This window comes from Mobula birostris, chromosome 11, assembly GCF_030028105.1.
Source record: "Mobula birostris isolate sMobBir1 chromosome 11, sMobBir1.hap1, whole genome shotgun sequence".
NCBI classification, from domain to species: Eukaryota; Metazoa; Chordata; class Chondrichthyes; order Myliobatiformes; family Myliobatidae; genus Mobula; species Mobula birostris.
In genome coordinates, this window is record NC_092380.1 from 1222297 (window position 1) to 1354235 (window position 131939).

Genomic DNA, 131939 nt, shown 5'->3' on the forward strand with positions numbered 1-131939 from the left:
TTCAGAGGTCACGGTGTTTCTGTACTGAGATGGTGGTTAGGGTTGTGACGGTTGGTTCAGGGGTCACGGTGTTTCTGTACTGAGATGGTGATTAGGGGTGTGACTGTTGGTTCAGAGGTCACGGTGTTTCTGTACTGAGATGGTGATTAGGGTTGTAACAGTTGGCTCAGAGGTGACAGTGTTTCTGTACTGAGATGGTGATTAGGGTTGTGACGGTTGGTTCAGAGTGGTCACGGTGTTTCTGTACTGAGATGGTGAATAGGTTTGTGACTGTTGGTTCAGAGGTCACAGTGTTTCTGTACTGAGATGGTGATTAGGGTTGTGACGGTTGGTTTAGAGGGCATGGTGTTTCTGTACTGAGATGGTGATTAGGGTTTGACTGTTGGTTCAGGGGTTATGGTGTTTCTGTACTGAGATGGTGATGAGGGTTGTGACGGTTGGTTCAGAGTGGTCAAGGTGTTTCTATACTGAAATGGTGATTAGGGTTGGGATGGTTGGTTCAGAGGTCACGGTGTTTCTGTACTGAGGTGGTGATTAGGGTTGTGACGGTTGGTTCAGTGGTCATGGTGTTTCTGTACTGAGATGGTGATTCGGGTTGTGACGGTTGGTTCAGAGGTCACTTTATTTCTGTGCTGAAATGGTGATTAGGGTTGTGACGGTTGGTTCAGAGATCACGGTGTTTGTGTACTGAGACGGTGGTTAGGGATGTGACTGTTGGTTCAGAGAGGTCACGGTGTTACTGTACTGAGATGGTGATCAGGGGTGTGACTGTTGGTTCAGAGATCACGGTGTTACTGTACTGAGATGGTGATTAGGGGTGTGACTGTTGGTTCAGGGGTCACGGTGTTTCTGTACTGAGATGCTGATTAGGGGTGTGACTGTTGGTTCAGGGGTCACAGTGTTTCTGTACTGGGATGGTGATTAGGGTTGTGACGGTTGGTTAAGAGGTCACGGTGTTTCTGTACTGAGATGGTGATTAGGGTTGTGACGGTTGGTTCAGAGGTCACGGTGTTTCTGTACTGAGATGGTGATGAGGGTTGTGACGGTTGGTTCAGAGATCACGGTGTTTGTGTACTGAGACGGTGGTTAGGGATGTGACTGTTGGTTCAGAGAGGTCACGGTGTTACTGTAATGAGATGCTGATTAGGGGTGTGACTGTTGGTTCAGAGGTCATGTTGTTTCTGTACTGAGATGGTGATTAGGGTTGTGACTGTTGGTTCAGAGTGGTCACGGTGTTTCAGTACTGAGATGGTGATTAGGGTTGTGAAAGTTGGTTCAGACGTCACAGTGTTTCTGTACTGGGATGGTGATTAGGGTTGTGACTGTTGGTTCAGAGAGGTCAAGGTGTTTCTGTACTGTGATGGTGATTAGCGTTGTGACAGTCAGTTCAGAGGTCACGGTGTTTCTGTACTGAGATGGTGATTAGGGTTGTGACGGTTGGCTCAGAGGTCACGGTGTTTCTGTACTGAGATGGTGATTAGGGTTCTGACGGCTGGCTCAGAGTGGTCAAGGTGTTTCAGTACTGAGATGTTGATTAGGGTTGCGACTACTGGTTCAGGGCTCACGGTGTTTCTGTACTGAGATGGTGATTAGGGGTTTGAGTGTTGGTTCAGAGGTGACGGTGTTTCTCTACTGAGATGGTGAGTAGGGTTGTGACGGTTCAGAGTGGTCATGTTGTTTCTGTACTGAGATGGTGATTAGGGTTGTGACGGTTGGTTCAGGGGTCACGGTGTTTCTGTACTGTGATGGTGATTAGGGTTGTGACGGTTGGTTCAGGGGTCACGGTGTTTCTGTACTGAGATGGTGATTAGGGTTGTGACGGTTGGTTCAGAGGTCATGGTGTTTCTGTACTGAGATGGTGATTAGGGTTGGGACGGTTGGTTCAGAGTGGTCAAAGTGTTTCTGTACTGATATGGTGATTAGGAGTGTGACAGTTGGTTCAGAGGTCACGGTGTTTCTGTACTGAGATGGTGATGAGGGGTGTGACTGTTGGTTCAGAGGTCACGGTGTTACTGTACTGAGATGGTGATTAGGGGTGTGACTGTTGGTTCAGGGGTCACGGTGTTTCTGTACTGAGATGGTGATTAGGGGTGTGACTGTTGGTTCAGGGGTCACGGTGTTTCTGTACTGAGATGGTGATTAGGGGTGTGATGGTTGGTTCAGGGGTCACGGTGTTTCTGTACTGAGATGGTGATTATAGTTGTGATGGTTGGTTCAGAGGTCACGGTGTTTCTGTACTGAGTTGGTGATTAGGGTTGTGATGGTTGGTTCAGAGTGGTCACGGTCTTTCTGTACTGAGATGGTGATTAGGGTTGTGACTGTTGGTTCAGGGGTCACGGTGTTTCTATACTGAGATGGTGATTAGGAGTGTGACTGTTGGTTCAGAGGTCGCGGTGTTTCTGTACTGAGATGGTGATTAGGGTTGTGATGGTTGGTTCAGGGGTCACGGTGTTTCTGTACTGAGATGGTGATTAGGGGTGTGACTGTTGGTTCAGAGGTCACGGTGTTTCTGTACTGAGATGGTGATTAGGGTTGTGACAGTTGGTTCAGAGGTGACAGTGTTTCTGTACTGAGATGGTGATTAGGGTTGTGATGGTTGGTTCAGAGTGGTCACGGTGTTTCTGTACTGAGATGGTGATTAGGGTTGTGACGGTTGGTTTAGAGGGCATGGTGTTTCTGTACTGAGATGGTGATTAGGGTTGTGACGGTTGGTTTTGAGGGCATAGTGTTTCTGTACTGAGATGGTGATTAGGGTTGTGACGGTTGGTTTAGAGGGCATGGTGTTTCTGTACTGAGATGGTGATTAGGGTTTGACTGTTGGTTCAGGGGTTATGGTGTTTCTGTACTGAGATGGTGATTAGGGTTGTGACGTTTGGTTCAGAGTGGTCAAGGTGTTTCTATACTGAAATGGTGATTAGGGTTGGGATGGTTGGTTCAGAGGTCACGGTGTTTCTGTACTGAGATGGTGATTCGGGTTGTGACGGTTGGTTCAGAGGTCACTTTATTTCTGTGCTGAAATGGTGATTAGGGTTGTGACGGTTGGTTCAGAGATCACGGTGTTTGTGTACTGAGACGGTGGTTAGGGATGTGACTGTTTGTTCAGAGAGGTCACGGTGTTACTACACTGAGATGGTGATTAGGGGTGTGACTGTTGGTTCAGAGATCACGTTGTTACTGTACTGAGATCGTGATTAGGGGTGTGACTGTTGGTTCAGGGGTCACGGTGTTTCTGTACTGAGATGGTGATTAGGGGTGTGACTGTTGGTTCAGGGGTCACAGTGTTTCTGTACTGGGATGGTGATTAGGGTTGTGACGGTTGGTTAAGAGGTCACGGTGTTTCTGTACTGAGATGGTGATTAGGGTTGTGACGGTTGGTTCAGAGGTCATGGTGTTTCTGTACTGAGATGGTGATTAGGGTTGTGACGGTTGGTTCAGAGATCACGGTGTTTGTGTACTGAGACGGTGGTTAGGGATGTGACTGTTGGTTTAGAGAGGTCACGGTGTTACTGTAATGAGATGCTGATTAGGGGTGTGACTGTTGGTTCAAAGGTCACGTTGTTTCTGTACTGAGATGGTGATTAGGGTTGTGACTGTTGGTTCAGAGTGGTCACGGTGTTTCAGTACTGAGATGGTGATTAGGGTTGTGAAAGTTGGTTCAGACGTCACAGTGTTTCTGTACTGGGATGGTGATTAGGGTTGTGTCTGTTGGTTCAGAGAGGTCAAGGTGTTTCTGTACTGTGATGGTGATTAGCGTTGTGACAGTCAGTTCAGAGGTCACGGTGTTTCTGTACTGAGATAGTGATTAGGGTTGTGACGGTTGGTTCAGAGTGGTCAAGGTGTTTCAGTACTGAGATGGTGATTAGGGTTGCGACTGCTGGTTCAGGGCTCACGGTGTTTCTGTACTGAGATGGTGATTAGGGGTTTGAGTGTTGGTTCAGAGGTGACGGTGTTTCTCTACTGAGATGGTGAGTAGGATTGTGACGGTTCGGAGTGGTCATGTTGTTTCTGTACTGAGATGGTGATTAGGGTTGTGACGGTTGGTTCAGGGGTCACGGTTTTTCTGTACTGAGATGGTGATTAGGGTTGTGACTGTTGGTTCAGGGGTCACGGTGTTTCTGTACTGAGATGGTGATTAGGGGTGTGACTGTTGGTTCAGTGGTCACAGTGTTTCTGTACTGGGATGGTGATTAGGGTTGTGACCGTTGGTTCAGATGTCACGGTGTTTCTGTACTGAGATGGTGATTAGGGTTCTGACGGCTGGCTCAGAGTGGTCAAGGTGTTTCAGTACTGAGATGGTAATTAGGGTTGCGACTGCTGGTTCAGAGCTCACGGTGTTTCTGTACTGAGATGGTGATTAGGGGTTTGAGTGTTGGTTCAGAGGTGACGGTGTTTCTCTACTGAGATGGTGAGTAGGGTTGTGACGGTTCAGAGTGGTCATGTTGTTTCTGTACTGAGATGGTGATTAGGGTTGTGACGGTTGGTTCAGGGGTCACAGTATTTCTGTACTGAGATGGTGATTAGGGTTGTGACGGTTGGTTCAGGGGTCACGGTGTTTCTGTACTGAGATGGTGATTAGGGTTGTGACGGTTGGTTTAAAGGTCATGGTGTTTCTGTATTGAGATGGTGATTAGAGTTGTGACGGTTTGTTCAGAGTGGTCACGGTGTCTATGTACTGAGATGGTGATTAGGGTTGTGACGGTTGGTTCAGAGGTCATGGTGTTTCTGTACTGAGATGGTGATTAGGGTTGGGACGGTTGGTTCAGAGTGGTCAAAGTGTTTCTGTACTGATATGGTGATTAGGAGTGTGACAGTTGGTTCAGAGGTCACGGTGTTTCTGTACTGAGATGGTGATTAGGGGTGTGACTGTTGGTTCAGGGGTCACGGTGTTTCTGTACTGAGATGGTGATTAGGGTTGTGATGGTTGGTTCAGACTGGTCACGGTCTTTCTGTACTGAGATGGTGATTAGGGGTGTGACTGTTGGTTCAGGGGTCATGGTGTTTCTGTACTGAGATGGTGATTAGGGTTGTGATGGTTGGTTCAGACTGGTCACGGTCTTTCTGTACTGAGATGGTGATTAGGGTTGTGACTGTTGGTTCAGGGGTCACGGTGTTTCTGTACTGAGATGATGATTAGGGTTGTGACGGTTGGTTCAGAGCTCACGGTGTTTCTGTACTGAGATGGTGATTAGGAGTGTGACTGTTGGTTCAGAGGTCACGGTGTTTCTGTACTGAGATGGTGATTAGGGTTGTGACGGTTGGTTCAGGGGTCACGGTGTTTGTGTACTGAGACGGTGGTTAGGGATGTGACTGTTGGTTCAGAGAGGTCACGGTGTTACTGTAATGAGATGCTGATAAGGGGTGTGACTGTTGGTTCAAAGGTCACGTTTCTGTACTGAGATGGTTATTAGGGTTGTGATGGTTGGTTCAGGGGTCACGGTGTTTCAGTACTGAGATGGTGATTAGGGTTGTGAAAGTTGGTTCAGACGTCACAGTGTTTCTGTACTGGGATGGTGATTAAGGTTGTGACTGTTGGTTCAGAGAGGTCAAGGTGTTTCTGTACTGTGATGGTGATTAGCGTTGTGACAGTCAGTTCAGAGGTCACGGTGTTTCTGTACTGAGATGGTGATTAGGGTTGTGACGGTTGGTTCAGAGGTCGCGGTGTTTCTGTACTGAGATGGTGATTAGGGTTCTGACGGCTGGCTCAGAGTGGTCAAGGTGTTTCAGTACTGAGATGTTGATTAGGGTTGCGACTGCTGGTTCAGGGCTCACGGTGTTTCTGTACTGAGATGGTGATTAGGGGTTTGAGTGTTGGTTCAGAGGTGACGGTGTTTCTCTGCTGAGATGGTGAGTAGGGTTGTGGCGGTTCAGAGTGGTCATGTTTTTTCTGTACTGAGATGGTGATTAGGGTTGTGACGGTTGGTTCAGGGGTCACGGTGTTTCTGTACTGAGATGGTGATTAGGGTTGTGACGGTTGGTTCAGAGGTCACGGTGTTTCTGTACTGAGATGGTGATTAGAGTTGTGACGGTTGGTTCAGAGTGGTCAAGGTGTTTCTATACTGAGATGGTGAATAGGTTTGTGACTGTTGGTTGAGAGGTTTCGGTGTTTCTATACTGAGATTGTGATTAGGGTTGTGACGGTTGGTTCAGGGGTCACGGTGTTTCTGTACTGATATGGTGATTAGGGATGTGACGGTTGGTTCAGAGGTCACGGTGTTTCTGTACTGAGATGGTGATTAGGGTTTTGACTGTTGGTTCAGGGGTCACGGTGTTTCTGTACTGAGATGGTGATTAGTGGTGTGACGATTGGTTCAGAGGTCACAGTGTTTCTGTACTGTGATGGTGATTAGGGTTGTGATGGTTGGTTCAGTGGTCACGGTGTTTCAGAACTGAGATGGTGATTAGGGTTGTGACGGTTTGTTCAGAGTGGTCACGGTGTCTATGTACTGAGATGGTGATTAGGGTTGTGACGGTTGGTTCAGAGGTCACGGTGTTTCTGTACTGAGATGGTGATTAGGGTTGTGACTGTTGGTTCAGGGGTCACGGTGTTTCTGTACTGAGATGGTGATTCGGGTTGTGACGGTTGGTTCAGAGGTCACTTTATTTCTGTGCTGAAATGGTGATTAGGGTTGTGACGGTTGGTTCAGAGATTACGGTGTTTGTGTACAGAGACGGTGGTTAGGGATGTGACTGTTGGTTCAGAGAGGTCATGGTGTTACTGTACTGAGATGGTGATTAGGGGTCTGACTGTTGGTTCAGAGATCACGGTGTTACTGTACTGAGATGGTGATTAGGGGTGTGACTGTTGGTTCAGGGGTCACGGTGTTTCTGTACTGAGATGGTGATTAGGGTTGTGATGGTTGGTTCAGAGGTCACGGTGTTTCTGTTCTGAGATGGTGATAAGGGTTGTGACAGTTGGTTCAGAGGTCACGGTGTTTCTGTACTGAGATGGTGATGAGGGGTGTGACTTGGTTCAGAGGTCACGGTGTTACTGTACTGAGATGGTGATTAGGGGTGTGACTGTTGGTTCAGGGGTCACGGTGTTTCTGTACTGAGATGGTGATTAGGGGTGTGACTGTTGGTTCAGAGGTCATGGTGTTTCTGTACTGAGATGGTGATTAGGGGTGTGATGGTTGGTTCAGGGGTCACGGTGTTTCTGTACTGAGATGGTGATTATAGTTGTGATGGTTGTTTCAGAGGTCACGGTGTTTCTGTACTGAGATGGTGATTAGGGCTGTGATGGTTGGTTCAGAGTGGTCACGGTCTTTCTGTACTGAGATGGTGATTAGGGTTGTGACTGTTGGTTCTGGGGTCACGGTGTTTCTGTACTGAGATGATGATTAGGGTTGTGACGGTTGGTTCAGAGCTCACGGTGTTTCTGTACTGAGATGGTGATCAGGAGTGTGACTGTTGGTTCAGAGGTCACGGTGTTTCTGTACTGAGATGGTGATTAGGGTTGTGACGGTTGGTTCAGGGGTCACGGTGTTTCTGTACTGAGATGGTGATTAGGGGTGTGACTGTTGGTTCAGAGGTCACGGTGTTTTCTGTACTGAGATGGTGATTAGGGTTGTGACGGTTGGTTCAGGGGTCACGGTGTTTCTGTACTGAGATGGTGATTAGGGGTTTGACTGTTGGTTCAGAGGTCGCGGTGTTTCTGTACTGAGATGGTGATTAGGGTTGTGACAGTTGGTTCAGAGGTGACAGTGTTTCTGTACTGAGATGGTGATTAGGGTTGTGACGGTTGGTTCAGACGACACAGTGTTTCTGTACTGGGGTGGTGATTAGGGTTGTGACTGTTGGTTCAGAGGTCACTTTATCTCTGTGCTGAAATGGTGATTAGGGTTGTGACGGTTGGTTCAGAGCTCACGGTGTTTGTGTACTGAGACGGTGGTTAGGGATGTGACTGTTGGTTCAGAGAGGTCACGGTGTTACTGTAATGAGATGCTGATTAGGTGTGTGACTGTTGGTTCAGAGGTCACGTTGTTTCTGTACTGAGATGGTGATTAGGGTTGTGACTGTTGGTTCAGAGTGGTCACAGTGTTTCAGTACTGAGATGGTGATTAGGGTTGTGAAAGTTGGTTAAGACGTCACAGTGTTTCTGTGCTGGGATGGTGATTAGGGTTGTGACTGTTGGTTCAGAGAGGTCAAGCTGTTTCTGTACTGTGATGGTAATTAGCGTTGTGACGGTTGGTTCAGGGGTCATGGTGTTTCTGCACTGAGATGGTGCTTACGGTTGTGACGGTTGGTTCAGAGGTTGCGGTGTTTCTATACTGAGATGGTGATTCGGGTTGTGACGGTTGGTTCAGAGGTCACGGTGTTTCTATACTGTGATGGTAAATAGGTTTGTGAGGGATGGTTCAGAGGTCACGGTGTTTCTGTACTGAGACAGTGATTAGGGTTGTGATGGTTGGTTCAGACGACACAGTGTTTCTGTACTGGGGTGGTGATTAGGGTTGTGACTGTTGGTTCAGAGAGGTCACGGTGTTTCTGTACTGTGATGGTGATTAGCGTTGTGACAGTCAGTTCAGATGTCACGGTGTTTCTGTACTGAGTTGGTGATTAGGGTTGTGACTGTTGGTTCAGTGTGGTCACGGTCTTTCTGTACTGAGATGGTGATTAGGGGTGTGACGGTTGGTTCAGAGGTCATGGTGTTTCTGTACTGAGATGGTGATTAGGGTTTTGACGGTTGGTTCAGAGGTCACGGGTTTTCTGTACTGAGATGGTGATTAGGGGTGTGACGATTGGTTCAGAGGTGACAGTGTTTCTGTATTGAGATGGTGATTAGGGTTGTGACTGTTGGTCCAGGGCTCATGGTGTTTCTCTACTGAGATGCTGATTAGGGGTTTGACTGTTGGTTCAGAAGTCACGGTGTTTCTGTACTGAGATGGTGATTAGGGTTATGACGGTTCGTTCAGAGTGGTCATGGTGTTTCTGTACTGAGATGGTGATTAGGGTTGTGATGGTTGGTTCAGAAGTCAGGGTGTTTCTGTACTGAGATGGCGATTAGGGTTGTGACTGTTGGTTCAGAGGTCACGGTGTTTCTGTACTGAGATGGTGATTAGGGGTGTGACTGTTGGTTCAGGGGTCACAGTGTTTCTGTACTGAGATGGTGATTAGGGTTGTGACGGTTGGTTCAGGGGTCACGGTGTTTCTGTACTGAGATGGTGATTAGGGTTGGGATGGTTGGTTCAGAGGTCACGGTGTTTCTGTACTGAGATGGCGATTAGGGTTGTGACTGTTGGTTCAGAGGTCACGGTGTTTCTGTACTGAGATGGTGATTAGGGGTGTGACTGTTGGTTCAGGGGTCACAGTGTGTCTGTACTGAGATGGTGATTAGGGTTGTGACAATTGGTTCAGAGGTCACAGTGTTTCTGTACTGAGATGGTGATTAGGGTTGTGACCGTTGGTTCAGTGCTCACGGTGTTTCTGTACTGAGAAGCTGATTAGGGGTGTGACTGTTGGTTCAGAGGTCGCGGTGTTTATGTACTGAGATGGTGATTAGGGTTGTGACTTGGTTCAGAGGTCAAGGTGTTTCTGTACTGAGATGGTGATTAGGGTGGTGACTGTTGGTTCAGAGAGGTCATGGTGTTTCTGTACTGAGATGGTGATTTGGGTTGTGACGGATGGTTCAGAGGTCACAGTGTTTGTGTACTGAGATGGTGATTAGGGTTGTGACGGTTGGTTCAGGGGTCACGGTGTTTCTGTACTGAGATGGTGATTACGGTTGTGACGGTTCGTTCAGAGGTGACGGTGTTTCTGTACTGAGATGGTGATTAGGGTTCTGACAGTTGGTCCAGGGTGGTCACAGTGTTTCTATACTGAGATGGTGAATAAGTTTGTGACTGTTGGTTCAGGGGTCACGGTGTTTCTGTACTGAGAAGCTGATTAGGGGTCTGACTGTTGGTTCAGAGGTCAAGGTGTTTCTGTGCTGAGATGGTGATTTGGGTTGTGACTGTTAGTTCAGAGTGGTCATGGTGCTTCTATACTGAGATGGTAATTAGGGTTGTGACGGTTGGTTCAGAGTGGTCACGGTGCTTCTGTACTGAGATGGTGATTAGAGTTGTTGCGGTTGGTTCAGGTGTCACGGTCTTTCTGTACTGAGATGGTGATTACGGTTGTGACGGTTGGTTCAGAGGTTGTGGTGTTTCTGTACTGAGACGGTGATTAGGGTTGTGATGGTAGCTTTAGAGGTCACGGTGTTTCTGTACTGAGATGGTGATTAGGGTTGTGACGGTTGCTTCAGAGGTCACAGTGTTTCTTTACTGAGTTTGTGATTAGGGTTTTGAGTGTTGGTTCAGGGGTCACGGTGTTACTGTACTGAGATGGTGATTAGGGTTGTGACGGTTGCTTCAGAGGTTACAGTGTTTCTTTACTGAGTTTGTGATTAGGGTTGTGAGTGTTGGTTCAGGGGTCACGGTGTTACTGTACTGAGATGGTGATTAGGGTTGTGACGGTTGGTTCAGAGTGGTCACGGTGTTTCAGAACTGAGATGGTGATTGGGGTTGTGACTGTTGGTTCAGGCGTCACGGTGTTTCTGTATTGAGATGCTGATTAGGGGTGTGACTGTTGATTCAGAGGTCACGGTGTTTCCATACTGAGATGGTAATTAGGGTTGTGACGGTTGGTTCAGGGGTCATGGTGTTTCTGCACTGAGATGGTGATTACGGTTGTGACGGTTGGTTCAGAGGTTGCGGTGTTTCTGTACTGAGATGGTGATTAGGGTTGTGACGGTTGGTTCAGAGGTCACGGTGTTTCTATACTGAGATGGTAAATAGGTTTGTGACGGATGGTTCAGAGGTCACGGTGTTTCTGTACTGGGGTGGTGATTAGGGTTTTGACTGTTGGTTCAGAGAGGTTACGGTGTTTCTGTACTGTGATGGTGATTAGCGTTGTGACAGTCAGTTCAGAGGTCACGGTGTTTCTGTACTGAGACGGTGGTTAGGGTTGTGACGGTTGGTTCAGTGTGGTCACTGTCTTTCTGTACTGAGATGGTGATTAGGGGTGTGACTGTTGGTTCAGGGGTCACGGTGTTTTCATACTGAGATGGTGATTAGGCTTGTGACGGTTGGTTCAGAGGTCACAGCGTTGCTATACTGAGATGGTAATTAGGGGTATTACGGTTGGTTCAGCGGTCATGGTGTTTCTGTACTGAGATGGTGATTAGGGTTGTGACTGTTGGTTCAGAGGTCACGGTGTTTCTGTACTGAGATGGTGATTAGGGTTCTGACGGTTGGTTCAGAGGTCATGGTGTTTCTGTACTGGGATGGTGATTAGGGTTGTGACGGTTGGTTCAGGGGTCACGGTGTTTCTGTACTGAGATGGTGATTAGGGTTGTGACTGTTGGTTCAGGGGTCACGGTGTTTCTGTACTGAGATGGTGATTAGGGTTGTGATGATTGGTTCAGAGGTCACAGTGTTTCTGTACTGAGATGGTGATTAGGGTTGTGACTGTTGGTTCAGGGCTCACGGTGTTTCTGTACTGAGACGGTGATTAGGGGTTTGACTGTTGGTTCAGAGGTCACGGTGTTTCTCTACTGAGATGGTGATTAGGGTTGTGACGGTTGGTTCAGAGGTCACGGTGTTTCTGTACTGAGATGGTGATTAGGGGTGTGACTGTTGGTTCAGGGGTCACGGTATTTCCATACTGAGATGGTAATTAGGGTTGTGACGGTTGGTTCAGGGGTCATGGTGTTTCTGCACTGAGATGGTGCTTACGGTTGTGACGGTTGGTTCAGAGGTTGCGGTGTTTCTGTACTGAGATGGTGATTCGGGTTGTGACGGTTGGTTCAGAGGTCACGGTGTTTCTATACTGAGATGGTAAATAGGTTTGTGAGGGATGGTTCAGAGGTCACGGTGTTTCTGTACTGAGACAGTGATTAGGGTTGTGACGGTTCGTTCAGACGACACAGTGTTTCTGTACTGGGGTGGTGATTAGGGTTGTGACTGTTGGTGCAGAGAGGTCACGGTGTTTCTGTACTGTGATGGTGATTAGCGTTGTGACAGTCAGTTCAGAGGTCACGGTGTTTCTGTACTGAGATGGTGATTAGGGTTGTGACCGTTGGTTCAGATGTCACGGTGTTTCTGTACTGAGATGGTGATTAGGGTTGTGACCGTTGGTTCAGTGTGGTCACGGTCTTTCTGTACTGAGATGGTGATTAGGGGTGTGATGGTTGGTTCAGAGGTCATGGTGTTTCTGTACTGAGATGGTGATTAGGGTTTTGACGGTTGGTTCAGAGGTCACGGGTTTTCTGTACTGAGATGGTGATTAGGGGTGTGACGATTGGTTCAGAGGTGACAGTGTTTCTGTACTGAGATGGTGATTAGGGTTGTGACCGTTGGTTCAGTGTGGTCACGGTCTTTCTGTACTGAGATGGTGATTAGGGGTGTGATGGTTGGTTCAGAGGTCACGGTGTTTCTGTACTGAGATGGTGATTAGGGTTGTGACTGTTGGTCCAGGGCTCACGGTGTTTCTGTACTGAGATGCTGATTAGGGGTTTGACTGTTGGTTCAGAAGTCACGGTGTTTCTCTACTGAGATGGTGATTAGGGTTATGACGGTTCGTTCAGAGTGGTCACGGTGTTTCTGTACTGAGATGGTGATTAGGGTTGTGATGGTTGGTTCAGAAGTCAGGGTGTTTCTGTACTGAGATGGTGATTAGGGTTGTGACTGTTGGTTCAGAGGTCACGGTGTTTCTGTACTGAGATGGTGATTAGGGGTGTGACTGTTGGTTCTGGGGTCACAGTGTTTCTGTACTGAGATGGTGATTAGGGTTGTGACTGTTGGTTCAGAGAGGTCACCGTGTTTCTGTACTGTGATGGTGATTAGCGTTGTGACAGTCAGTTCAGAGGTCACGGTGTTTCTGTACTGAGATGGTGATTAGGGTTGTGACCGTTGGTTCAGATGTCACGGTGTTTCTGTACTGAGATGGTGATTAGGGTTGTGACGGTTGGTTCAGAGGTCATGGTGTTTCTGTACTGGGATGGTGATTAGGGTTGTGACGGTTGGTTCAGGGGTCACGGTGTTTCTGTACTGAGATGGTGATTAGGGTTGTGGTTGTTGGTTCAGGGGTCACGGTGTTTCTGTACTGAGATGGTGATTAGGGTTGTGACGATTGGTTCAGAGGTCACAGTGTTTCTGTACTGAGATGGTGATTAGGGTTGTGACTGTTGGTTCAGGGCTCACGGTGTTTCTTTACTGAGACGGTGATTAGGGGTTTGACTGTTGGTTCAGGGGTCACGGTTTTTCTGTACTGAGATGGTGATTAGGGTTGGGATGGTTGGTTCAGAGGTCACGGTGTTTCTGTACTGAGATGGCGATTAGGGTTGTGACTGTTGGTTCAGAGGTCACGGTGTTTCTGTACTGAGATGGTGATTAGGGGTGTGACTGTTGGTTCAGGGGTCACAGTGTGTCTGTACTGAGATGGTGATTAGGGTTGTGACTGTTGGTTCAGTGCTCACGGTGTTTCTGTACTGAGAAGCTGATTAGGGGTGTGACTGTTGGTTCAGAGGTCGCGGTGTTTATGTACTGAGATGGTGATTAGGGTTGTGACTGTTGGTTCAGAGGTCAATGTGTTTCTGTACTGAGATGGTGATTTGGGTTGTGACGGGTGGTTCAGAGGTCACAGTGTTTGTGTACTGAGATGGTGATTAGGGTTGTGACGGTTGGTTCAGGGGTCACGGTGTTTCTGTACTGAGATGGTGATTAGGATTGTGACGGTTCGTTCAGAGGTGACGGTGTTTCTGTACTGAGATGGTGATTAGGGTTCTGACAGTTGGTCCAGGGTGGTCACAGTGTTTCTATACTGAGATGGTGAATAAGTTTGTGACTGTTGGTTCAGGGGTCACGGTGTTTCTGTACTGAGAAGCTGATTAGGGGTCTGACTGTTGGTTCAGAGGTCAAGGTGTTTCTGTGCTGAGATGGTGATTTGGGTTGTGACTGTTAGTTCAGAGTGGTCATGGTGCTTCTATACTGAGATGGTAATTAGGGTTGTGACGGTTGGTTCAGAGTGGTCACGGTGTTTCTGTACTGAGATGGTGATTAGGGTTGTGACGGTTGGTTCAGAGGTTGTGGTGTTTCTTTACTGAGATGGTGATTAGGGTTGTGACGGTTGCTTCAGAGGTCACAGTGTTTCTTTACTGAGTTTGTGATTAGGGTTTTGAGTGTTGGTTCAGGGGTCACGGTGTTACTGTACTGAGATGGTGATTAGGGTTGTGACGGTTGCTTCAGAGGTTACAGTGTTTCTTTACTGAGTTTGTGATTAGGGTTGTGAGTGTTGGTTCAGGGGTCACGGTGTTACTGTACTGAGATGGTGATTAAGGTTGTGACGGTTGGTTCAGACGTCACGGTGTTTTTGTACTGAGATGGTGATTAAGGGTGTGACTGTTGGTTCAGGGGTCATGGTGTTTCTGTAATGATATGGTTATTATGAGTGTGACGGTTGGTTCAGAGGTCACGATGTTTGTGTACTGAGATGGTGATTTGGTTTGTGACTGTTGGTTCAGAGGTCACGGTGTTTCTGTACTGAGATGGTGATTAGGGTTTTGACGGTTGGTTCAGAGGTCACGGTGTTTCTGTACTGAGATGGTGATTAGGGTTGTGACAGTTGGTTCAGAGGTCACGGTCTTTCTTTACTGAGATGGTGATTAGGGTTGTGACGGTTGGTTCAGAGGTCATGGTGTTTCTGTACTAAGATGGTGATCTATTTTGTGACTGTTGGTTCAGAGGTCACGGTGTTTCTGTACTGAGATGGTGATTCGGGTTGTGATGGTTGGTTCAGAGGTCACGGTGTTTCTGTTCTGAGATGGTGATAAGGGTTGTGACAGTTGGTTCAGAGGTCACGGTGTTTCTGTACTGAGATGGTGATGAGGGGTGTGACTTGGTTCAGAGGTCACGGTGTTACTGTACTGAGATGGTGATTAGGGGTGTGACTGTTGGTTCAGGGGTCACGGTGTTTCTGTACTGAGATGGTGATTAGGGGTGTGACTGTTGGTTCAGAGGTCATGGTGTTTCTGTACTGAGATGGTGATTAGGGGTGTGATGGTTGGTTCAGGGGTCACGGTGTTTCTGTACTGAGATGGTGATTATAGTTGTGATGGTTGTTTCAGAGGTCACGGTGTTTCTGTACTGAGATGGTGATTAGGGCTGTGATGGTTGGTTCAGAGTGGTCACGGTCTTTCTGTACTGAGATGGTGATTAGGGTTGTGACTGTTGGTTCTGGGGTCACGGTGTTTCTGTACTGAGATGATGATTAGGGTTGTGACGGTTGGTTCAGAGCTCACGGTGTTTCTGTACTGAGATGGTGATCAGGAGTGTGACTGTTGGTTCAGAGGTCACGGTGTTTCTGTACTGAGATGGTGATTAGGGTTGTGACGGTTGGTTCAGGGGTCACGGTGTTTCTGTACTGAGATGGTGATTAGGGGTGTGACTGTTGGTTCAGAGGTCACGGTGTTTTCTGTACTGAGATGGTGATTAGGGTTGTGACGGTTGGTTCAGGGGTCACGGTGTTTCTGTACTGAGATGGTGATTAGGGGTTTGACTGTTGGTTCAGAGGTCGCGGTGTTTCTGTACTGAGATGGTGATTAGGGTTGTGACAGTTGGTTCAGAGGTGACAGTGTTTCTGTACTGAGATGGTGATTAGGGTTGTGACGGTTGGTTCAGACGACACAGTGTTTCTGTACTGGGGTGGTGATTAGGGTTGTGACTGTTGGTTCAGAGGTCACTTTATCTCTGTGCTGAAATGGTGATTAGGGTTGTGACGGTTGGTTCAGAGCTCACGGTGTTTGTGTACTGAGACGGTGGTTAGGGATGTGACTGTTGGTTCAGAGAGGTCACGGTGTTACTGTAATGAGATGCTGATTAGGTGTGTGACTGTTGGTTCAGAGTGGTCACAGTGTTTCAGTACTGAGATGGTGATTAGGGTTGTGAAAGTTGGTTAAGACGTCACAGTGTTTCTGTGCTGGGATGGTGATTAGGGTTGTGACTGTTGGTTCAGAGAGGTCAAGCTGTTTCTGTACTGTGATGGTAATTAGCGTTGTGACGGTTGGTTCAGGGGTCATGGTGTTTCTGCACTGAGATGGTGCTTACGGTTGTGACGGTTGGTTCAGAGGTTGCGGTGTTTCTATACTGAGATGGTGATTCGGGTTGTGACGGTTGGTTCAGAGGTCACGGTGTTTCTATACTGTGATGGTAAATAGGTTTGTGAGGGATGGTTCAGAGGTCACGGTGTTTCTGTACTGAGACAGTGATTAGGGTTGTGATGGTTGGTTCAGACGACACAGTGTTTCTGTACTGGGGTGGTGATTAGGGTTGTGACTGTTGGTTCAGAGAGGTCACGGTGTTTCTGTACTGTGATGGTGATTAGCGTTGTGACAGTCAGTTCAGATGTCACGGTGTTTCTGTACTGAGTTGGTGATTAGGGTTGTGACTGTTGGTTCAGTGTGGTCACGGTCTTTCTGTACTGAGATGGTGATTAGGGGTGTGACGGTTGGTTCAGAGGTCATGGTGTTTCTGTACTGAGATGGTGATTAGGGTTTTGACGGTTGGTTCAGAGGTCACGGGTTTTCTGTACTGAGATGGTGATTAGGGGTGTGACGATTGGTTCAGAGGTGACAGTGTTTCTGTATTGAGATGGTGATTAGGGTTGTGACTGTTGGTCCAGGGCTCATGGTGTTTCTCTACTGAGATGCTGATTAGGGGTTTGACTGTTGGTTCAGAAGTCACGGTGTTTCTGTACTGAGATGGTGATTAGGGTTATGACGGTTCGTTCAGAGTGGTCATGGTGTTTCTGTACTGAGATGGTGATTAGGGTTGTGATGGTTGGTTCAGAAGTCAGGGTGTTTCTGTACTGAGATGGCGATTAGGGTTGTGACTGTTGGTTCAGAGGTCACGGTGTTTCTGTACTGAGATGGTGATTAGGGGTGTGACTGTTGGTTCAGGGGTCACAGTGTTTCTGTACTGAGATGGTGATTAGGGTTGTGACGGTTGGTTCAGGGGTCACGGTGTTTCTGTACTGAGATGGTGATTAGGGTTGGGATGGTTGGTTCAGAGGTCACGGTGTTTCTGTACTGAGATGGCGATTAGGGTTGTGACTGTTGGTTCAGAGGTCACGGTGTTTCTGTACTGAGATGGTGATTAGGGGTGTGACTGTTGGTTCAGGGGTCACAGTGTGTCTGTACTGAGATGGTGATTAGGGTTGTGACAATTGGTTCAGAGGTCACAGTGTTTCTGTACTGAGATGGTGATTAGGGTTGTGACCGTTGGTTCAGTGCTCACGGTGTTTCTGTACTGAGAAGCTGATTAGGGGTGTGACTGTTGGTTCAGAGGTCGCGGTGTTTATGTACTGAGATGGTGATTAGGGTTGTGACTTGGTTCAGAGGTCAAGGTGTTTCTGTACTGAGATGGTGATTAGGGTGGTGACTGTTGGTTCAGAGAGGTCATGGTGTTTCTGTACTGAGATGGTGATTTGGGTTGTGACGGATGGTTCAGAGGTCACAGTGTTTGTGTACTGAGATGGTGATTAGGGTTGTGACGGTTGGTTCAGGGGTCACGGTGTTTCTGTACTGAGATGGTGATTACGGTTGTGACGGTTCGTTCAGAGGTGACGGTGTTTCTGTACTGAGATGGTGATTAGGGTTCTGACAGTTGGTCCAGGGTGGTCACAGTGTTTCTATACTGAGATGGTGAATAAGTTTGTGACTGTTGGTTCAGGGGTCACGGTGTTTCTGTACTGAGAAGCTGATTAGGGGTCTGACTGTTGGTTCAGAGGTCAAGGTGTTTCTGTGCTGAGATGGTGATTTGGGTTGTGACTGTTAGTTCAGAGTGGTCATGGTGCTTCTATACTGAGATGGTAATTAGGGTTGTGACGGTTGGTTCAGAGTGGTCACGGTGCTTCTGTACTGAGATGGTGATTAGAGTTGTTGCGGTTGGTTCAGGTGTCACGGTCTTTCTGTACTGAGATGGTGATTACGGTTGTGACGGTTGGTTCAGAGGTTGTGGTGTTTCTGTACTGAGACGGTGATTAGGGTTGTGATGGTAGCTTTAGAGGTCACGGTGTTTCTGTACTGAGATGGTGATTAGGGTTGTGACGGTTGCTTCAGAGGTCACAGTGTTTCTTTACTGAGTTTGTGATTAGGGTTTTGAGTGTTGGTTCAGGGGTCACGGTGTTACTGTACTGAGATGGTGATTAGGGTTGTGACGGTTGGTTCAGAGGTTGCGGTGTTTCTGTACTGAGATGGTGATTAGGGTTGTGACGGTTGGTTCAGAGGTCACGGTGTTTCTATACTGAGATGGTAAATAGGTTTGTGACGGATGGTTCAGAGGTCACGGTGTTTCTGTACTGGGGTGGTGATTAGGGTTTTGACTGTTGGTTCAGAGAGGTTACGGTGTTTCTGTACTGTGATGGTGATTAGCGTTGTGACAGTCAGTTCAGAGGTCACGGTGTTTCTGTACTGAGACGGTGGTTAGGGTTGTGACGGTTGGTTCAGTGTGGTCACTGTCTTTCTGTACTGAGATGGTGATTAGGGGTGTGACTGTTGGTTCAGGGGTCACGGTGTTTTCATACTGAGATGGTGATTAGGCTTGTGACGGTTGGTTCAGAGGTCACAGCGTTGCTATACTGAGATGGTAATTAGGGGTATTACGGTTGGTTCAGCGGTCATGGTGTTTCTGTACTGAGATGGTGATTAGGGTTGTGACTGTTGGTTCAGAGGTCACGGTGTTTCTGTACTGAGATGGTGATTAGGGTTCTGACGGTTGGTTCAGAGGTCATGGTGTTTCTGTACTGGGATGGTGATTAGGGTTGTGACGGTTGGTTCAGGGGTCACGGTGTTTCTGTACTGAGATGGTGATTAGGGTTGTGACTGTTGGTTCAGGGGTCACGGTGTTTCTGTACTGAGATGGTGATTAGGGTTGTGATGATTGGTTCAGAGGTCACAGTGTTTCTGTACTGAGATGGTGATTAGGGTTGTGACTGTTGGTTCAGGGCTCACGGTGTTTCTGTACTGAGACGGTGATTAGGGGTTTGACTGTTGGTTCAGAGGTCACGGTGTTTCTCTACTGAGATGGTGATTAGGGTTGTGACGGTTGGTTCAGAGGTCACGGTGTTTCTGTACTGAGATGGTGATTAGGGGTGTGACTGTTGGTTCAGGGGTCACGGTATTTCCATACTGAGATGGTAATTAGGGTTGTGACGGTTGGTTCAGGGGTCATGGTGTTTCTGCACTGAGATGGTGCTTACGGTTGTGACGGTTGGTTCAGAGGTTGCGGTGTTTCTGTACTGAGATGGTGATTCGGGTTGTGACGGTTGGTTCAGAGGTCACGGTGTTTCTATACTGAGATGGTAAATAGGTTTGTGAGGGATGGTTCAGAGGTCACGGTGTTTCTGTACTGAGACAGTGATTAGGGTTGTGACGGTTCGTTCAGACGACACAGTGTTTCTGTACTGGGGTGGTGATTAGGGTTGTGACTGTTGGTGCAGAGAGGTCACGGTGTTTCTGTACTGTGATGGTGATTAGCGTTGTGACAGTCAGTTCAGAGGTCACGGTGTTTCTGTACTGAGATGGTGATTAGGGTTGTGACCGTTGGTTCAGATGTCACGGTGTTTCTGTACTGAGATGGTGATTAGGGTTGTGACCGTTGGTTCAGTGTGGTCACGGTCTTTCTGTACTGAGATGGTGATTAGGGGTGTGATGGTTGGTTCAGAGGTCATGGTGTTTCTGTACTGAGATGGTGATTAGGGTTTTGACGGTTGGTTCAGAGGTCACGGGTTTTCTGTACTGAGATGGTGATTAGGGGTGTGACGATTGGTTCAGAGGTGACAGTGTTTCTGTACTGAGATGGTGATTAGGGTTGTGACCGTTGGTTCAGTGTGGTCACGGTCTTTCTGTACTGAGATGGTGATTAGGGGTGTGATGGTTGGTTCAGAGGTCACGGTGTTTCTGTACTGAGATGGTGATTAGGGTTGTGACTGTTGGTCCAGGGCTCACGGTGTTTCTGTACTGAGATGCTGATTAGGGGTTTGACTGTTGGTTCAGAAGTCACGGTGTTTCTCTACTGAGATGGTGATTAGGGTTATGACGGTTCGTTCAGAGTGGTCACGGTGTTTCTGTACTGAGATGGTGATTAGGGTTGTGATGGTTGGTTCAGAAGTCAGGGTGTTTCTGTACTGAGATGGTGATTAGGGTTGTGACTGTTGGTTCAGAGGTCACGGTGTTTCTGTACTGAGATGGTGATTAGGGGTGTGACTGTTGGTTCTGGGGTCACAGTGTTTCTGTACTGAGATGGTGATTAGGGTTGTGACTGTTGGTTCAGAGAGGTCACCGTGTTTCTGTACTGTGATGGTGATTAGCGTTGTGACAGTCAGTTCAGAGGTCACGGTGTTTCTGTACTGAGATGGTGATTAGGGTTGTGACCGTTGGTTCAGATGTCACGGTGTTTCTGTACTGAGATGGTGATTAGGGTTGTGACGGTTGGTTCAGAGGTCATGGTGTTTCTGTACTGGGATGGTGATTAGGGTTGTGACGGTTGGTTCAGGGGTCACGGTGTTTCTGTACTGAGATGGTGATTAGGGTTGTGGTTGTTGGTTCAGGGGTCACGGTGTTTCTGTACTGAGATGGTGATTAGGGTTGTGACGATTGGTTCAGAGGTCACAGTGTTTCTGTACTGAGATGGTGATTAGGGTTGTGACTGTTGGTTCAGGGCTCACGGTGTTTCTTTACTGAGACGGTGATTAGGGGTTTGACTGTTGGTTCAGGGGTCACGGTTTTTCTGTACTGAGATGGTGATTAGGGTTGGGATGGTTGGTTCAGAGGTCACGGTGTTTCTGTACTGAGATGGCGATTAGGGTTGTGACTGTTGGTTCAGAGGTCACGGTGTTTCTGTACTGAGATGGTGATTAGGGGTGTGACTGTTGGTTCAGGGGTCACAGTGTGTCTGTACTGAGATGGTGATTAGGGTTGTGACTGTTGGTTCAGTGCTCACGGTGTTTCTGTACTGAGAAGCTGATTAGGGGTGTGACTGTTGGTTCAGAGGTCGCGGTGTTTATGTACTGAGATGGTGATTAGGGTTGTGACTGTTGGTTCAGAGGTCAATGTGTTTCTGTACTGAGATGGTGATTTGGGTTGTGACGGGTGGTTCAGAGGTCACAGTGTTTGTGTACTGAGATGGTGATTAGGGTTGTGACGGTTGGTTCAGGGGTCACGGTGTTTCTGTACTGAGATGGTGATTAGGATTGTGACGGTTCGTTCAGAGGTGACGGTGTTTCTGTACTGAGATGGTGATTAGGGTTCTGACAGTTGGTCCAGGGTGGTCACAGTGTTTCTATACTGAGATGGTGAATAAGTTTGTGACTGTTGGTTCAGGGGTCACGGTGTTTCTGTACTGAGAAGCTGATTAGGGGTCTGACTGTTGGTTCAGAGGTCAAGGTGTTTCTGTGCTGAGATGGTGATTTGGGTTGTGACTGTTAGTTCAGAGTGGTCATGGTGCTTCTATACTGAGATGGTAATTAGGGTTGTGACGGTTGGTTCAGAGTGGTCACGGTGTTTCTGTACTGAGATGGTGATTAGGGTTGTGACGGTTGGTTCAGAGGTTGTGGTGTTTCTTTACTGAGATGGTGATTAGGGTTGTGACGGTTGCTTCAGAGGTCACAGTGTTTCTTTACTGAGTTTGTGATTAGGGTTTTGAGTGTTGGTTCAGGGGTCACGGTGTTACTGTACTGAGATGGTGATTAGGGTTGTGACGGTTGCTTCAGAGGTTACAGTGTTTCTTTACTGAGTTTGTGATTAGGGTTGTGAGTGTTGGTTCAGGGGTCACGGTGTTACTGTACTGAGATGGTGATTAAGGTTGTGACGGTTGGTTCAGACGTCACGGTGTTTTTGTACTGAGATGGTGATTAAGGGTGTGACTGTTGGTTCAGGGGTCATGGTGTTTCTGTAATGATATGGTTATTATGAGTGTGACGGTTGGTTCAGAGGTCACGATGTTTGTGTACTGAGATGGTGATTTGGTTTGTGACTGTTGGTTCAGAGGTCACGGTGTTTCTGTACTGAGATGGTGATTAGGGTTTTGACGGTTGGTTCAGAGGTCACGGTGTTTCTGTACTGAGATGGTGATTAGGGTTGTGACAGTTGGTTCAGAGGTCACGGTCTTTCTTTACTGAGATGGTGATTAGGGTTGTGACGGTTGGTTCAGAGGTCATGGTGTTTCTGTACTAAGATGGTGATCTATTTTGTGACTGTTGGTTCAGAGGTCACGGTGTTTCTGTACTGAGATGGTGATTCGGGTAGTGACGATTGGTTCAGAGGTCACAGTGTTTCTGTACTGAGATGGTGATTATGGGTGTGACTGTTGGTTCAGAGGTCACGGTGTTTCTCTGCTGAGATGGTGATTAGGGTTGTGACGGTTGGTTCTGAGTGGTTACGGTGTTTCTCTACTGAGATGGTGATTAGGATTGGGATGGTTCAGAGGTCACAGTGTTTCTGTACTGAGATGGTGATTAGGGGTTTGACTGTTGGTTCAGTGGTCAGGGTGTTTCTGTACTGAGATGGTGATTAGCGGTGTGACGGTTGGTTCAGAGTGGTCAGTGTTTCTGTACTGAGATGGTGATTAGGGTTGTGACGGTTGTTTCAGAGGTCACAGTGTTTCTGTACTGAGATGGTGATTCGGGGTGTGATGGTTGGTTGAGAGTGGTCATGGTGTTTCTGTACTGAGATGGTGATGAGGGGTGTGACTTGGTTCAGAAGTCACGGTGTTTCTGTACTGAGATGGTGATTAGGGTTGTGACGGTTGGTTCAGGGGTCACAGTGTTTCTGTACCGATATGGTGATTAGGGTTGTGACAGTTGGTTCACGATCTGAATGGTTGAAAGGAAGTAGTTGTCCCTGAACCAGCTTGTCAGGACTTGGGGCTCATCTGTCTGGTTTACGAGGCATCAAAGGAATAATCTGCTTTCGTTTTATTGAGATAAAGTTCGTAGTAGGTTCTTCTGGCCATTCAGCCGAATCCACCCAGCAACCACGAGCTCTGAAGAGGACAGGATGCTCTGGCCGGTTGCTTCTGGGTGTAAAGTTTATCCATGTTCTTGACGTGTCGTGAGTTGTCTTAACTCTTGCCTGATCACTGGACAACTTACACTGACCAAATAACCTACCAAGCTGAACATCTCTGGATTGTGCAAGAAAACTTGAGTACCTGAAGGAACCCAAACAGTCTGAGGTCCAAAAATTTCATTTATTATCAAAGTATACAACTCTGAAATTCTTCTTCTCCAGGTACCCATGAAATGAAGAAAGAAATGATAAAAAGGCAGCTCCATCCGCAACCCCAAATCCTCTTCCACACACGAAGAAACAAACAAAACACTACAGGAAATCAAATCACAAACAAGAGAAAATCAGCAGATGCTGGAAATCCAAGCAGCACCTGCCGAAGGGACTTGCTGCGAAATGTCGACTGTGCTTTTTTTCTATAGCTGCTGTCTGGCCTGCTGTGTTCCTCCAGCATTTTGTGTGTGTTACAGGGACAATCCCCAAATCCCCCCTCCTCACACAATAAAAACTGAACACAATCCGAACAGGCGTACAACACGTCGAGGAACCAACTAGAGAGCAGGCCGTTCTGGACTGGGTATTGAGCAATGAGGAAGAGTTAATTAGCAATCTTGTCGTGAGAGGCCCCTTGGGTAAGAGTGACCATAATATGGTGGAATTCTTCATTAAGATTCAGAGTGACATAGTTAATTCAGAAACAAAGGTTCTGAGCTTAAAAAAGGGTAACTTTGAAGGTATGAGACGTGAATTATCTAAGATAGACTGGCAAATGACACTTAAAGGATTGACGGTGGATATGCAATGGCAAGCATTTAAAGATCGCATGGATAAACTACAACAATTGTTCAGCCCAGTTTGGCAAAAAATAAATCAAGGAAGGTAGTGCACCCATGGCTGACAAGGGAAATTAGGGATAGTATCAATTCCAAAGAAGAAACATACAAATTAGCCAGAGAAAGTGGCTCACCTGATGACTGGGAGAAATTCAGAGTCCAGCAGAGGAGAACAAAGGGCTTAATTAGAAAAAGGAAAAAAGATTATGAGAGAAAGCTGGCAGGGAACATAAAAACTGACTGTAAAAGTTTTTATAGATATGTGAAAAGAAAAAGATTGGTTAAGACAAATGTAGGTCCCTTACAGTCAGAAACAGCTGAATTGATCATGGGGAACAAGGACATGGCAGACCAATTGAATAACTACTTTGGTTCTGTCTTCACTAAGGAGGACATAAATAATCTTCTGGAAATAGCAGCGGACAGAGGGTCCAGTGAGATGGAGGAACTGAGGGAAATGCATGTTAGTAGGGAAGTGGTGTTAGGTAAATTGAAGGGATTAAAGGCAGATAAATCCCCAGGGCCAGATGGTCTGCATCCCAGAGTGCTTAAGGAAGTAGCCCAAGAAATAGTGGATGCATTAGTGATAATTTTTCAAAACTCTTTAGATTCTGGACTAGTTTGTGAGGATTGGAGGGTGGCTAATGTAACCCCGTCTTTTAAAAAAGGAGGGAGAGAAACCGGGGAATTATAGACCGGTTAGCCTAACGTCGGTGGTGGGGAAACTGCTGGAGTCAGTTATCAAAGATGTGATAACAGCACATTTGGAAAGCAGTGAAATCATCGGACAAAGCATGGATTTGTGAAAGGAAATTCATGTCTGACGAATCTCACAATTTTTTGAGGATGTAACTAGTAGAGTGGATAGGGGAGAGCCAGTGGATGTGGTATATTTGGATTTTCAAAAAGCTTTTGACAAGGTCCCACACAGGAGATTAGTGTGCAAACTTAAAGCACACAGTATTGGGGATATGGTATTGATGTGGATAGAGAATTGGTTGGCAAACAGGAAGCAAAGAGTGGGAATAGACGGGACCTTTTCAGAATGGCAGTCAGTGACTAGTGGGGTACCGCAAGGCTCAGTGCTGGGACCCCAGTTGTTTACAATATATATTAATGACTTAGATGAGGGAATTAAATGCAGCATCTCCAAGTTTGCGGATGACACAGAGCTGGGCAGCAGTGTTAGCTGTGAGGAGGATGCCAAGAGGATGCAGGGTGACTTGGATAGGTTAGGTGAGTGGGCAAATTCATGGCAGATGCAATTTACTGTGGATAAATGTGAAGTTATCCACTTTGGTGGCAAAAACAGGAAAACAGATTATTATCTGAATGGTGGCCGATTAGGAAAAGGGGAGGTGCAACGAGACCTGGGTGTCATTATACACCAGTCATTGAAAGTGGGCATGCAGGTACAGCAGGCAGTGAAAAAGGCGAATGGTATGCTGGCATTTATAGCGAGAGGATTCGAGTACAGGAGCAGGGAGGTACTATTGCAGTTGTACAAGGCCTTGGTGAGACCACACCTGGAGTATTGTGTGCAGTTTTGGTCCCCTAATCTGAGGAAAGACATCCTTGCCATAGAGGGAGTACAAAGAAGGTTCACCAGATTGATTCCTGGGATGACAGGACTTTCATATGAAGAAAGACTGGATGAACTGGGCTTGTACTCATTGGAATTTAGAAGATTGAGGGGGGATCTCATTGAAACGTATAAAATCCTAAAGGGATTGGACAGGCTAGATGCAGGAAGGTTGTTCCCGATGTTGGGGAAGTCCAGAATGAGGGGTCACAGTTTGAGGATAAAGGGGAAGCCTTTTAAGACCGAGATGAGGAAAAACTTCTTCACACAGAGAGTGGTGAATCTGTGAATTCTCTGCCACAGGAAACAGTTGAGGCCAGTTCATTGGCTATATTTAAGAGGGAGTTAGATATGGCCCTTGTGGCTACGGGGATCAGGGGGTATGGAGGGAAGGCTGGGGCGGGGTTCTGAGTTGGATGATCAGCCATGATCATAATAAATGGCTGATCATCCTCGAAGGGCCGAATGGCCTACTCCTGTACCGATTTTCTATGTTTCTAGCAACCCTCAAATCCTCTCTCCCCGCACAAAAAAACTGAACTACATGATACAGGCAAAACCCCACTCCCCCCTCAAAAAAAGGAACACAAATGGAAGAGGCGCAACAACACTCCCCCCCCCCCGCCCCACCCTGCACAAAAAAAACTGAGAACAATGATAGGGAGAAGATAAAAGCTGCTTACAGACAGCGGTGGCAATATTCCCCGAGCCCTCGCTGCCGGAGACTGTATCCAGGAGTACACGCCAGCGCAGGTTAGACCGGCTGAACGAGGTGTAATTAGTGATCAAAATAGCAGATCAACGTGGGGGAACTTGCGGGGGGTGGGGGGTTAGGTAGGAATCAGGGAACTGGTACAAGGGAGGCATGGATGAGAATTGATTATGCGATCAGTCGTAGAGGAATGGGAGACAGCGAAGGGGAAGAATGGGGAAGGAGGGAAGGGTCGGGCAAAGAAAGTTAGGTCACAAATCCCCGGTGTGTGTGTGTGTGTCTGTGAGAGCGAGGGAGGGGGAGAAAGAGGATGTATGCGTGTGTCGGTGAGAGTGGGAAAGAGGTCATGCTGGGAGGGAGGGAGAGAGATTGAGAGAGAGAGATGGGAAGAGGGAGAGAGAGGGGTGATAGAGATTATGGGTGTGCGTGCGAGTGTGAGAGAGAGTGGGAAACAGATCAAATGACAGGAGGGAGCAGGCAGGAGCAAGAAATCAGTGACAGGAGGAGGGAGAGTGGCAGTGAGGGTGACAGAGGGAAGGGGAGGGGGCAACGAGAGTTAGGGGCACCCGCTGCAGACAGGCAGATGGGATGTGGTTCGGAGAGACAGCACCGAGTCCCTGACAAAGTGTAAAGGGGAGGGTGTCCGGGGAATTTTGATCTCGATGCTGGGATGGAGGGAGATGCGGGGGGGGGGGGGGATGTGGGGAAGTGTCTGGAACGTCTCACAAACAAGGGGACAGAAAGTGCGAGAGAGAGGAAAGGGAGAGGGTGGGAATGGGCAAAGAGGAAAGTGGGGTGATGAGAGGAGAGAATGAAAAGGAAGGAGGCGATAGTGGAATGGGAGAGTTAGGGCTGAGGGCTTTCGGAGAAACTTACCCAGCACTCTGTTGATCCTCTCTCTCTCCTTTGAACTTGGCAAACTTCGGTTTCCTCTCGGCAGTTTCACATTCCAAATCTCACGTGACCGTGTTTCCAGGGAAAGCAGAGTCCAGCTTTATGCTGTGGCCAGGAGACAAAGGGAGGGAGGAAGCCCGGGGAAGGAGGGTGAGGGTTGTCTGAGGTTCTTCTGTTTGTCTGTCCAGTGTTGCCCCAGCCCTCTACTCACCACCACCCTGCCCCTCTCCCCCTCCAACCCCTTTCTCTTCTCCTCACCCTCTCCCCTCAACTCACTTCCTCCCATCCCCTCCAATACCCTTCTCTCCTCTCTACCCCATCCCCTCCTTCCTCAACCCTCCTCTCTCCAACACTACCATCCCTCCTCTTCTCTCTCCCTCCTAAACTCTCTTCCCCATCCACCCTCTCCCTCACCCTCCATCCTCATTTCCCCCGTTCCTCATGCACCTCCGCCTCCCTCCCCTCTCTCTTTTCCTCTCCATCTCCTCTCTTCCCCTTTTCCCCTATTCCTGCCCTTCTTATTCTTCCCCATCTTCATCCCTCCTCCTTTCCCTCGCTCTTCCCCCCACTCTCTTGTCCCTCCTCACTAACCCCCTCACCCTCTGCCAGTAGATCCTACACACCCTTAGTTTGAAACAACCACCCCCGCCCCTTAATCTTTGAACCAAGCCTGAGACTCTTGCACTGTTGGAAACATCCCAACCTCCCCCTCAGGGTCTGCTGTCAGTAACCTTAAGATCAACCCTTGTTGCCCTGAAATCGGAGGACTCAAACCTGACTTCTGTATCTGCTGGTGCTGGGACGACCCCGTCAATCTCCACTGGATTGCCTCCAGTGTCAATCCATCCTCTTCTCCAGTGCTTTATTGGTTTATTATCGTCACACGTACCAGGATACAGTGAAAAGCTTGTCTTGTATACTGTTCATGCAGATCAGGCCATGACACAATGCATTGAGCTAAAGCAATAACAGAATGCAGAATGAAGTGTAACAGTTACAGTGCAGGCAGGTGAGAGATCATAATTCGGTAGATTGTGGGACCGAATCCCATCTCATTGTACAGGGGACCCATTCAGTAGTTTGATAACAGTGGGTTAGAAGCTGACCTCGAGCCTGGTGAGACAAGCTTTCTGGTTTTGCAACTTCTAGCGGACCGCACGACCCAATTTACATCGATGGTGCGCAAGTGGAACAGGTCAAAAGCTTTAAGTTCCTCAGGGTCAATATCACAAATGACCTGTCTTGGTCCAACCAAGCAGAGTTCACTGCCAAGAAGGCCCACCAGCAACTTTACTTCCTGAGAAAGCTAAAGAAATTTGGCCTGTCCCCTAAAACCCTCACTAATTTTTATAGATGCACCGTAGAAAGCATTCTTCTAGGGTGCATCACAACCTGGTATGGAAGTTGTCCTGTCCAAGACCGAAAGAAGCTGCAGAAGATCGTGAACACGGCGCAGCACATCACACAAACCAGTCTTCCGTCCTTGGACTCACTTTGCACCGCACGCTGTTGGAGAAGTGCTGCCAGGATAATCAAGGACACGACCCACCCAGCCAACACACTTTTCGTCCCTCTTCCCTCCGGGAGAAGGTTCAGGAGCTTGAAGACTCGTATGGCCAGATTTGGGAACAGCTTCTTTCCAACTGTGATAAGACTGCTGAACGGATCCTGACCCGGATCTGGGCCGTACCCTCCAAATATCCGGACCTGCCTCTCGGTTTTTTTGCACTACCTTACTTTCCATTTTTCTATTTTCTATTTATGATTTATAATTTAAATTTTTAATATTTACTATCGATTTGTAATCTAGGGAGCAGGAAGCACAGAATCAAATATCGCTGTGATGATTGTACGTTCTAGTATCAATTGTTTGGCAACAATAAAGTATAAAGTTTAAAGTTCTGTCTGATGGGAGAGGGGAGAAGAGAGAACATCAGGTGTCTTTGATTATTACTGAAGCAGTGGGAAGTGTTCAAGAGGACACTGTCTAGGACCCTGGGTGTAAACGCCAAATGCCTTCCTGATAAATACTCTCTGAACTTTGCTCTCTCTTATCTCAGACAATAATCTGCCTTTGGACTTCCTGTGCATAACTGCATGCACACTAATTTTAATCTTTGACCCCATTCCCAGTTTGCAAATTTCTTGCTACATTTGTCATGGCCATTTAGTACAGAAACAAGTCTTACAGCCCAAACAAGAGAAAGTTTACTGGTATTTGTAACCCAAGCAACATACACAAAATGCTGGAGGAACTCAGCAGGCCAGGCAGCATCTATGGAAAAGAATACAGTCCACGTTTCCGGCAGAGGCCCTTCACCAGGAATGGAGAAAAAAAGATGAGGAGTAAATTTAAAATGTGGAGGGGTACGGGAGAGAAAAACACAAGGTGGTAGGTGAAACCGGGAGGGGGTGAGATGAGGAAAAGAGCTGGGAAATTGATTGGTGAAAGAGTTACAGGACTGGAGAAGGGGGAGTCTGACAGGAGAGGACAGAAGGCCATGGAGAGAAGAAAAGGGGGGGAGAAGCACCAGAGGGAGGCGATGGGCAGGCAAGGAGAGTCCATCCGATGCCAGTGCTTAGAGTAAGGATGAGTGAGGTGTTGTTACGGTTTGGGTCTTCGCACAAGAGGTGCTACCCCTCCTTGACACCCTGTATACTGCATTTAACTATGTACATGTATATAATGTATAGAACCATATAACATATATGGAAACGAGACGTTTCTCCGAACCAGGGTGTAAAGCACAGTAAGATTGGCTAGACATTACTTAGCACACACAAATCCATGCTGACTATTCTTAATCAGTCTATGTCTATCCAAACACTTCTACATCCTGTCCCTTAGAATCTTCCAATTGCTCTCCCACAACTTATGTCAGAATCACCAGCCCAAAATTTCCTGGTTTATATTTGAGACTTTCTAAAACAGCAGAACAATGTTGACTATCCTACAATCCTCCGGTACCTCTCCCATCGCCAAGGATGGTTTATATATTTCTGCTATGGCCCCAGCAATTTCTGCACTTGCCTCCCACAGGGTCCAAGGGAACGCATTGTCAGGCCCCGGGGACTTATCCATCCTGATCTGCCTCCGGGTAGCAAGCTTCTCCCTCTGTCATCTGTACAGGGTCCATGAAGATATTTTTGATATTATTTCAACTGTGTTGAGTACAGACTTACAACCTCACCCAATTTACTGCTATTTTTGGGTTACCAATGATAGAATCAAATCATTTAACCTCTTCAGCTCATCGGATGATTGCATTTCTTACTTTAATGGCTAGAAGATCCATTTTGCTGAATTGGAAAGAGATTACCCCCCCCCCACTATATTTCACTGATTTTCACAAACTATGTTGTGTTTAAATTTGGAAAAAATTAGAAGTGTGGTTTACGATCCTTCCATTAAATTCGAAAAGACTTGGAGGCCATTTATTCAGCATTTTCATATGATGTAATTTGTCCATTTCCAAACTTATTTTACTTCTCTGTAATGTTGGTTGAGAGGAATGGAGTTGTCGACACCTAGGTTTTCTTTTCTCCCATTTTTACGTTGTTAAAATTACCCAGGTCTTTTTTAGTTTAGTTGATTAATTCTGTTTAGATTAGTTTTTTTTTGAGGGGGTTTTATTTTTTTAAAATTTTTTTTCATGATTTTTGTCTAGATATCTTCTTTTTGTTCTGCATTTTTCATTGGTATCCTACGTGATTGGGAGTTTTGTCAATTAAATACTATTTGGTTTTATAATTACTCATGTTAAGTATAACAATGTATTCCCAACAACTTTGTATTATTGCTATGTTATGTTTATAATCTATGAAACTAATAAAAAGATTGAAAAAGGAAGGAAAGAAAGTTGGTTGGTGTGGCAGAAGGCCATGGAAGGAAGAAAAGGGTTGGGGGGAGGATTACCAGAGGGAGGCAATGGGCGAGCAAGGAGATAACATGAGAGAGGGACACGGGAATCAGAAATAGTGAGACATTACAGGAAGTTTGAGAAGTTAATTTTCATGCCACCAGGTTGGAAGCTACCCAAACAGAATATAAGGTGTTGATCCTCCAACCTAAGTGTGGCCTTATCACGACAGTGGAGGAGGCCATGGATGGACATATCGGAATGGGAAGTGGAATTAAAATGGGTGGCCACTGGGAGATCCCACTTGCTCAGGCGGACGGAGTGTAGATACTTGGTGAAGCGGTCTCCCAATCTACGTCAGGTCTCACCGATACACAGGAGGCCACACCGGGAGCACTGAACACAGTAAAAGACCCCAACAGACTCACAGGTGAAGTGTCGCCTCACCTTGAAGGACTGTCTGGGGTCCTGAATGGTAGTGATGTAGGAGGTGTAGGGGCAGGTGTAGCACTTATTCAACTTGCAAGGATAACTGCCAGGAGGGAGATCAGTGGGGAGGGACAAGTGGACAAGGGGGTTGCATCAGAATCGATCCTGACGGAAAGCAGAAAGTGGGGGGACCGAAAGGTGTGTTTGGTCATGGGATCGTTGGAGGTGGCGGAAGTTTCGGAGAATTATGTGCTGGATGTGGAAGCTGGTGAGGTGGTAGGTGGCGGGAGGATGGGGTAAGAGCAGATGTGCGTGAAGTGGAAGAGATGCGATTGAGGGCAGCATTGATGGTGGAGGAAGGGAAGCCCCTTTCTTTGAAAAAGGAGGTCATCTTCATTCTAGAATGAACAGCCTCGGCCTGAGAGCAGAAAGTTGATTGGTGAGACAGAGCACCATGCAATGGAGATGGAGGAATTGAGAGAAGGGGATGGTGGTTTCACAAGTAGCAATGTGGGACGAAGTACAGTCCAGGTAGCGGTGAGAGTCCGTGGGTTTACAATAGGCATCGGTGGATAAGCTGTCTCCAGAGACAGAGACAGTGAGATCGAGAAAGGAAAGGGAAGCGTCGGAGGTGAATTTGAGGGTCAGGTGGAAGTTGGAGGCAAAGTGGATGAAATTGACGAGTTCAGCATGGATGCAGGAAGCAGCACCAGTGCAGTCATTAATGTAGTGCAGGAAAAATGTGAGACGGTCACTAGTGTAGGCTTGTTCCACGTAACCGACAAACAGACAGGCATAGCTGGGACCCATGCAAGTTCCCATGGCTATACCCTTCGTTTGAAGGAAGTGGGAGGGGCCAAAGGAGAAATTATTTAGCGTGTGGACAAGTTCCGCTAGGCGGAGGAGAGTGGTGGTGGAGGGGAACTGGTTGGGTCTGGTGACCAGAAAGAGATGGAGAGCTTTGAGGCCTTCCTGGTGGGGGATGGAGGTGTACAGGGATTGGACATCCATAGTAAAAATAAGATGATGGGTTCCAGGGAACCTGAAATCCTTGAAAAGATCAAGAGTGTGTGAGGTGTCACAGATGTAGGTAGGAAGGGACTGAACCGGGCAGATAAAACAGAGTCAAGGTATGCAGATATGAGTTCAGTGGGGCACGAACAAGCTGAATCAATGGGTCTACCTGGACAAGCACGCTTGTAGATTTCGGGTGGAGGTAGAAATGGGAGTTGTGGGGTGCAGGAACTATGAGGTCAGTGGCGGTGGATAGGAGATCCCCAGAGTCAATAAGGTTGCTGATGGTGTGGGAGGCGATAGCCTGGTGTTCCTTAGTGGGGTCCTGTCTGAGGAGTAAGTAAGAGGAGGTGTCTGAGAGTTGGCACTGGGCATCAGCAAGGTAGAGGTCAGTCTGCCAGACTACTACAGCACCTCCCTGACCTGCGGGTTTGATGGTGAGGTTAGGATTAGTGCGGAGGGAGTGGAGAGCCGAGTGTTCGGAAGGAGTGAGGTTGGAATTGGAGAGAGGAGCGTTAAGTCTAGACGGTTAATGTCCCTTCGGCAGTTGGCAATGAAAAGGTCCAGAGCAGGCAGAAGACCAGGGTGGGGTGTTCAGGAAGAGGGGGAGGGTTGAAGACGGGAGATGGGGGTCATTGGTGCGGGGTGGGGAGTCCTTGCCAAAGAAGTAGGCCCGGAGATGGAGGCCACGGAAGAAGAGCTCAGCGTCATGGCGGGCGTGGATCTCACTGAGGTGTGGGCACAGGGGGACAAAAGTGAGGCCGTTACTGAGGACAGAACATTCTGTCTCAGAGAGGGGAAGTTCGGAGGGAATGGTGAAACCCCGACATGGACGACAGCTGAGATTAAAGGGGGGGAAGGAGGGTTGGAAGTGTCAGAGGGGAAGGGGGGGTTGGAAGTGTCAGAGGGGAAGGGGATGGATGGAAGTGTCAGAGGGGAAGGGGATGGTTGGAAGTGTCAGAGGGGAAGTGGGGTTGGAAGTGTCAGAGGGAAAGGAGGGTTGGAAGTGTCAGAGGGGAAGGGGGGGTTGGAAGTGTCAGAGGGGAAGGGGGGTTGGATGTGTCAGAGGGGAAGGGGATGGTTGGAAGTGTCAGAGGGGAAGGGGATGGTTGGAAGTGTCAGAGGGGAGGGGGGTTTGGAAGTGTCAGAGGGGAGGGGGGTTTGGAAGTGTCAGAGGGGAAGGGGGGTTGGAAGTGTCAGAGGGGAAGGGGGGTTGGAAGTGTCAGAGGGGAAGGGGATGGTTGGAAGTGTCAGAGGGGAAGGGGGGTTGGAAGTGTCAGGGGGGGTTGGAAGTGTCAGGGGGGGTTGGAAGTGTCAGAGGGGAGGGGGGGTTTGGAAGGGTCAGGGGGGGTTGGAAGTGTCAGAGGGGAGGGGGGTTGGAAGTGTCAGAGGGGAAGGGGGGCTTGGAAGGGTCAGAGGGGAGGGAGGGTTGGAAGTGTCAGAGGGGAGGGGGGTTTGGAAGGGTCGGGGGGGTTGGAAGTGTCAGAGGGGAAGGGGATGGTTGGAAGTGTCAGAGGGGAAGGGGATGGTTGGAAGTGTCAGAGGGGAAGGGGGGTTGGAAGTGTCAGAGGGGAAGGGGATGGTTGGAAGTGTCAGAGGGGAAGGGGGGTTGGAAGTGTCAGAGGGGAAGGGGGGGTTGGAAGTGTCAGAGGGGAAGGGGATGGTTGGAAGTATCGGAGGGGAAGGGGATGGTTGGAAGTGTCAGAGGGGAAGGGGGGGTTGGAAGTGTCAGAGGGGAAGGGGGGTTGGAAGGGTCAGAGGGGAAGGGGATGGTTGGAAGTGTCAGAGGGGAAGGGGGGTTGGAAGTGTCAGAGGGGAAGGGGGGTTGGAAGTGTCAGAGGGGAAGGGGATGGTTGGAAGTGTCAGAGGGGAAGGGGGGTTGGAAGTGTCAGAGGGGAAGGGGGGTTGGAAGGGTCAGAGGGGAAGGGGATGGTTGGAAGTGTCAGAGGGGAAGGGGGTTGGAAGTGTCAGAGGGGAAGGGGGGTTGGAAGGGTCAGAGGGGAAGGGGATGGTTGGAAGTGTCAGAGGGGAAGGGGGGTTGGAAGTGTCAGAGGGGAAGGGGATGGTTGGAAGTGTCAGAGGGGAAGGGGGGTTGGAAGTGTCAGAGGGGAAGGGGATGGTTGGAAGTATCGGAGGGGAAGGGGATGGTTGGAAGTGTCAGAGGGGAAGGGGGGTTGGAAGTGTCAGAGGGGAAGGGGGGTTGGAAGGGTCAGAGGGGAAGGGGATGGTTGGAAGTGTCAGAGGGGAAGGGGGGTTGGAAGTGTCGGGGGGGTTGGAAGTGTCAGGGGGGGTTGGAAGTGTCAGAGGGGAGGGGGGTTTGGAAGGGTCGGGGGGGTTGGAAGTGTCAGAGGGGAGGGGGGTTGGAAGGGTCAGAGGGGAAGGGGGGTTGGAAGTGTCAGAGGGGAAGGGGGGTTGGAAGTGTCAGAGGGGAAGGGGGGGTTGGAAGGGTCAGAGGGGAGGGAGGGTTGGAAGTGTCAGAGGGGAGGGGGGTTTGGAAGGGTCGAGGGGGGTTGGAAGTGTCAGAGGGGAAGGGGATGGTTGGAAGTGACAGAGGGGAAGGGGGGTTGGAAGGGTCAGAGGGGAGGGGGGTTGGAAGTGTCAGAGGGGAAGGGGGGTTGGAAGTGTCAGAGGGGAAGGGGGGGTTGGAAGGGTCAGAGGGGAGGGAGGGTTGGAAGTGTCAGAGGGGAGGGGGGTTTGGAAGGGTCGGGGGGGTTGGAAGTGTCAGAGGGGAAGGGGATGGTTGGAAGGGTCAGAGGGGAAGGAGGGTTGGAAGTGTCAGAGGGGAAGGGGGGTTGGAAGTGTCAGAGGGGAGGGGAGGGTTGGAAGTGTCGGAAGGGAGGGGGGTTTTGGAAGGGTCAGAGGGGGGTTGGAAGTGTCAGAGGGGAAGGGGGGTTGGAAGTGTCAGAGGGGAAGGGGGGTTTGGAAGGGTCAGGGGGGTTGGAAGTGTCAGAGGGGAAGGGAGGTTGGAAGTGTCAGAGGGGAAGGGGGGGTTTGGTAGGGTCAGGGGAGGTTGGAAGTGTCAGAGGGGAGGGGGGGTTGGAAGTGTCAGAGGGGAAGGGGGGGTTTGGTAGGGTCAGGGGAGGTTGGAAGTGTCAGAGGGGAAGCGGGGTTGGAAGGGTCAGAGAGGAAGGGGGGTTTGGGGTGTTCAGGGATGGTGGGGTGAGAGGAAGATGGAGTCTCCAAGGATCAGGAGTTGGCGGTGGGACCTGAGAGACACGGGATTGTGAAGTGGTGGTTGGGGAAGGGGAGACGGGGGTTCCAGCGGCAGCGTGTGAAGACCCAACCGGGAGGTCACGGCCAGAGCTGGAGTTGGTGGTTGTGCAATCGGCACTTTGGAGGTGTCCGAGGTCGCTGGAGCCTGCAGTGATGGCGGCGGAGTCCGGGTTTAGAATCTGCTCTGGACCGCTGGAGCCAGCGGCAGGGATCGCGGTCTCGGGACGTCCGGGCCTGACGGCGTTGGAGTCGGCCAGGTTCTGTGGTGTGTAGACGGGCGATCTCCCGATCCTCGCAGGACGTGAGAAAGTCAAAGAACCGGCGATTAACATCGTGGATCCAGTGGAGCATGAAGAAGCTAAAGGTGGCGGAGAGGGAATCCCGGGGTTGTGGAAGTTACATGGCGGAAAGCCTGGTGCTCAGAACGCGGTGGGAGAAGCAGTCAATGGAATGTGAGTGCCTGGTTCCGAATCGAGCGGCTTGAAAACGAATCTGGAAACGGTGCAGTTTAAGTCGGCGGAGAAGTCATGGCCCCAGGCAGGATACATGGCTGTAGTAGCGGGTCTGGGAAGCACTTGGTCAGAGTCGGAGAGTGGCGAGGGAGGGTTTCACTGAACTCCCGTCGAAGGGAAGATTTAAATTCTTCAGGGTAGGCATCTCTGGAACAGACTTCGCAGAGTAGTAATCAAATCTTCATCTCCCATCTGTCCTGACTGAGCAGTGCTGTGACATGTTTCCTGACTAGTAACGCCATCCCCTCCTCCTCTAATCCCGTAGTCACGTCTACAACAACAGAACCCCAGAATATTGAGCTGCCCCTCCTGCCCCTCCTGCAACCAAGCCTCAACGTCATAATTTCAGGTGTTGATCTGTGCCCCGAGCCCATCCGCCTTCCCTACAATACTTCTTACGTTGAAATATTTGCAGCTCAGGACACTAGTCGCACAACGCTCAACTTTTTGCTTCCTGACTTTGTCTGACGTCTTACCAACATCGTCCCTACAACCTCTCCACTAACTGTTCTGGCACTCCAGTTCCCATCCCCCTGCAACTCAAGTTTGAACCCCCACCGTACAGCAGGAGTAAACATTTCTGCTTGAATATATGTATCAGTGTTGTTGCTTTTGGTGATTTGTTATGTCCTGACAAGCACTCTGGGCGTGACCTGTGGCACCAGGATGTGTGGTGGCACTTGCAGGCTGCCCCAGCACATCGTTGGGTGTTGATGCAAATGATGCATTTCACAGTATGTGTCGATGTACAGTACATGTGATAGATGAATTTAATAGTCAGTGGCATAGAACCCTGGCCCAAACCTGAATGGCCTGTTTCTATCAACACACATCAAAGTTGCTGGTGAACGCAGCAGGCCAGGCAGCATCTCTAGGAAGAGGTGCAGTCGACGTTTCAGGCCGAGACCCTTCATCAGGACTAACTGAAGAAACAGTGAGTAAGGGATTTGAAAGTTGGAGGGGGAGGGGGAGATCCAAAATGATAGGAGGAGGGGGAGGGATGGAGCCAAGAGCTGGACAGGTGATTGGCAAAAGGGGATACGAGAGGATCATGGGACAGGAGGTCCGGGAAGAAAGACGGGGGGGGGGACCCAGAGGATGGGCAAGAGGTATATTCAGAGGGACAGAGGGAGAAAAAGGAGAGAGAGAGAAAGAATGTGTGTATAAAAATAAGTAACAGATGGGGTACGAGGGGGAGGTGGGGCCTTAGCGGAAGTTAGAGAAGTCGATGTTCATGCCATCAGGTTGGAGGCTACTCAGACGGAATATAAGGTGTTGTTCCTCCAACGTGAGTGTGGCTTCATCTTTACAGTAGAGGAGACCGTGGATAGACATGTCAGAATGGGAATGGGATGTGGAATTAAAATGTGTGGCCACTGGGAGATCCTGCTTTCTCTGGCAGACAGAGCGTAGGTGTTCAGCAAAGCGGTCTCCCAGTCTGCGTCGGGTCTCGCCAATATATAAAAGGCCACATCGGGAGCACCAGACGCAGTATATCACCCCAGTCGACTCACAGGTGAAGTGTTGCCTCACCTGGAAGGACTGTTTGGGGCCCTGAATGGTGGTAAGGGAGGAAGTGTAAGGGCATGTGTAGCACTTGTTCTGCTTACACGGATAAGTGCTAGGAGGGAGATCAGTGGGGAGGGATGGGGGGGACGAATAGACAAGGGAGTTGTGTAGGGAGCGATCCCTGCGGAATGCAGAGAGATGGGGGGGAGGGAAAGATTTGCTTAGTGGTGGGATCCCGTTGGAGGTGGCGGAAGTTACGGAGAATAATATGTTGGACCTGGAGGCTGGTGGGGTGGTAGGTGAGGACCAGGGGAACCCTATTCCTAGTGGGGTGGCGGGAGGATGGAATGAGAGCAGATGTACGTGAAATGGGGGAGATGCGTTTAAGAGCAGAGTTGATAGTGGAGGAAGGGAAGCCCCTTTCTTTAAAAAAGGAAGACATCTCCCTCGTCCTAGAATGAAAAGCCTCATCCTGAGAGCGGATGCGGCGGAGACGGAGGAATTGCGAGAAGGGGATGGCGTTTTTGCAAGAGACAGGGTGAGAAGAGGAATAGTCCAGATAGCTGTGAGAGTCAGTAGGCTTATAGTAAACATCAGTGGATAAGCTGTCTCCAGAGACAGAGACAGAAAGATCTAGAAAGGGGAGGGAGGTGTCGGAAATGGACCAGGTAAACTTGAGGGCAGGGTGAAAGTTGGAGGCAAAGTTAATAAAGTCAACGAGTTCAACGAGGCCTGTTTCTATGTTTGGCTCACTAGCTTGTGTGTCAGTCAGGGCACTGGTTTTAGTGCTCAGAACATTATGTTACACTTGTTCAAGACTTCGGAGAGTCGTACTTTGAGCGTTGTGTTTAGTACAGGTCCGCCTGCGATAGGAGGGATGTGATTAAGTGGACTTCTGCTCCTTTGTCTTATGGAGCGGGTGCCAAGTTATTAACACTGGTTTAAATGTTGTGAAATTTGTTGTTTCTTGGCAGTTGTACAATTACTAAGGAGTACAAATAGTGCAAAAAAAGGAATAGTGAGATAGATTCATGGGTTCCTGGATGTGATCGTTCAAGAATTACATGACTCAGGCATGGTCCCGGAGGACTGGAACATTGCAAATGTCACTCCACTCTTTAAGAAGGGAGGAAGACAAAAGAAAGGAAATTATGGGCCAGTTAGCCTAACCTCAGTGGTTGGGGAAGTGTTGGAGTCTATTATTAAAGATGAGGTTTCGGGACACTTGGAGACTAATGAGAAAATAAGTCAAAGTCAGCATGGTTTCTGTGAAGGGAAATCATGCCTGTCAAATCTGTTAGAGTTCTTCGAGGAAGTAACCAGCAGGGTGGACACAGGAGAGGCAGTGGATATCACTTACTTGGATTTTCAGAAGGCATTTGATAAGGCGCCACATCAAGGCTGCTTAACAAGATAAAATCCTATGGTGTTTCAGGAAAGATACTGGCATGGATAGCAGAATGGCTGACAGGCAGGAGGCAGCGAGTGGGAATAAAAGGGGCCTTTTCTGATTGGCTGCCAGTGTCTAGTGATGTTCCTCGGGAGTCAGTATGGAGACCACTGCTTTTCACATTGTTTGTCAGTGATTTGGATAATGGTGATGGCTTTGTGGCAAAGTTTGCGGATGATATGAAGATAGGTAGTGCTGAGGAAGCAGGACTTAGACAAATTGGAAGAATGGGCAAAAAATGGCAGATGGAATACAATGTTGAGAAATTATGATAATGCATTTTGGCAAGAGGAACAATAGTGCGGACTATTATTTAAATGGAGAGAAAATTCAAACATCAGAGGTGCAGAGGGATTTAGGAGTCCTTGTGCAAGACTCCCAGAAGGTTAATTTCCAGGTTGAGTCTGTGGTAAAGAAGGCAAATGCAATGTTGGCATCTATTTCAAGGGGAATAGAATATAAAAGCAAGGAGATAATGCTGAGTCTTTATAAGACACTAGTCAGGCCGCACCTAGAGTATTGTCAACAGTTTTTGGGCCCTATATCTCAGAAAAGATGTGTTGCCATTGGAGAGAGTCTAGAAGAGGTTCGTGAGGATGATTCCAGGAATGTAGGGGTTAACATATGAGGAGTGTTTGGCAGCTTTGTGCCTGTACTCACTGGAATTTAGAAGAATGCGGGGGGACCTCATTGAAATCTACCCAATGTTGAAAGGACTAGATAGGGTGGATGTGGAGAAGATATTTCCTATGGTGGAGGTATCCAGAACTAGAGGGCACAGCCTCAAAATTGAGGGATAACCTTTTAGGATGGATGTAAGGAAGAATTTTTTATCCAGAGAGTAGCGAATCTGTGGAATGCTCTGCCACAGACTGCGGTGGAGGCCAAGTCCGTGGGTATATTTAAGGTGAAGTTGATTGTCTCCTGATCAGTTGGGCATTGAAGGACTTGGCAAGAAGGCAGGTGTACGGGGTTGAGTGAGATCCGGGATCAGCCATGATGGAATGGCAGATCAGACTCGATGGGCTGAATGGCCTAATTCTGCTCCTATGTCATATCATCTTATGGGACCATTCAGAAAACTGACGATGGAAGAGGGGAAGCTACTGCTGAATTATTGAGTTTGTGTCTTCAGGCTAATGTAGCTCCTGGGCAAGTCCTGGATGCTGTCCACAATCAGTGCCACCTTCCAAATCGCAGGTCAAGGACTACATCTGCAGCTCGCTACCAACCAAACTGGACTCCCTACGATTCGCCTACCGACACAGCTGATCAATAGATGACGCAATAGCCACTGCTCTACACACCGTCCTTACATATCTGGAGAAGAAGGATACTTATGTGGGAATGCTGTTCTTGGACTACAGTTCAGCATTCAACACCATAGTTCCATCCAGGCTCAACAAGAAGCTCAGAGACCTCGGCCTTGACCCTGCCTTGTGCAGCTGGATCCTGGACAGGTGGTAAGAGTGGGCTCCCTCACCACCACCCCTCTGACTCTCAACACAGGAGCCCCTCAGGGCTGTGTACTAAGCCCCCTCCTTTACTCCCTGTATGCCCATGACTGTGTCGCCACCCACAGCTCCAATCTGCTAATTAAATTTGCCGACAACACTACATTGATAGGCCTAATCTCAAACAATAATGTGGTGGAAGAAGTCTTCACGCTGACTCAGTGGTGTCAGGAAAACAACCTCTCCCTCAATGTCACAAAAACAGAGGAGCTGGTTGTGGCCTACAGGAGGAATGGAGACAGGCTAGCCCCTATTGACATCAATGGATCTGGGGTTGAGAGGGTAAACAGCTTCAAGTTCCTCGGCATCCACATCACTGAGGACCTCACGTGGTCTGTACACACAAGTTGTGTCAGTGAAAAAGGCACAACAGCGTCCCTTTCACCTCAGACGGTTGAGGAAACAGAAACATAGAAACTGTACAGCACAATACAGGCTGTTCGGCCCACAAAGCTGTGCCAAACATATCCTTACCTGAGAAATTACCTAAGGTTACCCATTGCCCTCTATTTTTCTGAGCTCCATATACCTGTCCAGGAGTCTCTTATCATATCCGCCTCCACTACCGTCGCCAGCAGCCCATTCCACACACTCACCACTCCCTGTGCAAAAAAACTTACCCCTGATATCTCCTCTGTACCTACTCCCAAGCACCTTAAAACTGTGCCCTCTCATACTAGCCATTTCAGCTCTGGGAAAAAGCCTCTGACTATCCACTCAATCAATGTCTCTCATCATCTTATACACCTCTATCAGGTCACCTCTCATTCTCCGTCGCTCCAAGGAGAAAAGGCCGAGTTCACTCAACCTATTCTCATAAGGCATGCTCCCCAATCCAGGCAACATCCTTGTAAATCTCCTCTGCACCCTCTCTATGGTTTCCACATCCTTCCTATAGTGAGGCGACCAGAACTGAGCACAGTACTCTAAGTGGGGTCTGACCAGGGTCCTATATAGCTGCAACATTACCTCTCAGCTCTTGAACTCAATCCCACAATTGATGAATGCCAATGAGGAAGTTTGGTGTGGGCCCCCAAATCCTAAGAACTTCCTACAGGGGCACAATTGAGAGCATCCTGACTGGCTGCATCACTGCCTGGTATGGGAACTGTACTTCCCTGAATCACAGGACTCTGCAGAGAGTGGTGCGGACAGCCCAGCGCATCTGTAGTTGTGAACTTCCCATGATTCAGGACATTTACAAGGACAGGTGTGTAAAAAGGGCCTGAAGGATCATTGGGGACCCGAGTCACCCCAACCACAAACTGTTCCAGCTGCTCCCATCTGGGAAACGGTACCGCAGCATAAAAGCCAGGACCAACAGGCTCCAGGACAGCTTCTTCCACCAGGCCATCGGCCATTTACCTTTGCCCCTCGGTTCTACTGTCCCACAACACTCCAGAACCTTCAGATTCACTGAAAGCCCTAGCTGGATTCGAGTTTCACCTCGCACTTATCCAAATTAAACTATTTTCCATTCCTCGGTCCATTTACACAGCTGATCAAAAATGACCCCAAAGGTTTTGTTAACCCACTTTTCATTGTCTACTGTACCATATAAGTTAGTGCCATCTGCAAACTTTTCACCTTGCCTTGTAGGTTGTTAGTGAGGTATCCCAACTTAGATAAAACGTGGGAAGCGTGATAGAAGGGAGGTGTTCACTGATGACAGGAATGTTGCTGCTGATGTGATTGGTAAGGAAGGTTACAGAGGGGTGTAGATCAGCTGGATAGTTGAGTGGAAGAGTCGTGCGCTGTATTTCTAAATAAAATAAACAGACGTAACAGTCCAGAATAAAGTGCAACAGTTACAACAAAAGCACAGAGCTCAATCAACCCCAATACTGTGCAATGCCCTTGGACAGAAGAGCCCACAAAAGGTAGTGGATGCAGCCCAGTGCATCACAGATAAAGTCCTCCCAAGCATTGAGCACATCTGTATGAAATTCTTTTGCAGGATGATAGCCATCATCAGTGACCCCACCACCCAGGACACACTCCCTGCTCGCTGCTGCCATCAGGAGGAAGATTCAGGAACCACACGACCAGACTCAAGGACGGTCATTTCAGCTTCACTTGACCCATCAAACTCTGGACTCACTTTCAGGGTCTCTTCATCTCCTGTTCGCCACATCAATATATATATATATATATATATATCTTTCTTTCTTCTTTTTATATTTGCACTGTTTGATTTTTTTCTGCACCCTGGTTGAATTCCCCGGTTGGGTGGTCTTTCACTGACTCCTGGGTTGCGTTGTTCTCTGATTGGCAAACGTTCTCATCACCGTATGAGGAGACATCGTCTGCACTGTTGATTGTGGAGTGACATTTGCACACAAGGAGAGATGTATCAAAACTTTGTTCCAAAGAGTGGAGACACTCTGCAGCACGGCAGAACGAAGGGATAAAGATGGGATACCCTCAAACTTCATACAAAGATGCCGGTGAGGCCGACAACGCACCAACCAAGAAGTGACTAAGTGCGTTGTCATTCCATACGCTCCCAGAAATGAATGCCTGACTACTCCAAGAACACAAAATTTTGTCATGTGACCGGCAACAATGAATATAGAATTGAGTCAGGTTTTATAAACAAATAAACATTTATTAAACTCTGCTCAAAATTAGTAAAAAGAAACAATTGAAAACCATAACCAGAAGTAAACTGCTATGCGGCCATTTAACAAACCGCCACTCAGTACTAGTTCTTAAAGCGATAAATCCGGAAACGGTTCTTAAAGTGGTAAATTCAAACACAGTTCTTAGAATGGTCAATTTGAAAGTCCAAGAGATTTATACAGTCAATTAGGAGAGACTTTCCTGAAGTAAAGAATTCCTCGAAGTCACGATGTCACTGCCAATCCCAGCTGGAACCTGCCTTGTCCGCAGGATTCACGACAACGGAAATAAAATGGTTTAAAGGCACTGACCTTTCCCTCTGGATACTGGACACTTCAGAGCCTTTTCTGCTGCTTTTAGCAGAGGCTATCTCATGCAGATCATTCTTTCTTGAGCAAATTCAATAATGGTCGACTCTCTCCAAAACCGCCGAACGACTCCTTCAGGTTACATAGTCATAGTCATGGTCATACTTTATTGATCCCGGGGGAAATTGGTTTTCATTACAGTTGCACCATAAATGATAAATAGTAATAGAAATAGTAATAGAGAAATAGTAATAAATAGTTAAATAGTAATATGTAAATTATGCCAGTAAATTATGAAATAAGTCCAGGACCAGCCTATTGGCTCAGGGTGTCTGGCCCTCCAAGGGAGGAGTTGTAAAGTTTGATGGCCACAGGCAGGAATGACTTCCTATGACACTCTGTGTTGCATCTCGGTGGAATGAGTCTCTGGCTGAATGTACTCCTGTGCCCAACCAGTACATTATATAGTGGATGGGAGACATTGTCCAAGATGGCATGCAACTTGGACAGCATCCTCTTTTCAGACACCACCGTAAGAGAATCCAGTTCCATCCCCACAACATCACTGGCCTTACGAATGAGTTTGTTGATTCTGTTGGTGTCTGCTACCCTCAGCCTGCTGCCCCAGCACACAACAGCAACCATGATAGCACTGGCCACCACAGACTCGTAGAACATCCTCAGCATTGTCTGACAGATGATAAAGGACCTCAGTCTCCTCAGGAAATAGAGGCAGCTCTGATCCTTCTTGTAGACAGCCTCAGTGTTCTTTGACCAGTCCAGTTTATTGTCAATTCGTATCCCCAGGTATTTGTAATCCTCCACCATGTCCACACTGACCCCCTGGATGGAAACAGGGGTCACCGGTACCTTAGCTCTCCTCAGGTCTACCACCAGCTCCTTAGTCTTTTTCACATGAAGCTGCAGATAATTCTGCTCACACCATGTGACAAAGTTTCCTACCGTAGCCCTGTACTCAGCCTCATCTCCCTTGCTGATGCATCCAACTATGGCAGAGTCATCTGAAAACTTCTGAAGATGACAAGACTCTGTGCAGTAGTTGAAGTCTGAGGTGTAAATGGTGAAGAGAAAGGGAGACAAGACAGTCCCCTGTGGAGCCCCAGTGCTGCTGATCACTCTGTTGGACACACAGTGTTGCAAACACAGGTACTATGGTCTGCCAGTCAGGTAATCAAGAATCCATGATACCAGGGAAGCATCCACCTGCATCGCTGTCAGTTTCTCCCCCAGCAGAGCAGGGCGAATGGTGTTGAACGCACTGGAGAAGTCAAAAAACATTACCCTCACAGTGCTCGCTGGCTTGTCCAGGTGAGCGTAGACACGGTTCAGCAGGTAGATGATATTATCTACTGTCTTCACTCTCCAATATTACTTAAAAGGTACATCAACAAATCTGGCAGCGATTGGTTAAACTGCCAGCCCAACATTTTGTACCTTACAATAGAACGTAAAACTCTGCGTTAAATCAAAACTGCGTCATGAGATTAATAAGCATCGTAGCGGAGTACTTGACTGACAATCTAACTGAAAACTAACTGCGTCACCAGGAGTCTACACTTATATACCTGGTGAGAACAGGTCATCACGTGACCTCACATCGGAGGGAAAATTACATCATGTGACCTCTGCAAGACCATTACATCATCCTCATAAGACGATCACAAGATATCCATGAAGTATGTAACACCTCCCTCCAAAAATCAATTTTGGTCTTTTTAAGAGCAAAATTTTAACAATTAACTATTTACAAAAAAAACACGTATAAAATTTACAACATACACAGTATACACAGTATCATCATACAGCCCTTTTACAAACTAATATACAGCAGGAGTGTTACAAAGGTTAAAATATTACTCCATAAAAAAAATTTACATTGTACATTTATCATCTGGACAGACTATCAGCGATCACATTATCTTTACCTTTAATACGAGCGATCAAAATATTGTACTCCTGTAACATTAAAGTCCAATTTAGTAATCTTCTATTTTTGTTTTTCATCTTATTCAAAAACACTAACGGATTATGATCGGTGTAAACTATGAGTGGTTTTTGAGTAGTACCAACATACACTTCAAAATGTTGTAAAGCCAGAACAAGAGATAATAATTCCTTTTCTATGGTTGAATAATTTCTTTGATGGGTATTAAATTTCTTAGAAAAGTAAGCTACCGGACGATCAACTTCATCACCCTCATCTCTTTGAAGTAACACTGCTCCTACAGCTTCATCACTAGCATCTACAGGTAATGAAAATGTTTTTTTAAAGTCAGGGGTTTTGAGCACAGGTTGACTACATATTATAGTTTTCAATTTATCAAAGGCCTCTTGACAAGGCTCTGTCCAAACAAACTTTTCAGTTTTCTTCAAGGGGTTAGTTAATGGAAGAGCAATGTTCACAAAATTCTTACAAAATTTCCGGTAATATCCTACCGTACCCAAAAATCTTCTGAGAATTTTCTTACCAGTTGGAGTGGGTACTTCTAAAATTGCCTGAACTTTTGTCTGAACAGGACTTTTCCTTGACCCACAACATAACCAAGGTAGGTTACCGTGGCATGACCAAATTCACTTTTAGCTAAGTTAATAGTTAAGTTAGCTTTTGAAAGTCTCTCAAATAGTTTCTCCACTACAATAATGTGTGCTTTCCAAGTATTATTTCCTGTAACTAAATCATCAATATAGGCATCTGTATCTTTTAACCCATGAATCACACTCTTAATCATCCTCTGGAAGTACCTGGTGCATTCTTCATCCTAAATGGAAGAACATTATATTCATGTAACCCAGATGGAGTTACAAATGCAGAAATCTCTCTACCTCTATCCGTCAGTGGAACACACCAATAACCTTTTAACAAATCAATCTTTGTAAGGAGATTTGCTTGTCCAACTTTATCCACACAATCATCTACCCTAGGGAGTGGATATGCATCAGTCTTTGTCACAGCATTCACCTTCCTGTAATCTGTACAAAACCTAATACTATTGTCTGGTTTAGGCACCATAACACACGGTGAACTCCAATTCAGATTAGAAGGTTTAATAATATTATTCTCTAACATATACTTAATTTCTTGTTCAGCAAGTTCACATTTTTCCTTGTTCATCTGATATGGATGTTGTTTTATGGGTTTTGTATCTCAACATCTACATCGTGTGTAGCTACTGTGGTTCTTCTAGGAATGTCTGGAAATAAATCCCTATATTTAAAAATTAACTGTTTCATCTGCTCTCTCTGCTCTGGCTGTAAATGAGCTAATTTCTCATCAATATTTTCTAGAATTGTTGAATTTGGTAATCTGGCAGAAATAATGTTGGATTTAAAATGAGTTTCAGATGAATCATCCATTAAGTTTTTAGAAAGATCAGACTCATTATTGACCATAACAGTCATAGCAGCAGCCTGTTTCTCATAATATGGTTTTATCATATTTATATGACGCAGCTGTGTTGCCTTTCTTCGATCTGGGGTTTTTATCACGTAATCCACATCATTATCCACTTTATGATTTAATCTCATAAGGTCTATGAAATTTAGCTTGTAATGGGTTCATTTGCACCGGGAAAAGAACCAACACCTTATCTCCAGACTTAAATGACCTCATTCTAACTTCCTTATCATACCAAGTTTTCATCTTCTCCTGAGCCAATTTTAAATTTTCCTTGGCCAAGCTACAAGCTTTATGTAATCTTTCTATGAATTTCAAAACATAATCCAGCAAATTCGTGTGTACCTCTTTATTAATCCACTGTTCCTTCAACAAGGCCAAAGGTCCCCAAACTCTTTGCCCAAACACAAGTTCAAAAGGACTAAAACCTAATGATTCCAGTACTGCCTCTCGTACTGCAAAAAGTGGTAAATGTATACCTTCATCCCAGTCCTTTTCATCTTCCACACAATACGTCCTAACCATAGATTTGAGGGTAGAATGGAATCTCTCCAAGGCTCCTTGCAATTCTGGATAATATGCAGATGAGGTAATCTGTGTTGTTCCCAGTTTATAAAATATCTGCTGAAACAATCCAGACATAAAATTACTACCTTGATCAGATTGTATTTCCTTAGGCAACCCAAAATAAGTAAAGAATTTTATAAGAGCCTTTGTCACAGTTTTGGCTGTTATATTCCTAAGAGGTAATGCATCTGGAAACCTAGATGCTGTGCACATAATAGTCAATAAATATTGATGTCCAGTTTTAGTTTTTGGAAATGGGCCTACACAATCTATAATAATTTTGGAAAACGGCTCACCAAATGCTGGAATCAGTTGCAGTGAGGTTACCCCACTGGAGTAACTTGATTAGGTTTACCCACAATTTGACAAGTATGACACATTCTGCAAAATGTCGCCACATTTTTTCTCAAACTAGGACAGTAAAAATGTTTAAAAACCTTGTTCATAGTTTTCTTTACACCTTGATGGCCACCCAAAGGCATAATATGAGCCACAGTTAAAATCTCATTTCGATAAACTTTAGGAACTACTACCTGGTGATTAACTTCCCATTCCTCACTTGCAGGAATTGTAGGTGATCTGCACTTCCTCATTAACACTCCCTTTTCAAAATAATATCCTACTGCCACCTTCTCAATTTCACTATCTGGAAGAGCTTGTTCCTTTAGTTTAACTATCTCAGGATCTCTACCCTGCTCTGCTATCATCTCCTTCCGAGATGAAGACAAATCTTCATGGTCAGACTTACTACCAAATTCCTGATCAAATAATGAAGGTAAGAAAGTTTCTGACACATCCTCAAAATTCACATCCCGAGTTGAACAGTCATGGGTAACAACCTCATCCTGTACATCAGTCTTTTTAGCCATAAAACAGGAAGAATCCGTGTTAGAATCCCTCTGTGGTTCCTCAGAAACAGGCTTTATTGTCAAATGTACATCAGGAAAAACTTGTCCATTAGCTAAGTCATTTCCTAATAATAGAGAAACATCATTCACGGGTCAGCTGGGTTGTAGTCCTACTTTAACAAGCCCTGTAACTAACCCTGACCTTAAATATACTCCATGCAAATGTACCAGCATAAGGGCACTCCCAACTCCTCTTATATAGTTTACCTCAGCAGCGTCAGACTCATCACTAAACTTTAGAACACTGTCTAACATTAGTGATTGAGGAGCTCCAGTATCTCTAAGGATTTTTATTGGTACAGGATTGTATCCCTCCTTCAAGGATACAAATCCCTCAGTTATAAAATGTTCATATCCCCTCTTAACTTGGTCAGACTCTGACAAAGCTTCATTGGTATTTACCGAACACTGTGGATTTACAGGTGTTTCAATATGCTGCACACAAGTATCTGGGACAGACAGTTAGCTACTACATGTCCAGGTTTCTTACAATAATTACAAATAAGACCAAAACATCTTTCCTTCATGTCTCCCTTCATCCTTACCTTTCTCACTAACTTCAAATTTAATTTCTGGTTTACCTTGACTCTCTGTGCTATTTTTCCTTTTAAAAGTCCCTACCTGGAGAAAATTTATTCTTATGAATTAAAGCATACTCATCAGCTAATTTAGCAGTCTCCTGCAATGTAACAGTGTCCCTTTCATTTAAGTATGTTCTCACTTCAACAGGAATGCTTCTTTTAAATTCCTCCTGCAAAATCAGCTCTTTTAATTTATTATACTCCCCATTCACATTTTTAGAGTAAACCCATCTCTCAAAACACACAGATTTATCATAGGCAAATTCCACGTAAGATTTTTCCACAGATTTCTTCAAATTTCTGAATCTTCCTCTATTCACTACCGGAACCAGCTCATACACCTTCAATATACGCTGTTTCACAATATCATAATCCAGTGCTTGCTCAGCATTTAAAGCTGTATAAACTTGCTGTGCCTTGCCTTTAGTTACACTTTGTAACATCACTGGCCATCTCTCCTTTGGGCACTCTAAACTCAGAGCAACAGTTTTGAAATGTTGGAAATATTTGTCCACTTCTGCTTCACTAAATGGAGGAGCCAAAATAACCTCATGACTAGCAATAAGCTGTTTCTTAAAATCAGAAGCCTGATTCTCAGATTTTAACTTCTCCATCTGTAGCTCAAACTCCCTCCTTTTATCTGCTTGTCTTTCTTCAAATTCCCTCCTTTTATTTGCAGCTTCTAACCAACATCGTTCCAAGTCAGCTTCTAATTGTTTCTGTAAAGCTTCTACTGTAAGCTTTTCTAACGCTACCTGTTCCAGGTGTAACTGGATTGCTGCTTTACTTACAGGGAACCTATCTAACTCTGCTTCATCAGAAACACCCAAAAGTATATAATGTTCCGCGATTTTTCGCTGAATTATAGGCTTTGTTGTAACCTTCGTAATTCCTTTAAGGTCCAACCTTCTAGCAATCTTGGATACATCACCCTTATTTGCCTTTGCTAAAAATTCTGGGTTTGGCGATTCCATAAAGTTGTCAATAGTCATTGCTGCCGAATACCATGCACACATCAATCAAACTAAAGAATTGAGGGTTTCCCTTTTCCAAATCAGGTTGATACTTAAACTAGCAAATAAGTTCAAAAATCGGAACAGATCCCGGACGAGCCCCCAAATTATGTCACGTGACCGGCAACAATGAATATAGAAATGAGTCAGGTTTTATAAACAAATAAACATTTATTAAATTCTACTCAAAATTAGGAAGAAGAAACAAATGAAAACCATAACCAGAAGTAAACTGCTATGCGGCCATTTAACAAACCGCCACTCAGTACTAGTTCTCAAAGCGATAAATCCGGAAACGGTTCTTAAAGTGGTAAATTCAAACACAGTTCTTAGAATGGTCAATTTGAAAGTCCAAGAGATTTATACAGTCAATTAGGAGAGACTTTGCTGAAGTAAAGAATTTCTTGAAGACACGACGTCACTGTCGATCCCAGCTGGAACCTGCCTTGTCCACAGGATTCACAACGACCAAAATAAAACAGTTTAAAGGCACTGACCTTTCCCTCTGGATACTAGATACTGCACTGTCATGGTCCGGATTGGGGTCCCTTTAAATTTACCTTGTTTATGTAACAATCTGGACCGTTGATTCCCCGTTTTCCTGTGTCCCTCGACTTTGGTGATTAAAGACAATTAACGCTCGGCTGAACCGGTAGCTTATAGTCTCCAGCTTTCAGCGGGAGAGTCTGCAAAGTCATGGTGTGCCAATGTCATCTGGCTGGAGCTAGCCTAGTCTCTGCCGAAGCGAGAGCCGGTAATTCACCCTTCCTCACCGGAGCAACCCTGTCCAGTTACCTTGCCGAAGCCAGCCTGCAAAGTTTCCTCACCAAGGTGGGTCCATCAGTTAACCCGCCGGGGAGAATCAAGAGCTACTGTCTACTGTTCCCAGGCCGAGTCGAGAGCTCGCCACTACCCGGAGGCTCCAAGCACCACGTCCTGTCCCTGGCGGCATCCCAGTTCTGAGTCTAGTCCTGGCCCTGGTGGTCTGTGATTCCTGTCCTACCCTCTTGTCTGAATCCCTTCTCTACCCCTCTCACCTCTAGCCCTTGTCTGCAGCCCCCGCCTGCACTTCGGTCTAGTTCCATCACCGGAGCTGGATAGGTACTGTATGGTGTTCATTCGTGTTGGTTTTGTCTTGTCTTGTCCTCGCCTCCGTGGGGTAGGTCAGGCCACCTTGCCATTGCCCCACAGGGGGTCATGAGTCCCGGCCCTATGTCCTGTATCCAAGGACGGGTCCCGGCTCTCTGTTCTGTGTGTGAGTCCCGGCCCTATGTCCTGTACCCAAGGAGGGGTCCTGACTCTCTGTTCTGTGTATGTGTCCATGGTTCCATGTACTTGCTCTCCCGAGACCGAGGCTCTGTGTTCCCATGTTCCTCCTCTCCCTAGCCCATGTCATGTCCTTGCCTGGTTCTGGGGTCCGAGCCCGAGGCAAGACCCAGGTACTGGATCCTTGCCCAGTCTCTGGCTCGGAGTCCATATCCTAGCCTCTTCATGTCTCCTCTAGTTCTGGGAGCCGATTCCGAGTCCAAGCCCAGACCCTTGGTCCCAGCCTAGTCGTAGTCCTGAGTCCTTGTTCAGTTCGCTATTTCCTGCTCCTGCCTTGCTCTCCTGGTATCGTACAGTAAACTAAACCTAAGTAACCTCACAAGATGTGTCTTGCATTTGGGTCCATCCTTGCTCCCTATGCCCCGCCATTGTGACATGCAGAGCCTTTTCTGCTGCTTTTAGCAGAGGCTATCTCATGCAGATCACTCTTTCTTGAACGAATTCAATAATGGTCGAATCTCTCCAAAACCGCCGAACGACTCCTACAGGTTCCTGTCTTCACTCTCCAATATTACTGAAAAGATACATCAACAAACCTGGCAGCTATTGGTGAAACTGCCGGCCCAACACGTTTGTACCTTACAATAGGACGTAAAACTCCGTGTTAAATCAAAACTGCGTCATGAGATTAAAAAGCAGCGTAGCGGAGTATTTGACCGACAATCTAACTGAAAACTAACTGCGTCACCAGGAGTCTACACTTATATACCTGGTGAGAACAGGTCATCACGTGACCTCACATCGGCGGGAAAATTACATCATGTGACCTCCGCAAGACCATTACATCATCCTCATAAGACGATCACAAGATATCCATGAAGTATATAACAATTTCAGTCACGCACAAGTCAACCGCAACCTTGAGGAGGCGAGTACTTTGCGTACCAATGAACGAACCGAGCTATTAGACAAGACCAATGTGGTCACAGCATCGAATGCAGGGACTACAGCAAGTGTTATGTCGGCTAAACTGGGAGAAAACTATACACCACAATCCGTAAACATCAACTGGCTGGTAAGCAGCTTGACCAACTCTCCCCATGGAGACCGCGAGGGGCTCAGGTTCGACTGGGCGTCAGTGAAAGTCAAGGTACAAGTGAAGACGCAGCAAAAAAGATAAATCTTGGAAGCCTGGTTTTCCACGGACAATTCTGTGAAGAATTACATAGACCTCTGTCCCATTTTTGAGCCAATGTGGGAAATATTCCAGAGCACAACACACAAAGCTCACCATACAGTGAATCAGCAACAAAGTTTCCTCCCAACATCACAACTGAGTTTTCGAAATGAGGTCCAATCAGCTGATTGGTAAGTATATAAAGGCCAAGGTATGGAGGTAACACCACAATCAACAACACCCCGGCGATGTCTCCATCAGACCATAAGATATAGGAGCCGAATTAGGCCATTTGGCCCATCAAGTCTGCTCTGCCATTCAATCACGGCTGATCCAATTTTCCTCTCAGCCCCAGTGTCTTGACTTCTCCCCAATCCCTTCATGTCCTGACCAATCAAGAATCTATCAGCATCTGCCTTAAATGTACATGAAGACTTTCCCTCCACTGCTGCCTGTGGCAAAGTATTCCACAGATTCCCCACTCTCTGGCTAAAGAAATTCCTCCTCATCTCTGATCTAAAAGGACTTCCCTCTATTCTGAGGCTGTGTCCTCTGGTTTTAGACTCTCCCATCATAGGAAACATTCTCCGCACACATTAGGGTTAGGGAAGGGGGAGGAGCACCAGAGGGAGGTGCTGGGCAGGTAAGGAGATAAAGTGAGAGAGGGACATGGGAATGGGGAATGGTGAAGGGAGGCATTATCGGAAGTTCAAGAAATCGATGTTCATGCCAATGTTCAGGCTACCCAGACGGAATATAAGGCGTTGCTCCTCCAACCTGAGTGTGGCCTCATTGCAGCAGTAGAGGAGGCCGTGGACTGACATGTTGGAACGGGAATGGGAAGCGGAATTAAAATGGGTGGTCTTTTCCTTTCTTCCGTGGCAAGAGAACACTTAAGAAAGAAATCAGGAGGGCTAAAAGAAGGCATGAAGTTGCTGAAGCAGACAAGGTGAAGGAGAATCCTAAGGAATTCTACAGGTATGTTCAGAGCAAAAGGATTGCAAGCTCATATTCAATATGAAGGTCGGTGACCAGTGGTGTTCCACAGGGATCTGTTCTGGGACCCCTTCACTTTGTGATTTTTGTAAATGACCTGGATGAGGAAGTAGAGAGGTGGGTTAGTAAATTTTCTGATGATACAAAAGTTGGGGGTGTTGTGGATAGTCTAGAGGGTTGGCAGAGGTTAAAGCGGGACATCGATAGGATGCAGAACTGGGCTGAGTTCTGAGTGGCAGATGGACTTCAACCCAGAGAAGTTTGAAGTGGTTCATTTCGGTAGGTCAAATTTGAAGACAGAATATAATATTAATGGTAAGACTCTTGGGACTGTGGAGGATCAGAGAGATCTTGGGATCCATGTCCATAGGACACTCAAAGCTGCTGTGCAGGTTGATAGTGTTGTTAAGAATGTGTATGGTGTGTTGGCATTCATCAGCTGTGAGACTGAGTCCAAGAGTCATGAGGTAATGTTACAACTATACAAGACCCTGGTCAGACCCCACTTGGAGTACTGTGCTTCGTTCTGGTCACCTCACTACAGTAAGGATGTGGATGTTATAGAGAGAGTGCAGAGGAGATTTACAAGGATATTGCCTGGATTGGGGAGCATACCTTATGAGAATAGGTTGAGTGAACTTGACCTTTTCTCCTTGGAGCGACGGAGGATGAGAGGTGACCTGATAGAGGTGTATAAGATGATGAGAGGCATTGATCTTGTGGACAGTCAGAAGCTTTTTCCCAGGGTTGAAATTGCTAACATGAGGGGGCATAGTTTTAAGGTGCTTGGAAGTAGGTACAGAGGGGATGTCAGGGGTAAGTCTTACACAGAGAGTGGTGGGTGCGTGGGATGAACTGCCAGTGAAGGTGGTAGAGGTGGATACAATAGGGTCTTTTAAGAGCCTCTTAGATAGGTACATGGAGCTTAGAGGGCTATACGGTAGGGAAATTCTAGGCAGCTTTTAGAGTAGTTTACATGGTCAGCACAACAGTGTGGGCCAAAGGGCCTGTATTGTGCTGTAGGTTTTCTATGTTTCTATGTTTCTCATTTTTTTGTATCAGTATTTACTCGGGAGACACATGCAGCGTCTATAGAAGTGAGACAAAGAGGTACAGATTACAGAGGAGGAGGTGTTTGCTATCTTGAGGCAAATCAAGGTGGATAAATCCCCAGAGTCTGACAATGTGTTCCCTTGGACCCTACGGGAGGCAAGTGCAGAAATTGCCGGGGCCCTAGCAAAGATATTTAAAACATCCTTAGTGACAGGAGAGGTACCAGAGGATTGGAGGATAGACAACGTTGTTCCGCTGTTCCAGAAAGGCTCCAAACATAAACCAGGAAGCTCTCAGCCAGTGATTCTGCCATCAGTTGTGGGAAAGCTATTGGAAGGTGTGCTAAGGGACTGGATATATAATTATTTGGATAGACATGGACTGATTAGGGATAGTCAGCATGGCTTTGTGCATGGTAGATCACGTCTAATCTTAGAGTTTTTTGAGGAAGTTACCAGGAAAGTGGACGAAGGCAAGGCAGTGGATGTTGTCTTCATGAACTGTAGCAAGGCATTTGACAAGGTCCCGCATGGGACGTTGGTCAAGAAGGTTCAATCGCTCAGCATTCATGATGAAGTAGTAAATTGGATGAGACATTGGCTTTGTGGGAGAAGCCAGAGAATGGTAGTGGAGGGTTGCCTCTCTGACTGGAGGCCTGTGACTAGTGGTGTGCCGCAGGGATCGGTGCTGAATCCATTGTTTATCATCTCTATCAATGATCTGGATGATCACTGGTGATCTGTCACAGGTAGATAGGGTTGTAAAGAAAGCTTTTGGCATATTGGCCTTCATAAATCAATGTATTGAGTACAGGAGTTGGGATGATATTTTAAAGTTGTATAAGACATTGGTGAGGCCTAATTTGGTATATCGTGTGCAGTTTTGGTCACCAAGCTACAGGAAAGATGTGAACAAGGTTGAAAGTGTACAGAGAAAATTTACAAGAACGTTACCGGGTCTAGAGGACCTGAGTTATAAGGAAAGATTCAATAGGTTAGGACTGTATTCCTCAGAACGAAAAGGTTGAGGGATTTGATAGAGATATACATCATTATGAGGAGTAAAGATAGCGGAAAAAGCCTGCTTACATTTACCCTGAGGTTGGGTGGGACTACAACTAGAGGTCATGGATTAAGGGTGAAAGGGGAACACTAGGGGAAACGTCCTCTCTCAGAGAGTGTGGAATGAGCTGCCGCACAAGTAGCACACACGAGCTGGATTTCAGAATCAGAGCCAGGTTTATTATCACCTGCACGTAATATGAAATTTCTTAACTTAGCAGCAGCAGCTCATAATCTAGCAGAGAGAAAAATAATAAATAAATAAACAACTAAATCAATTATGCATATTGAATAGATTTAAAAGACGTGCAAAAACAGAAATACTGTATATTTAAAAAAAAGTGAGGTAGTGTCCAAATATTTAATGTCCATTTAGGAATCGGATGGCAGAGGGGATGAAGCTGTTCCTGAATCACTGAGTGTGTGTCTTCAGGCTTCTGTATCTCCTACCTGATGGTAACAGTGAGAAAAGGGCATGTCCTGGGTGCTGGAGATCTTTAATAATGGACGCTGCCTTTCTGAGACGCTAGTCCCTGAAGATGTCCTGAGTACTTTGCAGACTAATACCCAAGATGGAGCTGATTAAACTTATGACCTTCTGCAGCTTTCCCTGGTCCTGTGCAGTAGCCCCTCCATACCAGACAGTGATGCAGCCTGTCAGAATGCTCTCCACGGTACAACTATAGAAGTTTTTGAGTGTATTTGTTGACATGCCAAATCTCTTCAAACTCCTAATGAAGTATAGACACTGTCTTGTCTTCTTTATAATTGCATCGATATGTTGGAACCAGGTTAGATCCTCAGAGATCTTGACACCCAGGAACTTGAAGCTGCTCACTCTCTCCACTTCTGATCCCTCTATGAGGATTGGTATGTGTTCCTTCGTCTTACCCTTCCTGAAGTCCACAATCAGCTCTTTCATCTTACTAACATTGAGTGCCAGGTTGTTGCTGTGACACCACTCCACTAGTTGGCATATCTCACTCCTGTACTCTCGTCACCACCTGAGATTCTACCAACAATGGTTGTATCATCAGCAAATTTATAGATGGTATTTGAGCTCAGCCTAGCCACAGAGTCATGGGTGTAGAGAGAGTAGAGCAGTGGGTTAAGGGAAGTTTAGAGAGGTACATGGATGGTAAGGATATGGAGGCAATGGTCTCAGTGCAGGTCGATGGGAGTAGGCAGTTTAGATAACTTTAGCATGGAATAGATAGGCTGAAGAGATGGTTTCTGTGCTGTAGTTCACTATGGCTCTATGAGTAACACACTGCTGATCGCGTCTCTTTACACTGACACACTGCTGATCGCCTCTCTTTACACTGACACACTGCTGATCGTGTCTCTTTACACTGACACACTGCTGATCGTGTCTCTTTACACTGACACACTGCTGATCGCATCTCTTTACACTGACACACTGCTGATCGTGTCTCTTTACACTGACACACTGCTGATCGTGTCTCTTTACACTGACACACTGATGATCTGCATTTGGGTCTGGGCCTCATATATCTTTACGTCACTGTGACACTGCCTGTGACTACGTCTATCTTTCTTTCACTGTGACTGCGTGAAAGGAAGACCATAAGACACAGGAGCAGAATTAGGCCATTTGGCCCATCGAGTCTGCTCCACCATTTCATCATGGCTGATCCGATTTTCCTCTCAGCCCCAATCTCCTGCCTTCTCCCTGTATCTCTTTGTGCCCTGAGCAATCAAGAATCTATCAGCTTCTTCTGTAAATATACATAAAGTTTTGGCCTACACAGTTGCCTGTGGCAATGAATTCCACAGATTCACCACTCTCTGGCTAAAGAAATTCCTGCTCATCTCAATTCTAAAAGGACACCCCTTTATTCTGAGGCTGTGTCCTCTGATCTTAGACTCTCCCACCATAGGAAACATCCTCTCCACATCCACATCAATGCCTTTCATCATTCAGTAGGTTTCAATTAGGTCACCCGTCATTCTTCTGAATTTCAATGAATACAGGCCCAGATTCTCCTTTGAACCCTCTCCAGTTTCAGCACGTCCTAAGATAAGCAGCCAAAACCTGCTCACAATACTCCCAAGTGAGGCCCTCACCAGTGCTTTATAAAGTCTCAACACTACATCCTTGCTTTTATATTCTCGTCCTCTTGCCAAGATTTCATTTGCCTCCCTCACCACAGACTCAACCTGCAAATTAACCTTTAGTGTTTTGTATTTTCTCTCCATTTAGAAAATAGTCTACCCTTTCATTTCTACCAAAATGCATCACCATACACTTCCTGAAACAGTATTCCATCTGCTATTTCTTTGCCCATTCTCCTAATCCGTTTTAAGTCCTCCTGTTAGTGCCCCCACTTCCTCAATACCACCTGCCCCTCCATTTATCTTCATATTCTCTGCAAAGCCATCAATTCCATCATCCAAATCATTCACATATAATGTAAAAAGAATTAGCCCCAACACAGACCCCTGTGGAACACCACTAGTCACCGGCAGTCAGTCAGAAAAGGCTCCCTTTATTCCCACTCTGCCTCCTGCCAAGCAGCCAGTGCTCTACCCATGCTAGAATCTTTCCTGTAATACCATGGGCTTGTATCTTGTTCAGCAGCCTCATGTGTGGCAACTTGTCAAAGACCTTCTGAAAATCCAAGTACACACCATCAAATGATTCTCCTTTGCCTATCTTGCTCGTTATTTCTTCAAAGAACTCCAACAGATTTGCCATACAAGATTTTCCCTTGAGGAAACCATGCTGACTACAGCCTATTTTATCATGCGTCTCCAAGTACCCTGAGACCTCATCCTTAATAATCGACTCCAACACCTTCCCAACCACTCAAGTCAGACTAACTGGCCTATAGTTTCCTTTCTTCTGCCTCTCTGCCTCCTGGGGTGGACACCATCTGGTCCAGGAGACTTATCTACCCTCAGTCCTTTCAGTTTCCCAAGAAACTTCTCTCTTAATGAAAACTTCATACACTTCATGACCCCTGACCTCGGAAACTTCCACCATATTGCTAGTGTCTTCCACAGTGAAGACTGACACAGAATACTTATTCAGTACGGCTGCCATTTCCTTGTCCCCCATTACTCCCTCTCCAGCATCATTTTCCAGCGGTCTGATATCAGCTCTTGTATCCCCTTTACACTTTATGTATCTAAAGAAACTTCTGTGACTGTGATAATGTCTGTGGCCTTGTGTGTCTGTCTGTCACTGTGACAGAGTCTGTGACCGTATCTGTCTCTCTCTCACTGTGACGGTGTCTGTCTGTCTCTGTGACCGTGTCTGTCTGTCTCTCACTGTGACTGTGTCTGTGACCGTGTCTGTCTGTGACAATGTCTCTGACAGCCTCTTTCTCTCTCTCTCTCTTCCCTTTCATGTTCTCTACCCCAGTCCCCAACAATTCCTAAATAGGGCAAATTTCCCCCATGTGCCAGGAAGTTTTAAAAGACCGCGCTGCGCCTTTAAGGACCACGTGATCTTGGGAGGGGAGGGGAGGGGTGGGGCCTATGTCCTCTTAAAGAGCCCTGTTCCCGGAGCGGTCTGCATAGTGTTGGCTACTCGGTCTGCTCGTTCTGGCGGCAGCAAGCGGCTTACCGAGAGAACTGCAATAACAGGTGAGTCTATCCGAAAACGGTGTGGGTGACAAACGAGCTGAATCCTTTCGTGGTGCAGTGGGACAGAATGGACCACCGCCAATGCACCTGCCCCAGAAAGTTTTCACTAAAGTTTTGAAATGTTAATTGGGGCTGCCTCAATTTTTATAACTGTTAAGGTGTCTGGATGCTGGGGAACGTCTGGTGCAAGATATGCCCCACTTCAGGGACGCTGCCTGACCTGCTGATTTCTGCATTATTTCTCTCTCTGCCCCCTTTCATAATTTCTGCGTTTATCTGTGAAGAATTGATGCTTTTTCCTTGTGAAAGTCTTCCATCACATCTACTTGTTTTTGCTGTTACTGTGAGTTCCGGTGAGTTTGGGGAGGGAGGTGGAGGCCATTCCTGCTTTGCTGCTGGCCCATCAATGTGAACATCCCTCACTCATTTCCGGGCTTGGGGAGAGGGGTTTAGAGATCCAGGCAGGGAGGGTGTGACTGAGAAATGCAGGGGGGTGGAGGAGAAAGATTTCTGAGTAAGAGAGGGGAAAGGAGAGATTGCTGAGGCAGGTGGGGTGGGGAGGAGAGTGACTCGAAGGGAGAGAGGTGGTGGGAAATTCAGAGGGGCGAGGGGAATTTCTGAGTGAGAGGGGAAGGAGAGGTTTCTCTGAGAGGGGATAGGAGGGAGAGGGGAATGTGAGGTTCAGAGGAGGGAGGAGAGAAATTTGAGTGAATGGAAGGAAAGATTTTTTGGAGGGAGAAGGAGGAGAAAGTACTCAGAGTGAGAGATAGAGGGGGAGAGAGTTTTATCTGAGAGTGAGGCGAGAAGAGAGAGTTCACAGAGTGAATCGTAGAGGGAGTGAGATGAGGGGAGAGATTGAGGGAATTGGATGACAGAGAGGAGGGAAAGAGTGAGATTCAGGGAGCAGGGGATGCGGAGGTAGAGATTAAGGTAGCGGAAGTTTCAGTTAGAGGATTGAGGAAGAGAACAGAAACAGAGATTCGTTGGTGGGGGGCAGAGGGAGAGATTAAAACATCATGGTGGGGTGCTGGAAACTGAGGCGATGTGTAGTGGAGGGAGAGGGGGAGATTAAAACAGCAGGGAGGGGAGCTGGAAACTGAGGCGGTGGGTGTTGGGGGGCGGAAACAGGAAGTGGGCAGAGAGGCAGCGAGCAGGAGGAAGGAGCAACGAGGCACCAGTGTCGAGGAGGAGGAAGTTGGGCTGCAATCTGCAACCGACCAACAGCATTCACTGAGGTCGCGCCATTGACCTTAAAAGGCAATGCGATTGAGAGTGGGAGGGGCGGCGGTGCTGAGGTCTGTCTGCACTCTCCTGGAGAGTAAGGGGCAGAGGCAGGTAGCAGCTCAGGCGGGATGGAGGGGAAGGGTTTAGGGACATCACCTCTTACCCTGGGTGGGATCCAGTGAGGGCTGTGCAGAGGAGAGGGCAGGGGGTGCTCGGGAAGACTGAGCAAGAACTCTGTGAGGGAGGCGTTGAGGCATATGGAGAACCGACACAGAGGAGGGGGAGAGAGGGTCTGTTTTGCTTTCCTTGGCCCCATGGTGTTTCCTCGCCAGGAGATCACTGGCGAACCCGTCTCAGCTTTGCAGTGGAAGTCAGCCAACCTACAGCAAGATCGATCATTTCCTGCTCCCTCCCATACAACTTCCCCCCCACCCAACCCTCCACTCGCATACAGCCTGCATCACCCTCCCCTGCTCCTTCACCACATAGATAATTGTGACCCCACCCCTTCCCATTCACTCCCACCGTCCCATTCACTCCCACTGTGACCCCCTCACCGTCCCATTCACTCCCACTGTGACCCCATCCCTTCCCTTTTCCTCCGACCGTCCTCATTCCGAATGGGCTCCCACACTTTCCAATTCACTTCCATCCCTCGGTCTCCCAATGGATCCCCTCACCGTCCCATTCACTCCCACTTTGCACACTCACAATGGGACCCCACCCCATCCCATTCACTCCCAGCTGTCGAGAGAGAGACTGAGAGACAGCAGTAGAGCAGGCAGGAAATGAAAGTGCAGACTGAGCTGTTTCCCTTGTGCTCTGACGCAGAGGTGTCAGCCTGTGGGAAATGGCTGTAGTTGGGATGGTTGTGGAGCCGGGGGGTGGGGTAGCCTGCGCTGGCAACCCCTCATCCATCGGGACAGGGAGAGAGAGGAGAAAAGGGTGGTATCAGGAGCTGTGGTCGGAGTACTCTGGGTGAGTAACTGTGGTGTTGTTGTGTAGATGATGCACACTACAGCCACTGTCTGCCCCTGTTGGTGGGGAGAATCGCAGCTCTCTCCACTCTCTGCACTAACTCAGATTCAGAATTGGGGGTATATCACTGGCTCACATGGAGAACTGTGTTGTTTTGTGGTGACAGTCCTGTGCAATATCTAAAAGTCAGAAAGATACAGAAACTGGGCACAGTAGCACAGCACAGGCCCTTTGGCCCACATTGTTGTGCTAAACTCTTAACCTACTCCATGAATAATCGAATGCTTCCCTCCCACATAGCCTTTCATTTTTCTCTCAGCCAAGTGCCTGTCTAAGATATTTAAACATCCCTAATATATCTGCCTCTCCCACCACCCCTGGGAGTGTGCTCCATCACTTACCACTCACCATCAAAGAATCTAACCTCTGACATCTCCCCTAAACTCCCCTCCACTCACCTCAAGCAGATGCCCTCTGGTTTTGACCATTGCCACCCTGGGGGAAAAAGTGTTAGCTATCCACTCAATCTATGCATCTTATCTTATACATCTCTATCCATTTGCCCCTCATCCTCCTTGGCTCCAAACAGAAAAGCTTTAACTCGCACTGTCTTTCATCATAGAACATGCTCTCTAATCCAGGCAGCATCCTGGTGAATCTCCTCTGCACCCTCTCTATTCCAGACAACATCCTGGTGAATCTGCTCTGCACCCTCCCTAATCCAGGCAGCATCCTGGTAAATCTCCTCTGCACCCTCGCTAATCCAGGCAGCATCCTGGTGAATCTCCTCTGCACCCTCTCTAATCCAGGCAGCATCCTGGTAAATCTCTTCTGCACTCTCGCTAAAACTTCCACATGCTTCCCATAATGAGGTGACCAGAACTGAACACAATATTCCAAGTGTGGTCTTACCAGTGAGTTACAGAGCTGTAAAGATAAACTCTTGGCCTCACTATCTCCCTCGTTATTTTATCACTTACTGGTACTAACTCCTTTATTCTGCATTATTATTGTTTTACTTCATTCTGGCTCAATGCACTGTGCAATGAACGGATCTGTGTGAATGCTATGCAACAGTATGTCTATGACAGATGCTGCCTGGCCTGCATCTTGTATGTGTTGCTTGCATTTCCAGCATCGGCAGATATTCTCTTGTTTGAACAGTATGCAAGACAAGTTTTATACTGTATCTTGCCTAAACGAGGCAGCATCCATCATTACGGACCCCCATCACCCAGGACATGCCCTCTTCTCATTGCTACCATCAGGGAGGAGGTACAGGAGCCTGAAGATACACACTCAGCAATTCAGGAACAGCTTCTTCCCCTCTGCCGTCAGATTTCTGAATAGACGTTGACATTGAACACTGAACACTGCCTTGCGCCTGTTTTTGCACTGTTTATTTAATTTAACACGTATGTAAAACGTATGTTAAATATGTGTGTGTGTGTATAGTGTAATTCACAATCTTTATTATCACAATTTGCATTGCACTGCACCTCATGATATTGAACCTGGTTCTGACGCTGATTTGTGTGATAATAATTAGCCAATACCAATTCCAATCCATTATCTCACGACTATTGAAGACAATCCCCTGACTAATGAAGGCCAATACACCGTACTTGGCCTTATCCACCCTGTCGACATGCTGAGTAACTATGAGGGATGTGCGCAGATGGAGTCCCTGCAGATTGCTGAGAGCGCCGCCGTTAACCCGGTACAATATTCTGCCTCAGGTCGGAGCTCGCAAACTGGATTATCACTTAAGGAAGGATATACTGTACCGGGTTCGGAGGCCAGGCAGAGGAGGTCCACCTGGTTGATTTCGGAGTTGAGAGAGTTAGTAAATGACAAGAGACAGAGTCTACACTCACTGATTTCGGAAAAATAGGAGGGGATCTTACACAAACATATAAAATTATGCTTTATATGTTGAGATAAGATAGAGGCAGGAAAATTATTCCAAAGTTAAAGTAAATTCATTAGCAAAGTATGTGTATGTTACTGTTTCCCACCTTGGCAGGTGAGATTGTTCCTGCACACTGCTGAGAATCGGGCCAAGAACCTTGTCCCGTGTGTTCACATTCAACCTCCCAGAGTAAATCACGTCCCACTTTTGCTGACTGCTCACAAAACCACTACATACTTCTCATTACTGTGATCTGCAGCCTGGAGTTTCCCTCAAAGAAATGTACTTCAGAACCCTTTAAATGATCCAGTGGTCTTACAGTCTCCTGAAGGGTTTGGCCAACTTGATTCGGTGAATGCAGGTCTGGGGGGTCGTGGTGGGGGGACGGGGGTCTGGACCATTTCTGGGGTAGACGCCGGGTGGAGGTCCGAGAGCCGAATGCGAACCTGCGCCCTGCTCCATTACTTTGCGCAGATTAAAGCGTCAAGCCAGATTGATGCATCGGAGAACGGGGGTGGAAACTGAACCGGCCATTTGTCCGCTCTCCCTCTCCTCACTACTACCATCAGGCGGGAGGTGGCTGCCGCACCGCCAGGTTCAAGAGGAGTCGTCGGGCTCCTGGACCAGCTTCACTCACCTCAACGCTGAGGACTCACTTGCGGAGACTCCGCGCCTCACCTTCCCAGCGTAGCTTGTTTTGTAGTTTTGAAGTTTGCACGTTGGAAGATTGTCGGTCTCTGTTGCGTGTGGTTATTCGTGCATTCAATAGTGTTTCTTTGTTGTGGGGTGTCTTCAAAAAGATGAATTTTGTGTATATACATGAAGAACAAATTTGAACTTTGAATTTTGAAATTCGCTACATCTGCTAAGTCGGGTTCTGCGCAGCCGTGAACCCTTTCATCCAAACGCCTCGGCATCTGATAAATTGGTCAAAGACAAGTTCCTAATGGGCCCAGCCCTGTGGTCGGTACCTGTCACATACTCTCGAGGGCTGGGTTCGATCCCCATGTAGGATGAATCCTGACGCCGCGCCCAGCGGCGGTTGCATCCAGTCAGTTGACATCCGTCAAAGTTGGGCTAATTCGTAGATGCACAGGCGCAAAGAAAAACAGATGCAGGCACACAGAATCAGATACACAATATGCATCAGTATTGGAATTGGTTTAAATTGTTACATGTACGGAGATACAGTGAAAAGCAAAGCTGGTTCGGACTTTCAGGCGTTTGTATCTTCTGGGTGAGGACAGCTACACGGGACTGGGATATTTGGGGTTTGCTGGAACCGTGGTTGAGGGAGGGACTGGACTGGCAAATCAATGGTCCGGGCTACGGGTGGTTCGGGTGGGATAGAGACGCAGGAAAGAGAGAGGAGGGTGGTCGTACGTCTGGCTGAGGGCGATGTCGCGGCAGGAGTCAGAGACTAAGTTAGACAGTGTTGCAATTGGTTAATTGTTGTCACAGGTACTGAGATACAGTGAAAAGCTTGTTACATACTGTTCAAACAGATCAGATCATTGCACTGTACTGAGGGAGAACAAGGGAAAACAATAACAATGCAGAATAAAGTTGCCGTGCAGGCAGACGGTGAGGTGCAAGGCCACGATGAGGTAGATCATGAGGCCAAGAATCTACCTGATGGTACAAGAGCCGTGATGAGGTAGATCATGAGGCCAAGAATCTACCTGATGGTACAAGAGGTCTGTCCAAGAGTCCGATAACACCGGGATAGAAGCTGTCCTTCAGCGTTTCCGGTTTTTGTTTATTCTGCCCGATGGAAGAGGGGAGAAGGGAAAACGTCCATGGCGGGTGGGGGCTTTGATTATCCGGCTACTTTCTGTGGTTCATGAAAAGAATTGGCAAAGGTCCATGGAAACATGCCGGATTTCTTTCAGCTTTCTTGGCCGTGACATGAGTGGGTGGATCAGGGCAGGCTGGTGGTGATGTTCACTCCAAGGAACTTGAAGCTCATAATCCTCAACACCACGGACGATGGAGCATGTGGACCATCCCCCTTCCTAAAGTCAATGAGCAACCCTTGTCTTGCCGACATTGGGGGAGGGGAAGATTGTCATGACAACATATCAGTAAATTCTCCATTTCCTTCCTGTTCCCTGACTCATCGTTATTTGAGATTCAGCCTATTATGGTGATATCATCTACACTTTGGAAGGACAAACTCCAAGGCAGAGTACAAAGTAAATGGTAGGATACCTGGTAGTGTGGAGGAGCAGAGGGATCTGGGGGTACATGTCCACAGATCCCTGAAAGTTGCCTCACAGGTAGATAGGGTAGTTAAGAAAGCTTATGGGGTGTTAGCTTTCATAAGTCAAGGGATAGAGTTTAAGAGTCGCGATGTAATGATGCAGCTCTATAAAACTCTGGTTAGGCCACACTTGGAGTATTGTGTCCATTTCTGGTCACCTCACTATAGGAAGGATGTGGAAGCATTGGAAAGGGTACAGAGGAGATTTACCAGGATGCTGCCTGGTTTAGAAAGTATGCATTATGATCAGAGATTAAGGGAGCTAGGGCTTTACTCTTTGTAGAGAAGGAGGATGAGAGGAGACATGATACAGGTGTACAAGATAATAAGAGGAATAGATAGTGTGGATAGCCAGTGCCTCTTCCCCAGGGCACCACTGCTCAATAGAAGAAGACATGGCTTTAAGGTAAGGGGTGGGAAGTTCAAGGGGGATATTAGAGGAAGGTTTTTTACTCAGAGAGTGGTTGGTGTGTGGAATGCACTGCCTGAGTCAGTGGTGGAGGCAGATACACTAGTGAAATTTAAGAGACTACTAGACAGGTATATGGAGGAATTTAAGGTGGCGGCTTATATGGGAGGCAGGGTTTGAGGGTCAGCACAACATTGTGGGCCGAAGGGCCTGTACTGTTCTATGTTCTATGTTCTAAACATGGAGATAGATTTGGAGCAGAATTTGGCCACACAGTCATGTGTGTACAGGGGGTAGGGTGAGGGCTGAGGACACAACATTACCGAGAACCAGTCTTTAGAATAATTATGGCGGAGGTGCTGCTACCCATCCTTACTGATTGTGGGCTGTTGGCCAGGCAGCTGAGGATCCAGTTGCAGAAGGACGCATTGATTAGAGTCATGGAGCCAAAGAGCAGTACAACACAGGAACACGCCCTTCAGCCCATCATGGTAGAGTGTTTAAAACATGTTGCAGGAGGATGGGAAACAGGATGGGTAGTGGGTTTACAAGCAGAGGCGTGTAGTGATTGTCAGGAAGGACAGGCAGATGGCGGTAGAAAACTGCAGTCAGTGGGATGAGTTGAAGTGTTACATGGGTGCAAAATAGAAAAGGATGATGAATATAGGTCTGAAGGTGTTATAGTTGAATGCACATATGATTCATGAGGTAGATGGTCTTGTAGCACAGTAAGAGATTGGGAAGATATGATGCTGTAGACATCATGGAGCCATGGCTGAAAGAAGATTTTAGTTGAGAGCTTAGCATCCAAAGATGCACATTGTGCCAAAAGGACAGGTAGGTAGGCAGAGTGGGTGGCCTCACTCCGCTGGCAAAACATGAGATCAAATCCCTAGTAGGAGGTGACATAGGATCGGAAGATGTAGAATCATTGTGGGCAGGGCAAGGGTAAAAAGACTCTGATGGGAGCCTCCAAACAGTAGACAGCCGTGGGCTACAAGTTACAGTGGGAGATAGAAAATACACATTAAAAAGAACAATTTTACAATAGTCATGGGGGAGGGATTTCAGTATACAGGTAGATTGGGAAAATCGGGTTGGTGCTGATTTTAATTCCCAAGAGAGAGAATTTGTAGAATGTTTACGAGATGGTTTCTTAGAGCAGCTTATAGTTGAGCCCTCTAGGGGATCAGGTGTTCTGGACTGGGTGTTATGTAATGATCTGGGTTTGATTAGGGAGCTTAAGGTAAAGGAACCCTTAGGAGGCCGTGATTCTAATATGATATAATTCACTCTACAGTTTGAGAAGGAGAAGATAAAGTCATATATATCAGTATAACAATAGAGTAAGGGAAATTACAGAGGTGCGAGAGAGGAGCTGGCCAAAGTTGATTGGAAGGGGACATTAGCTTGGATGATGGCAGAGTAGCCATGGCTAGAGTTTTTGGGAGTAACTCAGAAGGTGCAGGATAGGTACAACCTAAAGGAGAAGTATTCTACAAGGAGGTTGATACAACCGTGGCTGACAAGGGGAGTCAAAGACAGCATAAAAGTAAAAGAGAGGGTATATAATAGAGCAAAAATTAGTGGGAAGTTAGAGAATTGAGAAGCTTTTAAAACCCAACAGAAGGCAACTAAAAAAGTAATAAGGAGAGAAAAGATGAAATATGAAGGTAAGCTAGCCAATGATATAAGAGGATTAAAAGATACCTAAGGACTAGTAGGGAGGTGAGAGTGGATATTGGACTATTGGAAAATAACACAGGAGAGCTAGTAATGTGGGAAAAAGAAATTGTAGTCAAACTGAATAAGTAACTTTCATCATTCTTTACTCTGAAGACACTAGCAGTATGCCACAAGTTTGAGAGTGCCATGATTCAGAAGTGAGTGCAGTTGCTATTATGAGGGAGAAGGTGCTTTGGAAGCTGAAAGATCTGTAGATACTGTAGTTAAGTCACCTGGACCAGATGGTCTACACTCCAGGGTTCTGAAAGAGGTGGCTGAAGTGATGGTGGAGACATTAGTAATGATCTTTCAAGAATCTGGAATGGTTCCAGATTATTGGAATATTGCAAGTGTCCCTCCATTCTTCAAGAAGGGAGGGAGGCAGAAGAAAGGAAATTATAGGCCAGTTAACCTGACCTCAGTGGCTGGGAAGATGTTGGATTCAACTGTTAAGGATCAGGTTTCGGAGTACTTGGAGGCACATGACAAAATAGGCCAAAGTCAGCATGGTTTCCTTAAGGGAAAATTTTGCCCGACAAGTCTTTTGGAATGTTTTCAGGAAATAACAAGCAGGATAGAGAAAGGATGTTATGTATGGATTTTCAGAAGGCCTTTGACAAGGTGCCACACACGAGGCTGCTAAACAAGATAAGAGTCCGCAGCATTACGGGAAAGATATCAGCATGGATAAAGCAGCAGCTGATTGGTAGGAAACAAAGAGTGGGAATAAAGGGAGCCTTTCCTGATTGGCTGCTGGTGTCCACAGGGGTTGCTGTTAGGACTGCTTCACTTTAAGGATGTAGTGCTTTTCTGGGGAATATGATAAATAAACACTTCTTGGGCTTCCAGCCAGTTAAAATCAATACCTGTACGTGGCTGGAAGCAATAAGAAGCGTTTATTTGTTATATGTTAATGATTTGGATGACATAATTGAAGGTTTTGTGCCCAGGTTTGCGGATGATATGTGGACAGAGATGTGGACAGGCTGGTAGTGCTGAGGGAGCAGGCCGGCTGCAGAAGGACTTAGATTAGGAAAATGGACTAAAAAGTGGCAGAGGGAATATATCAATGGGAGATGTATGGCCATGTGCTTAGGTAGAAGGAATAAACAATAGACTATTTTCTAAATGGAGAGAAAACTTAAGAATCCAAGGTGCAGAGGGACTTGGGAATCCTTGTGCAGGATTCCCTAAAGGCTAACTTGCAGGTTGAGTCTGTGCTGAGGAAAGAAAATGCAACATTAGCATTCATTTCAAGAGAACTAGAATATAAAAGCAAGGATGTAATGCTGAGGCTTCATACAGCACAGGTGAGGCCTCACTTGGAGTATTGTGATCAGTTATCGGTCCTTAATCTAAGAAAGGATGTGTTAACATTGGAGAGGGTTCAAAGGAGGTTCACAAAAATAATTCTGGGAATGAAAGGTTTGTCACACGAGGAGCATTAAATGGCTCTGGGCCTGTACTCACTGGAATTCAGAAGAATGAGAGGTGACCTCATTGAAACCTATCGAATGCTGAAAAATCTAGATGGAGTGGATGTGGAAAGGATGTTTCCTGTAGTGATGGAATCTAGGGCCTGAGGACACAGATAGAAAGGACGTTTCCTGTAGTGATGGAATCTAGGGCCTGAGGACACAGATAGAAAGGACGTTTCCTGTAGTGATGGAATCTAGGGCCTGAGGACACAGATAGAAAGGACGTTTCCTGTAGTGATGGAATCTAGGGCCTGAGGACACAGATAGAAAGGACGTTTCCTGTAGAGATGGCACCTAGGGCCTGAGGACACAGATAGAAAGGACGTTTCCTGTAGAGATGGCACCTAGGGCCTGAGGACACAGATAGAAAGGACGTTTCCTGTAGTGATGGAATCTAGGGCTGGAGGGCACATCCTCAGAATAGAGGTACATCCTTTTAGAATGGAGATGAGGAGGAATTTCTTCAGCCAGAGAGTGGTGAATCTGTGGAATTTGTCGCCACAGGCATTTATGGAGGCCTAGTCATTGGGTTTATTTAACACAGAGGATGATTGGTTCTTGATAAATCAAGGCATGAAAGGTTCCAGGGAGAAGGCAGAAGAATGGAGTGAAAGGGAAATGGATCAGTCAGGATCAAATGATGGAGCTGACTTGATGGGCCACATAGTGTACATACGGTACTTCTGTGCATGTGTCTCATGGTATATGGTTTTATAGTCTTTGCCAAACTATTAATCTGCCTAGTCTCATCAATCTACGCACAGACCTGACCCTCCTTACCCCTCACATCTCTGTACCTATCCAAATTTCTCTTTGTGCTGAACTTGAACCCAAATCTGTCACTTGCACTGACAGCTTGTTTCATACTCTCACCACCCTCTGTGTGAAGAGGTTCAAAAGATTCATTTATGTATTATCGAAGTATACAACTCTGAAATTCTTCTTCTCCAGATAGCCATGAAACTAAGAGAGAAAAGAAAGGCAGCACAATCATCAACCTCTGAATCCCACCTCCCCACACAAAAAAATGAACAAAATGGAACAGGCATATTGACCCCTAAATCCCTGCTTCCCACACAGAAAAAACTAGAAAGATCAGGCGAAAATCACAAAATAAAAAAATGTCTATAGTCCAAGTCCACATCCAAAATGCAAACACCCTGGGCAACACTCTCCATGCATAGCGGCAGGCTGCCCCCGCTCCGGTACAGAGCGATCAAAAGACAGGCAGCAGACGTTCACCCTCCACACTCACCTTGATGCTCCGATCTCCCTCATCGCTTATAAATTCCCCTTAAAAATTTCACCTTTCTCCCTTAACCCATGACCTCTAGCTCTAGTCTCCGTGCAAAATGTCTGCCTGCATCTACCCTAGCTATACCTCTCAATTTTGTATACCTCTACTAAATCTCCTCTCATTCTCCTATGCTCCAGGGAATAAAGTCTACCCTATTTAACCTTTCCCTATAACTCAGGTCCTCAAGACTCTGCAACATCCTTATAAATTTTCCCTGTACTCTTTCCATTTTCTTGATATCTTTCCTATGGGTAGATAGGAACACAATACTCCCACATACAACTTCAACATAACATCTCATTGTTGCAATGAATGAGGCGAACCCAAGCGCAGGACACAGGCACAGCGGTTGCGTTAGGATGTGGACGCGGGCGCGAGCATTGAATGGCGAACAGGAGAGAGTGCAGGAAGGCAGGAGTCAGGCAGAACTGATCTTGACACGGAGCGGAGAAAGGGAAGCGGCAGACAAAACTTTTCTTAGCACGGAGAGACGGAGTTACAGAGGTAAACCTCAGTGCTGAAGTAAAACTTAAAAGACTTATCTTGACACAGAGAGACTGAGTTTCACAGGTAAATCTCGGTATTGAAGCAAAACTTAGAACACACAATCCTAAGCGGCCGGGAAATGTTAATTACCACACAGGCAAAACCAACGATCTGGCAACTAGTGGTTGCAAAGTCAGGGTTCTTATGCTGCAGGTCTTGACGAAAACCAGGTGTGTCGCCATCAAAGGAAATTAAGAGAAAATGGGGAATTAACAGTCGGAACCGTGGCACAATCAAAGGGAATTAGGAGAAAATAGGGAATTAATGGTTGGGACCGTGACACCCATCTCCTGTACTCAATATTTTGATTTATGAAGGCCAATGTGCCAAAAGCTCTCTTTATAACCCTATCTATTGTGACACAACTTCTGAGGATTATGCATCAGTATTCCCAGATCCCTCTGTTCTACCACACTCCTCAGTGCCCTACCATTCACTGTGTAAGACCTACCCTAGTTTGTCCTCCCAAAGTGTAACACCTCACACTTGTCTGCATTTAATTCCATCTGACATTTGTTCAGCCATATTTCTAGCTAGTCTAGATTCTGCTGCAAGCTTTGATCGTCTTCCTCATTGCCCACTACACCCCAAGTCTTTGTGTCATCTGAAAACTTGCTGATCCGGTTTGCTACATTATCATCCAGATAATTGATATAGATGACAAAGAACAATGGACCCACCCAGCACCGATCCCTGCGGCACACGACTAGTCACAGGTCTCCAGTCAGAGAGGCAACCATCTACTACCACTCTCTGGCTTCTCCCAAAGAGCCAATGTCTAATCCAATTTAGGAATGCCAAGCCACCTCAACTCTTGAACCTTCTTGATGAACCCCTTGGGATTCTCCGTCTCTTTATCTGCTCGAGCAACATCATGCCTTCTTTTAGACTTCCTGATTTCCTTCATAAGTGATCTCTTGAATTCTTATACTCCCTGGGCACCTCATTTGTTCCTACCTGCCTAACCCTGCTACGTACTTAACCAGGGGCTCAATATCTCTCAAAAACCAAGGTCGCCTTTTATTCTGCAGGAACATACCAACTCCATACTCCCAAAATTTCACTTCTGAAGGCCCTCTTCTTGCCAGAAAACAACCTGTCCCAATCTACACATGCTGGATCCTTTCTGATTCCATCAAAATTGGCCTTTCTCTAACTTAGAATCTCAACCTGAGGACAAGACATCTGCCCTTTTCCATAATTACAGTGAAACTAATGGCATTATGATCACTGGATGCAAAGTGTTCCCCTACACAGACTTCTGTCACCTGACCTGTCTCACTCCCTAATAGTGTCACACTCTCTCTAGTTGGCAGCTCTGGAAACTTAATTTGACAAACTATTTCCCATCCAGCCCTTTTACAGCATGGGAGTCCCAGTCAATATGCAGAAAGTTAAAATCACCTACTATCACAAACTTACGTTTCTTGCAACAGTCTGCAATCTCTTTACAAATTTGCTCCCCTAATTACTGTGGACTGTTGGTTGTACTATAATATAATCCCATTAAATTGGTCATCCCTTTCTTATTCCTCAGGAGAAAGCCTCAGTAGGCAAGCTCTCCAGTCTACCCTGACTGAGCACTGAAATGATAGTTACCCTGACAGGTAACACCATCATTCCCTTTAACTCCTCCTGCTCTAGCTTGTCTGAAACAATGGATGTCCTGTCCTTTAATTTAGCATCTAACTCCCTGAACTCACTTTGCAGGACCTTGTCACCTTTACTACTCATGTCATTGATACGGACACAGATCACAACCCGCGGCTGCTCACCCTCCCAATTAAGAATGCCATGGACTCTGACGAGATGTCCCTAGCCCTGACGCCTGTGGGTCTGAGAATCTCGTTCTCATCCACAGAGCTGTTCCTCTAACCAATGAATCCCCTGTCACTACATCTCACCTCTTCTTCCCCCTTCCCTTCTAAGCCACAGAGCCAGACTCAGTGCCAGAGACGTGACTGCTGTGGCTTTCCTCTGCCAGGACATCAACCCACAACAGTACCCAATGCAGTATACCTGTTTATGAGGGAAATGGTTACAGCAGTACTCTGCACTGGCAGCCTATCCCTTTTCCCTCTCTGGATAGTCATCCAGTCAGCTGTGTCCTGCACTTTGGGTGTAACTACCTCCCTGTAGGTCCTGTTGACCAACCCCTTGGCCGCCTGGAGTTCATCCAGTTCCAGCTCCAACTCCTTAACACAGATTGTTGGAAGCTGCAGCTGGATGTTCTTCTCACAGTTGTAGTTGTCAGGGACACTGGAGGTCTCCCTGCCTTCCCACACCCCACAAGAGGAGTATTCCACTCAGCTGCCTGGCATCCCCTCTGCTCTAGCTGTGTAATAAGAAAGAAAGAAAAATTTAATAAAAACAAACAATCTAAAGCCTCTGCCTCCCCTCGCCGAAGCCTCGATGAACCAAAGCCTGAACTCCCCACTCTAACACTGGCCTGTTCACACTATGGCCGCTCCACATAAACCTAACTTCTTTTTATTGGACCTTGTCAAGTGCTTAATTTCGCACACTCCAACATCTCCTAGTGATGTGCAGAATGTCCCAACTACCCCCACTCGCTTCTTTTGAAATCTGTCTCTCACTACACGTACTCTATCGTCTCCTATTGATGTGTGATTCCCGGGAGCTTGGCAACAAGAGCAGTATAAATGATACGTAAATTATATAAGAAACCTCAGTATTAAAAACGTCCCTTTCAGTAAACAGTGTTTCTGTACTGAGGCAGTGTTTAGGGTTGTTCAAGAACTGAATGGTTGAAGGGAAGTCGCTGTTCCTGGCCTGGTGGTGTGGGACTTCAGGCTTCTGTACCCCTGCCCGATGGGAGCTGAGAGAGACGTTGGCATGGCCTGAATGGGGTGGGGGATCTTTGATGGGGGGTGTTACCTTCCTGAGGCAGCCCCTCCTGTAGGCAGTACCAGTGGTGGTGAAGGATGTGCCCGTGATGTATCTGGCCAAGACAACTACACCCCACAGCTTCCTACGTCACTTTGCATTCGAATTGCTGTCCCAGACCGTGAACACTACCAACAAGACACCTGTAGAAGTTTGTTAGTGTTTTCGGTGACGAGGCTCCCTGTGTTTCATGTTGTTCCTATTCCCACCACCATTGCCTGGGATGGAGCGTCTCAGAGAATGGAGTGGCTGGGTCAGTTCTTCTCGGAGCAGAGGAGATAGGAAGTGGGGAGTGTTGGTGGAGATGAACATACCCACGGTGGGGGGGGGGACTGTAGATGGGGTAGACAGTGGGAAACCTCCCTGAGGTGGGGGGGGGAAGGGCCAGAAGAATTCAGGGGAATCCAGAACATTGAACAGCACAAAAGAGGCCCTTCAGCTGAAATTATTAAACTAATGGTCCCAACTTAAACTAATCCCTTCTGCCTATACAGAGTCCATTTCCCTCCATTCTCTGTACATCCATATGTCTAACAGCATCTTAATCTCCTCCATCATGTCTGCAGCACATTCCAGGGACACCACTCTCTGTGTAAAGCAAAACTTGCCCTAGACATCTCCTTTGAGCTTATCCTCTCTCACCTTAAATGCATGCCCTCTGATATTAGACATTTACCCCCTGGGTGAAAAGATATTGACTGCCTGCTCTTTAAGTACCTCCCATGATCTTATGAACCTTGACTGGGTCTCCCCTCAGCTGTCACCATTCTAGAGAAAGCAACCCAGGTCAAGACCATAAGACCAAGTGACAGAGGAGCAGAATTAAGGCGTTTAGTCTATCCAGTCTGCTCCTCCATTCCATCATGGCTGATTTATTATCTCCCTCAACCCCATTCTCCTGCCTTCTTCTCGTAACCTTTGAAGCTCTGACTAATCAAGAATCTATTAACCTCCACTGTAAATGGGTACACTGACTTGGCGTCCACAGCTGACTTTGGTAATGAACTCCACAGTTTCCCTACCCTCAGGCCAAAGACATTTTCCCTCATCTCTGCTCTAATTGGAAGTCCCTCAATTCTGAGCCTGTGCCCTCTGGTCTTATACTGCCCCGCTACAGGAAACACCCTCTCCATGTCTTTGGCCTGAGGGTAGGGAAACTGTGGAGTTCATTACCAAAGTCAGCTGTGGACGCCAAGTCAGTGTACCCATTTACAGTGGAGGTTAATAGATTCTTGATTAGGGCTTTCGCTATGTAATAGGTTTCAATGAGATCCCCTCTCATTCTTCTAAACTCAAAGCGAGTACAGGCCCAGAGCCATCAAACACTTCTCATGTGTTAACATTATTCCTGGGTTCACTCTCGTGAACATCCTCTGACCCCCTCCAATGCCAGCACATCTTTTCTTAAATAAGGAGCCCAAAACCGACAAATGTGGTTTGACCAGCGCCTAATTGAGCCTCAGCATTACATCCTTGTTTTTATATCCTCGTCCTCTCGAAATGAATGCTAACATTGATTTGCCTTCCTCACCACCAACTCAACCAGCAAATTAACCTTTAGAGAATCCTGCATCAGAACTCCCAAATCGATTTGCACCTCTGATTTTTGAATTTTATCCCCATTTAGAAAACTGTCTACGCCTTTATTCCATCTACCGAAGTGCATGACCAAACACTTCCCGAAACATCCATCTGCCACCTCTGTGTCCATTCTTCCAATGTGTCCAAGTCCTTCTGCAGTCACCCTGCTTCCTCAACACTGCCAATCAGCAACTCCACCTATCTTTGTATCATCCACCAACTTGGCCACAAGAATAGCTGATCCCCTAGTGGGCAGCAAGCCGCTCTGGAAAACCATTCTACAAATTCCCTCTCTATGGTTCTAGCAATAACCATTTTTCCCCGATCTACCAGCATATTGAAATTCTCCATGATTATTGTAACATTGCCCTTATTACAAGCCTTTCTACCTCCTGGTGTAACTTATATGCCACAACCTGTCGGAGATCTGTATGTAAATCCCATCAGGGTCTTTTTACCTTTGCGGTTTCTTAACTCTACCCACAAGGATTCTACATCTTCTAATTCTATGTCAGTTCTTCCTAAGGATGTGATTTCATGTTTTACAGACAGAGCCACCCCTCCCCCTCTGCCTTCCTGCCTGTTGTTTCGGTACAATGTGTATCCTCAGAATCAGATTCATTATCACTGGCATGTGACGTGAAATGTGTTAACTTAGCAGCAGCAGTTCAATGCAATGCCTAATCCAGCAGAGAGAGAGAAAAAATAAATATAATAAAACATAGTAATAAATTAACAAGCAAATCAATTACATATATTGAATAGATAATTTAAAAATGTGCAAAAACAGAAATACTGTATATTAAAAAGTGAGGTAGTGTCCAAAGATTCAATGTCCATTTGGGAATTGGATGGCAGAGGGGAAGAAGCTGTTCCTGAATCGCTGAGTGTGTGCCTTCAGGCTTCTGTACCTCCTACCTGATGGGAACAGTGAGAAAAGGGCATGTCCTGGGTGCTGGAGGTTTTTAATAATGGACGCTACCTTTCTGAGACACCGCTCCCTAAAGATGTCCGGGGTACTTTGTAGGCTAGTACCCAAGATGGAGCTGACTAGATTTACAACCCTCTGCAGCTTCTTTCGGTCCTGTGCAGTAGCCCCTCCATACCAGACAGTGATGCAGCCTGTCAGAATGCTCTCCACGGTACAACTATAGAAGTTTTTGAGTGTATTTGTTGACATGCCAAATCGCTTCAAACCCAATAAAGTATAGCCACTATCTTGCCTTCTTTATGACTTCATCAGTGTGTTGGGACCAGGTTAGATCCTCAGAGATCTTGACACCCAGGAACTTGAAACTGCTCACTCTCTCCACTTCTGATCCCTCTGTGAGGATGGGTATGTGTTCCTTCGTCTTACCCTTCCTGAAGTCCACAATCAGCTCTTTTGTCTTACTGACATTGAGTGCCAGGTTGTTGCTGTGGCACCATTCTACTAGTTGGCATATCTCACTCCTGTACGCCCTCTCATCACCACCTGAGATCTTTGGATGTTAACCTCCGAACTATAATTGTCTTCCAGCCATGACTCAGTGATGCCTATAGCATCATATCTGTCGCTCTCTTACTGTGCTACAAGTTCATCTACCTTGTTTCATATACTGCGTGCATTCAACTATAACACCCTCAGTCCTGTATTCATCACCCTTTTCAACTTTTCCCCCATTACACTGCAACTCATCCTATTGACTTCAGCTTGTTCTTCCTCACAGTCTCACTGCAAACTGCATCTCCTCGTATACCAACTACCCCATACTCAGCCCTATCATTCCAGTCCCCATCCCCTGCCAAATTAGTTCACACCCTCTCCAACAGCTTTAGCAAGCTTTCCAGCAAGGATATTGGTCCCCCTTGCGTTCCCTTGTACAGGTCCAGGAATCTGAAACCCTGCCCACTGCACCAGTTCCTCAGCCACACACTCACCTGCCAAATCCTCCTCTTCCTACCCTCGGTGGTACGTGGCACAGGCAGCAATACAGAGATTATGAGTCTGGAGGTGCTGCTTTTCAGCTCTCTGCCCAACTCCCCATATTCTCCCTTCAGGACCTCCTCCCTGTGCTGTTGGTACCAATATGTACCATGACTTCTGGCTGTTCACCTTCTCCCTTTGGAATGCCATGGACCTGATCCGAGACATCCTGGACCCTGGCACCTTGGAGGCAGCATACCATTCGTGCGTCTCTTTCACATCCACAGAATCTTCTGTACCTACACAATCGCCTGTCACTTCTGCACTCCTCTCCTTCACTCCCTCCACCTCCCCTCCTGAGCCACAGGACCCAGAGACCGGACCACTGCGGCTTTCCTCAGCAGGTCACCCCCCTCCAAAGCGGAAGTTTTCTGACCCCTTCTTACAGCGCATGCCCTCTAATCCAGGCAGTATCCTGGAGAACCTCTTGTGCGTCCTCTCCAGAGACCCCACACCCTTCCGCATGTGGGGTAATCAGAACTGACCGCACAATTTCAGATGTGGCCAAAATGGCCGTTTGTAAAATAATTCTGTCTGGGGCCTCTTCCCTGTGGTCTGAACCTAACCTCATCTTCTCTCCCCCTCCTGTCCATTGCCTTACCCTCACCCTCTCCCTTCCTCGCCTCACCCTCTCCCCCCTCAACAGCAATGATGCGGAAGGTAGTTCGGACCAGCAAGTTCCGTCACGTGTATGGGCAGCCGTTGAAGGCAGACCAGTGTTATGACGATATTCGCGTCTCCCAGAACACCTGGGACAGTAACTTCTGCTCCGTCAACCCGAAGTTCCTCGCCATCATCGTCGAGGCAGGAGGCGGAGGGGCCTTCATGGTGCTCCCCCTATCCAAGGTGGGTGAGAGGGTTCAGGAAAGGGAGTGGTGGGGAGGTCACAGAGTGCAGTAAGGGTTTAAGGGAGGAAGGGGGTGTAAGGGCGGGAGAGAGTGTACGGGAGGGAAGGGATGACATAGACAAGGAGGTGTGGGAGGTGATGGAGATGAGGAGCGGGTGTAGAGAATGGAGGGGCTGACAGAGATGGGAGGGGTGTACAGTGTGTGTGATGGGACGGCGTGGAGGGAGCTTCACTCTGTGTCTGACCCCGGGAGTGTGTGATGGGACGGCGCGGAGGAAGCTTCACTCTGTGTCTGACCCCGGGAGTGTGTGATGGGACGGCGTGGAGGGAGTTTCACTCTGTGTCTGACCCCGGGAGTGTGTGATGGGACGGTGTGGAGGGAGCTTCACTCTGTGTCTGACCCCGGGAGTGTGTGATGGGACGGTGTGGAGGGAGTTTCACTCTGTGTCTGACCCCGGGAGTGTGTGATGGGACGGTGTGGAGGGAGTTTCAGTCTGTGTCTGACCCCGGGAGTGTGTGATGGGACGGTGTGGAGGGAGTTTCACTCTGTGTCTGACCCCGGGAGTGTGTGATGGGACGGTGTGGAGGGAGCTTCACTCTGTGTCTGACCCCGGGAGTGTGTGATGGGACGGTGTGGAGGGAGTTTCACTCTGTGTCTGACCCCGGGAGTGTGTGATGGGACGGTGTGGAGGGAGCTTCACTCTGTGTCTGACCCCGGGAGTGTGTGATGGGACGGTGTGGAGGGAGTTTCAGTCTGTGTCTGACCCCGGGAGTGTGTGATGGGACGGTGTGGAGGGAGATTCACTCTGTATCTCTATATTTCACAGTGTGGCAGAATTGACAAGTCCACCCCGCTGGTGTGTGGACACACGGCCGTGGTGCTCGATATCGAATGGTGTCCCCACAATGACCACATCATCGCCAGCGGATCGGAGGATTGTTCAGTCATGGTCAGAAACCACCCCTCTCCCCACCCCTCGCTCGTCTCCTTCTGTCCGTCCTCTTTACGCTGCTTGTGACCCACTGCGTGGACACTCCCCCTCAACTGTCCCTCACTCCCCATTCCTCGACACTTTCCTTCACTGTCTCATCCTCTGCCCTGCTCTCTTCCCCTTTTCCCCCCAATCCCCCTCTCACTCCTCCTCCTCTCCCTCTCATTGTCCTCTCCACCTCCCCCTCACTCCCCTCTCCTCTTCCCTCTCCTCTCCCCTCTCCCTCCCTACCCTCCCCATCCCTTCCCCTCTCATCCCCTCTTTCCCCACTCATCCCCTCTTCCCCTCTCATCCCCTCTTCCCCTCTCATCTCCTCTCATCCCCTCTTCCCCTCTCATCTCCTCTCATCTCCTCTTCCCCTCTCATCCCCTCTTCCCCCACTCATCCCCTCTTCCCCCACTCATCCCCTCTTCCCCTCTCATCCCCTCTTCCCCTCTCATCCCCTCTTCCCCTCTTTCCCCATCCCCTCTTCCCCTCTCATCCCTTCTTTCCCCATCCCCTCTTTCCCTATCCCCTCTTCCCCTCTCATCCTCTCTTCCCCTCTTCCCCTCTTCCCCTCTTTCCCCCCTCATCCCCCCTCTTCCCCTCTTTCCTCCCCTCTTCCCCTCTCACTCCTCCTTGCTTTTCTCTCCCCATCCCCTCTCTCCTTCTTGCCTCAGCATATGCACAGATTACAACCCACGAGATTACACCCAAGGAGGAGTGAGACCCTCAATTTCTTATGTGTTTTGACACAGTCCCACCCTCCCTCCCTCGTCATAGCCTCTGTCCACCTATCGCTCTCTCCCTCTCCCTCCCTCCTTCTGATTCTAAGCACCTCCCTACAGATACTGATGCACTCCCTTTCTCCCTCTCCTCCCCACAGTGTCCGACTCTCTCTCCCCTCCCACTCCCTCCCTCTCCCTCTCTCTCCTCCTCAGTGTCCAACTCTCTCTCCCCTCCCACTCCCTCTCCCTCTCTCTCCTCCCCACAGTGTCCGACTCTCTCTCCCCTCCCACTCCCTCTTCCTCCCTCTCCTCCCCACAGTGTCCGACTCTCTCTCCCCTCCCACTCCCTCTCCCTCCCTCTCCTCCCCACAGTGTCCGACTCTCTCTCCCCTCCCATTCCCTCTCCCTCTCTCTCCTCCCCACAGTGTCCGACTCTCTCTCCCCTCCCACTCCCTCTCCCTCCCTCTCCTCCCCACAGTGTCCGACTCTCTCTCCCCTCCCATTCCCTCTCCCTCTCTCTCCTCCCCACAGTGTCCGACTCTCTTTCCCACTCCCTCTCCCCCCCTCTCCTCCCCACAGTGTCTGACTCTCTCTCCCCTCCCACTCCCTCTCCCTCTCCCTCCTTCCCACAGTTTCTGACTCCCTCTCCCCTCCCTCTCTCTCCCTCTCCTCCCCACAGTGTCCGACTCTCTCCCCTCCCACTCCCTCTCCCTCTCTCTCCTCCCCACAGTGTCCGACTCTCTCTCCCCTCCCACTCCCTCTCCCTCCCTCTCCTTCCCACAGTGTCCGACTCTCTCTCCCCTCCCACTCCCTCTCCCTCCCTCTCCTTCCCACAGTGTCCGACTCCCTCTCCCCTCCCTCTCTCTCCCTCTCTCTCCCTCTACTCCCCAGTGTCTGACTCCCTCTCCCCTGCACTCTCTCTGTCTCACTGGTTCTGTCTCTCCTTACCCCACAGATCTGGGAGATCCCGGAGGGGGGCTTAACAACTTCCCTCACAGAGCCCCTGGTCAGCCTGGAGGGACATACCAAGCGGGTGGGCATTGTGTCCTGGCACCCGACCGCCTCCAATGTGCTTCTGAGTGCCGGTCAGTCTGGGGGTCACTATGTGGGGATAGATCATGGGGGGGGGGTCACTGTGTGTTAAAGACATGGAGTGGGTTTACCGTGGGGAGAGGTCAAGCAGTGGGGTCACCATGGGGGTAAAGAGCACGATTGTGGTCACTGTGGGGTAAAGGTCAGGGTGTCGGGTGACGTTGGGGTTATAGGTGAGGCCATAATGGATTGTAGGTCAGGGAGTGGGGTCAAGGTGATGGTGTGGGTCGGGGAGTGGGGTCACAGTGGGGATATAGGCAGGAGGCTGGGTCACAGTCAGGTTATAGGTCAAGGAGTACTCCCTTGGTGTGGGTAAGGATCAGAGTGGAGGGAATGACATCACTGCAGGGTAGTGGTCTTGGAAGGGTTGCTTCAGGGTAAGGTCAGGGGATGGGGCTGTTGAGGGGGTAAAGGTCAGGGAGGGGTTTCTCTGGGGTCAAGCTCCAAGTGGGAAACTGTGGGCAAAGTGCAGATCGAGGGTGGGGTCAGGGTGCAGAGGAGGTTGGTTCAGTGGACGTTCTTCAATCCCCAACCTCTCTACCACCCTTCCCTCAGGAGGAGACAACGTGATCATCATCTGGAACGTCAGCACAGCCGAGCGGGCAGTGGTGATTGACACCCTCCATCCCGACATGATCTACAGTGTGGCTTGGAACCAGGACGGCAGCCGCCTCGTCACCACCTGCAAGGACAAGAAGCTGAGGGTCATTGAGCCCCGGAAACAGACCCTCATCCTGGTGGGTCCAGACCCCCGTGGACATGTCCGGTCCACAGTACTCCCCTGCCGGTCACTCCCCACCATCCTCCCTTTCCCTGGAAACCGACCCTCACCCTGGTGGGTCCCAACCCCTCCGGACACATCCGGTCCACAGTACTCTCCTGCCAGTCAGACCCTCATCCTGGTGGGTCCAGACCCCCGTGGACACGTACGGTCCACAGTACTCCCCTGCCGGTCACTCCCCACCGTCCTCCCTTTCCCTGGAAACAGACCCTCATCCTGGTGGGTCCCAACTCCCGTGGACATGTCTGGTCCACAGTACTCTCCTGCCGGTCAGACCCTCATCCTGGTGGGTCCAGACCCCTGCGGACACGTCCGGTCCACAGTACTCTCCTGCCGGTCACTGCCCACCGTCCTCCCTTTCCCCGGACTCTCTGCCTGTCTCTTCAAGACCAACCCATCCAGTCTCTACTCCAGCCCGGCCTCTCCCTCTCGGCCCCTCTCCCTCGTCTTTCACTCCCTCCCCTATTTCTCCCCATTCGGGCTGACATCCTCGTCTCTCTCTTGCCGGCTCCCCAGGAGAAAGAGAAGCCCCACGAGGGGACACGCCCGGTCAGAGCCATCTTCATGACCGACGGGAAGATCCTCACCACCGGCTTCGGCCGCATGACCGAGCGGCAGGTGGCTCTGTGGGACCCGGTGAGCGCGGGGAGGGGAGTGGGGTGAGAGGGGAGGGGGATGGGGGGATGGTGGGTTAAGGGATTGTGGGACCCGGTGAGTATGGGGAGAGGGAGAAAGAGGTTCATGGAGGAGTGGGGATAGACTGAGGACAGAGGAGTGTGAGGGATTGGGAGGGAGAGGGGGTGTAGATGGGAAGAAGAGATAGTGAGGTAGGGAGAGGGAGGGGAGAGGAAGATGGGAAAGGAGGAGTGGGGGAGAGGAGGGTGAGGCTGAGGGAGGGAGAATGAGGATGGAGAAAAGATGGAGGGATGAGGTGGAAAGAGGAAGGAAGGGAGAGGAGTGAATGTTGGAGGATGATCGGGGGAGGGTGTTGAGGGTCAGGGGACGGTGTCAATCATCGGGGGAGGGTGTCAATGATCGGGGGAGGGTGTCAATGATCGGGGAATGGTGTGACATTTTTCCTGTCAATGGGTGGGGAAATGTTGTTGTCGGGGGGGGGGGTTTAATGGCTGCCTATCATGCTGTCTGACCCCTGCCAAATTCCTCCCCACCCCGTCCCTTCCCAGAAATCCATGGATAACCCAATGTCGATGCAGGAGATCGATGTGAGCAGTGGGGTGCTGATCCCCTTCTACGACCAGGACACGGGTGTGGTCTACCTGTGCGGCAAGGTGGGCGTGCGGGGGGGACTGGAGGAGAGATGGGAGAGGGGATGCTGTGTGTGACTGACGAGTGACATGGGAAGATGAAGGGATGTGAGGGGGTGAATGGTGGGAGGAAGGAGGGACAGAGAGGGGTGGGCAGAGGGGAGAGTTGGCAGGGGAGCTGAGGGAGTAGGGAGAGGTGTGTCACCAGGAGGGGAGTGGGAGGGAAAGGTGAGGGGTCAGGGAAGGGAGGGGAAGGCATGATGGGGAGAGGAGTGAGTGAGTGAAGGGGGAGTGAGGATGGAGGGGATGTAACTGAGGAGGAGTGAAAATGGAGTGGAGTGAGTGAATGAGGGGATTGAGGGTGGAGAGAGATCTGAGTGAATGAGGGGATTCAGGGTGGAGAGAGGTGTGAGTGAATGAGGGGATTGAGGGTGGAGAAAGATGTGAGTGAATGAGGGGATTGAGGGTGGAGGGGAGTGTGAGTGAATGAGTGGATTGAGGGTGGAGAGAGGTGTGAGTGAATGAGGGGATTGAGGGTGGAGGGGAGTGTGAGTGAATGAGGGGATTGAGGGTGGAGAGGGATGTGAGTGAATGAGGGGATTGAGGGTGGAGGGGAGTGTGTGAATGAGGGGATTGAGGGTGGAGGGGAGTGTGAGTGAATGAGGGGATTGAGGGTGGAGAGGGATGTGAGTGAATGAGGGGATTGAGGGTGGAGAGGGATGTGAGTGAATGAGGGGATTGAGGGTGGAGGGGAGTGTGTGAATGAGGGGATTGAGGGTGGAGGGGAGTGTGTGAATGAGGGGATTGAGGGTGGAGGGGAGTGTGAGTGAATGAGGGGATTGAGGGTGGAGGGGAGTGTGAGTGAATGAGGGGATTGAGGGTGGAGAGGGATGTGAGTGAATGAGGGGATTGAGGGTGGAGAGGGATGTGAGTGAATGAGGGGATTGAGGGTGGAGGGGAGTGTGTGAATGAGGGGATTGAGGGTGGAGGGGAGTGTGAGTGAATGAGGGGATTGAGGGTGGAGGGGAGTGTGAGTGAATGAGGGGATTGAGGGGATTGAGGGTGGAGAGGGATGACTTGCTGTCCCGGTGATGAGCACAGCTCGGGAGCAGGGCCCTGCAGTGTGGCCACATTGGCCGCCGGGGTAGTGCGCCCGTATTACAGCTCGAGGCTTTCTGTCGTTCAGCTCTGGCGCTGACTGTCTGTAGCGGTGTCTGCCCGTCTCCCCGCGGAATGCCTGGGTTTTCCCCGGGTCACCCACTTTCCTCCCACAGTCCAAAGACGTACCGGGCTGGCTGTTTGGTCTTGTAAATTGCCCGGTGACGGGGTTTGGGTTAATCGACTTGCTGGGGGTTGCTTGGGCAACGGGGCTCGAAGGTCAACATAAGTAAAATGGAACGCCAACCGAGCGAGTTAATTCCCGCAGCCCGGTGTGTCACTGAAACATTGAAATCCAGCTCGCAAGCACCACTTGTGCTGGCAACCCATTTCACACTGTCATGAAGAAGAAGTGTCCCCTCATCTTCCCCTTAAACCTTTCACCTTTCACCCTTAACCCATGGCCTCTGGCTGTTGTCCCACCCAACCTCAGTGGAAAAAGCCTGCTTGCATTTACCCTGTCTATACCCCTCATCATTTCGTATAGTTCTATGAAATCTCCCCTTAATCTTCTAAATTCCAAGGATTAAGACCATAAAATAAGACCATAAGATATAGGAGCAGGAGTAGGTCATTTGGCCCATCGAATCTGCTCCATCATTCAATCATGGGCTGATCCAATTCTTCCAGTCATCCTCATTCCCCTACCTTCACCCCACACCCTTTGATGCCCTACTAATCAAGAACCTGTCTATCTCTGTCTTAAATACACCCAATGATTTGGCCCCCACAGCTGCTCGTGCTGACAAATTCCACAGATTTACCACCCTCTGATAAAGTAATTTCTTCGCATCTCTGTTCTAAATGGACGTCCTTCAATCCTGAATTCGTGCCCTCTTGTTCTAGACTCCCCCACCATGGGAAATAACTTTGCCATATCTAATCTGTCCAGGATTAACCTATTAAATTTTCCTTATAACTCACATCCTGCAGACCTAGCAACGTCCTTGTAAATTTTCTCTGTACTCTTTCAATTTTATTTTCATCCTTACTGTAGGTAGGTGACCAGACCTGCACACAATACTCCAAATTAGGCCTTACCAATGTCTTAAACAACCTCGACATTACATCCCATCTCCTGTACTCAATACATTAATTTATGAAGGCCAACATGCCAAAAGCTTTTGTTACAACCCTATCTACCTGTGACACCACTTTCAATGAATTATGGATCTGTATTCCCTGGTCCCTTTGTTCTACCACACTCCTCAGTGCCCTCCCGTTCACCATGTAAGACCTACCCTGGTTGGTCCTACTGATGTGAAACACCTCGCCCTTCTCTACATCAAATTCCATCTGCCATTTTTCAGCCCAGTTTTCCATCTGATCCAGACCACATTGCAAGTTCTCATAGTCTTCCTAGCTGTACATTACATTCCCAATCTTGGAGTCATCTACAAATTTGCTGATCCAGTTAACCACATTATCATCCAGATCATTGATATAAATGACAGACAGCAAAGGAACCAGCACCGATCCCTTCAGAACTTCACTAGTCACAGGTCTTCAGTCAGAGAGGCAACCATCTACTACCAATCTCTGGCTCTTCCACAAAGCCAGTGTCTAATCCAATTGACTACCTCATCTTGAATGCTGAGCAACTGAACCAACCTTCCATGCAGGACCTTGTCAAATGCCTTGCTAAAGTTCACGTAGACAACATCCACAGCTTTGCCTTCATCAATTTTCCTTCCTACCATGCACAAGACCATGCTGACTATCGCTAATCAGTCCATGTCTATCCAAATACTCACATACTCACTTAGAATACCTTTCAACACTTTTCCCACAACTGATCTCAGGCTCACTGGCTTAAAATGTTCTGTTTTATTCTTAGAGCCAGTGGGATAACGTTGGCTATCTGCCAGTCCTCCAGTACCTTTCCTGTCATTAAGGATGATTTAAATATCTCTACTAGGGCCCCAGCAATTTCTGCACTTGCCTCCCACAGGGTCCGAGGGAACACGTTGTCAGGCCCTGGGGATTTATCCACCCTAATTGGCTCAAGACAGTACACTGCCCTCCTCTGTAATCTGTACTGGGTCTATGAAGTTGATACCTCTTTGCCTCACTTCTGTAGACTTTATGGTCATCTCCTGAGTAAATACAGATGCAAAAAATTATTTAATATCTCACCCATCTGTTTTGCCTCCACACATGGATTACCAGTCTAATCTTCCAGAGGATCAACTTTGTTCCTTGCAATCCTTTTGTCTTAATATATCTGTAGAATCCCTTGGGATTCTCCTTCACCTTGTCTGCCAGGGCAACCTCATGCCTTCTTTTAGCCTTCCTGATTTCTTTCTTCCGTGTTCTCTTGCATTTTTTGTACTCTATAAGTACCTAATTTTGTTCCTACCTGTCTATACATGCTATGCACCTCCTTTGTTTCTTAATCAGGGCCTCAATATCTCTTGAAAACCAAGGTTCCCTAAACCTGTTATCTTTACATTTTATTCTGCCAGGCACATATAAGCTTTGTACTCTCAAATATTTCACTTTTGAAGGCCTCCCACTTAAGTACACCTTTGCCAGAAAACAGTCTGTCCCCACTGCCAGATCATTTCCGATACCATCAAAATTGGCCTTTCTCCAATCTAGAATCTCAATTTGTGGACCATATGTACTTTGAAAAGTAATGGCATTGTGGTCACTGGACGCAAAGTGTTTCCCTTCACAAACTTCTGACACCTGCCCTGTCTCAGTCCCCAATGGCAGATCACTCTCTCATTGTGACTTCTACGGAAACTGATCAGGGAGCTTTCCTCAATATATTTGACAAACTCTATCCCATCTAGTCTTTTTACAGTACGGCAGTCCCAGTCAATATGTGCAAATTTAAAAGCAACCTTGTGTTTCCTGCAACAGTCTGTGATCTCTTTACAAATTTGTCCCTCTAAATCCCTAGGACTGTTGGGTGATCATACCTTTCTTATTTCTCACTAGACAAGTTCTCCAATCTGTCCTGATAGAGCACTGCCGTGACATTTTCCCTGACTAGTAATGTCTCCATCTCCTCCTTTAATCCCTCCCATTTTTTCACGTCTAAACCAACAGAACCCTGGAATATTGAACCGCCAGCCCTGCCCCTCCTAAACTGAGTCTCACTAATGGCCACAATGTCATAATTCTAGGTGTTGATCCGTGTCCTGGGCTCATCCGCCTTTCCTACGATACTTCTTGCATTGAAATATACACAGCTCAGGACTTTAGTCACACCATGCTCGACCTTTTGATTCCTGACTTTGTCTACAGTCTTAAAAACATCCTTCTCCACAATCTCTTGCACTCGGGTTCCCATCCCCCTGCAATTCTAGTTTGTTTCTGTATTTTTTGGTATATTCTTCATCCGCAGCCCGTGCCACACCGTAACCCGAGCTGCCTCATAGGCTGGTCTTGTTGAGAAACTTCCTTATCTTAGTTTGATCTAGTTTTCACTATACGGTGACCACAACTTCTTTCTTCCTTTTTTTTTGTCTTCCTTCTGCAGAATAGCAGGTTGGTGTTTTTTCTTTATTATTAATAAAATGGTTGTAACCGCAAGAATTACACCTCATTTTTACTTCAGGGGAATCTTCAGGACAATATTATCTCCAGATCCAACACTATCTATCAACCCGTTAACACCTCTACCTGCCTGCACCACCAGCTGGGGCAGTACAGTCAAGGCAGCTACCACTCTCTCTGTCAAAAATTAATGCCTTACACATCTCCTTTGAACATACCCCCTCTTACTATCTGCTATTAGACATTTCCACCCTGGAGATAAAGGTATTGGCTGTCAACTCTGTCAATGCCTCTCATAATCTTATGGACCTCTATCAGGTCTCCCCTCAGTCTCAGCTACTCCAGAGAAAATGACCCAAGTTTGTCCAACTTCTGCTTACAGCTCATACCCTCTAATCCAGGCAGCATCCTGGTGAACATCTTCTGCACCCTCTCCAAAGCCCCCACACCCTCTCCAAAGCCCCCACACCCTCTCCAAAGCCCTCACACTCTCTCCAAAGCCCTCACACCCTCTCCAAAGCCCTCACACCCTCTCCAAAGCCCCCACACCCTCTCCAAAGCCCTCACACCCTCTCCAAAGCCCTCACACTCTCTCCAAAGCCCTCACACCCTCTCCAAAGCCCTCACACCCTCTCCAAAGCCCCCACACCCTTTCTGGGGAAAATGTTCTAGACACTGACCATTCCCTATGTTAAAAAAAAACTTACCTCTGACATCTCCCCTATACTTTCCTACACTCCTTTAAAATTACACCCTCTTGTAACAGCTATTGTTGACCTGGGTAGAAAAAGTTGCTGTCTGTCCGCTCTATCTATTCCTCTTATCATCTTGTACGCATCTATCAAGTCGCCTCTCATCTTCCTTTGCTTTTCATAGTCATAGTCATACTTTATTGATCCCGGGGGAAATTGGTTTTCGTTACAGTTGCATCATAAATAATTAAATAGTAATAAAACCATAAATAGTTAAATAGTAATATGTAAATTGTGCCAGGAAATAAGTCCAGGACCAGCCTATTGGCTCAGGGTGTCTGACCCTCCAAGGGAGGAGTTGTAAAGTTTGATGGCCACAGGCAGGAATGACTTCCTATGACGCTCTGTGCTGCATCTCGGTGGAATGAGTCTCTGGCTGGATGTACTCCTGTGCCCAACCAGTACATCGTGTAGTGGATGGGAGACATTGACCAAGATGGCATGCAACTCGGACAGCATCCTCTTTTCAGACACCACCGTGAGAGAGCAAAGCCCTAGTTCCTCATAAGACACGTTCTCTAATCCGGGCAGAATCCTGGTAAATCTCCTGTGCATCCTCTCTAAAGCTTTCAGTTCCTTCCTATAATGAGGTGACCAGAACTGGTCATTTCAAGAATATTCCAAGTGTGGTCTATCCAGGGTTTTAACGGGCTGCAACACAACCTCATGGCTGTTGAACTGAATCGCTTGACTAAGGAAGGCCAACACATCACACAACTTCTTAACAACTTGCACAGCAACTTTGAGGAATCTATGGACATGGACCTCAAAGGTAAAAACAAACTTAGAAGAACGTCTATGCAACATTCCTTCTCTTTCCCGCCTGGGTCGGTCCCCTCGTCACAGGGTTACCTACCACAGAACAGGTCCTTCAGGGCAGCTCATCTGAGCTGACCAAGGTGACTTCCTGAGTTGCTCCCGTTTGTCCCACATCCATCTCCTGACGGCTCCCCTCGGGCAGGAGGTACGGAAGCTTGACGTCCCACACCGTCAGGTTCAGGAACAGCGACTTCCCTTCAGCCATTCGGTCCTTCACCCAACTGGCACGGCCAAGTCACTGTGTCGGTACAGCAGGACAGTGACCGGTCCGATCACTTTGCTAGAGAACCTGCTCCCTCTGTCTGTGTCTGATTTTATTTCTTGTAAAATCTGTTGATGTGTTTCTGCCTCTGTTATCGCTGCAAGTCAGGTTTTCATTGCATCTGTGCACATCTGACAATAAACTGCACTGTGATTTCAACTGGCATGACTCAGTGTGTCTGCCACTGTCTGTGGTACCGGGGGGGGGGGGGGGATCCGCACCTATCATCAATAATCCCTCCCACCCGGGCCATGATTCTTAAGACCAAAAGACATAGGAGCAGAATTAGGCCATTTGGCCCATCGAGTCTGCTTTGCAAGTCCAACATGGCTGATTTATTATTCCTCTCAAACCCCATCTCCTGCCTTCTCTCCGTAACCCTTGATACCCTGACTAATCAGAAACCTATTAACCTCCGCTTTAAATATACCCAATGACTTGGTCTCCATTGCCCCTGTAGTGATGGACTCCTCAGACGTACCATCCTCTGGCTGAAGAATATCCTCCTCATCTCTGTTCTAAAGAGAAATCTTGTATCCTGACGCTGTGCCCTCAGGTCCTAGACTCCCTCACTATAGGAAACATCCTCTCCACATCCACCCTATCTGGGCCTTTCAATATTCGGTAAGTTCCAATGAGATTCCCCCCTTACTCTTCTGAACTCCAAGGAGTACAGGCCCAGAGCCATCATATGTTAACCCTTACATTCCTGGATTATTCCTATAAACTACCTCCGAGCCCTCACCGATGCCAGCACATCCTTTCTGAGACAAGGGGCCCAAAACTGCTCACAATGCTCCCAGTGCAGTCTGACTAGTGCCCTGTAAAGCCCAGCATTACATTCTTGCTCCCATATTCTAGTCCTCTCTATGTAAAGGGCTGGGGGTCAGAGTTGGGGTTCCGGGGGGTCAGAGTTGTGGGTCAGGTAAGTAAGAGGGGGATAGAGAGTGGGTTGGAGGTCGGGTCAGGGTCGCAGTGGGAGGAGGATGCCCCCTGACCTCAGTTCTGCCCTTTCACAGGGGGACAGCAGCATCCGTTACTACGAGGTGACAGACGAGGCTCCCTACGTCCACTTCCTTTCCATGTTCTCCAGCAAGGATTCACAGAGAGGTCTCTGCTACATGCCCAAGAGGGGCCTGGACGTCATGAAGTGTGAGATCGCCAGGTAAAGGGGGACGGGGAGTGCCATCACGAGCTGCTTACACACAGTCTCAACATGCGCAATACAGCACAGCGTACACTGATGAGTACGCAGTTCCAGATGCAATCCCATGTACACAAACCAGCATGCGGCCCCAGACAGTCGGAGAGCCTTGCACACACAGGGTGTCTGAGACTCTGCCCCAGCCGATGTCCCGGAGTGTCCGAGACTCTCCCCCAGCACATCTCCCAGGGTGTCTGCGACTCTCTCTAAGGGCCCATCTGGAGTTTCTGGGACTCTCCCCCAGTGCACATCCTGAAGTGTCCGGGACTCCCCCAGCACATCTCCCAGGGTGTTTGAGGCTCTCCCAGAGCATGTCCCAGGGGGTCAAAGAGTGTCTGAGGGTCCCAGGGTGTCTGCGACTCTCCCTAAGGGCACATCTGGAGTTTCTGAGTCTCTCTCCCAGCACGTCTCCCAGGGTTTCTGAGACTCTGCCCCCAGATGATGTCGCAGGGTATCTGAGACTCTGTCCTCTCTCTGTTCCAGGTTCTACAAACTCCACGAGAGGAAGTGCGAGCCTATTGTGATGACGGTCCCACGTAAGGTGAGTCCCAGGTCCCTGACCCTATGCTGAAACACTTGCACCCCTGTTCCCAGCCCAGGTACACAGAGACCAGGGCACAGACACTCCATCCCTCAGTGCTGACTGGATCACACCTTGTTTCCTGGCCTCATTTTTTAATTACAAAAATAAATGTATTTCAATTTCTATTTCTGTTTACAATATTGCTACAAATACCCTAGAGGCTAACACTAGTTAAATCAAAATTTCACCCTACTGTCTGGGAGTTTGTATGTTTTCCCTGTGACCGCATGTGGGTTTCCTCCGGGTGCCCTGGTTTCCTCCCACAGTCCAAAGACGTACCAGTTGGCAGGTTAGTTGATCATTGTAAATTGGCTCATGATTCGGTGAGGGTTGGATTGGGTGTAGACAGCCTGGAGGACTGGGAGGTCCTGTTCCGCGCAGAATCTAAATCAATAAATCAATCAATCAATAAGTCATTTAGTTAATTAATTTAATTTTTAAAATTAAATGCAGTGTTCCTATCCTCATTCCTCATACCCTTTTCTCCCCCCAAAATACATTTTTGTAACTGCTACGTTGTACGTTGAACTTTGAACTACAGCATAGAACACTTCAGGCCAGTCGGCCCATTGCGTTGTACTAGCCCTTTAACCTACAAGACCAACGTGACTCTTCCCTCCAACACAGCCTCCACTTTTCTGTCGTCCATGTGCCTGTCTAGGAGTCTCTTCAATGTCCCGAATGTATCTGCCTCTCCCATCACCCCGGCAGTGTGTTCCACACACCCAGCACTCTCCGTATACAAAGCCCACCTCTGACCTCCCATTCCAATCACCGTAAAATGATACCCCCTCGACCCGGCCAGTTCTGCCCCGGGGAAAAGCCGAAGACTGTCAACCTGATCTACCGTACGTCTCTTATCATCTTGTAAACCTCTCAAACTACAGACAATGACAGTCATCCAGACAGACAAATTAAAATGTTCCCATCCTGATCTACGGTGGTATTTATTCCCTTTTTAAACAAAAATATAGTTATTGCAACTTTTACATTGCTATAATATTACTACAAAAACACCGGAGACAGTAACAGACCAAATTAAAAACTTCCCATTTCTATCCCATCTCTTCCCGTCCCTATCCCATCTCTTCCCATCCCTATCCCATCTCTTCCCATCCCTATCCACTAGAGACAATAACAGACTAAAACAGAGTAAATTAAAAACTTCCCATACCCAACAGTTTCGAAACACCTCTGTGTCACCTGTGAAACACCCCCGTGTCACCCATGGAACGCCCCTGCGGTACTCGTGGACACCGCGGGTTCTTTTTCCACAGCGACCCGGTCACAGACATAACCCCTGAACATTTGCAGGCAGTCAGCCCAGTCAGAACCCACTGCCCGTCTCCAGGACCTAGCCAGCCCCAGGAGCAGGTTAACCAGGGCACCCTACTCCCTCCTACTGGGTGACTACTGTTACGTACCCCGTAACTGGGTTGCCAAACCAGCAGAAATGGATCACTCAGTTGGAGTCTGGATTACTAGAACTAAGAAAGTTTTATTAAAGAAACAAGCAACACAGTAATCGAAAGGATAATAAATGCAACAGTTCAGCAATGATAAACACACATGTGCACAGAATTAAGATAACAGCATCAATCAAGCTCTATCGTTGTCTAGGGGTAAATGACCAATTTCAAAGTGACACAAAGTTCAGTCCAATTTAGTTCAGTTCGCAGTAATTGTTGCCATGGCGATGGACAACGTGGGGGGAGAGAGAGAGAACGAGAACGACTGATCATTCAGAACGGCTTCCACTCACAGACTGGCGATATTGCTCACAAGCAGCTTTCGGGCGGGTCCTTTGTGATGTTACCTGAGGTCACCGACTGTGACCCCTCCTCCAGATGCGGTCGATCCTCTGCAGTGAACCCGGCACCGAAGCGAGGGTGGACACGCACTGGGTTCCCGCTGATCGTACCTTTCCACCTTGTGCGTTTATGGCCCGGTACTTCCCACCGACTCGTGAGAGGCGCACCGCTTCCAGGGTCTCGTTACCTGGGGTGTCGTGTGTGCTGCCTTAGCGAACCTGTCCCCTTTTATCCCCCTGCTGGGGTATCGCCTGTCCATCACTTCAAACAGTTCAGGGTTCAAAGGGGGAGCCGCTCTAGACAGCTCTCTCTCCCGTCCCTTCATTACACATCTCCAGACGCTGCTTCATTGTCCCTTATCTCTCCCTCCCCTGAGGACAGGTGGCAGACCAACTGCTGATGCCACTGGTGCTAGCCCAGGCCAGCAAACATCTTAATTTATGTGTATTCTCGTCACACTACATATACAGTATGTAAATAGGGTGGGGCTGAAACGCAACCAGAAGCGAGGGGTTACACACACGAAATGCTGGAGGAACTCAGCAGGCCAGGCAGGATCTGTGGAACGTTTTGGGCCGAGATGCTTCAGTCCTCTGCATCCACCCGCACAGCCCGACTCACCAGCAATGGGTCTGGCACCTTCCCTCATCAGTATCCACGATGATATTCCCGGGCGGGAGAGATGCCCCTCTGATGCAGGCTGATGTTCCAACTGTGAGAAATCCACGCCGCCACCCGCCCCACTGATCTGCAATGGCGTTCCAGGTGTGATCCAATCTGGGATCACATTCCAGGTGGGAGAGATACCCATCCACATCTGGGAACACTTTCCAGGCGGTAGGCATCTTCCTTTGATCTGCGCTGCCATTCCAGATGGGAGGGGTGACAATCTGGGTGGGAGGCATGTTTCAGGTGGGACATATTCCCTTTGGTCTGGGGCTGTGGGCAACCGTTGTGGGTTTCCTGACCTTGGGCCCATCCCTCTCTGTCCCGGCAGTCGGACTTGTTCCAGGAGGACCTATTCCCAGACACGGCGGGGCCAGATCCGGCTCTGGACGCGGAGGAGTGGCTGTCAGGGAAGGATGCCAGCCCGATCTACATCTCGCTGAAGAACGGGGGCACCTGCCCCAGCAAGGCAAAGCCCTTGCAAATCTGCCGCAAGGTGCTGGACGTGAAGAGCAGCTCCCACCGGGGATCCGACTCCAGCGCGGCCACCGTGGACGTGGTGAGTGCTGTGGGTCTGACTCCCCGCGCAAACCGGAACCTCCCCTCACCCCAACCTGCTGCACTGGCCCCGCGCAGGGATCTCCCTGTGTCTGCACTGCACGGACACGGATCTGTGTGTGTGTGTGTGTGTGTGTGTGTGTGTGTAACTCTAAAGACAGGCAGTGAGGTGAGTGGGTGTGTGTAACTGTGTGGGTGACTTGTATGACTGTGTCTGTCACTGTGTGTGTCTCTGTAACTATGTATCTGTGCCAGACTATGTTTAAGTGTGGCTGTGTGTGAGTTACTGTGTTTCAGTATGACTGTGTGTGATTGATGTGTGACTATGTGATTGATGTGTGACTGTGTGTGTGAGTATTACTTACTGCCTGTTATGCTGCTGCTGTTTAGGGCAGCAATGAAGATCATAGAAACATAGAAAACCTACAGCACAATACAGGCCCTTCGGCCCACAATGCTGTGCCAAACATGACCTTACCTTAGAAATTATCTAGGGTTACCCATACCCATAGGGTCCTCCATCTCTGGTGGTGTTCAGGGCTTCCTTCATCGTGTCAGTAGCTTCCTCTCAGTTTTCACTACTGTCAGTCACGCAAGTCCCGGGTGGAGACTCAGGAATACCTCACACTCAGATGTAGAAAGATTCTTCATTGCTGTTTCCGTAACAGTTTTGTGTTTGACCAGTCAGGGTAGTTAGTCCTCAGCTGAACCCTGAACCTGGAGGACCACTATTAGTCTGACCTTTACTCTTTGACCTGTTTGGCATGGGTGGCCCTACCAGGACCCAAAGTTTAAAGGTAACATAGTTCTCCCGGTCATCAAGGCACACACCCTCCTAACCCAACGACAGGTTGTGGTCCCCTTGGAGGGTAGGTATGACTGACTGTGACTGTAATGGTGTAAGTATGACTGTGAGACTGTGTCTGTAAGTATGACTGTGTGACTGTAATGGTGTAAGTGTGACTGAGTGTGTGCACAAGCATCTATGTGAACATACAGGGCTGTGTGTGAGTGAGTGTGTGTGTGTCTATGTGTGAATGTTCATATTTCTGTGTGTTCATACAGTAGTTTCTGTGTGTGAATGTATGAGCACATGTGTATGTCCATGCAGGTGTGTGTGAATTTGTGCAAGTGTGTACACTTGTGCACAGGAAGTGTGCAAATACGTGTCTCCATGCGTGATTGCCCAGAGGGTGAAGGTTGATGGGATTTATTCTGGCTGGAGGTCTGTGACTAGTGGTGTTGCACAGGGACCTTTGCTATTGGTGATAGTGGCCACTTTATTAGGTACAGGGGTACTGAGTGTTTATATATAAAAATGATCTGGGTAAAGATGTAGATTGGTGGGTAAGTAGGTTTTGGTAGACAATATGAAGATTGGTGATATTGTGGATGGTGTACAAAGTTGCCAAAGGGCACAGCAGCATATAGATCAGTTACAGATTATGGGCAGAGAAATGGCAGATGGAGTTTAATGCAGGCAAGTGTTAGGTGTTGTACTTTGAGAGGTCGGATGTAAAGGGACAGGGTACGGTTAATGGCAGGACCCTTAACTGTGCTGACAATCGGAGGGAGCTTTATAAAACTCCAGTGAGGCCGCACGCGGTTCCGGTCACCCCATCACAGGAAGGGTGTGGGGGATTTGGAGAGGGTGTGAGGGCTTTGGAGAGGGTGTGGGGGCTTTGGAGAGGGTGTGGGGGCTTTGGAGAGGGCACAGACGAGGTTCACTGGGATGCTGCCTGGATTAGAGGACGTGAGCTGTAAGAAGCTGGACAAACTTGGGTTGTTTTCTGTGGAGTGGCAGGGAGGTTTATAAATAAGCTTATGAGAGGCATAGACAGAGCAAATAGCCAGTATCATTCTCGCGGAGTTGCGTCAGAATCCTCTTCATTATTGCAGACATATGATGTGAAACTTGTGGTTTTGCAGCAGCAGCTCAGTGTAAGATATAAAAATGACCATAAGTTACAGAAGAGAAGTAACAAGATGGTGCTTGCAGAGTGGGTCTGCAGGCTTCTGTACCTCCTCCCAGATGGTGGTAATGAGAAGAGGGCACATCCCAGGTGGTGAGGGTCCTTAGTGACTCCTGAGGCATCACCTCTTCAAGATGTCCTCGATGGTGGGGAGGGTTGTGTCCGTGAGGAAGTTGACTGAGTCTACACCCCTCTTGTGATCCTGTGCATTGGAGCCTCCAGATCAGACAAAATGCTCTCCGCCGTACATCTGTACAAATTGGCAAGTGTCTTGGTAACATGGACCTCCCAGTAGTCAGTAGCAACTTGAGGAGCATGCACTTAGATAAATTGCTCGTGGTTGTTAGAATGGGGGGGGCGCGATTCTATCGGTGGGAGTTTTTAATTTCTGCTGTAGTCACCAGACTACTGGAATACCCAGACTCTTAAGGGCCTGGACAGGGTGAAATCTTTAAAATGTGTCCAGTAAAGTCTCCTGGGCAAATACATCCAGTCCTTACTTGGGAGGGTGCGTTGCTGGAATTCCTCTTGGGGAACGAGACAGGGGACAGTCAGGGAACATGTTGGCTCCAGTGACCATAATCCGATCACATTCGGGATAGCTTCTGGTTTATCCTCACACAGATGTGGTCTTCAGTACACGTCTCTATGTGACTAGCGACAGAATCCACGTGTCCCTACATGGTTGCCTCCCTGGGTGTTCTCCATTGGGCACATGGAGCTCAGAAAAATAGAGGGCTATGGATAGCCCTGGGTAATTTCTAAGGTAGGGACATGGTTGGCACAGCTTTGTAGGCTGAAGGGCCTGTACTGTGCTGTGGGTTTCCTATGTTTCTATTTGGCGTTTCCAAAGCAGTCAGTCCCGCCATGTTGAAATTGGCTCCTCGGGCCAGATTTTTCACCACCTTAAGAACCGGTTTGGCCAGTTCCATGGGCTACATAGTTCTGTAGTCTGTGGACTACAAATTACAACAGGAAATAGAAAAGGCTTGTCAGAAGGGCAGTGTTATGATAATTGTGGGGGATTTTAACATGCGAGTAGATTGGGAAAATCAGGTCAGCACTGGATCTCAAGAGGGAGAATTTGTAGAATGTCTGCGAGATGGCTTTTTAGAACAGCTTGTTGTTGAGCCCACTAGGGGATCATCTGTACTGGATTGGGTATTGTGTAATGAACCGGAGGTGTTTAGAGTGATTGAGGTGAAGGAACCCTTTGGAGGCAGTGATCATAACATGATTGAGTTCACTGTGAAATTTGAAAAAGTGAAGCCGAAATCTGATGTGTCGGTGTTTCAGTGGAGTAAAGGAAATTACAGTGGCACGAGAGAGGAACTGGCCAAAGTTGACTGGAAAGGGACACTGGTGGGAAAGACGGCAGAGCAGCAATGGCTGGAGTTTATGCGAGAAGTGAGGAAGGTGCAAGACAGGTATATTCCAAAAAAGAAGAAATTTTCGAATGGAAAAAGGATGCAACTGTGGCTGACAAGAAAAGTCAAAGCCAAAGTTAAAGCAAAGGAGAGGGCATACAAGGAAGCAAAAATTAGTGGGAAGACAGAGGATTGGGAAGTTCTTAAAAGCTTACAAAAGGAAACTAAGAAGGCCATTAAGAGGGAAAAGATTAACTATGAAAGGAAGCTAGCAAATAATATCAAAGAGGATACTAAAACTTTTTCAAGTATATAAAGAGTAAAAGACAGGTGAGAGTAGATATAGGACCGATAGAAAATGATGCTGGAGAAATTGTAATGGGAGATAAGGAGATGGCGGAGGAACTGAACGAGTATTTTGCATCAGTCTTCACTGAGGAAGACATCAGCAGTATACCGGACACTCAAGGGTAGCAGGGAAGAGAAGTGTGCGCAGTCACAATTACGACAGAGAAAGTACTCAGGAAGCTGAATAGTCTAAAGGTAGATAAATCTCCCGGATCAGATGGAATGCACCCTCGTGTTCTGAAGGAAGTAGCTGTGGAGATTGCGGAGGCATTAGCGATGATCTTTCAAAAGTCGATAGATTCTGGCATGGTTCCAGAGGACTGGAAGATTGCAAATGTCACTCTGCTATTTAAGAAGGGGGCAAGGAAGCAAAAAGGAAATTATAGACCTGCTAGCTTGACATCGGTGGTTGGGAAGTTGTTGGAGTCGATTGTCAAGGATGAGGTTACAGAGTACCTGGAGGCATATGACAAGATAGGCAGAACTCAGCATGGATTCCTTAAAGGAAAATCCTGCCTGACAAACCTATCGTAATTTTTTGAGGAAATTACAGGTAGGCTAGACAAGGGAGATGCAGTGGATGTTGTATATTTGGATTTTCAGAAGGCCTTTGACAAGGTGTCACACACGAGGCTGCTTAACAAGATAAGGGCTGATGGAATTACGGGAAGGTTACATACGTGGATAGGGTGTTGGCTGATTGGCAGGAATCAGAGAGTGGGAATAAAGGGATCCTATTCTGGTTGGCTGCCGGTTACCAGTGGTGTTCCAAAGGGGTCTGTGTTGGGGCCGCTTCTTTCTACGTTGTACATCAGCGATTTGGATTATGGAATAGATGGCTTTGTGGCTAAGTTTGCTAACGATACGAAGATAGGTGGAGGGGCCGGTAGTGCTGAGGAAATGGAGAGTCTGCAGAGAGACCTGGATAGATTGGGAGAATGGGCAAAGTGGCAAATGAAATACAATGTTGGAAAGTGTATGGTCATGCACTTCGGCAGAAGAAATAAACGGGCAGACTATTATTTAAATGGGGAGAAAATTCAAAGTTCTGAGATGCAATGGGACTTGGGAGTCCTCGGACAGAATACCCTTAAGGTTAACCTCCAGGTTGAGTCGGTGGTGAAGAAGGCGAATGCAATGTTGGCATTCATTTCTAGAGGAATAGAGTATAGGAGCAGGGATGTGATGTTGAGGCTCTATAAGGCGCTGGTAAGACCTCACTTGGAGTACTGTGGGCAGTTTTGGGCTCCTTATTTCAGAAAGGATGTGCTGACATTGGAAAGGGTACAGAGAAGATTCACTAGAATGATTCCGGGATTGAGAGGGTTAACATATGAGGAACGTTTGTCCACTCTTGGACTGTATTCCTTGGAGTTTAGAAGAATGAGGGGGGATCTCAGAGAAACATTTTGATTGCTAAAAGGCATGGACAGAGTGGATGTGGCAAAATTTTTTCCCATGGTGGGGGAGTCTAGTACGAGAGGGCATGACTTAAGGATTGAAGGGCACCCATTCAGAACAGAAATGCAAAGAAATTTTTTTAGCCAGAGGGTGGTGAATCTACGGAATTTGTTGCCACGGGCAGCAGTGGAGGCCAAGTCATTGGGTGTATTTAAGGCAGAGATTGATAGGTATCTGAGTAGCCAGGGCATCAAAGGTTATGATGAGAAGGCAGGGGAGTGCGACTAAATGGGAGAATGGATCAGCTCATGATAAAAAGGCGGAACAGACTTGATGGGCCGAATGGTCTGTTTGATCAGAAACAAGAGAAAATCTGCAGATGTTGGAAATCCAAGAAACACACACAAAATGCTGGAGGAACACAGCAGGCCAGGCAGTGTCTATGGAGAAGGGAATAGTCACCGTTTCGAGCAGAGGCCCTTCACCAGGACAGTTTAATCAGTATGCTGGAATTAGCATAGGGTGCTTCCTGGCTGCACCCAGGGTACTGAGCTGCCTTTTAAAAACCTCATTCAGATCTGAAGACTGGTTACTGTTAAGGTTAATATTTGCTCTATTCCACAGCCCCAGAATACCTCCTACATTATTTTGCAGTGTACACAGAGTGGGTGAGGCCTCACTTGAAAACTTTGTAGTTTTGGTCAGCCTATGGTTCAGCTGGAGACGGAGGAGATTTACGAGGATGTAGTCGGCGCCGAGGGCCTGAGAGGTTGGCCAGACTGGGTTTGGAACGTAGGAGAATTGACGAGCAAGCTTATCGAAGTGTTTAAAATGACGACAGGCACAGAGAAGGTGGGGAGTCCAGAACCAGGGGGTGTAGATGCTGGGCAAGCGCCATTGCTTACCACACAGAGGCTGGCCAGTTGATGGAACGAGCACCAGAGGAAGTGATGGGGCAATTGTAACGGTGCCATTGAAGCACTTGACTGGTCCACAGGGGGTGGGGGGACCTGGGCCTTACATAGGCAACTGAGTCGGCACAGTGGCTGGCAGGGACTAGGTGGGCCAAATGGCCTGAATCTGTACTGTTTTGCTCTGTGACCCTGTTTTGTGTGCGTAACTGTGGGCATTAAGTGAGTGTGAGATTGTGTCTCTGAGCTCTGTCTCCCTACCCACTCGTTCTCTCATCAGACCGTAACTCAGTAACTACCTGCATCTTCCCCCACTTCCTAAAAATCTCCCCACCCTCCCTCTCCCCCCCCAACCACTTTCATCTACCTACCCCCAACGCCCCCCCCTTCTCTCTCCAGACTCCACTGACAACGTCTCCCCTCTCTCTCCCCAGACTGAGGTCATCGAGAGCCTTCGGGCAGACATCGAGAAGCTGAAGGCGACCGTAGAGAAACAGGGAGAGCGAATCGCTCAGCTGGAGGGCAAGGAGTGAGCTTCCCCAACCACCCCCCCCCACGCTGCTCCCCAGACCACCTACCTACCTACCCTCCCACCCCAGGGGGTGCTGCCTTACCTTCTCCACCCCCTCCCCTCCAAGGGATTTGGGGAGCAGGGGGGGTGCGAGCTGTGGGGCATCTGTCCCACACAGGAACCCCTCCCTTTCACATACATCAGATTCACTGTGAAAGCCCTTAAGGGAGCAGTCCCCAAATCGGATACTCTGCTCTCATTAAAATGAGAGATCCCTTCCCACTCTCCTGCCCTCGGGTGGGGGGTGGAAGAGTTGGACAGAGCAAAATTGGGTGTCCATTCTGCTCCACTCCCCCACCCACCCCCATTATGAGCCTCGTCAGTGGGTGGGGTGGGGCGGTGGAGCTCCCCAATGGGCAGGCAAGCTTCTTCTGAGTGGAGGGGGGATATGGAAAGAGGATGAATAGAGTTCCAGTGGAGGATGAGAGGAATTTCCATCGAGTGTCACCCGGGAAGGTGGGTGGCTCCTCTTGCTTTTTAAAAAGTAACTACCTACATTTGGCTTTTGTAGTGGAGACCTTCCTGTGTGGAGATCACCCACACATCTCTCTCGCGAGAGGTGTCAGAGAGAAGGGGGAAGAGAGAGAGGTGTCGGGTGGGTGAGAGAGAAGTTTCAGTGAGGCAGAAGAGGTAGGGGAGTGAGGGAGGGAAGGGAGGTTTGAAAGAGGAGAGGTGATGAGGAAAGAAGGGGCAGGGAAGAGGTGGGATGAGATGCGACGAGCAAAGGACGGGGGGGGTGGGTGGTGGGGGGAATGGAGAAGATGGCAGCAGCTTCGAGCCCCTAAATCACAACCCCTTCCTTGCCAGACTGGGAGGGGCTCCTGATAAATCGCGGTTCCATGTGTGAGATCCATTGCTTTATTAAACAGAACAGACTCTGTTATCTGGTGTCCAGTTCCCTCAAAGACGTGTGTGCTTGTGTCCCACCGCGGACTGCCTGTCCCCCAAGTCCGCCACCAGGAGCGGGACAGGTCAGTGTTGGATTTGCACAAACCTGGGGTCTCAGAAGGTGACCGCATTTCATTTACACAAGCCACAGCCAGATGTTGGGGCTGCATTGCCTTTCCGTAGGCCGGAAGTCAGTGAAAAGGCCCGTGCACAATTTACACAATCCCACAGCCAGGGAATGGGGCTGCATTTGGTTTATGCAGACCCAGAACTGGTGAAGACAGTGAAATTAATCAACTGAGTACCAGAGAAACAAGATTTATTGAGGATTGGGGGGGGGGGGGGAAGAGGGAGGAGGGTCTGTCTCAGCTCGTGCTATTGACCTCAGGACCCCGGGTGGCCTCCCACTGCTGGAGCGTGAGGGTCTTCAGTTCCAGCGCGTGGATGGACTTCAGTTCCTCACTCAGACACCCGTTCACCATCCTGAACAGGAAACACAGGCCGTCAGGACAGATGTGCACAAACCCATCCCTGTCACCCAACTCCCCCTCCCCGCAAACAACCCTTCACCCCCCCCCACACCATCCCTGCCTCCCTCCACTTCACCCGGCCACATCTCCCACTCCCTCCCATCACCCCCTCCTACAGCCATTCCCAGCACCCACTCCCTCCCTGTCTCTGTCACCCCTCCCTCCCCCACACCTGTCCCATCTGTCACCCTTCCCCTATGCCCCCCGTTTCCACCCTCTCCCTGCCCTACACCCCTCGCCTGTAAACTCCCTCCCCTCCGACACCCCTCCCCATCTCAGTCACTCCCTCCCCTCCATCTCAGTCACTCCCTCCCCCCCACACCCCTCCCCATCTCAGTGACTCCCTCCCCCTCCCCATCTCAGTCACACCCTCCCCCTCCCCATCTCAGTCACTCCCTCCTCCTCGCCGTTACATATACAATATGTTGCTTGTGGTGATACTCGACAAATCCAATAACCACAACAGGATCAGTGAAAGACCACACGCACCAACAGGGCAGACAATCGTTGCACAAAGGACAACAAACTTTGCAAATACAGAAAGGAATTAATCATAAAGAATAAACAAGCATTAATTAAAGCAAACACGAGGTGAAGACTCCTTGAAAGCGAGTTCTTAGGTTGTGGGAACAGTTCAGTGATGGGGAAAGTGTCTGATGGCTGAGGGGTAATAACTGTTCCTGAACCTGGTGGCGTGGGTCCCGAGGCTCCTGTACCTCCTTCTTGCAGACCCGCACACACTACTCCAGCTGGGCCTGACTCAGTTTATAAAGATGCAGCGTAACTTCCCAACTCTTCAACGCAGCGCCTCCACGAATAAAGGCACATACGCCCCATCAACCTGTGTGGCCACTGTCGAGGGACGGTGGAAATGCACCCCACCATCCTGCCAAGAGGGCAATGGTTTAAAGAGGTAACTTTAAACTTTTAACTCTAAGGTTAAAAGAGGTAACAAACTTTTTCACCAGAGGGTGGTCCATCTATGGACAAAGCTGCCAGAGGAAACACACTGGGCCAGGTACGTGGATGGGAAACGTTGAGAGGGATATGGGCCAAACACGGGCAGACAGGAGTCTGGACTGGACAGCTTGTTTCCATGCTGTAAGACTCTCACTCTGGTTATCAGTTTGCCAGTTACTGTCCTTGCTCTAGTCATTTGAACTTGACCCTGTCACTCCCTTTACATAACACAGTCTCAGTATAACTCCCCTGTCATGGGGGCCCCTGACCAGGCACAGTACACCGGTTTCCCGGTCTGACCCCGAGTCTGTTTCCAATACTCACACCATCTCACTACCAGGGCAGCTGGCCCCAATCCCCACATGCCAGAAGACTCATGGACCCACCCACCAAGGCCTTCTCCCACACCCCCACCGACTTCAGAGCCTCCCAGACCGAACGCCAGAGGAACCGAGCGGAATGAGCTGCTGACGTTCTGAAAGCTGATGATGAAGGGTCTCAGCCTAAATCATCAAGTGTTCATTCCCTCCATAACGTGGAGTCCCCAGCATTGTGTGTGTGGCTGAATTCCCAGCATCTGCAGAATCTCTTGTGCCTCTGACTGAAGACTGATCCAATCAAACTCGGGATATGGAAAAGATGCACAAGGGTGACACTGAAACTGCTGCAGTGCAGAGTGGAGAGGGTGGTCTCATTATCTCAAGGCCTTGGTCAAGCTGGCTAAGTGGGCCAAGGAATGGCAAATGGAGTTTAACTGGGATAGGTACGATGCGTTGTTTCAGGAAGGCTGAACAGCAAAGCCCCGGGAATGTTTTCCAACAGAGGGACCTTGCAGTACAGGTACCCGGTGCCCAGAAAGCGGTGTCACAGACAGACAGGATGGTGAAGAAGGTGTCTAACACGTCAGGGCTCGGAGTACAGGAGTTGGGGCGTTATGTTGCAGTTGTACAAGATGTTGCTGAGGCCCTGCTTGGAGTGTTGTGTTTAGTTCCGGTCTCATTCAGCTGGAAAGGGTTAATCAGAAAAGGTTCACTGGGACGGGAGGGCTCGAGTTAGGGTGGAATTGGGCAGGTGGGGACTGTTTTCCCTGGGGCAAAGGAGGCGGAGAGGTTTATAAAACCATGAGGAGCATAGACCAGGCGGAAGGTCAGAGTCTTTTCCCCGTGGTAGAGAGTCTAAATCATGAGATTTAACGTCAGGGGGAGCCAAAGGCAATCTTTTCACCCAGAGGGTGGTCTGTATATGGAATGAGCTGCCACAGGAAGTGGTTTGGGCAGGTACATTAACGACATTAAAAGTCACTGTTATGTACGTGAATGAGAAAGGTTTTGAGGGGTAGAGACCAAACAAAGGCTAATGCCACCAGGTCGGGAAAGCATCTTGTTTTTCAGGATCCAGATGGGCCAAATGGCCAGTTTCTGAGCTGTATAAATCCCTGAATCTCTCTGACCCAACAGCCTTTCCCAGTCTATCCGGGATCCCCTCTGCCGAGGCTCCTGTGTCTGCTCACCCACGGCCCCTCCCTGCACACTCTCCCTTTGGCCGTCTGCCACCAACCCCTCAGCTTCCTTTTTACACTTCCCCTTCCGAACTTCCTGTTGTCGGCCCGGGCTTCGCAATCCCCTTAACGGTTCGACACCATTCCGGCCTCTGTTTCTCCTTCTCTTGCCCCCTCCCCTTGTCTCGATCGTTAGCGCCCCCGCCTTTCTCCCTCCTGAGAACACAGCCTGCACACCACCACTTTAAATGTCCCCCCTGCAAGGCAGTTCCCCCAGGTAACATCCTTTCCCAGACCCTCCCCTTGGGGTATCCCACCCTCCCCCATCCCCCAGGAGTGGGCTCAGCGTCACACAGCATAGAACCAGGCTGCACTAACCCAGAACCCCATCTGAACCAGTCACATTTCCCCTATCCCTATAAACCTTTCCTGTTCACAGACCTTTAAAATGTTAACTGTACATCTGCCTAGGGCAGCTTGCTAAATTCAGTGAACGCGCTCTCAGTGAAACACTCCTGTGAAAGTGGTTATATTGAGATCGCTGGTCACCACAATGCTCCCCCAACCAACATGTGCTCCGTTTGGCCGGGCTCATCTCCCAGAACCAGGCCCAGCAACCCCACCTTCCTCACTGGGTAAGAACTAAGAGTAGCACACTTTAGGAACACCTCCCGTTTCACAGCTCCTCCTGGACGTCCCAGTGCCCAACTGACAACCTGCATCATCCACTACATGGGTTCTGGACTTCTCTGAAGTTGTCCAGAAAGATGTCTGCTTTCTCTCACCAACAGTGATCTCCCCTGGTAAATCCAAACATCTGGCAGGATCTAGAACCCGGTGTAATAAACCTCCAATAACCTGCCAGGTCCACAGGTCAACATCCTGGACAACTGGACGATACCCCACCTAACATCCAGACACACACTTTTACAGTCATAAAGCCCTATCACAAACACAGAAACAGGCCCTAACATCAGACACACAGCCCTACCACACAGAAACAGGCCCCAACATCGGATGTACACTTTTATAGTCACGGAGTCCTACCACAAACACAGACACAGACCCATGGCCAAACAGTTTTCAGCCTAAAATTCTTGCCCTGAATAATCTCCTTTGAACTTACCACCCGCTCCCCCCACCACCTTAACTGCACACCCTGTGGTATTAGATATTTCATCCCTGAGGGAAAAGATACTGTCTGTCTAATCTATCTGTGCCTCTCATAATCTTATACACATCTTTCAGATCTCTCCTCAGCCTCTGCCACCCCAGAGAAAACAACCCGATGTTTGTCCAGCCTCTCATTGCAGCTTACGGCCTCTAATCCAGGCAGCATCCTGGTGAATCTCCTCAGGACCCTCTGCAAATCCCCATCACACTTGCTGTACCTCGCACACACGGGCTCAGGAGAAACTGGGGATTGGTGAGGGAAGATTTTACCATCTCTGGCCCTGGCTGTGAATAAGCCCCCCCCCCCCCACCCCCCATCTCACCTGTGTCGCTGCAGGAGGGGCTTTGATTCGAAAGCCTTGGCGACCACCAGCACCCGGAAACTGGTCGAGCATTTCTGGGCGGTGATGTCCTCTACCTCCTGGGGAGTAGATGAGAGGGTGCAGTTTAATTGCGATGGGAGCTGGGGTCGCAGGCTGGGACACAGAAACAAAGACGATCCCCACGGCACCCACGGGTAATTCAGCCCAACTCATCCGTACTGACCCAGGTGCCTACATTTCACCCATATCCCTCTGCACCAGGGCTCCCAACCTGGGGTCTACGTTGGGAACTCCTAGTCTAAACCTTTCCTATCCATATACCAGTCCCAGGGTCACTTAAACGCTGTTAATGTACCTGACTCAACCACTTCCTCTGCCGCTCGCTCCACATATGCAGCACACCCTGGAGAAAATAGCTTCTCCTCCTGTCCCAAATAGCCCCCTCCCCTTAAACTTGTGCCGTCTGGTTCTTGATTCCCCAACCTTGACTGTGACTATCTACACCTCTCATGCTTTTATTCCTCAGCCGCGTCACTCCGGGGAAAACAGTCCCAGGCTGCCCCCTCATGGTTTATAAACCTCTATCAACCCAGACAGCTTCTGTCTCGAACTCAGACAGCTTCCGTCTCCCAGACAGCCTCTGTCTCAAAGCCAGACAGCCTTTGTCTCGAACACTCCGGGGAAAACTGTCTCCACCTGCCCAGTCTCTCCTTGTAACTCGGTCCCTCTTGCCCTGGTGAATCTCTTCTGCAACCTCCCCAGCTCCATCCCACCCTTCCAGCAGCTGGCTGAACAGAAGAGCACACAGTGTGCTCTCTCCAGTGTCTTGTACATCTGTAACATAACGTCACAACTGCTCAACCCAGCACCCTGAGTGATGAAAGCCAGTGGGTCAGGCACCTTCCTCACCAACCTGGCAACTTGTGACCTGACTTTCAGGGAACCATCTGCCGATACTCCTCGGTTCTTCTGTTCTATACACTCCCCAGGGTCCTGCCATTCACTGTGAACATCCTGCCCTGGTCTAACCCCCTAACCTGACTTCACCCTTGTCTGTGTTCATTTCCCACTGCGTCCTTATCCCATTTCCCCAGCTAATCTGTAACCAGAGACAACCTTCCTCACTGTCCACCACACCAGCAGGAGTGTGGTCTGTAAACCCAGTAACCACGTCAACAACATTGTCAACCAAATTGTTAACATAGAGGACAGACCACGGTGGACCTGACACTGATCCCTGTGACACACCACTTGTCACAAGCCTCCGATCAGAACAAAGATCCTCCACCACCTCCCTCCCTCTCCTCCCACCGAGCCAATTCCGGTAGCCAGCTGAAACTGGATCCCACGTGGCTTTACCATCCAGACCAACCCACCACATGGGACCGTGTCAAAGGGTCAATAAAGTCCACGTAGACAACGTCTCCCACCCTGTCGTCTTTCATCCAATTTTGGTATTACGCACAAACTCGCTAATCATGGCACCTACTTCCTGATCTGAATTCCGGTCCTGGGAATTATCCGTAAGCGGATTCCTCCCAAGGTCAAAACCATGTACTTCCTATTGCATTCTGCACTGGACCCACTGGTCAGAATTGTTCCATCTCAGTGAAAAATCACCCTACACCCACCACAAAATTAATGAATACATCAGACCACAAGACAAAGGAGCAGAATTAGGCCACTTGGCCCATCGAGTCTGCTCTGCCAATTGAAATATCTCTCTCAACCCCATTCTCCTGCCTTCTTTCCTAATAAAGAATATGTCAATTAATGCTTTAAATTTACCCAGTGACGGCAATGAGTCCCACAGATTCACCATCCGTTCCATACAGAAATTCCTCCTCATCTCTGATCTGAGGATGTGCTGGTCCTAGACTCGCCCGATATCGGAAACACCCTCTCCACATAAGCTCTGTGTAGGCCTTTCAATATCTGATGGGTTCCAAAGAGATCTGCCCTCATTTTTCCAATGGCCCAGGGTTATCCAATGCTCCTCATACGTTAGCCCTCTCATTCCCGGGACCATTCTCGTAAACATCCTCTAGACCCTCTCCAATACCAGCACATCCCTTGTTAGGGAAAGGGCCCAAAACTGCTCACAATACTCCCCGTGGTCTGACCAATGCCTCAGCATTACATCCTCGATGAAGTATGAAGCTGGGAGGTGATTGGTGGAAGAGGCAAAGGGCTGAAGAAGAAGGAATCTGATAGGAGAGGAGAGTGGACTGTGGGAGAGAGGGAGGGAGGAGGGGCACCAGAGGGAGATGATGGGCAGGAGGAGGAGAAGGAGTAAGAGAGGAATTAGAATGGGGAATGGAAGAGAGAAGGGGAGGGGTGAGAAATTACTGGAAGTTAGGGAAATCAATGTTCATGCCGTTAGGTGTGATTTATTTATTGAGATACAGCGGGGATCAGGCCATTCTGGCCCTTTGAGCCACACTGGACAGCAGCCACGAGCCTAATCATGCGATGATTGACAATGATCAATTAATCTACCAATCGGAACATCTTTGGACTGTGGAAGGAACCTAGAGCACCCAGAGGAAACCCACGGTCAAACAAATCCCTTACAGACATTGGCGGCAATTGAACCTAAGCTTCACTACAAAAGAAAACAACACTGGCAGGGATGATGGCAGAGCAGCAATGGCTGGGATTTCTGGAAGCAATTTGGAAGGCACAGGATATATACATCCCAAAGAGGAAGACATTTTCAAAAGGTAAAATGACACAACAGTGGCTAACGAGAGGCCAAAGAAAGGGCATATAATAGAGCAAAAATTAATGGGAAATAGTGGATTTGTAAGCTTTAAATACAAACAGAAGGCAACTAAAAAAGTTAAAAGTGTATAAGAGAGGTGAGAATGGTTATCGGATGCTGCAAAAACAATGCTGGACAGGTAGTAATGGACAATGAAATGGCAGGTGAACTTAATAAGTATTTTGCATCAGTCTTCACTGTGGAAGACACTAGCATTATGGTGGAAGTTCCAGGTGTCAGGGGCATGAGGTGTGTGAAGTTACCATTACTAGAGAGAAGGTTCTTGGGAAACTGAAAGGTCTGAAGGTGGATAAGTCACCTGGACCAGATGGTCTACACCCCAGAGTTCTGAAAGAGGTGACTGAAGAGATTGTGGAGACATTAGTAATAATCTTTCAGAATCACTAGGATCTGAAATGGTTCCAGAAGACTGGAAAATTGCAAATGTCACTCCATTCTTCAAGAAGGGAGAGAGGCAGAAGAAAGGAAATTACCTCAGTAGTTTCAAAGATGTGGAAGCTGTTTGTTAAGGATGTGGTTTTGGGGTACTTGGAGGCACATGATAAAATAGGCTGGTCAGCATGGTTTCCATAGAAACCATAAACCATAGAAACTACAGCACAGAAACAGGCCTTTTGGCCCTTCTTGGCTGTGCCGACCCATTTTCTGCCTAGTCCCACTGACCTGCACACGAACCATATCCCTCCATACACCTCCCATCCATGTATCTGTCCAATTTATTCTTAAATGTTAAAAAAAGAACTGGCATTTACCACCTCGTCTGGCAGCTCATTCCATACTCCCACCACTCTCTGTGTGAAGAAGCCCACCCTAATGTTCCCTTTAAACTTTTCCCCCCTCACCCTTAACCCATGTCCTCTGGTTTTTTTCTCCCCTTGCCTCAGTGGAAAAAGCCTGCTTGCATTCACTCTATCTATAATTTTATATACCTCTATCAAATCTCCCCTCATTCTTCTACGCTCCAGGGAATAAAGTCCTAACCTATTCAACCTTTCTCTGTAACTGAGTTTCTCAAGTCCCGGCAACATCCTTGTAAACCTTCTCTGCACTCTTTCAACCTTATTTATATCCTTCCTGTAATTTGGTGACCAAAACTGAACACAATACTCCAGATTCGGCCTCACCAATGCCTTATACAACCTCACCATAACATTCCAGGTCTTATACTCAATACTTTGATTAATAAAGGCCAATGTACCAAAAGCTCTCTTTACGACCCTATCTACCTGTGACGCCACTTTTAGGGAATTTTGTATCTGTGTTCCCAGATCCCTCTGTTCCACTGCACTCCTCAGTGCCTTACCATTAACCCTGTATGTTCTACGTTGGTTTGTCCTTCCAACGTGCAATACCTCACACTTGTCTGTATTAAACTCCATCTGCCATTTTTCCAGCTGGTCCAAGTCCCTCTGCAGGCTCTGAAAACCTTCCTCACTGTCTACTACACCTCCAATCTTTGTATCATCAGCAAATTTGCTGATCCAATTTACCACATTATCATCCAGATCATTGATATAGATGACAAATAACAATGGACCCAGCACTGATCCCTGTGGCACACCACTAGTCACAGGCCTCCACTCAGAGAAGCAATTCTCTGCTACCACTCTTTGGCTTCTTCCATTGAGCCAATGTCTAATCCAATTTACCACCTCTCCATGTATACCTAGCGACTGAATTTTCCGAACTAACCTCCCATGCGGGACCTTGTCAAAGGCCTTACTGAAGTCCATGTAGACAATATTCACTGCCTTCCCTTCATCCACTTTCCTGGTAACCTCCTCGAAAAACTCCAACAGATTGGTCAAACATGACATAGAAACATAGAAAATAGGTGCAGGAGTAGGCCATTCGGCCCTTCGAGCCTGCACCGCCATTTATTATGATCATGGCTGATCATCCAACTCAGAACATTGCCCCAGCCTTCCCTCCATACCCCCTGACCCCCGTAGCTCCCTCTTAAATATAGCCAATGAACTGGCCTCAACTGCTTCCTGTGGCAGAGAATTCCACAGATTCACCACTCTCTGTGTGAAGAAGTTTTTCCTAATCTCGGTCCTAAAAGGCTTCCCCTCTATCCTCAAACTGTGACCCCTCGTTCTGGACTTCCCCAACATCGGGAACAATCTTCCTGCATCTAGCCTGTCCAATCCCCTTAGGATCTTATACGTTTCAATCAGATCCCCCCTCAATCTTCTAAATTCCAACGAGTACAAGCCCAGTTCATCCAGTCTTTCTTCATATGAAAGTCCTGCCATCCCAGGAATCAATCTGGTGAACCTTCTCTGTACTCCCTCTATGGCAAGGATGTCTTTCCTCAGATTAGGGGACCAAGACTGCACATAATACTCCAGGTGTGGTCTCACCAAGGCCTTGTACAACTGCAGTAGTACCTCCCTGCTCCTGTACTCAAATCCTCTCGCTATAAATGCCAGCATACCATTCGCCTTTTTCACCGCCTGCTGTACCTGCATGCCCACTTTCAATGACTGTGTATAATGACACCCAGGTCTCGTTGCACCTCCCCTTTTCCTAATCGGCCACCATTCAGATAATCTGTTTTCCTATTTTTGCCACCAAAGTGGATAACTTCACATTTATCCACATCAAATTGCATCTGCCATGAATTTGCCCACTCACCCAACCTATCCAAGTCACCCTGCATCCTCTTAGCATCCTCCTCACAGCTAACACTGCCACCCAGCTTCGTGTCATCCGCAAACTTGGAGATGCTGCATTTAATTCCCTCATCCAAGTCATTAATATATATTGTAAACAACTGGGGTCCCAGCACTGAGCCTTGCGGTACCTCACTAGTCACCGCCTGCCATTCTGAAAAGGTCCCGTTTATTCCCACTCTTTGCTTCCTGTCTGCTAACCAACTCTCCAACCACACCAATACCTTACCCCCAATACCGTGTGCTTTAAGTTTGCACACTAATCTCCTGTGTGGGACCTTGTCAAAAGCCTTTTGAAAATCCAAATATACCACATCCACTGGTTCTCCCCTATCCACTCTACTAGTTACATCCTCAAAAAATTCTATCAGATTCGTCAGACATGATTTTCCTTTCACAAATCCATGTTGACTTTGTCCGATGATTTCACCGCTTTCCAAATGTGCTGTTATCACATCTTTGATAACTGACTCCAGCAGTTTCCCCACCACCGACGTTAGGCTAATCGGTCAATAATTCCCCGGTTTCTCTCTCCCTCCTTTTTTAAAAAGTGGAGTTACATTAGCCACCCTCCAATCCTCAGGAACTAGTCCAGAATCTAACGAGTTTTGAAAAATTATCACTAATGCATCCACTATTTCTTGGGCTACTTCCTTAAGCACTCTGGGATGCAGACCATCCGGCCCTGGGGATTTATCTGCCTTCAATCCCTTCAATTTACCTAACACCACTTCCCTACTAACATGTATTTCGCTCAGTTCCTCCATCTCACTGGACCCTCTGTCCCCTACTATTCCTGGAAGATTATTTATGTCCTCCTTAGTGAAGACAGAACCAAAGTAATTATTCAATTGGTCTGCCATGTCCTTGCTCCCCATAATCAATTCACCTGTTTCTGTCTGCAGGGGACCTACATTTGTCTTTACCAGTCTTTTTCTTTTTACATATCTATAAAAGCTTTTACAGTCCGTTTTTATGTTGCCTGCCAGTTTTCTCTCATAATCTTTTTTCCCCTTCCTAATTAAGCCCTTTGTCCTCCTCTGCTGAACTCTGAATTTCTCCCAGTCCTCAGGTGATCCACTTTCTCTGGCTAATTTGTATGCTGCTTCTTTGGAATTGATACTATCCCTAATTTCTCTTGTCAGCCACGGGTGCACTACCTTCCTTGATTTATTCTTTTGCCAAACTGGGATGAACATTTGTTGCAGTTCATCCATGCAACCTTTAAATGCTTGCCATTGCATATCCACCGTCAATCCTTTAAGTGTCATTTGCCAGTCTATCTTAGCTAATTCACGTCTCATACCTTCAAAGTTACCCCTCTTTAAGTTCAGAACCTTTGTTTCTGAATTAACTATGTCACTCTCCATCTTAATGAAGAATTCCACCATATTATGGTCACTCTTACCCAAGGGACCTCTCACGACAAGATTGCTAATTAACCCTTCCTCATTGCTCAAAACCCAGTCCAGAATAGCCTGCTCTCTAGTTGGTTCCTCGACATGACCTACCACGCACAGAGCCAAATCTTGCCTGACAACTCTGTTGAATACTTTGAAGAAATAACAAGCAGGATACACAAAGGAGAAACAAGAAAAAATCTACAGATGCTGGAAATCCGAACAACACAAACAAAATGCTAGAGGAACTCAGCAGGCCAGGAGGCATCTACGGAAAAAATACAGATGACGTTTCAGACCCAGACCTTTCAACTGGACTGATGCTGTGCCCCTGGATTTTCAGAAAGTCTTTGACCAGGTGCCACACACGAGGCTGCTTAACAAGCTACGAGCCCGTGGTATTACAGGGAAGATTCTAGCATGGATAAAGCAGTGGCTGATTGGCAGGAGGCAAAGAGTGGGAATAAAGGGAGCCTTTTCTGGCTGGCTGCTGGCGACTAGTGGTGTCCCACAGGGTCTGTGCTGGGGCCGATTCTTTAATGTTACATATGAATGATTGGGATGATGGAATTGATTGATTTGTTGCAAAGTTTGCAGGTGATACGAAGGTAGGTGGAGGGGCAGGTAGTTTTGAGGAAGGAGAGAGGCCACAGGACTTAGACAGATTAGGAGAATGAGCAAAGAAGTGGCAGATGGAATACAGTGTCAGGAAGTGAATAGTCATGCACTTTGCTAGAAGAAATGATTGGCTATTTCTAAATGGACAGAAAATCCAAAAACCTGAGATGCAAAGGGACTTGGGAGTCCTTGTGCAGGGTTCCCTAAAGGTTAATTTGCAGGTTGAGTCTGTGGTGTGGAAGACAAATGCAATGTTAGCATTCATTTCAAGAGGACTAGAATATAAAAGCAAGGATGTAATGTTGAAACTTTCTAAGGCACTGGTGAGGCCTTGGAGTATTGTGAGCAGTTTTGGTCCTCTTATCTAAAAAAGAGGGTGCTGAAACTGGAGAGGGTTCAAAGGAGGTTCAGAAAAATGATTCCAGGGTTGAATGGCTTGTCATGAAGAACATCTGATGGCTCTGAGCCTGTAATCACTGAAATTCAAAAGAATGAGGGGTGACCTCATTGAAACCCATCAAATGATGAAAGGCTTTGACAGAGTGGATGTGGCATGGACGTTTCCTATGGTGGGAAGAGTCTAAGATCAGAGGACACAGCCTCAGAATAGAGGGGCGTCCTTTTAGACCAGAGATGAGGAGGAATTTCTTTAGCCAGAGTGTAGTGAATCTGTGGAATCATTGCCACAGGGAGCAATGACGACCAAGTCTTTATGAATATTTAAGGTAGAGGGAGAGGTTGATAGATTATTGATTGGCCAAGGCATGAAGGGATGGTCGTGGGGCGGCGGGGAGCAGTGGAAGGCAGATTTTCTGAGAGGAAAATTGGATCAACCACGATGAAATGGTGGAGCAGACTCGATGGGCCAAATGGCCTAATTCTGCTCCTGTATGTGTGCTGCCCCATGTAGGAGCTTACCCGGAGGGATACGGAGTGTTACTCCTCCAACCTGAGAGGCCACGAACAGACATGTCGGTGTGGGGAGGGGATGGGGAGTGGAATTGAAATGGCTGGTCCTCGGGATATCCAGCCTGTTGCCATCCTAGTTTTCAGCCCAGTTCCCCACTCCCTGTACAGCACCTCTTCCTCCTTTCTACCTGAGACCCTGATGCAAGTGTGCACTGTGACCTCTGGGAGCTCCCCCCCCCTCGAGAATGCTCCGCAGCCTCTCTGGGACATCTACACCCTGGTGACCGTCTCTCCCTCAGCCAGGGTTCGCCAATCAGGCCAGCACTGTCCTTCACTCAATACGAACGTGTTGACCCCCAAGTATCCCCGTCCCACCCCTTCTCCTGCCAACACCTTCTCCCAATCATCCCTTGCAAGTTCCTGTCCAATGCCAGCAAAATGTGCTTTGCCCCAAAGAGAGGGCTTTAACTTGGTGGCCAGTTCTATCTCGTTCCATAACTATTTGAAAACCAACACAATTATGGTCGCTATTGCCTATGTGCTCCCCACGACTCATCAGTCAACTTCACAGGAGGAGCTCTCTCTCTGGCAAGGCACCTACATCTTACTTAAGAACACTTCCCTGTTCACACCAAACAAATTCCACACCACCCAAGCCTCAGGAGACAGGATGGGGTGTGTGAGAGGAGGGCTGATAATGGGAGTACAGTGGCCATTATAAACAGTCCCATTCAATATGAGGGAAGTTAGGCATCATGGAGTGTTACAATCCCATCATTGTGGCAGCTGCCTGTGATGTCCCGATATATTCCCTCCGTGAATTCCCACTGGCTATTTAGGAAAACGTCAAACAATCCCATCAGAGTGATATCAGGACATTGTTAAAACTTTCATTGGTTCCGACCAGGTAATCAACATTTGGGGACCTGTTATTGTATCTATTAAACCCCAGATTAGATTCCAGCCTGTAACCCACTCCCGGGGACCTGTTATTCTGTATATAAACCCACCGAAACTCCTGGATTAGATCCCAGCCTGTAACCCACTCCCGGGGACCTGTTATTCTGTATATAAACCCCCTGAACCCCTGGATTAGATCCCAGCCTGTAACCCACTCCTGGGGACCTGTTATTCTGTATATAAACCCCCTGAACCCCTGGATTAGATCCCAGCCTGTAACCCACTCCCGGGGATCTGTTATTCTGTAAATAAACCCCTGGATTAGATCCTGGTCTGTAACCCACTCCCAGGGACCTGTTATTCTGTAAATAAACCCCTGGATTAGATCCTGGTCTGTAACCCACTCCCGGGGATCTGTTATTCTGTAAATAAACCCCTGGATTAAATCCTGGTCTGTAACCCACTGATGCTCCATACAAACTAGTCCAACTTTGTCCAAGCTCAGGAACTCACTGCTCTCTTCCCTGAATGCCTCGTTTACTGATGTTCTCCACTGTAAATAAAGATGAGAGATATTTATTTAACCCTGCTCCACCTCCAGCGGCTCCACACCTAATTAACCACATCCACCTTTTTCTCCCCCAAATATATTCATCAAATCTCTTTGGTCTCTCCTCTGGAGCAGAGAACACAGAGCAGATCAGCACCTGAACCGGCTCTCTGACTCACCAAACCATTCAAATCAGTGAACTGCTAGCACAACGCCCACATCCCTGCGCATTCACCTCTAAACGGCATCTTAAAACACCTCCCTCGAATCTGCTCCATAACCACCTTGCAGGCAGCCACCACTCTGTGTAAAAACTTTGCCCTGAGCATCTCCTTTGAACGTACCTCCTCCACCTTGACTGCATACAGTATTAGCATTTCCACCGGTGGGAAAGATACCGCTCTTTACTCAAACTGTGCAGCTCATAATCAGTATGACCAGTGCCTTATAAAGCCTCAGAGTTACATCCTTGCTTTTGTATTCTAGTCCTCCTGAACTGAATGCTAATGCTGCATTTGCCTTCCAGACTCAACCAGCAAATTAACCTCAGACAACAGATAATCTGCAGATGTCGGAAATCTGAGCAACTCACACAAAATGGTGGAGGAACTCAGCAGGCTATGGAAACGAGCACAGTGTATGTTTCGGGTTAAGACCCCCTGGGAAAAGAATGGTGTACTGGAAATAATGGAGATTAAAAGTTTAAATACAATGGGTGATCCCTATGAGAATGGGATTTTTATGTCATATGTGGATTTGCAGAGGAAATATAACTTTGTAGATAAAAGGAATTTTTGAAAGTATTTACAAATAAGACATTGCATTAGTAGCATATTTAAGAATGGTGACCGACAAAGTAACCCTTTAACTGAATACTTTACATTAGCACAGGAAGTTTATAAAGTGTCAGTGTTTATAAAACGTTCAAGCACTCTGTGGGTGAATCGTGTAACAATCTCAAAGCAGGATGGCAGAAGGATCTTGGAAGCGATATTGAAGATAATGAGTGGTCAAATATTTTATCAAATGTGGGTAGACATATTAGGGAAGCGGGAGGGAAGTTTATTCAGTATAAGACAGTACACAGATATTATCGGACACCAGCTAGACTCTACAAAATGAGGATTGTTGATAATAATTTATGCTGGAAATGTAAAAATGAGTGGGCACATATTTTCACATGATTTGGGAGTGTTCCATGGTTCGTCCATTTTGGTGTAAAGTTCTTGATTTGTTGGGGAATTGGTTGGGTTCTACACTGCCCTTGTGCCCATGGCTTTGTCTCCTGGGCGATAGGACAATGATACCTCATGTAAAGAAGGACAAGTTCACTATTTTAAAGGTGGGCCTCATCACGGCTGCAAGAATTATATTGCAAAACTGGAAAAAACCCAGATGTCCCACTGTGAAGGAATGGACTGAGGAAATGATTAAGATTTCATCATATGAACACATTTGGGAAGAATTAACAGTGAGGGAAAAGTGCAAGACGCTTGGGATCAATTTTGTATGTTAATTTAAACTTAAATTAGAACTCCTTTCTGTCTCTAAGTTTATTTGTTTTCCTGTCATGGGACGGCTTTGTAAGTATGCTGTACTCTAGCTGCTCTATGATATGCTGTGCTGTTTTGTAAAATAAGAATAAATAGTAAAAATTTGAATTAAAAAAAGGAGCCCCCTGGCTGGAGTTCTGCTGAAGGGCCTCAGACCGAAACGTCGTCTGTAGTCTTTTCCATAAATGTTCCCTGGTTTGCTGAGTTCCTCCGGCATTTTGTGTGTGCTGCAAATTAACCTGTAGGGATTCCTGCATGAGGGCCCCAAGTCACTTTGCAACTCTGATTGTTTGTTCTTTTGCATTTAATATATCTGTAGAAGCCACTGGGATTGTCCTCTCCCTCGTCAGCTAGAACAAGTTCACGCCTTCCTTTAGTCCCCCCCCGATTTCCCTCTGAAGTTTCTGACAGTCAAGTACATCATTTGGTGCTTGCAGCTTACAACTAAAATCAGAGAATTGAGGTTCCAACTAGGGTATTGTACTCTCCCTCATCGGGAGCTCTATATACCGATGAAGGAAACTTTCCTGAACACATTGGCCAAACCCTATCCCGTCACATCCAAGTCAATACGTGGCAAGTTAAAATCACCTTTCATCACAACCTTATGTTTCGTGCAACAGTCTGCAATCTCTCTGCAAACTTGCTCCTCCAAATCACGCTGGTTGGTCTGTAATATATTTAACGTCTTTTCAACATTCTATACCTTAATTTCCCCCCCACCCCCCAAATTAGATCCACTCCCAGGGATCTATTAATCTATATATGAGCCCCCTGGGCCCTTGATTAGATCCCAGCTTGTATCCCACTCCAGGGGAGCTTTATTCTATATATAAGCCCCCTGGGCCCTTGATTAGACCCCAGCCTGTAACCCACCCCCAGGAATCTGTTATTCTATGTATAAACACTGAACCCATAGATCAGAACAGTCTGTAAGCACTCCCAGGGGTCTGTGATTTTATAAATAAATCCTGCAAATGCCACAAGCTGAACTCCCCTCCCACCCCGAGGTGATTTGCCTGGGGGCCAGCGGATGAAATGAACTCAGGAGCACTGCCCACCCCTCCATCCCTCCACCCCTCGCCCCCTCGCCTTCTCACCACCCCTCCACCCTCCACCCCTCACCTCCTCACCACCCCTCTACCCCTCACCTCCTCACCAGCCCTCCACCCCTTGCCTCCTCACCACCCCTCCACCCTCCACCCCTCACCTCACCACCCCTCCACCCCTCACCTCACCACCCCTCACCTCCTCACCACCCCTCCATCCCTCGCCTCCTCACCACCCCTCCACCCTCCATCCTCCACCCTCCACCCCTCGCCTCCTCACCACGTGGTCCGCCTGCAGCTCCTTCAGCAGCTTCTCCCGGACCCCGGTGGCCGTCACACTCGCCATATTGCGGTAGGACCTGGCGGAAAAAGAGACAATGAGGTTGGTGTCTGGGCTCCATCAAAACAAACTGCGGCCAGCTCACATTTTTAATCAAAATAAAGATTCAGAACGTCACCGAAAACTTTGCAACCTTTCAGTTCCGCGGCAATTTTGAATTCTGCGGCAGTGGTCCCGGTTCAGCAAGTTTCCCGGCAAAAGAAACCACTTTCAAAGCATCCCAGTCTACGTGCGGGGCGGAAAGACAGATGTGCGCCTTCCTTCCGCCCTCCCTGCCCCACAACATGATTGACAGCGCGATGTACCCAATGGTGGTGCGCTAGTCCGCGGAGCTAGCCACTGGGAGAGTGGACGGGGCGGTAACAAACCCTCCTACACCACATTTCCTTAAAGGGGCTGCGGCCTCGACGACGCGTGAGACGGAAAAGGCGAGAGAGATTGCATCCGGGGCTGCATCCGGCACTTTGCAAAGGCTCAGTCTGCATCCGAGTTGGGGCCTCGGACGTTCGTGAGATACAAACCTTCAACACAACTGCTGCATTCACCAGCAACTTTGATGTGTGTTGCTTGAATTTCCAGCACCTGCGGAATTCCTGTTGTTTGCGTTTAAATTCACTACTGCGAAGCCTCTTCCGGTGATGCCAACACCGAAGAAGTTTAGATCTTCTCTTCGACGGGAGTTCAGTGAAACCATCTCTCACTGCTCCCCATCTGTAATTTCTTCGGCTCTTCAACTATCATTTTGGATCTCCCCCTCCCCCTCTCAAATCCCTCACTCACTCTTCCTTCAGTTAGTTCTGACGAAGGGTCTCGGCCCGAAACGTGGACCGTACCTCTTCCTAGAGATGCTGCCTGGCCTGCTGCGTTCACCAGCAACTTTGATGTGTGTTGCTTGAAATTCCAGCATCTGCAGAATTCCTGTTGTTTCCAAAAACACCTCCCCGCTGCACAAAGCACGACAGTCGTTCCCAACGACCGAGATTGCAGCGAAACCCTCCGGTCGTGTCCCAGCATCTCCATGCACCGATTTCCCCCGTCCTCCACCGCCAATTATTCACCGATCCCGTAACCCTACGGCCCTAATCCCCGAAATCCCCTCCCCATCTCCGTCAGCCCTCCCTGCCGTACATCCCTACCCGTCCCCTTCACACCTTCCCTCCCCTACACCCCTCCTTCCCCATCTCTGTCCCCCTTCCCTCCTCTACACCCCAACCCTTATACCCTTCCCTCCCTTTGACACCCCCTCCCTCCCCACCTCTGTGGCTCTCACCCATTTATACCAGAAATTCGAGAGTGTCAGGGGACAGAAGCGAGTGTCTTTGCTATTACTAAGGAGAAGGTGCTTGGGAAGCTGAAAGATTTGAAGGCAGATAAGTCAACTGGACCGGGTGAACTTCGCCCTAGAGGTGGCTGAAGAGATTGTGGAGGCATTAGAAATCACTGGTTCGATTGTTACATTTATCGTCAGAGTAATGTATACAATATACAACCTGAAATTATTTTTCTTCACAAACATCCATGAAACAATTATTTAAATGCTAAATGGAAGGCAAATGGAAGGTTGGCCTTCATCACTGGAGGGATTGAATTTAAGAGCAGGGATGTTCTGCTGCAACTGTGCAGGGTACAGGTGAGGCCACATGCAGTTCTGGTCTCCTTTCTTGAGGCTTTGGAGACAGTGTAGAGGAGATTCACCAGGCTGATTCCAGAGATGAGGGGGTTAGACTCTGAGGAGAGATTGAGTCGTACTCGCTGGAATTCTGAAGAATGAGAGGAGATCGTATAGAAACATATAAAATTATGAAAGGGATAGATAAGGTAGAGGCAAGAAAGTTGTTTCCACTGGTTGGTAAGACTAGAACTAGGGGACATAGCCCCAAGATTCGGGGGAATAGATTCAGGATGGAGATGAGGAGGAACTGCTTTTCCCAGAGAGTGGTGAATCTGTGGAATTCTCTGCCCAATGAAGCAGTGGAGGCTACCTCAGTAAATAAATTTAATACAAGGTTGGATAGATTTTTACGTAGTAGGGGATTAAAGGTTATGGAGAAAGGGCAGGAAGCAGGATTTGAGTCCACGACCAGATCATTCAGCCTGTTTTTCCGGCTGACGCAGATCCCTCTACAAGCCATGATAGTCTTCCTCGCTGTCCAATACATTCCCATTCTTGGTGTCACCCACAAATTTGCTGATCCAGTTAACCACATTATCATCCAGATCATTGATACAGATGACAATCATCAAAGGACCCAGCATCGATCCCTGTGGCACTCCACCAGTCACAGGTCTCCAGTCAGAGAGGCAACCATACACTACTGCTCTCTGGCTTCTCCCACAAACCCAGTGTCTAATCCAATTTCATAAATTCAGGATGATAAGTCCTAGCTTCATCACAATGTTACCTGTTAAGGTGAGAAAAAAGGATGTTTGAGAGGGAAAATTAAATTAGCCATGACGGAATATCAGAGCAGGTTCGATGGGCTGAATGGCCATGTGTGGACAACACTCCCGCCTGGTGGTGCTGCCCCGTAATTGCGGGCCCTCCTGATTCTTTCAACAACACTGCCACCTAGTGGATTCCCGCCAGATTCATTTCGTAGAACATAGAACATAGAATAGTACAGCACAGTACAGGCCCTTCGGCCCACTATGTTGTGCCGACCCTTAAACCCTGCCTCACCTTAAATTCCTCCATATACCTGTCTAGTAGTCTCTTAAACTTCGCTAGTGTATCTGCCTCCACCACTGACTCAGGCAGTGCATTCCACGCACCAACCACTCTCTGAGTAAAAAACCTTCCTCTAATATCCCCCTTGAACTTCCTACCCCTTACCTTAAAGCCATGTCCTCTTGTATTGAGCAGTGGTGCCCTGGGGAAGAGGCGCTGGCTATCCACTCTATCTATTCCTCTTATTATCTTGTACACCACTATCATGTCTCCTCTCATCCTTCTTCTCTCCAAAGAGTAAAGCGCTAGCTCCCTTAATATCTGATCATAATGCATACTCTCTAAACCAGGCAGCATCCTGGTAAATCTCCTCTGTACCCTTTCCAATGCTTTCATATCCTTCCTATAGTGAGGCGACCAGAACTGGACACAGTACTCCAAGTGTGGCCTAACCAGAGTTTTATAGAGCTGCATCATTACATCGCGACTCTTAAACTCTATCGCTCAACTTATGAAAGCTAACACCCCATAAGCTTTCATAACTACCCTATTCACCTGTGAGGCAACTTTCAGGGATCTGTGGACATGTACCCCCAGATCCCTCTGCTCCTCCACACCACCAAGTATTCTGCCATTTACTTTGTACTCTGCCTTGGGGTCTGTCCTTCCAAAGTGTACCACCTCACACTTCTCCAGGTTAAACTCCATCTTCCACTCTCAGCCCACTTCTGCATCCTATCAATGTCTCTCTACAATCTTCGACAATCCTCTACACTATCTAGAACACCACCAACCTTTGTGTCGTCTGCAAACTTGCCAACCCACCCTTCTACCCCCACATCCAGGTTATTAATAAAAATCATGAAAAGTAGAGGTCCCAGAACAGATCCTTGTGGGACACCACTAGTCACAATCCTCCAATCCGAATGTACTCCCTCCACCATGACCCTCTGCCTTCTGCAGGCAAGCCAATTCTGAATCCACCTGGCCAAACTTCCCTGGATCCCATGCCTTCTGACTTTCTGAATTAGCCTGCTGTGTGGAACCTTGTTAAATGCTTTACTAAAATCCATATAGATCACATTCACTGCACTACCCTCATCTATATGCCTGGTCACCTCCTCAAAGAACTCTTATCAGGCTTGTCAGACATGAGCTGCCCTTCACAAAGCCATGCTGACTGTCCCTGATCAGACCATGATTCTCTAAATGCCTATAGATCCTATCTCTAAGAATCTTTTCCAACAGCTTTCCCACCACAGACGTAAGGCTCACTGGTCTATAATTACCCGGACTATCCCTACTACCTTTTTTGAACAAGCGAACAACATTCGCTTCCCTCCAATCCTCCGGTACCATTCCCATGGACAACGAGGACATAAAGATCTTAGCCAGAGACTCAGCAATCTCCTCCCTCACCTCATGGAGCAGCCTGGGGAATATTCTGTCAGGCCCTGGGGACTTATCTGTCCTAATGTATTTTAACAACTCCAACACCTCCTCTCCCTTAATATCAACATGCTCCAGAACATCAACCTCACTCATATTGTCCTCACCATCATCAAGTTCCCTCTCATTGGTGGATACCGAAGAGAAGTATTCATTGAGGATCTCGCTCACTTCCACAGCCTCCAGGCACATCTTCCCACCTTTATCTCTAATCAGTCCTACCTTCACTCCTGTCATCCTTTTTTTCTTCACATAATTGAAGAATGCCTTGGGGTTTAGCTAAGATAGACTGGCAAATGACACTTAAAGGATTGACGGTGGATATGCAATGGCAAGCATTTAAAGATCGCATGGATGAACTACAACAATTATTCATCCCAGTTTGGCAAAAGAATAAATCAAGGAAGGTAGTGCACCCGTGGCTGACAAGAGAAATTAGGGATAGTATCAATTCCAAAGAAGAAGCATACAAATTAGCCAGAAAAAGTGGCTCACCTGAGGACTGGGAGAAATTCAGAGTTCAGCAGAGGAGGACAAAGGGCTTAATTAGGAAGGGGAAAAAAGATTATGAGAGAAAACTGGCAGGGAACATAAAAACTGACTGTAAAAGCTTTTATAGATATGTAAAAAGGAAAAGACTGGTAAAGACAAATGTAGGTCCCCTACAGACAGAAATCAGGTGAATTGATTATGGGGAGCAAGGACATGGCAGACCAATTGAATAATTACTTTGGTTCTGTCTTCACTAAGGAGGACATGAATAATCTTCCAGAAATAGTAGGGGACAGAGGGTCCAGTGAGATGGAGGAACTGAGCGAAATACATGTTAGTAGGGAAATGGTGTTAGGTAAATTGAAGGGATTAAAGGCAGATAAATCCCCAGGGCCAGATGGTCTGTATCCCAGAGTGCTTAAGGAAGTAGCCCAAGAAATAGTGGATGCATTATTGATAATTCATGGCAGATGCAATTTAATATGGATAAATGTGAAGTTATCCACTTTGGTGACAAGAACAGGAAAACAGATTATTATCTGAATGGTGGCCGATTAGGAAAAGGGGAGGTGCAACGAGACCTGGGTGTCATTATACACCAGTCATTGAAAGTGGGCATGCAGATACAGCAGGCAGTGAAAAAGGCGAATGGTATGCTGGCATTTATAGAAACAGAGAAACATAGAAAATAGGTGCAGGAGTAGGCCAATCGGCCCTTCGAGCCTGCACCGCCATTTATTATGATCATGGCTGATCATCCAACTCAGAACCCCGCCCCAGCCTTCCCTCCATACCCCCTGATCCCCGTAGCCACAAGGGCCATATCTAACTCCCTCTTAAATATAGCCAATGAACTGGCCTCAACTGTTTCCTGTGGCAGAGAATTCCACAGATTCACCACTCTCTGTGTGAAGAAGTTTTTCCTCATCTCAGTCCTCAGAGGCTTCCCCTTTATCCTCAAACTGTGACCCCTCATTCTGGACTTCCCCAACATCGGGAACAATCTTCCTGCATCTAGCCTGTCCAATCCCTTTAGGATTTTATACGTTTCAATCAGATCCCCCCTCAATCTTCTAAATTCCAACGAGTACAAGCCCAGTTCATCCAGTCTTTCTTCATATGAAAGTCCTGCCATCCCAGGAATCAATCTGGTGAACCTTCTTTGTACTCCCTCTATGGCAAGGATGTCTTTCCTCAGATTAGGGGACCAAAACTGCACACAATACTCCAGGTGTGGTCTCACCAAGGCCTTGTACAACTGCAGTAGTACCTCCCTGCTCCTGTACTCAAATCCTCCCGCTATAAATGCCAGCATACCATTCGCCTTTTTCACCGCCTGCTGTACCTGCATGCCCACTTTCAATGACTGGTGTATAATGACACCCAGGTCTCGTTACACCTCCCCTTTTCCTAATCGGCCACCATTCAGATAATAATCTGTTTTCCTATTTTTGCCACCAAAGTGGATAACTTCACACTTATCCACATTAAATTGCATGTGCTGTAAATTTGCCCACTCACCCAACCTATCCAAGTCACTCTGCATCCTCTTAGCATCCTCCTGACAGCTAACACTGCCACCCAGCTTCGTGTCATCCGCAAACTTGGAGATGCTGCATTTAATTCCCTCATCCAAGTCATTAATATATATTGTAAACAACTGGGGTCCCAGCACTGAGCCTTGCGGTACCCCACTAGTCACCACCTGCCATTCTGAAAAGGTCCCGTTTATTCCCACTCTTTGCTTCCTGTCTGCTAACCAATTCTCTATCCACATCAATACCTTACCCCTAATACCGTGTGCTTTAAGTTTGCACACTAATCTCCTGTGTGGGACCTTGTCAAAAGCCTTTTGAAAATCCAAATATATCACATCCACTGGTTCTCCCCTATCCACTCTACTAGTTACATCCTCAAAAAATTCTATGAGATTCGTCAGACATGATTTTCCTTTCACAAATCCATGCTGACTTTGTCCGATCATTTCACCGCTTTCCAAATGTGCTGTTATCACATCCTTGATAACTGACTCCAGCAGTTTCCCCACCACCGACGTTAGGCTAACCGGTCTATAATTCCCCGGTTTCTCTCTCCCTCCTTTTTAAAAAGTGGGGTTACATTAGCCACCCTCCAATCCTCAGGAACTAGTCCAGAATCTAACGAGTTTTGAAAAATTATCACTAATGCATCCACTATTTCTTGGGCTACTTCCTTAAGCACCCTGGAATGCAGACCATCTGGCCCTGGGGATTTATCTGCCTTCAATCCCTTCAATTTACCTAACACCACTTCCCTACTAACATGTATTTCGCTCAGTTCCCTCCATTTCACTGGACCCTCTGTCCCCTACTATTTCTGGAAGATTATTTATGTCCTCCTTAGTGAAGACAGAACCAAAAAATTATTCAATTGGTCTGCCATGCCCTTGCTCCCCATAATCAATTCACCTGTTTCTGTCTGCAGGGGACCTACATTTGTCTTTACCAGTCTTTTCCTTTTTACATATCTATAAAAGCTTTTACAGTCAGTTTTTATGTTCCCCTGCCAGTTTTCTCTCATAATCTTTTTCCCCCTTCCTAATTAAGCCCTTTGTCCTCCTCTGCTGAACTCTGAATTTCTCCCAGTCCTCAGGTGAGCCACTTTCTCTGGCTAATTTGTATGCTTCTTCTTTGGAATTGATACTAACCCTAATTTCTCTTGTCAGCCACGGGTGCACTACCTTCCTTGATTTATTCTTTTGCCAAACTGGGATGAACAATTGTTGTAGTTCATCCATGCAACCTTTAAATGCTTGCCATTGCATATCCACCGTCAATCCTTTAAGTGTCATTTGCCAGTCTATCTTAGCTAATTCACGTCTCATACCTTCAAAATTACCCCTCTTTCAGTTCAGAACCTTTGTTTCTGAATTAACTATGTCACACTCCATCTTAATGAAGAATTCCACCATATTATGGTCACTCTTACCCAAGGGGCCTCTCACAACAAGATTGCTAATTAACCCTTCTTCATTGCTCAAAACCCAGTCCAGAATAGCCTGCTCTCTAGTTGGTTCCTCGACATGTTGGTTCAAAAAAACCATCCCGCATACCTTCCAAGAAATCCTCTTCCTCAGCACCTTTACCAATTTGGTTCACCCAATCTACATGTAGATTGAAGTCACCCATTATAATTGCTGTTCCTTTATTGCACACATTTCTAATTTCCTGTTTAATACCATCTCCGACCTCACTACTACTGTTAGGTGGCCTGTACACAATTCCCACCAGCGTCTTCTGCCCCTTAGTGTTACACAGCTCTACCCATATCGATTCCACATCTTCCCGGCTTATGTCCTTCCTTTCTATTGCGTTAATCTCTTCTTTAACCAGCAACGCCACCCCACCTCCCCTTCCTTCATGTCTATCCCTCCTGAATATTGAATATCCCTGAACGTTGAGCTCCCATCCTTGGTCACCCTGGAGCCATGTCTCTGTGATCCCAACTATATCATAATCATTAATAACAATCTGCACTTTCAATTCATCCACCTTATTACGAATGCTCCTTGCATTGACACACAAAGCCTTCAGGCGCTCTTTTACAACTCTCTTAGCCCTTATACAATTATGTTGAAAAGTGGCCCTTTTTAATGCTTGCCCTGGATTTGTCGGCCTGCCACTTTTACTTTTCTCCTTAGTACTTTTTGCTTCTACCCTCACTTTACACCCCTCTGTCTCTCTGCACTGGTTCCCATCCCCCTGTTGTGAACTAACCTCCTCACACCGAGCCTCTTTAATTTGATTCCCACCCCCCAACCATTCTAGTTTAAAGTCACCTCAGTAGCCCTCGCAAATCTCCCTGCCAGGATATTGGTCCCCCTAGGATTCAAGTGTAACCCGTCCTTTTTGTACAGGTCACGCCTGCACCAAAAGAGGTCCCAATGATCCAAAAACTTGAATCCCTGCCCCCTGCTCCAATCCCTCAGCCACGCATTTATCCTCCACCTCATCGCATTCCTACTCTCACTGTCGCGTGGCACAGGCAGTAATCCCGAGATTACTACCTTTGTGGTCCTTTTTCTCAACTCCCTTCCTAGCTCCCTATATTCTCCTTTCAGGACCTCATCCCTTTTCCTACCTATGTCATTGGTACCTATATGTACCACGACCTCTGGCTCCTCACCCTCCCACTTCAGGATATCTTGAACACGATCAGAAATATCCCGGACCCTGGCAAGAGGATTCGAGTACAAGAGCAGGGAGGTACTACTGCAGTTGTACAAGGCCTTGGTGAGACCACACCTGGAGTATTGTGTGCAGTTTTGGTCCCCTAATCTGAGGAAAGACATCCTTGCCTTAGAGGGAGTACAAAGAAGGTTCACCAGATTGATTCCTGGGATGGCAGGACTTTCATATGAAGAAAGACTGGATGAACTAGGCTTGTACTCGTTGGAATTTAGAAGATTGAGGGGGGATCTGATTGAAACGTATAAAATCCTAAAGGGATTGGACAGGCTAGATGCAGGAAGATTGTTCCCGATGTTGGGGAAGTCCAGAATGAGGGGTCATAGTTTGAGGATAAAGGCGAAGCCTTTTAGGACTGAGATGAGGAAAAACTTCTTCACACAGAGAGTGGTGAATCTGTGGAATTCTCTGCCACAGGAAGCAGTTGAGGCCAGTACATTGGCTATATTTAAGAGGGAGTTAGATATGGCCCTTGTGGTTACGGGGATCAGGGGGTATGGAGGGAAGGCTGGGGCAGGGTTCTGAGTTGGATGATCAGCCATGATCATAATAAATGGCGGTGCAGGCTCGAAGGGCCAAATGGCCTACTCCTGCACCTATTTTCTATGTTTCTATGTTTTCCTTTACCCTACTCACCAAGGCCTTCTCATGCCCCCTTCTTGCTCTTCTCAGCCCCTTCTTGCTTCCCTATATTCCTCAATAGACCCATCTGATCCTTGCTTCCTAAACCTCGTGTATGCTGCCTTCTTCCACCTGACTAGATTCTCCACCTCACTTGTCACCCATGGTTCCTTCACCCTACCATTCTTTATCTTACTCACCGGGACAAATTTATCCCTAACATCCTGCAAGAGATCTCTAAACATTGACCACATGTCCATAGTACATTTCCCTGCAAGAATATCATCCCAATTCACACCCGCAAGTTCTAGCCTTATAGCCTTATAATTTGCCCTTCTCCAATTAAAAAATTTCCTGTCCTCTCTGATTCTATCCTTTTCCATGATAATGCTAAAGGCCAGGGAGTGGTGGTCACTATCCCCCAGATGCTCACCCACTGAGAGATCTGTGACCTGACCCGGTTCATTACCTAGTACTAGATCTAGTATGGCATTCCCCCTAGTTGGCCTGTCCACATACTGTGACAGGAATCCATCCTGGACACACTTAACAAACTCTGCCCCATCTAAACCCTTGGAACTAATCAGGTGCCAACCAATATTAGGGAAGTTAAAGTCACCCATGATAACAACCCTGTTATTTTTGCACCTTTCCAAAATCTGCCTCCCAATCTACTCCTCTGTATCTCTGCTGCTACCAGGGGGCCTATAGAATACCCCAATAGAGTAACTGCTCCCTTCCTGTTCCTGACTTCCACCCATACTGACTCAAAAGAGGATCCTGCTACATTACCCACCCTTTCTGTAGCTGTAATAGTATCCCTGACCAGTAATGCCACCCCTCCTCCCCTTTTTCCACCCTCTCTATCCCTTTTAAAGCACTGAAATCCAGGAATATTGAGAATCCACTCCTGCCCTGGTGCCAGCCAAGTCTCTGTAATGGCCACTACATCATAATTCCATGTATGTATCCAAGTTCTCAGTTCATCACCTTTGTTCCTGATGCTTCTTGCATTGAGGTACACACATTTCAGCCCTTCTACCTTACTACCTTTACACCCTTTATTCTGCTTCTCTTTCCTCGAAGCCTCTCTATATGTTAGATCTGGCTTTACTCCATACACTTCTTTCACTGCTCTATCGCTCTGGGTCCCACCCCCTTGCAAATTAGTTTAAACCCTCCCGAACCATGCTAGCAAACCTACCTGCAAGGATATTGCTCCCCCTCGAGTTCAGGTGCAACCCATCCAATCTGTACAGGTCCCACCTTCCCCAGAAGAGATCCCAATGATCCAAAAATCTAAAACCCTGCTCCCTGCAGCAACTCCTCAGCCACGCATTCAACTGCCATCTCCTCCAATTCTTACCATCACTGTCACGTAGCACTGGCAGCAATCCTGAGAACGCCACCCTTGAGTCCTGTTCTTCAGCCTTCTGCCCAGTTCCCGAAACTCACACTTCAGGACCTCATCCTTCTTCCTGCCTATGTCGTTGGTACCAACATGTATCACGACTTCTGGTTGCTTTCCCTCTCGTACCAGGATGTTGTGCACCCGGTCAGAGACATCCCGGACCCTGGCACCCGGGAGGCAACAAACCATGCGGGTGTCCTTCTCACGTCCACAAAATCTCCTGTCTGCTCCCCTGACTATAGAGTCTCCAGTGACGAGTTTCAATGAAGAAGAGGCCGAGAAATCGCGAAGTCAGGCAGCGTCCTGTGATCAGTGGTGTGTCGCAGGGTCTGTTGTTGTTTGTGATATATATGAACGATCTGGATGATAATGTAGTTAACTGCATCAGCAAATTTGCGGATGACGCCGAGATTGGGGGTGTAGTGGACAGCGAGTTTACAGTAGCAGATCTTCACCAGATGGGAAAATGACCTCAAAAATGTCTGGTGGGATTTAAAGCAGAGACATTCGAAGTGGGCAGTTTGGTAGCACCAACCAGGGTAGGTCAGTGTGGATAGTAAAAGCCTTTTAAAGCATGTAAAAATAAAAGAGAGGTGAGAGTGGACAAAGGACCGCTAGAAAATGAGGCTGGAGAAATGATTAGGGGACAAGGAGATGGCAGATGAACAAAATGAGTATTTTGCATCAGTCTTCACTGTGGAAGACACTAGCAGTGTGCCAGATGTTGAAGGGTGTGAGGGAAGAGAAGTGAGTGTAGTTACTATTACAAGGGAGAAGCTGCTCAAAAAGCTGACAGACCTGGTACCCGACCGGAACAGATGAACTGCACCCTAGGGTCCGAAAGAGGCAGCGGCAGAGATTGTGGTGGCATTAGTAGTGACCTTTCAAAAATCATGGACTTTGGTATTCTACCAGAGGACTGGAAAATTGCAAATCTCACTCCACTCTTTAGAAAGGAGGAAATCAGCAGAAAGGAAATTATAGACCTGGGATGTTGGGAAGATGATGAAGTCAATTGTTAAGGATGAGGTGATGGAGTACTTGGTAACATAGGAAAAGATAGGACAAAGTCAGCATGGTTTCCTTAAGGGAAAATCTTGCCTGACAAACCCCTTCCCATTCACCCCCACCGTCCGCACTCCCAATGGGGACCCCACTCCCTCTGATTCATCCGCACCGCCTGCACACTCCCATCCCTCCCCACTCACCCCCAATGGGACCCCCCCCATCCCATTCACCCCCACCCAATACCATTCACCCCCAATGGGACCCCTTCCCATCCCATTCACCCCCAATGGGACCCACCCCCACCCAATTCACCCCCAATGGGACCCCTCCCCCACCCCATTCACCCCAATGGGACCCCTCCCCACCCCATTCACCCCCAATGCGACCCCCTCCCCATCCCATTCACCCCCAAAGTGACCCACCCCCACCCCATTCACCCTCAATGGGACCCCTCCCCATCCCATTCACCCCCAATGCGACCCCTCCCCATCCCATTCACCCCCAATGCGACCCACCCCACCCCATTCACCCCCAATGGGACCCCTCCCCATCCCATTCACCCCCAATGGGACCCACCCCCACCCCATTCACCCTCAATGGGACCCCCTCCCCATCCCATTCACCCCCAATGGGACCCACCCCATTCACCCCCCAATGCGACCCACCCCCCATCCCATTCACCCCCAATAGGACCCACCCCCACCCCATTCACCCCCAATGGGACCCACCCCCACCGTTCCATCTGAACACGAGAGACATCACTTTGTGTAACATTTAATATTGTAAATATCCAGAGAAATGTTCACATAATTCAAACGGAGAGAGTGATGAAAAAATAAAGGCGGGGTGAAACGGAGGGAGGGGGAGGGATGTAGGGGAGGGGTGACAGATTGGGGGAGGGAGCGGGTGA

At 47.9% G+C, this 131939-nt stretch overlaps 3 protein-coding genes across 4 annotated transcripts in view; 1 reads left to right on the plus strand and 2 right to left on the minus strand.

Annotated features, from left to right (window-relative positions):
• Positions 1–27144, minus strand: part of LOC140204711 (sulfotransferase 1C2-like) — a 72665-nt gene extending 45521 nt beyond the window's left edge. Inside the window, exons 1-2 of one of the 2 annotated variants that reach the window (XM_072271410.1) lie at positions 27042–27067; positions 26137–26216 (exon numbers count right to left, since the gene is read on the minus strand). The gene's annotated coding sequence lies outside the window, so the exon portion shown is untranslated. Of the gene's footprint in view, positions 1–26136; positions 26217–27041 lie in introns of both variants that reach the window. The other variant, XM_072271409.1, reaches the window with a different exon arrangement.
• A 31890-nt stretch (positions 27145–59034) lies between these two features.
• Positions 59035–101883, plus strand: LOC140204712 (coronin-1A-like). The gene is made up of 11 exons (XM_072271411.1): positions 59035–59139; positions 78072–78271; positions 79100–79222; positions 80927–81056; positions 81619–81800; positions 82361–82480; positions 83029–83133; positions 90627–90772; positions 91295–91352; positions 94203–94430; positions 100864–101883. The coding sequence occupies exons 2-11, from the start codon at positions 78074–78076 to the stop codon at positions 100960–100962; spliced, it is 1389 nt and encodes a 462-aa protein (XP_072127512.1). The 5' UTR covers positions 59035–59139; positions 78072–78073; the 3' UTR covers positions 100963–101883.
• A 307-nt stretch (positions 101884–102190) lies between these two features.
• Positions 102191–119408, minus strand: LOC140204713 (bolA-like protein 2). The gene is made up of 4 exons (XM_072271412.1): positions 119288–119408; positions 119095–119173; positions 106373–106470; positions 102191–102371 (listed from the first exon to the last, which is right to left on the minus strand). The coding sequence occupies exons 2-4, from the start codon at positions 119158–119160 to the stop codon at positions 102254–102256; spliced, it is 282 nt and encodes a 93-aa protein (XP_072127513.1). The 5' UTR covers positions 119161–119173; positions 119288–119408; the 3' UTR covers positions 102191–102253.
• Between the last annotated feature and the right edge of the window lie 12531 nt (positions 119409–131939).

Excerpts from the sequence above, each read along its gene's own strand:
- LOC140204712 (XM_072271411.1), top strand. The coding sequence starts at position 78,074 with ATGATGCGGAAGGTAGTTCGGACCAGCAAGTTCCGTCACGTGTATGGG. Across the intron at positions 78,272-79,099 it reads TGGTGCTCCCCCTATCCAAG|TGTGGCAGAATTGACAAGTC; the intron begins GTGGGTGAGAGG and ends TATATTTCACAG. Across the intron at positions 81,057-81,618 it reads CAATGTGCTTCTGAGTGCCG|GAGGAGACAACGTGATCATC; the intron begins GTCAGTCTGGGG and ends CCCTTCCCTCAG.
- LOC140204713 (XM_072271412.1), bottom strand. The coding sequence starts at position 119,160 with ATGGCGAGTGTGACGGCCACCGGGGTCCGGGAGAAGCTGCTGAAGGAG. Across the intron at positions 106,471-119,094 it reads AGCTGCAGGCGGACCACGTG|GAGGTAGAGGACATCACCGC; the intron begins GTGAGGAGGCGA and ends TCTACTCCCCAG. Across the intron at positions 102,372-106,372 it reads CCCCTCCTGCAGCGACACAG|GATGGTGAACGGGTGTCTGA; the intron begins GTGAGATGGGGG and ends TTTCCTGTTCAG.